Raw genomic sequence first — 110,836 nt, forward strand, 5'->3', positions numbered from 1 at the left:
TAATAACAATCCAGCCTCTGAAAAATGAATCATCAATATGAGGGCATGAAGCTGAAAACAGGTTGAAAATATATTGCTTATGAATTTATTGGCGGATGGGCAAAGGAAAGGTAAAGTGTAAACGCAGATACAGAAGAAGAATAGAGAGTAGAAGGGAACAGACACGAAAAATAGAAGAGCGGTGAAGCAGAAAGGGAAGACAAAATGAGATAGAATGAGAGAGTAATGACAAACTATAAAAAACTGAAAGATCATGGATAAAAAAATAATGGAAGATGGCAAACAGAGATAGTGGAGGCAGATGAGAAGATCAAAATGAGGACGATCAGAAGAGCGGAATAAGGAAGGCGAAGATTAGAATTGAATCTTGGAAATTCCTGACTGCAAGGAAGTAGACTTCTGGATGCCTGGGGTTTGGAATCATTTAGCTTCACTATCACGCTTACACGCACGCATGTGTTATCTTCCACAAGGTTGGCAGTGTACCTCAACTTCACAACATTCACATTTGAAAACTAATTCTCCCAGTTCTATTGGGTCGTTGAATGTAGATCAGAAGGTAAGCCTATCTTCTTCTTTTTAAGAGGAAGGACCTCATATGCAGTATGGTCTTATTAAGCATGATTCTGTTCAACATCAATGATAGCAATTAAGGACAAACAATCTTTGACCCTCATTAGAACGGAAATTGTACAAATTCCTCGAAGACAAAATTTCTATATGCTTCAATAGTTATTAAACCCTTATCCTGATTTACCACTCTTCTTGATTTTCTTTATTTTTTATCTCATTTTAATCTTAGAACTTGTTTCTTGTTTTCTTCACTCGACCGACTATTCATTGGACGAACTTATACTTTATTATGTGCAGTTTGATTTGACTTATCACTTTAGGATCGATTATAAAAATATAATTACAACTAAAACCTGTTGATCAATTGGAATATTTTTACAATCGAATATGATTTAGGACACAAACACATATGTCTTATCATGTGAATAGGACCCATTTTTACAGGAATCCCCTGGCTGGACTCACAGTAGGCTATGTTTACGTGAACCCATGTAACACGATAAGATTCAAGAGAAGATTGTGAATGATATCCAAACTAAACTGACAGACATCTCATTAAATTGTCAGCTTCTTTATCAAAATACTCAAACTAGACACCTCCCAAGAATTGCCTATATTCTGATATCTTGCCTATCACAATCCTTTATTATATTCAAATGAAAATTTGGGTATTTCTATATTACTGGCAATAGTCATACGTAGCATTAACAGAGACTCACTGTGACGAATCTATATTAGACGCTGAATTATTAATAGAAGACTACAACATCATTCGTAATGATAGAACTAGACATGGAGGAGGAGTTGCTCTATGTAAGAAGAGACATTCCCTATACTAGGGTATATTACGAAAATGAACTCGAGACTGTATCTATAAAAGTTAACATATCCAGGAATGAAACTCTTCTTATTTGTGTAATATGCCGACCACCTAATGTTCCAATTGATTATTTTGACAAAATTACTGAACTGATAGAAAATACGATCAACGACAATATTGAAATGATTCTAGTAGGTGATTTTAACTGTGATCTAAGTCATGGAAAACAAAACTTTGATTCAAAACATCTGTTATCCATGATGACCGGTTTATTATTCACGCAATTGATTAATGTTCCTACTAGAGTAACCATATCATCAAAATCAATAATAGATCATATTTATACTACCAATCCTGATAAACATATAAAAACCGGTGTTTGTAAAACTTTTCTTAGCGATCACTATTTAACCTTTACAATTTATGGCGAAATTCCCTATAAGCAATTGGAAAACGTTATAACCTGGCGAGATTTCTCACATTTTGATTACGAAGGGTTTGTAATGGCGCTTTCACATAAACCTTTCGATTCTATATTTCAAATTACTGATGTAAATGTAGCATGGGAGAAATGGTATGATATGCTAATGGAATTTGTAAATAAGTTCACACCTCTTAAAAGCAAACGTATGCGTAAAGATCCCTGCCCATGGGTTACCGGCGACACGATAGAGTTAATGAATACACGTGATTATTGCCATAGGAAAGCTATACAATCCAATTGTGATGTGATGTGGAATGCGTACAAATATTACAGAAATTTGGTCAATAGAATTGTTAAGCAACAAAAGAAAGCATATATTGACAACATACTCCAGGCGAATGCTGGTAATCCCAGTGCTTTATGGAAAACTTTAAAGAATTTAACAAATACAAATGTATGTAAAAGCATAACGTTAGAAGAATCGGGAAATAAAGTCACCGATTCAGGCGAAGTTGCTAACATTCTAAGTAACTATTTTAATAGCTCTATAAAAACCCTAACTGATAAATTTAAAACAAACGAAAAAAATGTCTCTTCAAAGGGCTATCAAGCTGAGCACAGTATGGCATCACGTTTGGATTTATTTGATCTACCAACTATTGACAGAGAATTTGTTAAGAAAGAAATTAATGATTTCCCGATTACCAAGGCTACCGGCAATGATGGAATAAGTGTAAAAATTTTGAAAAATATTTGCAATATAAACATTGTCATCGACTCTTTAACATATATATATAATCTCTCGCTGACAACTGGTGTTGTACCTGCTGCATGGAAGATAGCTAGGATACAACCTATCTTCAAGAGTGGAAATAAATTTCATGCATGTAATTATAGGCCTATAGCTATCCTTCCCATATTGTCTAAAATAATTGAAAAGGCAGTTCACAAGAACCTTTTAGAACATTTGTCGGAAAATAGTCTACTAAATTCTAAACAGTTTGGGTTTCGACCCAAACATTCATGTGAGACTGCCCTCATCTGTATGGTCGATGAATTGACAAACAATGTTGATAAAGGGTATTTGAATGGCTTAGCACTGATTGATTTACGCAAAGCATTTGATATGGTTGATCACCAAATTCTTATTGGTAAATTGGCTAAATGCGGTTGTTCTGATAAATGTCTTACATGGTTTAAGTCATATCTTAATGAAAGAAAACAATATGTCAAAATCCAAAATACAAAGTCAAATGTCATGGATGTCAGCACAGGAGTTGCTCAAGGATCAATTCTTGGGCCCCTTCTCTTTACAATTATGATCAATGATCTTCCCAATTATATAAGTAAGGGAAATGTTTATATGTATGCGGATGACACGACGATCTCCGTCTTTGGAAATACTCCATCAGAAGTAGAATTCCAACTCAATAATGTAATGCATGAAGTAAATGAATGGGTTGATAGCAATAATCTGATTCTAAATCCAGATAAATCCAAAGTAATGATAATAGGTTCTAGACAAAAATTAAGTAGATTCCCAAACATAAAGTTACAGGTAATATTGAACGATAATCCAGTCGAATATGTCGATGAATGCAGATGTTTGGGTGTTACAATTGACTCGCATCTTGATTTTAAAGCTCACATAGAAAACATTGCTCTAACTGTTAGACAAAAACTAGGTGTAATACGAAGATTGAAGATGTTCTTCTCTACTAAACAATTGTCTGATATATATTGGGGTTACATTATTCCTCACATACTTTATTGTTGTAATGTGTGGTCACAGAGAAGTATAGGAAATTTTAATACTTTGAATAAACTACACAAACGAGCTGGTTATATAGTCTCAAGAAAGTCTTGGGATACTCGATCATTAGTTGTTTTTAAAGAGCTGAGTTGGCCAACTCTCGATAAACTGTTCTGGAAGACAACATGCTGTCTAATGTATAAATGTATCAACAAATTAACGCCTGAGATTATGTCTAACAAATTCATATTTACTGATGAAATCTCATTACGAACAACTCGTAATTCTGAAAGGATGATGTTACGTTTACCCAAATGTAAAACTGAATTTTATAGGAAATCATTTATTTATTCAGGTAGTCAAATTTGGAATGATCTGCCGCTTGTAATCAAACAAGCCCAAAGCTTAGCAATTTTCAATAGAGCTTTAAAAGATTTTCTCACGTGATGACACACTCAATATCCACGTTTTGTTTATACACCTAATGCCATGAACCCATGTTTTAATTGTATTATGTTTTAAACTATAATTTATGCTATAATGTATACAATTTATTTGTGTGTCCAAGTGAAGAGGTGAGGGTGTGTATGGGTATGTGCACACTGTGTGGAATGGGGTGCTGGTTGGCGCTTGCAGTGCAAGTGTAGTGGCTGTGCTGCTGGTGCTCATTTTCTGGTTTAAATTAGAAAACCGGCACTCGTGATGCAGTCGCTGTACAGCACTGTTTGTGCTAAATTAGCATTTTATTTTTTTACAGTGTATACAAATATGTGTGAGTGTGTGTGTGTGTGGGGGGGGGTGGGGGTGGAATGTGTGTACGAATGTCTTTGGCTGTAGGTGACCCGTGGGTATGTATTGAGGGTGTATGCATGAGTAGTTCAAATGTGTAGAGATAAGTATTGTAATCTGTAGCTGCATTGTTATTTGCTTTGTTTACGATCACCTTTCTAACTTTTAACTGTTAAATTTGACCTTATTCTTTAATCGTATAACATTTTGAGTTAGTTCTTAGTATACATAAGTTCGTATTTATAATTTTGTTATATCTGTATATATTATGTGTATCTACTATGTAATTAAAGGCCCCAACGAAAACCAGTGTTTGTACTGATTGGGCCACCCTTTTTAAATATGTGAAATAAATAAATAAAAATAAATATATAAATACGAAATTCACATAATCGATTTGTTATTATACTGTACTTTCGTCATAGAAATCTGTTTGCAATTTTCAAACGCTGCACATTAGAAGAGAGTACTTGGATGTGTTGATTGACAGGATAATTACTGTAAAAACATAACGTTTTTGAGCGTTTCTACGTCTGAGGAGTCGTGAGGAGAAAGTTGCGAGAAACTCAGCACTTCCAACAATTTAGATAGAGGACTTCAGGTGGTAAGAGTTTATATTCTTAATACTTTTCGTTTGAGGGGTCCCCATAATGTGTGATGAAATCACATGAACGATAGTCCACGAATAACGTGAGGAGAAAGGGTAAAACCAAAGAGGTTCCATTAAACCACCTTCATAACACTTTCTCCAGAGTTATATTTCTTAAAGCATGCATATTATAATCCAGTTTCCGAAGAATGCAAGCAAACAATTTTTTTGCTGAGGCCTATTTTTTTTGAAAGCTAACAAGGAATATTACTTTCAAATGTTCGGATCGTTACTGCACTCCTGATTGGCTTTGATTGGTGACCAGACTTAATAAGAATACGTTAAAATAATATTCGAAAACATAATCATGTGACAAAGAAAGCAAAGCTACTGAACTTTCTACGAAGGCGTTTTTTTTCAGTCTATAGTATGGTGCCTACATTAGAGGGGCTTTTGTACAAATTTCTAATCAAAAGGAACAGTTTTCAATATTTTGGGACCGCTGTGCATTATAGCCATTGTATCAGAGGCTTGGGTGTATTTTGATGTCAAACTATATTTGCCCAACTTTTAATACCAGATGACATCTTTTTGTCCACCAATGCTCGTCAATATACATACATTAACGCCTTCCTCCATTGAATATGAGACAAATCACATCTGTTTTAAATATTGAATAATTGCTATCCATTTTTCGTTCAATTGTGTAATTATCACTCATTTTGTGAACAAGTTAGGCCTGTTTCCTCACCTTCCGACACAAGACATGCCTCAACGTATGGTGTCAGACGTATAGTGACTCATCTTAAAATCATTTTCACACTTCTGCTAGTATTGTCACCTTTTGAAAGTTCCAACAAATTGTCAAGAAAACAATATTTCATAAAAAAGGGATAAAGATTCAAATTTCTTTGCATATTTGTTTAAAGTATATGGCAATCTTAATGTTGAATTTGAAAACAGTATCTGGATAGTTGAAATTAAAAAACGTACTTATTCTCATGTTAGATTATTTTGTATAGGAAAGGTATGTTACATTTTTTTTAATTTTTCATTTAGTATTTATGTATTATTCCAATTATACTTGTATTAGACTTCATTACTTCTTTTGTAAAGCACATATAGATTCTGTCGAATGTTATGCGCTATATAGCATCTATTAATATCATTATTTTATTATTATTTTTTTTCGTTTTAGGTTGTATGATAATTATAATCATTATCATTATTGAACAGCATTCAAAAGCGTTGTCATCAAGGGCGGAAATCTCTCCCCAAAGGTAGGGGACCAGGGACTGGAAAATTTGACAAGCAAAAAAATGGGAGGTTATCACCCCAAATGTAAGGTCATTTAGACCAAAATAAATTTGACAAGCAAAAAAAAAAAAAAAAAAAAAAAGGTTATCACCCAAAAAGTAAGGTAATCTCCTCCAAAATACATGCTTTATTTCAATTTTGAATGGTGTATTTCTTTGATATGGTGTCACCACCCCCCCCCCCTTGGGTAGGTGGCGCGTCCCCCTGTCCCCCTGGGATTTTCGCCTATGGTTGTCATTGGAAACGGAGGCTTCTGATCATAATTGGGGAAGTGATGATGAAAACTTTCTCTCAACATCAAAGATTAAACAACTGTTCAATATAATGCTGGTGACATTTATTTAGCACTGTGGAACCCCTCTGGAATACAAAACGTCATATATTTTGGTTGGATCAAAATACTGATTGGATAAGGAACAACGTAATATCTTAATTCTTTTGTGAATATTGAAGTTATATGATTAATATGTCTTGAAAAAAAAATGATCGTAAATTATCCCTGGATCAGCATTTTCCTTTCTGATATGGCTAACATCATTCACTGATTAATTTGGCGAATTGTATTAATTGTTTGCGACATTCAGTTAATGACGAACTTCCAGAGGGCCCCTTGTATACAATAATTGTATTCAGGAATTGATGAGTGAAGGTTGTATGTAGTTTACGACACTGAAGTATGAGCTGTTGAAAGGTACTGTAAGCAATTGTAACGCATGTTGATTAAAGAAAAGGGACAAAACGGGGAGCAGCATTCTAACATGGAAACATGGGGTGGACAGGGAGACAATGTCCCCAGAAATTCTCAAACCTGTCTTTCCCCTTTTGTCTTTATTTTCAATGAACTCCACAAAAGTATGCACATGATGGTAGTCTTATTCTGAAGTGAAGATTACTAATCTAGTTGCTTTATCCCTTCACTCCCGTTCTTCATATTCACTAAAAAAGGGAATTTTCTCACCGAGACACAGAACACTTTCAAAAACACAGAAAATGTATTGTCAAATGATGTTCACGACAATGAGCAACCAAGAAGTCTTTGTAAAAAAAATTGGTGAATGAAATGAGCAGCTTTAACGACATATTTGCAATTTTTGTCAGGTCTGAAACTTAGAACAAACTGCTGTTTCGGTTCACCAATTTTCGACAAAGACCTCGGAATTGTTCACTGTCATTTGACTGGCATTTTCAATACATTTGTTGTGTTCTAAATTTTTTGCGTGGCGGTGCAATAACTTGTTTATATGGAATGTTTTACCCATCATAGAGTTGAAAAAGTCCAATAGTGCTGACAATCTTAATGGAAGAGCCTGGCAATTTGGCACTTTTGTAATCTTCAAGTGTCCTTCTGCTGAACCCTCTATACTCCATAAGACATTGAAAGGAATTGATATCCTTAGGAGGAGGTCAATAATTCGTTAACACCCCCAACATGCCTTTTCCAATCTTCCCTGTCAAAATCATTTATCGCTCATCAAATCTCTCTCTCCATGTCAGATCTCGAGGAAGCAAAGGTAAAATAGATGTCATATATTCAAAAGGAAAACTACACTCCCACTGCCACATACATTCAGCACACAAAGAGACATACTTGAGTCATACTAGGTTATCTGATTCAATTCAATTCGTTTATTCATTCAATATTAAATATGTTTAAAAACAGCATATCAAAGTTCAAACTTAAAACTTTTGTTTCCACATTTTCCATTAAACACAAAAACAATTTACGAGCACAATGCATATAAAATCAGAACAAATAAAAAATATATACAAAGGACTAAGTAAGGTACAAAAAATTGAATCGTATGCAAATGTTATACGAAAACGAATAATATGAAATGAAAAAAAATAAAATAAAAGATTGACCCTATTCTAGATAGCAAATTAAGGGAGGATAAAGATACAGTCTCTATGTACATGTATATACAATGCAAAAAATTGGAATGCATAAAATAATATACAAAATAACATTATGTTATCAATGAAGAACGCATTGCCTAGATTAGATATTATCATTGAATTAAAGAGAAATTTAAAAAATGCCTTGTGAGAATAAGTTTTCAAAAAGAAATTATACTATTACACATGAATGTCTATGTAATCAAAGTAACACATATAATAAGGCACATCAAAATAATGAGAAAAGAATAGAAAGAAAAAGAAAAGAGGAAACGAGTGTTCTTTTTGTGTATATGATTACAAAATTGTGTTTCATGAAATTGAAGTATATAAGAATTGAAGTAAATATGTAACCTTAAAATGAAAATACTGTGCACATGACTGTAGAGCAACGTATCTGAAAGTGTGACCCGACACCATTCAACGTGCGCGACTTCACAACTCTCAGAAGGGAGAGAGCGATTGGCTGTAATAGAAAAAGTTTTTGGCGCGAATTCACGGAGTGCAGTGAGACTAAAAACAAGAGGAAATATCCGTCTGATCGTCTGTACTAATCGAAGTGAAATAGTTTACTATTTCTAGGTACGTGCCTCGTCTACTCTTAATTATCAACCAATCGAAGTTGACGGTCGATTGGCGAAGATCTTTATCATCGTTTTGAAATCATTTGGCCATGTTGCGTCTCAGGAGCTCGTGTGTGCGGATTTATGTATCGTTTGAAAATGTTCTGAAGTAACAATAACATCATTTTTCAGGAAGGAAAAGAAAGAGGAAGAATCTTTTGATTTGAAGTACATGTTTCTGATGAATAATCTTATTACGGTGGATCATAAGCGACCAGTGAGTATTATTACCTCTTTATCCTTTTATGATTTTATATTCCCCAGGTTGAACTTCCAGGTTGACAATGCAACAATAGTATATATAATATATCATCACTATTTAAATTTTATTAGGAGATAAAAGAACATGCACTGTCTATGCAAGTTGTTAGTACTTCTTTCAATTCAATCATCAAAACAGCTAAATTTAAACTGGAGCCATGTTATTTTAGTTGATATGAAGAACATTAAAAATATGTATAACCTTCGTATTTTACTTCACTATTCATTACATTTTTTTTACAGAAGACAGAATTAACAGTATTGATCATCGACATTAACATGGAATCAAACATACCTCTGCACAAGCAAACATAACAAACAAACAAACATGCATTGGTATTTCAAACCACGACTCATGTTGATGTAAAGATGCATGAAAACAAATGAAACCGCTGAGAAACTCACTCGTCACCACGGAAAAAAGAACAGTGACTTTCAATTTTGTGTCATTTTGCAACTTTTGAATTTTGACCTTGCCCCACATTTCAAGGCACTGCACCTCCATATGAACCATAATCATATCAAGTAGGGTATCATTTTAAAAAGAATGAAATGATCTATTCATTAATATCAATCACACATAAATATTAACTAAAACCGAGGAGGGATTATCGATCAAAGTCGGATTTTCAGACTTTTTTGGAGGGGTTTACTATTTTACATGAATGTTGATCGTTTTACGCTGCAGAAGGACTCTATTGTGACCCTGATCGATTGCTTCGCTTTCTCACCTCTTGCATCCATTTCTCCTCTCTGTTAACAAATTCTATAGCGACGCCGTGGATTCTCAATTTGTTTCAATCTCAGGTTCCCTTGCTTGCAGTGGCTCAATAGACAAAATATATTGAGGGGGCCAAACATGGCATATGGGACAAATTTCTAAAAAGCTGTAAGCGATCGAAAAAAAGAAGACTTTTTAATACAAAAGTCTATTTCTGTGATAGATTTTGATGTAATATTCCGAAAATAATTTCATATTTCACCACTTTTTTCCGTTTCTGTCTTTTTTTTCTTGTTTCTTTCCTGGTTCTAGTGCCTGCTTGCCTACTCTGTTTCCATTTTTTTTCTATTTCTATTTATTGATTGTTTGCTCTGTATGATTTAGCATTTCTTTTCATACTGCTTTCACAAACACGACTGGTCTCACAAACACGTCATCAAAATAAGTATTTTTTTCTTGAATTTGACCTTTATAAATAGGTTTTTAATTTTATGGGGGGTCATTAGTTATGTAATTGTCTTTTACAACTTATTTAGGTAAGTAATTCGAGGAAGAGCATTTGAACTTAGCTATCATCATTTTATTCGAAATGTCTTGAATGACATGTAAAGTGTTGTGTCGAGGACTTGTTGTAACTCTTTCCTCTCAATGTGTCGCCATCTCAAGCCTCAGAGTATTTGTCATTGACATAATGTCTTCAAATCAAATCATGGTGTTCAGTAAAGTCACTTCCTCTCTCTCTTGCCATTCAAGATGATTACGTTTGGGATTTTACATGGTCACATCAACCTGACTTCATCCAATGTTGATATCAATGTATACCCCCCCCCTTTAGATGACTTCATTAGCACCAATCTCTTAATTTCCTCTTCAAGATATTTTGACTGAGTGTGACAGGGTGATAATGTTGTTTCTTATTATGGTAGACACGACATCGACAGTATTACAAGAACATAACAATAGACTTCAATGTTCATCATCAATATAGTTTTAATGCACAAATATTTGCATCCAATTTATTAATTTTACACTTGTTGAATTCTGGCTAGTTCTTCTTTTATAAGTTTCTTGATGTTCTTGTTGCCATACACTTTGAATTTTTAAAATTTGATGTCTGAATATCTAATGTGATAAGTAGATGAGGGCTTTGTTCAAGGACGGAAAAACGTGTCATATTTCCAATGATAACTGTTGGCCCCATGCATATGAGCCTTATTGTCCGTTAATTTCTTTGGTTCGATTCTCGTTCGGGTATTTATCTCACAAGATATAACAATAATTTCTGATGATGAGGCGAATCAAGATTTGATGTATTCAGCGTTTTAAAACTGGAAATGAAATTTATTGTTTTTTATTTATTGTACAGAGGGTAATACTCCGTCATGTAATGATATCCAAGCTGTCGACTTAAAATATTTCAAAACTTTGAAAAATGAAAAATCTGAAGCCAGTGTCCTCTGGTTTTCAGCTTTGTTTAAGGTATTTAGAATGGACTTCAACAAGCTGTCATGATTGTCTTTAAACAGTGAATGAATATATAATGGAATAGACCGAATGACACTCTTTGAACCATACAGAATTGGGTCAAGATGAACGCCATTACGTCTCGGAAACTTGAAAAGCGATACTTCCAGTATAGCTGAGTGATGTGCCCTAAAATGATTCTTCTTTATCAACATGATATCATAGTTTGTGTTGGTAAACCCCTAAAGTGTTGAGTTACATTTTAGCACTTTTATCCTCAAAGAAGCTACTTGAAGATGCTTCAAGTATTTGTCCTATTTAGGGAAAACATTGGGCACAATACAGCCTTTTCCTCTGGCTCGTTTCGGGCTTCTTTTTTTTCCGAACACATGCTGCTGTATGCCCAATTCATTTACTTCTTTTTAAACAGTAATCAATTTTTTTTTTTCAAAATATTTACGAATCGTAAGCATTGTTTTAAAATATGACTTCCCTGCTACATATTCTTATTATCTTTTTTTTTTACCAAAACACATTATTTGAATTCTTGAATCTCTGTTTTATTTTGGGAAATGTATTACTCATATCAGTTTATACGAAACTGTAATCCATGGAGTGTATCATAATTAGTTTCGAATGATTAAAATTAAAGGACCAATGGATTCAAATGAATATTGTTAGCTCATTGATTAAGAATATGCTCCCATTTATTTGGTGTTGACTATGAACTTCAAAATTTCCAGGGAAGTCACCTAAAAGCTATATTCACCTCCTTGTCAGATGCTACCTCCCTTTAACCCTTCGATTTGTCTAATTTTGACGGTTGTTGCATCGCAGTGAAACTTTTATAATGAGGTACAAGGGGCATTGAACCTTATTTTTAAAAAATTGCTTGTTGACATTTAATAGGAGTAAGTCTTGCTCAATAGAGCTGATGACAAGCTAAAAAACTTCTATCATTCTTAAATAGTTAGAGGATATAATATCTCAGTTACAACATGTTTTAAAGTTATCAGCCATACAGAGTATGATTCAGCCATGATAATCTGATTTTTTCAGGAAACGTTTCCGCTGTCTGATCTTTTAAAACCAATAACATAAAATGAGAAACAATTTGACTCTCTACTTCACATAATACTTGCACGAAATTTTGTCAATAAATGAAGAATCAATGGTCAGTGAGACAGCCCCCCCCCCCCCGATTTTTTTTTTTACCGAAGCATAGATGTTACAGAATAAAGCCAAGATAAAACGATGCAGCACAAACGATGTATGGAATGCATTTTTTATTCGCTCGTTGAGGTTGCATGATTTAATCAACTTGGTATTAGAGATATGACTATTAACATACTTCATTAATTGTCTTCTCATTAACTCAACAGGTTGCTTATGTTTGTACAAGTATATTCTAAGAATAAGAAGACTTCTGAAACCTTTCTGTATCTTCTTAACTCACAACAAATTAGTATGCGAGAAAAATGCTTAGAGAGCAAAAGGATGCACTTGTCACATCAGATATGCTGATAAATTTGTGACACACGTCATGTTAGGTGAATCGTGATGCCTTAAAGGTCTTTAGTTTTCCTCCAATAATATAGATTTGCCGTGCATGCAATTGGTAACTGCATCATGATCTGTTAAGTGATTGCACAATTTTGGGAGAAAAACATGGCAAAGTTAATATATCATTGTTGATTGGTGACAAAGACAAAACGTTGTTTTAGCTATTAAGATATTTACGAAGCGATTCTAAAGAATATTCACTCTCAGTATATATGAATAAAAATCACTCTCATGATTTCAAACTAAAAATATAGGGTTAAACTTTTCAAATTAATAGTTGTTTTTACTGCATAATCATATTGACCACAGTAAATAATATTTTGGTCATATTTGTTTAATAGTCAGAATGTGCGGAATTTGAATCGCAGACATTTACAAAATGATATAAGATTTGAAAAAAACAATTGGTACTTAAATATCTTTGAGAAAGGCTTGTGATGACTCGTTCCTACCCAAGGAGGGTTTAATGAGGCACATGAAAAAAGAGTAATTGGGCCAAATTGACGTACAGATGGGGGGGGGGCTTGTGGGACCACGCCCCGAACAAAAAGTTCCACGACCACAGGAGAAAAAAGGAGAAAAGGAAATGAAAAGAAACGATAAGGTTGGATGTCGTTTTCTTAATGTCATGTCACAATCTATCACATAATTTGATTTTCATTTTTAAAAGTTAAATAAAAATATGCTCGCTTGCTTCACTCGTTTAGAACGTGTCAGAAATTTTGTCACAGACCCCTCGATTTGTTTAGGCTCAATACCCTTATACGTCCACTCTAATCGCTATACGCGTATATCTGTATATAAATATAGCCTATATATATTACCGCCCCCTCCTCTGCGGTTTCGATCTGGGGTCGTATATATATATACCTGGTAGACATATGCTTTGACCTTCCCAATGTGCATTTGCACCGTTATAATATGACATTCGCCAGTAAAAAAAAATAAAGAGGATATTAAACTTGATGCAGAAGCTGGAAGCAATGTGACTTTAAGCAGCTGGCCACCAAATGTCATCCTTAGGTTAAAATCGGATCAGAACGAAAGAAGTGGAAATATTGACCCGTGTATCTTCCACTTTTCTCCTGGGAGGATACGGAAATGGGCCGATTATCTAGGAGGTTCAAATCTTCTCTTCTCTCTCGTGTGAATTGAATGCAGTAAAAATGGCATTTCATGCATGTCATACAAAAGAAAAAATAAAGGAATGTAATAACAAAGTTATGAAATTCATCTGCCCCGGAAAATGTAACAGGTTAGTCAAAACTCAGATGTATTTCATACTTACAATTTTATTTTTATTATTCTTTATTTCACATTTCTTCTGTATAATGGATTATTAATCGGTATAGTTGCCATAGTAATGTAAAATATTTCTGTACAATTTTCACAAAGCTTTCTATAAAAGTCGATCGTTCTTGAAATATTAATTAGATATATTCTACGTAAATTGTCATTTGTAAATCATTACAGTATGATTTACAAGTAATAATTTGGGATTCAAGGTTATAAGGACTGACGCACAGAAGGGAGGTGCTTACATGGGGCCATGCATGTACCCCAAAACTTTCAATACTATAATAGGCTTTTAAGAAAAAGAAGGAGAAAGAAAAGGATAAAAATTTAAATATGTTTTTCTGAACAATGTAAAAATCTGACCCAATATTAGAATTTTATGTAAAAAGATCCAAAATTTTGCTCGCTTTTTAGAAATTTGACCCTATACGCCATGTTTGGCCCCTCTTCTTTTTTGTGTGTGTGTGGGGGGGGGGGGGCTAATTGCGCCAATGAATATGTAAGATAACCTTATTTTTCCTTTTTTCAAATTTCGCTTAGGCCTCTGCATTATCCCTTTTGATTCATCATTTCCCCCCTAATTTATCAACTTTATGGAATTTCTTTATCTGAGTTTCATTTGAAATTTCAAAATGTGCCAGTCTTTTGCTGTAAATGTTTAAAAATAAATCTGATATCTTTCAGGACATAAAAAGAAAAACTAGTCGACAATAGAGATGATGGATAAACAAATCTAATCTGAGCGTTAACTGATAAAATCTTTGTGTGTCGATTTTCCAGGAGACAACGCAAATTTGCTATACCTGTAAAAAATAATAATGCCTTTCACCATTCTTACACAAATAGATGAAATTTGTCATCAAGCACAAGAGATTTCTCCTCCCCAATAATTTCGTCTTATCCCAGACACGTAAAAAGTTCATCGGACATCTAAAAGATGGGAATTTCGATATGATTCAAGTCTTTGACGTCATTTTGTCGTTACATTTCAGACAGGTCCAGGGTCTATGATAATGTTCCGATTACTAACCTTATATATTCCCGCGTACCAAATGGGTTGGGGCTTGGGGGACTACCCCCCCCACATAAAAATAAATAAATAAATAAAAATACAGGGAAAGACTTAAGAAATTCTGCATAAATATTATGTTAAAATCTGTTACAAAATTAAATTGTCATTTTAACAAATATCAAATTCATTTTTCTCTCTCGACTATACAAAAATTGTCCCTCGTACGCCATTTACCGACCCTGATTTTTTGTTTACTATTTACGCCACTGACTGTATCCCGTTAGTGTCTCATAGATCTGCAAGATTGGAATCAGTCTACTCCTGAGAGGTGTCTCTTAGGAGAATGTTAAGGGATCGTTAACTTTGTCACATTACCTAATTATAACATACGAGTATCTAAAGGGCATGTGTATCTCTTCATTAATCTTTTTAAGAAAAATCAAATACTTTCGTTGCTGATTTTAGTGCATGGTCATCATACTTTCAAAGATTAACTTGAACTAGCTCATTGGCATACATTCTAACGGCTTTCCAGACATGAACACGGGCAAATCAACTTTTTTTTTGGTTATGATGATATATAGTTTTCCTCGTTTTTTTTCTTATCAAAGAGAGTAAAAGGAAAAAAGGGATAAATAATATTCCATTCTTTCAAGTATATATATTTGACCAGTGAAGCTGTTTATGTAAATACATATAAACATCTTACCTGCATGGTCAACAATAAGTAATGAAACTTGTCATCATGCTATGTACAAAGAATACTACCATGGAGTGTTCATCACTTCTATCAATCTAAAAAAAAGACCTGAATGTGAGCAGACGGATATTAAAAGGAACCTGTTTTCGTGCTGTACAAAAACATAAATATATGTCCTGGTAACTCTTATATGTGAAATTACAGTTTTCTGACCGTAAATCAACATCCTTTGAAAGAAAAGACTTGTTTTGAAACCGAATGCTAACAAGGCCATTGTTTATTGTCAACGGCATATATACCAATATCAGTTGTGTCATTTCAATTTCATTTTCCGACAGAATTTGTATCTTATGTCACGTACTTTGTGATATTGAAGTAGGTTTGTGGTTCCTAACTATGATCTTTATTAGTTTCCAAAATGATTGATGTGGATAACTCTGGCGATCTTGACACGCCTGGATTAATGTTGAGGGGGATTTTTCTTTTTCAACAATTTACCATGACTGTACTCTGGAAGAGACCAATGTTTCTTGATTATTGTGATCTCACAAATGTTCAATAGGAGGACACATAGAATGAGACGAAGCATATTTCTATCACATTTTCGTCAATGAATCATTCATCGTCGTCGGTTTCGACATTCCACTTTTTTTCATTATACCTACATGTCCATCACTCTAACTCTTCCATTTGCCACTCCATCCCCACACCCATGCATCACCCCTCAAACCACCTCCCCCTATCCCACTTCCACTCCCCACTCAATCCCCACACCCATGCATCACCCCTCAAACCACCTACCCCTATCCCACTTTCACTCCCGACTCAATCCCCACACCCACCACCCCTCAAACCACCTTCCCCTATCCCACTCTCACTCCCCACTCAATCCCCACACCCATCACCCCTCAAACCACCTCCCCCTATCCCACTCTCACTCCCCACTCCATCCCCACACCCATCACCCCTCAAACCACCTCCCCCTATCCCACTCTCACTCTAGTCTGCTGGGCAAACCCTTCACTCGAAATAAGGGTCTGAATGCGCAGCCTACTCATTCCTTGTGTACTGAAGGCTCTCTCGCCCTGTATTGGAACAGCAGTTTTTGTATGTGCTAGTCTTTGCGTGGAGGCACACTTGTTGATCAAAGTTCCAATGAGGGTCTGGGCCTGCAGACTACTCTCACTCCCCACTCAATCCCCACACCCATCACCCCTCAAACCACCTTCCCCTATCCCACTCTCACTCCTCACTCCATCCCCACACTCACCACCCCCTCAATCCACCTCCCTCTATCCCATTCTCCATCGATAGCTTGTGTTAAGGAATCACATATACAAAATCAGATTTAGCTTATTCACATTATATTTCCGAAAACTAGATGTGTTGTTCTATTTATGAACTATTGAACTTTCTATCCAATATAGCCCTATAACCCATTCGGTTTTGTACAAGTATATTTGAAGAACTCAGTTGCAAAAGGGGTTAGGTCCACAAAGATATTTTGGGAAAAGACCATTTAAAAATGTAAGAAGACAGGTAGATTTCTTCTATACCCAATTTTAAGTTTACATGGTAGGGAATCATGAAAATTAAATTTTGCACAAGAATATTGCGATATAGGAGAATTTAAAAATGATTTCTTGGAGTGGACCTAACCCCTTTTGCAACCAAACTCTTCTGAATAGCTCATTTGTCAAAAGGGGCTGGGTCCATTTTTCATATATTTTATTGTTTTCTGTCTCAAAACCTATAGATTTTTAGTCGCTCTGGTAATACCAAATTACAAAATTTGAAATTCACATTAAAACGTGAATAATGGCAAAGAAAATCACCTTTTTTTATTCAAAAGAGATTGGATTTATTTCAGTTTGCTTGTAAAAGGGGTTAGTTCCACAATGATAATTTTTGAAAAGAATGTATAGAAAAAAATGAAGACAGGTAGATTTCTTTTATTGCCAATTCCATGTTCACAGTCATGACAGGGCAGTTCATCATAACAAAATTTAATTAGTTTCTCATAAGAATATTGCAATAAGTGAGGATAAGCACATGATTTTTATCGAAATGGTCCAAAGTGGACCTAACCCCTTTTGCAGCGAAACTCTTCATTTCACAGTGTGAATATGTTCGCTCTACCTTCGTCGCCTATTCCATCAGTGATTCATATATGCCACAGACAATGATCTCAATTGCCTGTAAAACAATGATTAATTTTGATCAGAAAATACCTGTATTCAGGAACACGGGGGATTATTGGAGGGATGTGGTCAGACGAAGTTCAGCCCACCGAATCATCACGCTATGAGTCGAAAAACATCAAAAGTTTCATTCAAAATTATTCCTGAGACTTTAGAGCATGAAATTTTTCCTGTTTTGAATACCTGTAGTCGTTACAGATGTCCTCCCAGTGGTGTATTTTGTTTTAAAACGCTTATACTCTTTTGCGGAAACATTGACCGAGACAATGAGTACGAAACATAACTGGGGTTTTTCTATGGGATAAATAAATTATAATGATTTTACTCTGGTGACTTTCGTGGTAATAAAGTGTGACCTTAAAACTGTTGACTTTGACAGCCAAAAAAGGTGTAACAAGGCTTCATACATCATACAGGATCGACATGCGTTAATGAATTTTTATATTTTTGAGAAGGTATCATCATCATCATCACAAGTATGCACAATTACTGATGTTATGTATGTCTAAATGATGATAAAGATTCAACCGAATGGTGACTATTAATATTTGTTAATGATTATGCAATATGAATAATGACGAACGGTGTATAATTTTATATATGCCTAATTTCTCATTTTGCAGACGTCTTTCTTATCGTAATCAGAGGGAGGTACTCCAGCACCTCCCAAATTAAATGAATAGAGATCCGTGTGTAATAGGGTTGCAATAGATTTAAATTGAACTAAAATCATTTGTTGCAGTATATTATGTGAAAATATACCATAAGAATAGGTTTTCATTTTTGAAAAAGTAAAACTGTTTGCTCGTTTGTGATTTACAAGAAATGTTCCTATTCAAACACATTTTGTTCTTCTCAGAATGTTTGGCTCACTACGTCACTGCTCTGAACAACACAAATTTAGATTAATCACAATTATATAATGTCATTTGAATCTTTCGCAACTCTTTGTATAAGAAGGGACCCAGTACATTAATTTCAATGTGTTAAAACTATAAGTATATTAATATAATTGTGTATTTTTTTCTTCAGGTAACCGATCATGGACCCGACAAGATGGAGGATGTGTTGGCTGCATCATATCGTTATATTCTCAATCACGTGTCTTGTAACCGCAAGTAAGAATTGTAATTTGGCACCATTCTTTGTTAATCTGCTGAAATTGCAGAGTTTCAAAATGGAATTAATTTTTTTTTGGGGGGTATATCATGCATTATATCCAAGGCGTGGTGAATTACTATACGCAACATCTTCATTTATGCGGCAACGCCAATTATTTTGTTTGAAATGAGTTTGCCAACACTCATCTTAAAAACATGAAGGTGATAATTATCCAGTGATATGAAAGTGACATGTGTACCTCTATGCATATTTGTCATTGCACACAGTAGGCCTACATGACAAATATAATTTTAATTTTTAGAAAAGCAAAGCACATACCTTACCTCTCGCAAGGAAAGGGAAAACGGAGAAAACTGAATTAAGATTTGAGCCTTCATATCGCTATATCTATTGTCATGGTCTTCAATTGTTTTCATGAGATGTCGCTTGACAGCCAAATCTTTATATAGAATTTGACTTATATACAAAGTTTTATATGTTTGATCCTATTTTATAAGCATTCTATGTGTATGCTGACATCTGCTGTTGGCTTACAATCTTTCTTCAGGATATTCCTATTGACACTGTTATTCTGAAAACAGTTTTTGTCAACATGTCTGCCATATCTCAAGGATCATATCCTTATCCCCTCCATTTTAGAGTTGATCCGTGCATAATCGTAGCAACCAGATAAACACCTTTTAGAGTGCAATCGTAAATTAAGCCTAAAAAGGCGATGCCACCGATATAAAGAAAAATGTTTGAAATAGAAAGTGCATGTAATATGTCAAGAGTGACAGCATAAAATCGAAAGGAAAATACAATAAAACAGAATTATAGCTTTTTAAATTATGTTTCAAATACTATTCCAATAACGAGGGAAAGCTAAGAGATAAAAAAAAATCTGGTATCAGACTATCCTGCGTATACTGAAACTGGTAACACTGTTTTCGCCTTTAATAATCAATTTAAAAATTGATTTGTTTTTGAAAAATTTTGAATAAAGGGTAATTAGATTAATAAGTTCAGTAGTTAAGTTATGTAAGATAAATCGCTTAGAGAAAATCTAATATAGGCATTATATATGAATATTGATTTTTTTTCTCTCAAAACTCCCAAATGCAAATTATCATAAAAGTGGGTGTGCTATGTCAGAATGATGATTTTTGTTAAAGGATGGTCGATGAATTGAATGAAGAAGAAGAGAGGAGAAGACCACCATATCTGAACTCGTGCAGGCCCAATTTGAAGGGTATTTAGACCCATGCTGCTTTCAATTGACATAGGTTAATCGTATTTGCCAGGTGTGAAGATCAAATCACATCCTCTAGTCGTCTTCTGAGATATGATTTTTTTTTATTCTTAGGTAGCTCCTACTGGTGCGATGAAAAATGACTTGTCACCCATAAAATTTAGACTTGTCTTTAAATAGTTTTTGAGGAAAAAAATAGGCTAGTTCATAAAAAATTCGAGCTAAGTATTTGTGGCTGAATCAGGTGCCTTATCTACTTCTAAGCCTAACCAAAAATGAATACATTTTGAGTGGTTAGTAGCTCCTTTTTTATAAAGGTGGAATCATCGACTTAAAACAAAAGATTTTCAAACATTCAATATCAATATGGAATGGCAGTGAAAAGGATGGGGATAATAGAATCTCAGACCATTGATATAGGGCCGTCTTAATAAAGCAATTTACACTTGAAAAAAAAGGAAACTCCAGATTCAAACTGTAGAAATCAAGCACAGGAACATTCCTGTAAAGACTACAATTAAACTGACATCAAGAGAGAGTAGCATCCCCTTTGTGACCTGATAATAACACTCTCTGTGATAGCTCCAGGCTGAAACCATGAACATACTAGTAGGTCCATGCTGATCCCCTCTTCACGTATCACCCATAAAAATCACTATAAAAAAATGGGCCAAATTTTGTATATCACAATCAAATTCCAAATATATAAAGCACCTGTTACTTGTCAAAATCATTGCTGCTGTTTTTCATATTTAGTTGATTATATTTTTTGACTGATCAATGGCATCCTTACCAAAATTAAAATCAAGCATGTGAAAAAGATTGGATTTTAAAAAGATTCAATGAAGACATTTCATAAATAAAAAAAAAACCCGGTATAATGAGAAAGGAAATAAAACAAGTGAACACCGATTAAAGGAAATCAATATACTTTGAAAATAAATTGTGAGAAATTGGGGGCGTGTATCTTTCCTAAGTTCCCTTCCCCTGCTGTTTCAACACTTTTGATTGTCAAGTTTCACTTCGTAAAATGGGTAATAATCTGTCAATCCATATTCATTTTATATACTTGCAGCTAAAAGAAAACATAAATAAGTCACTCCTTAGAGGCACATTTCAACCCCACTTTCACAACCTAAAATGATATTTAAAAAACTCGATACAAGTGGTGATGCATAGATTGCATGTTTAGGATACTTGCTGGGTATTTAACCTGTCAATGAAATAAAATATTGAATCTTTAGGGACTGTTTCGCCCTTCTAAGAAAATAACAAAATTCGATACAACGTTCCCATCTGGTGATCTTTGCATTTTGCATTTTGGACGGATTTGTTTAAATGCTGTAGGTAACACAATTTGAAGTGTTATCGACAAAATTGTAACATGAATGTTCGGATGAATGTTGATATATTACACTGTCATGTAAAAAAAAATATTTATGGGGTCGCTCGTTTAGCTTGATAGTGATTTTCAGGATTTATATCGCGCGTTATGTTCTATCCCCCTTATCCTCTTATCCAACCGGTAAAACCGGAGCATAGAACATTAATTTCAAGGTTTTAAAAAAATCATTCAGCTTGAACCTAATTCATTTTTAATATAAAAAGGACAGATTGAGATCAGGGGTAAACAATTTGCAAAATAATGAAGAATATAAATAATGTATTGTTTTACTTTATTTCTGTTCTCAATTACAAATTATATTTGTTTCAACTACTTTGATACTACTAATATACTATTTACTATTTAACGATACTTCTTCCTCTGATGCTATTACTAGCCTACTACTATAGGGCCTACGACTACTACTACATGAAAGATTTTTAAAATGATTTTCCAAGTCTTCCCCTCATCTTATTTTAATCGATTGTCTTCCTCCTGTAACGATTCCCCTTCCTTTTTCCTCTCCTTTTCCCTTATTCCCCCCCCCCCTTTCTTTCCTTTTCCCCCTTTTCTTTTAATTTAATATACGATTTGATCTGATCAAAAGATGATATGCTAAAACGGCTGCTTTCAGTAAGCCACAAAGACCTTACATATTTCAACAAGCATATAAAATTTTGAAATTTCTACTTGAAGAATAGAAATTCTAAAGCAATTTTTGTAATCGTGATATGGTTATGTATATAACTATTATGCGAGCGCAAAGCGCGAACGGAAATATTTGAGATTTGCACCTAAAAATAGGACACTCAATTCATGTTTGTAAATCCTGAAAATGATGAGTAATTGGAGATCTTTCTACATTAATAATGCGAGCGCAAAGTGCGAGCAGAATTCTTTTATACATTGGATAATGATTTAAATAGAGAACAAGTGCATATCTGAATAAACACGCGCGATCTAAAATCTAGGCATTCTAAATACCGACAGAGCACTTTAAAAAAAATCAATTTGTAAATGAAACAAAATAATGAAAGTTCGATTTCCGAGCTGTATACACTATGTATAACTATGCTACTACAACAACTACTACTATTACTACTACTACTACTAAAAACCCCGACTAGTGAGGAGTGCTTCATAACAGAAACTAGTTTTTCTTTTAGTCATCCTCAGGCACTAGTCGGTGGTAATTTCTCCTTTGTACATACTCTTGTTGTCTTTTGCCTGGAAATAAATAAATGAAAATGAATAAATAAAATAACTACTACTACTACTACTAATGTTACTACAACTACTGTTACTACTACTACTACTGTTACTACTACTACTACTACTACTACTACTACTACTACTACTGTTACTACTACTACTACTACTACTATTACTACTACTACTACTACTACTACTACTACTACTACTACTACTACTACTACTACTACTACTACTACTACTACTACTACTACTACTATTACTATTACTACTACTACTACTGTTACTACTACTACTACTACTTCTACTACTACTACTACTACTACTACTACTACTACTACTACTACTACTACTACTACTGTTACTACTACTACTACTACTACTACTACTACTACTACTACTACTACTACTACTACTACTACTACTACTACTACTACTACTACTGTTACTACTACTGATATACAACGACAACAACACATACCACCAACACCATGCATCTCTACCCATTGGGTGGAAGCATTGGCAGAATTAGAACAGGCCTAAAGAGGCTATGTTCTAGTTAGATCATAATTGGATCCATGTTATGTTGATTCTATAGTTGCTATGTCAAGGATGTTTTTCATCATATTTCACTGTCAGGCAAATCCATCTCCATTAATTTCCGCCAAGCGAGAAACATTTACAAGAAGAAGATTGTCTACAGGCAGTCGAAGAACCGAATAGATTATAAGGGTAATTTGAGTCTAATCATAGACACTTGGTCAGGTGGAACTGATTCGTCGCATGAGAAAATATACCATTAAGGATTTCATCATAGGTTTATATATTATTTCTTAAAGCAAGAAAATATGTTTGTATTAGATTTATTTTTTTCTACACAAATGACAAATGATAATCAAATTATAAATCACAGTTAAAAAAAATCTCTTTAGTACAGACAAAACTGCACACTTATACGTTTCTTTTTAATTGAATACACCCCTATTTAAATTCCTAATTCTATATTCCATATTCAAACTCTTCTTCAAAAAAATTGTATGCTACCTTTAATTTACGCGCTGATGTTGCAATTTTGCACATTCGTACAATTAAATTCAATGTTTGTTTTATTTCTTGACAGTTCTTGCAAAATCTCAGGCTGAACAAGAAATCCAGTCTTCATCTACCCAAGTGCCTTTGATGTTATCAGGGACGTTTGTTACTAGTAAGGTCAGTCTTTCATGCAAACTCTGTTAATACTATTTCAAGAAATCAGAACCATCATTCGAAATTATTTTTTCTCACATTTCAATTCTTTTGATATCACAATCATCAAATATGTTTTAATTGTATATGTTTCTCTATTCATATTATACATGTGCGTGAAAAATATAGACAGGTCTAAGGCCTACTCATGAAATGAGCCAAATAGATTTTGCACGAGTAAAATAGCAGAGCTAAAATATTTTCCTATTTACTAACATCCTTATACCAAAGTGTTTAGTATTTGCTTTCATCCAACAGGACTTGCAGTCTTACAACCAAACAACGGTTTTTATTGCAGCCTTCGGGCAAGATTTTGTATTGGATATTCAAAAATCAAGGTATGAAAACTTACATTTGATTAGACCCATTGTTATCATCAATATTATTATCATTATTGTTATCATTATTATCATTATTATTATTATTATTAGTAGTAGTAGTAGTAGTAGTAGTAGTAGTAGTAGTAGTAGTAGTAGTAGTAGTAGTAGTAGTGGTAGTGGTAGTAGTAGTTTCTGTTTCTGTTCTGTTCACGGCAACTCCCGCAGGAACCCGGCAGGACAGCATTTTTTGCTGGTAAACACCAAGCTGGTATATAACCAATTACCTAGGAAACATTTTACGTCTAGGTTAATCAGTCATAGTGGCTGACGTAAAAGACGACAGATATCACTCTTGGGCCTTTTTATCAAAGTGGTAGTAGTAGTAGTAGTAGTAGTAGTAGTAGTAGTAGTAGTAGTAGTAGTAGTAGTAGTAGTAGTAGTAGTATCATCATCAGCAGCAGCATTATTATTACTACCATCATCATCATCATCACCATCATCACCATCATCATCATCATCATCATCATCACCATTGTTATTAACATTGAAACCACACAGCATTCTATTTTTCCTATATTAAACAGAAACAAAATTCTCTGTCTTAAAAAATCATTCAGTGTTGAATGATTGTCTAAAATGAAAACCAGTAGGACAAACAACATATAGATCTATTAATCAACTTTTATTCTTAAATCCTAATCATAGATTCAAAATACATTGTATCTTGTTACAGAACTTATTCTGTTTTGCAGTCCACAGTAGAAACTATATACAGAGCTCTTGATAAACCATTAAGGCGTCGAACAACGGTGTCTGTAAGTATTGGTACATATGATTTTGATTCTTTAATATTTTTCTACCCCCCCCCCCCCCCCCCTCACCGGTATACGGTACATGTACGGGGACCATAGAGTGTGTTTAGGTTTATATAATCTATGACGGGGACGTCGACGCGCGTGTCAATTATACTGCACATGCGCAGAATCTGACAGCTGATTTCTCAAAAGTTTGTCAAGTTAGTCACCGAGATCACCTGATTCCTGAGACAGTAAAATGTGAGAATATTTGAGGTTTTCATTCAATGTTATTTTTGACTTTATTTATTCTTCTACTTAGCCAACTAGAGTATAAAGTCAGATATTACTTAGCTGTTAAAATTTATATATATTTTTTTAATTTGCGTGTTTGACTGTTATATGACTTCAGTCCCATGTGTTGCTTATTTTGTCGGCTTGCCATAATCTTTTGCAGGACGGGTGCTTTTTTCATGGAAACGTTCGTGGAAGGACAAAATCTGTCGTGTTTCTAGATGCTTGTTCAGAAGAGATATGGTAAGATTTTCCCTCTTCTACGATAAGTGAGAAATAGAGGTAGGCCTAGATCTGGACGAAATGTTCTGTCGATCTTTGAAATTGAGTCCCTGTACAGATCGAGTTCGAACTTCGGTCTCTGTCACTCTAGGCGACAACGCAATACTTACCCGTGTTAAGAAACTGGGACTCCACTCATGCGCATTTGGGCCGCCCTAGCTTAGAACTAAGGGCATACTCGTGATATAGGCCCCGCTCGAGAAAAAAATTGTAATCGATCATACCTCAATATCTAGGTTGCTAACTTCAGCTCACTATATATACTCGTGATATAGGCCCCGCTGCTGTGTTGAACGGCTTAGAATGTCCGTTCGCGGGGCCTGTTTCACGAGTATAGTACTATAATCGTTATATAGGCCCCGCACTACGGCACTCCAAACACTCCAACACAGTAGCGGGGCCTATATCACGAGTATATATTAAGCTTGCATTCTAAGATAGTCGCGAAACTGGCCCCGTCCAATGCGCTTATCCCAGCATTCGCACGTGTGTGGGGCTCGGTTGACGGCTATTAGTATACTCGTTATCGAGGCCCCTTACACTGTTATGTAGTGGAAAATAACGTGGTGTGGGGCTTGTTTCCCCGCGCGGTGGACGATGAGAATTATGACGGGCGGCGCCCCTCCCCCGGGGGGGGGGGGGGGGCTCCAATTTGTTTTCCAAATAAACAAGGAAAGAATATCATGGGCGGCGCCAGTTTAGGGGGCGGGGGGGGCTCCAATTTCCTTTTTCAGAAATCTATCTGTCGATTTACTTATGTATGAAAATAGTTTATTATTCATTATTCATTTATTAATCTATTTGTATTGATTAATTAATGTATTCATTAATCATTTAAGTTATTTGTGTTTGGTGTTTTTTTCTTTTGTGATCTATTTATATTGATTAATAAATGTATTCATTAATCATTTAAGTTATTTGTGTTTGTTTTTTTTTTCTTTTGTGATCTATTTATATTGATTAATTAATGTATTCATTAATCATTTAATTTATTTGTGTTTGGTGTTTTTTTTTCTTTTGTGATGTATTTGTATTGATTAGTTAATGTATTCATTAATCATTTAATTTAATTCAATGTTATAATAAGGACAAAAGTATTTCGTTGGCAAATGGTGAACTGGCTCTTTATTTGCATTTTATGATCCAATTATTGTTTTATTTGTTAAGTGGTATTTTAGGAAGAATTTTCACCAACAAACCAATTATCTCTTGTGATTTTTTTTCATTTCTTCAGTAAAAAGTGGGGGGATGTTTGTACTGGCCACCCCCCCCCCCCTCCTCGAAAAGAGGGGGGATATATCCCCCCATCCCCCCCCCCCGGGATTTACGCCAGTGCAGCTGACTACATCGAGATTAGGAAGGAAAGAGGAGGGTGCAGGTCCAAGCAGTCGTCAACCAGCCACGGCAAACAACTACTCAAGGAGCGCCTTTACCTGGGGCGAAGGCGATGACAGCGACTGCGAATGACTCTCAGGAGTCATTTTGGCTTGATATTTAATCTCGCCTCTAAACACAACGGCTCTTTTCAGAGCCACCAAATTACCAAGAAAGAAACTGAATAGCTATGTCTCTATTTACCTCTTAAACAAAAATTAATAAACACCCCACATTATTTTCTTCAATTAATACTTATGGGTAAGCGATTGATTTCTAACCAAGAAAATATACAGTATCAACAGATGCGATTTTTAAATATGATATGTAATTGGCAAATTTATTTAATAAAAATAAATAATATAACTTTAAGACAGGGATAAACCTCAATGCACCCCTAATATAAGGCACCAGTTTTCGTCAATGAATTATGGTTAAAGGAGAATGAAACCATTGGAACAAGATAGCTTGTGTGAAAACAGAAAAATCAAAGAAACAGATCAACAAAAGTTTGAGAAAAATCGGACAAATAATGAGAAAGTTATGAGCATTTGAATATTGCGATCACTATTGCTATGGAGATAGCAAATTGGTAATGCGATAAAGATGTGTGATGTCACTGATGAACAACTCTCCCCATTACTTAAGTATATATTTCACTGGAATTGCCTCTTTTATCACATCTATCCATAGATCATATGTTCTTTCTACATGAGGGCATGTAATACATATTTTTTAAGAATACATAATGGTAAAGAGTTTGTATCATCGTAAGAAAAAGCAAAAAGAGACATTTTGAGGGTATTTTATAGTCCACCAAAGGGAAAGTTGTTCATCAGTGACATCACACATCCTTGTCGCATTGCCAATGGGAGGATCTCCATAGCATTAGTGATTGCAATATTCAAATTCTCATAACTTTCTCATTATTTGTCCGATTTTTCTCGAACTTTCTTTATTCTCATTCTTTGATTTTTCTGTTTCTACACAAGCCCATTTGTTCCAAAGGTTTCATTCCCCTTTAAGCAATTGATTTTCAACCTAGAAAAAAAAAACAATATCAACAGATTCGATTTTCAAATAAGATAAATAATTGGCAATTCTCATAAAAGAAAATAAATACAAATTTAAAGACTGGAATCAACTTCAATACACCCCTAATAAAAAGTAAGAAAATCCATCTCTCAACATGAGTAACAGTGACCGTAACCCCCCCCCCCCCCCCCCCCCCCCCCGAAAATATTAATGAACAGTGAAGTGATAATTCACGATTGCTTAAATATTGAGAGGGATCACCCGAAAAAGTCCCACAAATATAATAAGAACGACAGACTGGACTTAGAAAGTGGGTAATGGAAAGAATCTCGTATAAACGTGTTGGCTAATAAACTTTGGGCAGAAAATAGTATGATTTGTATGCCTACAAGTAAAGAAAATTCAGATAAACAAAACACTGAAAATATGATCAAAATCGGACAAGGAATAACAAAGTTATCGCATTTTGAAAATTTGCATCAATCCGATGAAACAGTCATGGGTGTGTCATCATCATAATTCAATTAGCAAATTGGTGACGTCATATCACCAATTGTTCTTTTGTATTATGAAAATTAGGTTGATTCAATTTTTTTTCTACGAAGAACTTAAAACATTGGATTGGCAACTGATTTAGTGCATTAGATATTCATTGCTGCAACTTATTTCATTATAAAGGAGACGCATTATTCACAAATATATTGTGAAAAAAAATCGAGCAATGATTTTGTTTAATAACATAAGGAAAAGGAAAGTGGGGTCGTGACATCAGCCCACCTAATGAATATTCATGACGACTGTTTTGACAAAATATTACTACTTTAAAATTCAATAATTTTATTTGATATCCGGTTTTGAGGAAATTTTCGGAATTTTGCTCAGTGAATTCTACTCTATATATTAAGCTATAAATACTTTCAACACGGACCATCCCTTTAAGTTTTAAAATGACTGCAGGATGGGGAAATAGGTTAGCTGAAGAAATACTGGAATATCAATGGACGATATTGTAAGCTTTTTAAAAACAAAACATGAATAAATTGATATTTGGGTAAAAAAGCAGGGCCTACCCGAAATAGATGAGGCCGATCCCCAATTGTGGGGCGGGGGGGATAAGTCTCAGTAAAATATAGATTAAGTTAAATATAGTGTAGATATCCCTCAAGCAATAATAAAATTGACCAAACCAAAAGAAAATTAACAAATCTTCCCCGAATGAATATGACTATTCGTTGTCTTTTCTGAACTTAAATGGATGAAAATTTGGGAAGCGGGGGGGGGGGGGGGGGGGGGGTGTGCATTTATGAAAGGAATGAAAAATACATATCGATAATACACACGAAGCCAGATGAATGATTCAATATTGAATAAGAGAAGAAAGCCGATTTGAAAAATATATATATATATATTGACTTCTTACATCCAGGTGATTGCATGAATGAATGGAAGATTGGGGGGAATTATACAAGAATTATATAATTTGATTATTGATGAACCCCTCCCTCCCGCAAAAAATAATCAAAATGAAATGTGTGTGTGTGTATTTGAATTTTGTCAGACGTGTATCAATCAGATATGATTATTTACGTCTGCATGGGACCGACCTTTAACGTCACCATCCGAAAGACGTGACCAGGACTCGAACCTCGAGCCTCCGCATCAATTTGTAACTTCCCCACAGCTTGGATTACAGGCGCACGCCACAACGCCCAGAAATGCGGGGGGGGGGGCTCCAATTTATTTTCCCCAAAACAAGGGAGATAACAATGAACTTCCACACATAAAAAAATAAAATCGAATTATACCCCTGATTCCATATCAAAAAAGAAAAGAATATAGTAAATAATTAATAAATTTATATTTTTTTAAACACAAGTGCACGCCTACTTACCAAAAATGCATATAGCATTTCCATTTATTTGAATGCAGGATAAAAGACCATTGTAGGTGCAGTGGCCGAGGATCGAACCCCGGACTTTCCATGTACAGCCAGGCGCGTAGACCTCTCGGCCACGGAGAAGCCGTGGCCGAGCACCTTCGATTAAGAATGTTTTTTTAAGGATGTTTTATTATATTCTCTCAAATCAAAATACATAATCAGATTCTATAAACAATTTGTACAAACTATTTGAAACATAATTATAAATTATACAATAAATCCATTACATAATAATTATACAACTTATACATCAAACTTCAAAAATACTAGAAATTAATGCTAATGCGTTTCAGTAATTACAAAATGAAATATTAACAAAATATATGACATGATCAGAGAGAAAAAAAGATAAAAATGTTGTTCCACCTCCCACCCCCCTCCGTCCCCAGGTTAGGAGCATTCTTCCCTTTATGCCTATACTCTACATGGAAGGGACTGCAATTCTCCGTATTGGTTGTTTTCTGTGTTTTTATTTATTTTGTTTTGTGGCTTTGTCTCTCGTATGTATACCTTTGCCTCACTCTCCCTATTTATTCTTTTAATTAAGATTTTCCCATTTCCTTAAATGAAGAGACATCTTGCCTCTACCTAGCGCCAGCCTTCTTTCTTCCCATTCTTCTTCTTTAAATTTCCTTTTAATTTCATCCATGGTTATATGTGCACCCTTTTCCCTCCCTTTGAAGATTAAAAATTTAACAAAGATTAAAAAGTGATTGATTAAGCGTTCTTTTCCTTCGTCCTTTAATTCTACCCCTACAAGAATTTCCTCCCAGCTTAAATTACCGGTAGAAATAAAACCAAACATCTCCTTACAATTATCCCAAACCAGACAAGCATATTCACATTCCAAAAAAAGATGGCGATATGTTTCCTCCTCTTTTTTACAATAACAACAAAGGTTATTTTGTGAGATTTTAAAACGGAACAAGTGATGATTTGTGTTAATGCCGTGTAACATTTTAAACTGAAATTCTCTTAATCTACTGTTCAGAGTACATTGTCTTGGTTTCATAAAAATGTGTTCAAAATACATTTCTTAATCGATTAAAAAAAGACTGACCAAAAATCTAAATGAACTTCCACACATAAAAAGAATTAAAACGAATGATACCTCTAATTCTCTACATTACAAAAGAAGAAAAAATGAAAACAAATAAATCCTATAATTAATAATACATTTATTAATCCGTTAAAAATAAATTAGATGAACTTCCACAAATAAAAATAATTATAAACAAATTATACTTCTTAATCTCTATATCACAAAAGAAAAAAAACACTGTAGTTAAAATAGATTGATAAATGAATAAATGAAATTTCACGCACAGATATAATTAAAAACGAATGATACCTCTGACTCTCTACATCACAAAAGAAAAAAATGAAAACAAATAGATTAAATGAAAAAATATGAATACATTATTAATCAATATAAATACATAGATAATCAATTAAAATAGATTGAAATAAATGAACTCCCGCACATAAAATAATTAAAGATGAATGATACCTCTGACTCTCTATATCACCAAAAAATAAAACATTGAAAACAAATAAATGAAATACTTAATGAATATATATTAATATACTAATCAAGTAAAATAGATTGATAAATAAATAAACGAAATTTCACGCACAGATATAATTAAAAACGAATGATACCTCTGACTCTCTACATCACAAAAGAAAAAAAATGAAACCTAATAGTTGAATGAAAAAATATAAATACATTATTAATCAATATAAATACATAGATAATCAATAAAAATAGATTGAAATAAATGAACTTCGATCCGCATAAAAAAAAAATAAAAACGACCTCTGACTCCATATATATAACACAAAAGAAAAAAAAACACTTAACACAAATAAATTAAATGACTAATGAATACATTAATTAATCAATACAAATAGTTAATGAATGAATAATGAAAAACTATATTGACACATAAGTAAATCGACAGATAGATTTCTGAAGAAGTAAATTGGAGCCCCCCCCCCCCCCCGCCCCCTAAACTGGCGCCGCCCATGATATTCTTTCCTTGTTTATTTGGAAAACAAATTAGAGCCCCCCCCCCGGGGGGGAGGGGGCCCCGCCCGTCATAATTCTCATCGACCACCGCGCGGGGAAACAAGCCCCACGACCACATTAAATACCACTATATAGCAGTGTAAGGGGCCTCGATAACGAGTATACTAATATAGCCGTCATCCGAGCCCCACGCACGTGCGAATGCTGGGATAAGCACATTGGACGGGGCCTGTTTCGCGACTATCTTAGGATGCAAGCTTAATATATACTCGTGATATAGGCCCCGCTACTGTGTTGGAGTGTCTGCAGTTCCGTAGCGCGGGGCCTATATAACGGTTATAGTACTATACTCGTGAAACAGGCCCCGCGCACGGACATTCCAAGCCGTTCAACACACCAGCGGGGCCTATATAACGAGTATATATAGTGAGCTGAAGTTAGCAACCTAGATATTGAGGTATGATCGATTACAAGTGTTTCTCGAGCGGGGCCTATATCACGATTTTGCCGAACTAAGCTTTGTTTCACGAAAAATTGAATATTCTTATAATTCAATACATGTAACTAATTAGATTAGTACTGTTAAATCGGTACTCACCGGTTCTTTTCTTGAATTTTCTTGAAAATTCCCACGCTTCTGGCTTCAATTCTGCTATAAATTCTGTCGCCATAGACAGCTACACATGCAACTTTATTTATAAATGGAGCGCCCCTTACGAGAGTCGCTAATGCCGCGGAAAAATTGTTAGGCATTTTGGCCTGTGGTCAAGGCGTTCTTCTGTTCTATTTTTTTATAGGTATGAGATCGAAATCACAGCGACTATTCACACTGTTCCATAATGATTCCGAAAGGAGGTGCAACACCCCCCACCCACATGGGTGCAAATCCCAGGGGGACACTTCCCCCTAACCCAAAATAGTAGGGGCACATTATCAAATGTCCCCCTACTATTTTTGTTCTTTTATATATGATGGAAAGAAATAGGCCTACATCAGAAGTAAAACATGTATTTTGGACGAGACGACCTTCTTTTGGGGGTGATAAACCTTCCTTTTTTTTTTTTTTTAGTTTGTTTTTTGTTTTTTTTTTGCCTGTTTTCCAGCCCCTGGTCCCCTACCTGATTTCCACCCTTGCCTCCCACTACTCTTGATATTGTTTGCGAATCTGTTTTGTAAATTAAAGGGGAATTTCACCCTGATAAAAAGATGATGAAAATATGAGAAAAATCATTTCAAAATATCGATGAAGGTGTTATTTGACAAAAAATGGAGTTGATAGAATTTAGAATGCTTGATTTATTGTGACGTCTATAACGAGCAGTTGCTCTATCCTAAATATAAAATGCCCAAATTTCCCATTTTTAATGGTCCGTAACGACCCACTTTTTTCTTTTTGATAACAAGTATGAATTGATATACTAAATGTACCATAAAAATCATTATCATGTATTTCTTGACATTTCATTTACTTTTTTACCATAATAATAGCTGCTTGCAAAGGCCTACGCCGTCACAAAAAAACCCGGGGGGCCACTTACATTGACGAGTGGATACCATGCGCGACCAAAAAAAAACGTAAAAAGGATGTCCTTTTCACGATAGGGCACGTTACCTACGTAACGTGATAAGGGTGTCAAAAACACAAAAATAACGAAAAAAGGGTATCTATTAATTCGCTAGGAAAACCGTCGTGTTTAGGGTCTGATTTGCGGGGATGATAAAACAAAATCAAAATGTTTTATAAAGGATGTCCTTTTTGCTCCAACACTTCGTGTTTAGAGTCCGATTTGCGCGAGGTGTAGAAGGTGGGGTCGTACTAAACCAAATAAGGTAAAGCCGACGACCGAAGGACCCGTAACAATAAAACATTCCTGTACTTGTTTAGGGGTTCATTTCAGGGAATATTTGCCAAGAGTATCGTTTTGTTTCCAATACTTGTTAAGGGTAGGGTTTCACACGCCAATACTTGTTAAGGGGTGCATTTTCAGAATATGGAAATTACGTGTTTAGGGTGCTTTTCGAGACCCCATGGTCGCGCATGGTATCCACTCGTGAATGGAAGTGGCCCCCCCCCCGGGCAAAAAAAAAATCTTACCTTTGAAAAAGATTGGTGGGGGATGGATTTTCCTCGAACGCATACCAATTTTTTTTCTGCTATTTTCATAATAAACTTTAAATGAATTCAACTTTGCACTACTTAATTTTTTCAAAGACAAAATAACAAAATTACATCTCGTCATCATCATCACCACTATCATTAGCATCACCATCATCATCACCACAACCGTCACCACAACCATCATCATCACCAAGATAATTTTCATCATCATTGCCATCATCATCTTTTTTTTTTCTTTATTTTTTCCCCATCCCTTCTTCTTTTTTTTCTTCCAATATTCCTCCTTTTTTTTTAGAGCGGCACACCGTCATGCTCCCTCACTGATTATCCGCCTCTATATGCTTGGTGTTGTATAAATTGGCGGATACCTCATAAAATGAAATACTGAAGAGAAAATAAGGAAAGGGAAAAAGTAAGAAGAAAAAGAAGATGAGGAGAAGACAAAAAGAAAGCCAAACAAATGAAACAAAACAATGTCAAAATTTCGTAATAAAGTCTTCTACGTCAGTTTAATAATGATGTTTTCATTGAAATGAGAACAAAAAAGAATTGAAACCATAGGCGGCGGAAGCGGGGACGTTCCCCCCTAAATTTGTTGTTGACCTTTTTTTTTTTTTTGCTTGTCAATTTATTTTCCTACGTCCCCCCCTAAAATGTTTGGGTTGAGAGCCTTTTTTTTTTTGCTTGTCAAAATTTTTTAGGTTGTCCCCTCCTAAAATTTGGGGCTTCCGCCGCCAATGATTGAAACAATGAGGTAAAAAGGACTACATTATATAGTGTAAAGAAATAGAGGGAAGCTCCGAGACAATAAAAGGTTGAAAAAGAAAAAAATGTGAAAACGCAAAGCTCTCACAACATGAGCATAATAACAAATAATAACAAATAAGCGAGGACAAGTAGCTGAGGGACCCCCCCCCCCAACTCTCTCCCTCTAGTTATCTATCTATCTATCCGACTCGATTATATAAGAGAAGAATTTACTAATCAAAATATTATGAGCAAAAAGCACGAGCTGATATTTTGTATGAATATTCAAAACTGATAGAGAGACGCAATCGAATTATTCGATTGCGACAAAATTGATGATCTGAGAATTTATTGTTTTTAGGAATTCATTAAAAGCATAAAGTTGATCAGCATTAAAATATGGCAGGCGCAACGCATGAGCTAAAGCTTTATAGGCATACACCGATAAAAAATTTTAAGTATTTTTGGTAATCATGAAAAAAATTGATATTTCATGAAAGAAAGCTCAAATCCCGAGGAGGAATATTCTTATGAATTGACTTTAAAAAAAACTGTGGTAAGCCCCATTTAATATTTGATTATAAGTCGAATAAAACAGTAAAAGCTGAAAAACGTTCGCGTGATATTTGGCAACCTCCCCCCCAAAAAAAAATAAATAAATAAAAAATAAAAAGTTTTTAACTATAATAATGATCGAAGGTAATTTTGTCTCGCGTAGAACTGGACAAATGAAAAAAAGATTGTCACTAAAAAAATGAAGGTAATTTTGACCCACGTAAAATTTGGCGAGCCCCCCCCCCAAAAAAAAAAGGAAAAAAGGTTTTAACAAGCAAAAAAAGGCTAAAAAGAGAAAGAAGAGACAAGAATATGAACGAAATATCCCCATTACAAATAATGCTGTGATCATCATAAGGGAGGGGTCGCATAACTAGTATGAACAACGTATTTAATTCCAAAATATTTACTACAAATCTCAATAGGGGGATCGGGCAGAAATGCTCACCCCCCCCCCCCCCCCCCCCCCCCCCCCCGATCCGCCACTGATTCCAATCAATAATGACATTTATCTGCAATACTGATACTTTGGAATCAAGATACTGAAGATTGATACGCTTTACATAAATTATGAACGTCTGACAAAAAGATAATCTACCGATCACCTGACCGATCAGCTGACCAGTTCGCGTATCACTTCGGAGTTGATCACTCGTCGCAGCTGTGTGGAACGCTCACCGAAAATCAACAAAAAGGGCCTGAAATGTAAGTTTATTGTAATTCATTTTAATTTCAACTCATTTTTGGAAGTATTTAAAGGCTTCCCACCAAATGAAAGTCATATCGCATAACTCCAATTTGTATTAAGGCGTACATTTACCAAAGTCTTGGGTTTGAAATCAGAACTGAATTGTCTAACCCATAATTTTGGGTAATGTCGCCTATGAGGTCCATACATGTTAATGTTTGGACCTCATTGGTACTAGGAGTGGTCTCTGTAGGTAATTGGTGAGTGGAGCCAACAGAGTTGAGAGGAACAACCAATATAACACTTGCTCACTGCAACCATCCTGCCTGTGGCTGTAGGGAATCTACAGGTAGGATTATAGTATGTCAATGCTGTACAGAGCACACACTTCAAAAGATTGAATTTTTTTTTTTTACCAATATTACTAATTTTCATACAGTTGCAATTCATTTTTCATTAGTACGGTAACTTGGAATAATTTTGGATTCGCCAGAGCGCTACAAAACTTGGAATTTGAGGCATATTTTTGTGTATGCCCTCTAATGGTAGAAAGTGATATGGCAAGAAACTTCATTTTTCAATCTCTATTCTTAACTAAGAAAAAATCATTTAAAGAATCAAATTTACTTAAGAGCCAGGTTATATGATGAATAGACCAAAAGCTTCAGTCTCTGTATTTTGGTTGTTCCGCTGAACTGCGTTGGCTCACTCACCAATACATAGACTGAAAAGCTTGGAGGCCCGTACGTACAGACAACGTATTTTAGCAGTAACGTTAGATCGAACAGCGGGAACCCGATTTTCCGATCGTTTTTTTGTACATAAAATGTCATATTATGAAAAAGAAATCACATCCATATTTACGAAAAAATGTTTAAAATTCAGAAATATCGTACCTTAGACCTCAGTTACCGCTAATTCTTTTGAAATGATGATCGAAACATCGTCATCTTCGATCCTTTCGTTGGTCAAGGTAAGTTGCCATCTTGGATGACGTCATCATCATTACAGACGTATTTACCAGTCGCTACCTATCGCGATTTGTGCCGCTGCTTTGCGCTGCGCTTGGACATATTGATGTGCGTGCATTCGGAACTTGTCGCTCGCATTGATTGGCCAAGATATCGAAAATTTAATCGGAAAGCCTTGATAAAAGCACAACTCGTTGACGGCTGCCATATTTTCCTCTCCGGCAGAAAGTCAAAAAATAAGGAATAACCTGGGGAATAACTCATCGGTAACGTATATTTTCAAAATATTATAAAATGTATATGATATCAATAGAAAGATTAGAGTCTAACGAAAATAGTGGACCTTCGTCCAAGATAATATAATGTCATTTAGAATCTAAAAGAAGTAACAAATCTGGACAAAACCCGTCCGCCGAATTGTCGGACCAGATTACACATGAAGGCTCGTACTGACACATTGCCGTCGGTAAATGGGGATTGTAGTAAAATGTCAGAAATTGTTGAATAAATCCCCAGAAACGACGGTTATTCCTGTCTATATGATGAATAGCTGTATTGGAAACTGACAGTGTAAAAAAACAAGCATTTTCCCCAAAGAAAAAGAGAAAATAAGCCAAACATTGCCAACCTTATTTTGTCACACATGGAGATGTAACAGAGAACAAAGTTATATCATAACCTTGTTCATTAAATGAGTGCAATATAACAGAGACCAAAGCTTTCGGTCTATCTAGCCTAGGGTAGGTAGAACAAAGAAAACCAAAAAAACGAAATAGCATTTCTACTAGAAAGCATTATGTTAATATATTCATTATTAGCATTATTATCACAGACATTGCTCAAAACTTACCACAAAATTTCCTAAATAGTGAAAAATAAGGCTTAAATGCTCCATAAAATGTGCCTGGAAATGCATATTGGTCCATTCCTATAGGCTAGGAATTCTCAAATGGTGGCGCACCGAGTCTTCTGGAGTGGCGCTTTGGAGTGGCTAAAAATAGACATTTGAAAGTCTTTATGCTGACCCACCCATTCCATGAACAAGGTTATGCTGACCTAAACTGTTTGAGCCTTTTTGAGGAGCAGTGGAAACATGTCACATTGATAGATAATCAACTTGGCTGCCAGTGTGAAGCCTATTTTTTTTTGTTCAAAACTGAAAACAGATTAAAATTGGATTTCAAAATACAATATGCCTTTGAAAACATGATTAAATATCAAATGAAATCATTTTATTCTGAAAGGCCTACTACAGGCAGAGCTACTCTTACGTAATATCAGCTGTTGTTTATTGTCACCCTCATCTTGCCTGATAAGATGGATTATCGGCAATAGAGGGTTGATGGCACTTGGAAATTAAATATGGATCCTCTCTCTTTCTGTCTCTCTTCCTATCTCCTTTTACATTTCTATTTTCCTCTTACTTTTCCTTCTTAACGTTTATATTTGTTTCTTTAAATGTTATCCTTTCTTTCTTCTTTCCTTCCTCGGCTCCTATCTTTCTTCCTTCCTTTTTTTTGGCAGCCGATTTTCTTCATTCAAAATATTCAAATATATGGCAGGCCAAAAAATGACGTCATCTCGTACCATTCGTCTATGTCAACGTATGTTTTTAAAAGTGCTCATTATAGTGATACAGGGATAGTAAACCTTCCTGGATTCTTTATTTTTCTTATCCTTCCTTTTTTAAGTAAAAATCTTGGGATTTGTCATCATTTGAACCTTCTCTGTCCCTGGGCCTGGCTGGAGATCTTCAAAAGCCAGAATGCATAAAATTTCATCAGAGACTCATTGGCTATCGAAATGTAGGCTATTTAGATACTGGGCCAAATGTGTTATTGTGCCCAGCCTCCATTAAATCTGCCAGACCAGTTGAATAGGCCTAGATCCCTATTTATTATTATTTGGTTGTTAAAATTCAGTGTCAGGTCTAATTTGAAGGGAATAAACATTAATTTTATCAATTTTTACAGCTAAAAGTATTACAAAAGTGCAGTATAAAATATTTTCTTTGACCCTATGCCTTACAAGTGTAGACCTGAGCAATTGACAGTAGGCCTATATTTTTTATTGTTCTAAGGCTTTGTACCTCCACTGTTAGCTGTTCATGGCAATACTATGCAAGTGTGAGTTATTCTAGATTCATGGAGATGATCATACTTTTCTTTAAATCAACAGTGGCACAATTTATGATGGAAATAACACCTATCTCATCACTGGAGCAACAACACAAAGTCATGTATTATATCGATTCACACGACTGACATCTGTTGAAAGACCTCGTCATGAAAAAAGTGAGTTGGAAATGCCATTTTCCTTAGGATTTCTAACCATGGTATATATGATTTCCATTTGATATTTGAATAATATCGATGAAGATTCTTGAGCAAATGCTACTTGGGATTATTCTACTGAAGAAAGGTACTAAAAGAAATTCTTAATTGCAATCAAAACAAGCAAAGGAAACAAAAAAAGAAAGAAAAAGAAGAAAAAAATGAAATAAAAGGAAATAAAGAAAAAAGGGAAAGAGAAAAAAATAAGAAAAAAAAGATACAGAAAAGAAACAGAAGAGAGAAGAAAAAAGTAAGAAAAAAAAGCATAAGAAAATAAAAGAAAACTGAGTAAGAAAATGAAAAAAAAAGAAAAGAAAAAGAAAAGGAAAAAGAAAGATTAACAGAAAAGAAAACAAAAGAAAAAAATGAGAAGGAAAAAGAGAAAAAAAAGGATGAAGGGAAAGAAGCTTTTCATCCTCTCAAAGAAGGCTCCAAATTAAAGCAGTGGCAAAAATAGCCATTTTTTACTGGATGCCAACACACCACAAGACAGAAGGAGAAGACTGATGATATAAAATTAACCCTTGTTTTCCGATGTTTTATACATATTCTGATTTCAGATGATTTATCAGCATATATGAGGGGAAAAATCTTAAACTCTCTTGATTTACTCTTTTGAGTTCAAATATCTATAATGACTGAAAATAAATTGATCATGTATACATATATTGACCATTTTTAATACAGTCAAGAAAATATACAATTAATTGAATTATGATGGAACTACTAGTAGATATAGAAATTGAAAAAGACTGACTTTTTTCAGGGCAGGATCCCCCAGGGAAGTTGTGGCATCGACTGAAAAGACAGGTCAGGCAAGTCACCCTACCATCTGCTATTCACCTCGAACGAAAATATCTGGAGTTGTACATTGTACATGACCATCAACAGGTATTGAATTTTGGTTGTCTTTGTATGAAAACACTTGGAGCAAGTAGATGTTTTTTTTAGAAATTCCTTAAACATTTACTTGTTGAGCAAATGTGCAATAAGATCATCAGTCTTTGATGTTTCTGAAATTAATGCAAAATTTCAAATGTGTTTTTTTTGTGAGAATTCTGATTATAATCATGTTAGATAAAGCATTTTTGCAAGTTTAGTTTACAATGCTGTTCTACAAGAGAAGTAACTGAAGCACAAACCAAAATCAATTTTATGTCTTAAAGTCACATATGAAGGCATGGGAGAGAAATCTTACATAGAAGATTTATTGATTAGAATGTTTCAGATGAATCTTTTCTATATTGTACAATATATTTGAAAAAGTGAAATATACATATTTGTTTTACATATTTCTTTACTTTTTTCTTTAGTTTATCAACAGTGAGAGGAATGTGGATATTTTGAGGAATAAGTCAAGCACACTAGCTCACCTTCTGGGAAAGGTAATATTTCTATAGGTTTAATCTTAGTAAAACTATAAAGAGACAATTATGATATCCCACAGAGTGGTTTAAATCAAAGGTGCTACACAAATCAAGCAATTTTTTCTTTAAATGTATCTGTAAAGCAACCTTCCTGACATGGAAAGCTCACTATAATGAATATGGGCAACAGTGCAGCTGATGTTAAAGCAAGAGCTCATATCCAGTGGAACTTGCAGCTGGTATCTACTGCTGTTTGGGAGATTATAGGCGCCATTTGTTATATGCGCCTTGAGCGCCCAGCTGAGGCAGATACCGGCACTATACAAGAACCCATTATCGTCATCATCATCAAGACATTGTCTGGTCGGAAGATTCCCATTTTGCTTCTTTTTATTTTCTTAATATGTTTTAATTGTTTTGATTATTCCTTTGCAGGTGTTTGAAGATGTCAACATTACGGTATCACTTGTCGGTAGTGAGGTATGGAATGAAGGTGATGAAATAACAGTAAGCACTGATGTATACACCACTCTAGATAACTTCTTGACCTGGAGGGAAGAAGTACTTTTACCTCAACAATCACATGATTTTGCTCTTCTCATATCGTAAGTACTTGAATTCATCTAATAAACATTTCACATTTTAATTGATTCTAGTAGTTTTACTTGAAGCAATGTTTTTTGTCCTGATGTGAGGAACTGATAGAAGCTAATAGGTAAAAGTTTGTAAAACAAAAAAAAATCCAACAAGGATGTTGGAAGCAGGAATCACTGGAACCGACGTTGAGGAGCTTTGAAAACGTGACAAGTGGTAAAGACAATGGAAAATGTAAAGTTTGCCTTTCATTGAAATTCTGTATTTGCTTGCATTTGTGTTTGAAAAGCTCCTGAATGTTTTGCACATGACCTTATATTGAATCCTTGCTTTCCCACTCGTGCTGTCATTCCTGAAGAACTTGTTTTGTTCCTTTTGAAGGAAGTAACATATACATGGATGTCTTACTTTTTCACTTGAAACTCTCAGGTGATGAAAAGGAATCTCTTTTATGCAATACAATTCAACAATCTTTGTCAATCTTTGTCATATTTGTAGTGAGGCTTTGCAAATTAATGAGCTTTTAACTCCTGTGCACATTTGTATTATTCACTCTTCATGCTCGTAGATAATTTTCCTTTAAAATCCACTAAACACCAAGTCTACAGACACCTTTTAATTTATTTTAAAAATATTATTGGTTCCATCAGGTTGATGAGACTGATAGCTCTTATGTCTTAGCCAGAAGTTATTTGTTGTAGTACTTCAGGCATGTTTCCACCTTTCCAACATGAAATCAATACCAGATGTGTATCCTGAGAAGTTCATTCTCCCAAAGGAGTAGTTGTCCCTAATAATCTGACAGTTAGCCGGAGATTTCAGGAATCTCCCATGCCAAATTAATAACTAGCACCTACTCTTCAGAGATCATTGAACTGCATCTGGGAGCCAGGTTTAGCCTGGAATGGATTTTGTGAACAAATAAATACATCCATAGACAAATTCATAAATCTGTCACTTGTTCTTCCTATAGGAAATTTGAAAGGTCTATGCTTTAATAGACCTAATCAAATAAACCGTGTACCGGTAGTCAAAGTTCTCATGCTAGTAAATGTAAATTTACTAGGGTTTAAGCCTTAAATGTAGTACATGTGCATGTATGTGTAGTTAGTGGTCTTATTATGTCCAGTGATCGGGTATGATGCTGTATTAAGTCTACATTAAAGTCTCCTCGATAGACTTCAATGAGAGGGAAGTAATTAATTGAGATGATACACCTAAATATCCACTGAGAGCGCTCAATGGCTGCATTTATGCGACTTCAAGCCAGAATCATGATTTGTATCATGATTCAAAACACAAACATGAATCACAATACCACAGAATCAGGGTTTAGACAACTTTCATTCCAATGCTGTTTTTCCTTTGGATTCGGGTCAATCCAGTTTGACCCAGGAAGTATAGGTCAACTTTTTTGCACATGTTCTAACTTTATGTTGGCTGAAATGTTTTTTTTTTATCGCTATGTGTGCTCAGCGCAGCTCTATCGCATAGGTCATTATTTTGTGCATTGTTTGCTCAGCTCTCGAAAAATAAATCTTTTGCATCTTGAATTCAGTCTATTATACCGCATTTTGTTATTTCTATTCATCTTGTCGGTTTATTGAAAATGGTGCTTCGAAGTGGAGCATTGTGGCCCAGTGGATTAGTCTTCTGACTTTGAAACAGAGGGTCCTGGGTTCGAATCCCAGCCATGGCATACTTTCCTCCAGCAAGAAATTTATCCACATTGTGCTGCACTCAACCCAGGTGAGGTGAATGGGTACCCGGTAGAAAGAAATTCCTTGAATGCTTGAGTGCCTAGGCAGCCCAGCTTAAGTCGGGGTAATAATAATAGCAGGGCTCGCTGGGAGAACAGTTTTCAGAACTGAAGTGGCTTCCCTGGGTAAATATACCTATATTATTAAGTGAATTTCTTTGCAGATCCCAATTTAATATTGGCACTGTTAAATTCAACAACTGAGCTTATCGTCTGTCCAGTTTATAGTTCATTTATTAGAACTTGAAGATGAAGCCATGACAAAAAAAAAACAAGAATGAAACACAGTGGACGATGTGATGACCAACACAGAACTTGAATCGCACGCCTTGAGCTTGGCAAAAGTGAAACCTGAAGTAGCACGACACAGTGACATCATAGAATCATGATTCAAATCAAGATTACTTTTATACATTTTTCGTTCGTGATTCTACAGAAACGTCTTTGAAAACGCCCCTTTTTCTGTGTTTCAAGTTTGTGATTTGAAAGACATTTATTTTCACTTTTGACTAAACACAATCATGATTCTGCAGAATCATGATTTGAATCATTCTGATCATGATCCTAGGGTAAGAAAGTGGCGCTTAAACGCACCTAATGCATATGCAACAGAAAAAAAAATAATTAAATAAGTGTGTCTTCAGGTACCATTTGAATATGTTAACAAAAGTGCAGTTTCGTAAGTTTTGTTAATAGTCTTATTATAGTTATTATATTTATTAAACAAATGCTACTTTTGTATTCTAGATGTCTGTTTGTGCCACATCCTATTCTCTTGATGCCTTGGCCCAGTCTGTTTAATATTACCTACTCAGTCAGGCCAAGGGAAGAAAATGTATCATTTTGATTAACGAGTCAAGAAATCTGTTATAAAGGTGTTTTATTTTCTCTTTCATAACTGGCGTACTGACAGACTGACGGTTACCATGTTTCGATTTATTTAGAGGTTACAAAGGGATACTGTGGTCAAGTTTGTTGGGCTTATTTATCGTTGACATCTGGTAATTTAGGATCAGTTGTCAACCTTAGACATTTCCTTTATTTGGCCAAGGAAATCTAACTACCATGATTCCTACTTAGTGTAGGTGTGAGGCATTATTACAAAAAGTAGGATGTATTGGAAAAGTTGAAATAAAAGTACATATGCACTTGTTAAAATTGTTTAGAAGTATAAATGGCCTTGAACATTTATTTTATTTGTGTGCAACTTGTTTTTATAAAATCAGGGTAAGAATACATTAATCTGGCTCATTGCCACTTTTTTTTAGCAGTACATATGACAAGCTTACCAATTAAGGTTTTGCAAAAAAACAGATTGTATGTATGCAAGTATCCTTTGATATATTTTGTCTATATTTTTGAAATAATTATCATAAATGGACGTCATGGGTGCATGTTGCAAGAAAACATCATGTATGCTAGCCGTTATATTTTGGACGTATATAAATAAATAATAATAATAGTAATTAACATTTATATAGCGCTTAATACAACAGTTTCTAAGCGCATTGGAAAGAGAAAAAAGAAGTAGCAAAATACAGTGAGAGAGAACAGGAAATGGAATTAAGAGGTCTGCTTAATGAGGTAAGATTTGAGGAGTGTTTTGAAAAATTAGACAGTGGATACATAATGGATGGAGATGGGGAGATTGTTCCAGAGTTTAGGGGCAAGAGCAGAAAAAGCACGATATATAGTTCGAAACTAGAAATTTCACAAGTGGTTCCAGAATATTATCTCAAGTTTCCAGAACCTGACTAGATTTCTATTGAGCTCACTTTCATAGAAATCAAATCATTTTATTTTCTAGAGGAACAACATTCATGCATCATATGAAGGCTCATACATACCATGGAGAGATGTGTTCACGATCACATTCTGCTGTAATACTTGAAGTAAGTTTTACAATTCAGCTTAATATTCAACTATCTGTTGGTTCTGTTAATGAGATTTATTACATGGTTTCAAATATTGCATCGTGTTGTTATTGATAGTTATAACGCAAACACATTATTTTAAAATGAATTGTTTTATTATATTAACTTTTTTGAAGAAATATTTGAGAATTATCATTTGTTAAAATTATCTTTGCTTATATCAAAGAACATTACAGGTATCCAATATATTTTTTGTCTCACCTGCGAAGCAGAGTGAGACTATAGGCGCCGCTTTTCCGACGGCGGCGGCGGCGTCAACATCAAATCTTAACCTGAGGTTAAGTTTTTGAAATGACGTCATAACTTAGAAAGTATATGGACCTAGTTAATGAAACTTGGCCATAAGGTTAATCAAGTATTACTGAACATCCTATTAGAGTTTCATGTCACATGACCAAGGTCAAAGGTCATTTAGGGTCAATGAACTTAGACCATGTTGGAGGAATCAACATTGAAATCTTAACCTGAGGTTAAGTTTTTGAAATGTCATCATAACTTAAAAAATATATGGACCTAGTTCATGAAACTTGGACATAAGGTTAATCAAGTATCACTGAACATCCTGCATGAGTTTCACGTCACATGACCAAGGTCAAAGGTCATTTAGGGTCAATGAACTTTGGCAGAATTGGGGATATCTGTTGAATTCCCATCATAACTTCGAAAGTTTATGGATCTGATTCATGAAACTTGGATATAATAGCATTCAAGCATCACTGAACATTTTGTGCAAGTTTCGGGTCTCATGATTAAGGTCAAAGGTCATTTAGGGTCAATGAACTTTGGCCGAATCGGGGATATCTGTTGAATTCCCATCATAACTTCGAAAGTTTATGGATCTGATTCATGAAACTTGGATATAATAGCATTCAAGCATCACTGAACATTTTGTGCAAGTTTCGGGTCTCATGATTAAGGTCAAAGGTCATTTAGGGTCAATGAACTTTGGCCGAATCGGGGTATCTGTTGAATTACCATCATAACTTTGAAAGTTTATTGGTCTAGTTCATTAAACTTGGACATTAGAGTAATCAAGTATCACTGACCATCCTGTGCTCGTTTCAGGTCACATGACCAAGGTCAAAGGTCAATGAACTTTGGCCGAATTGGGTGTATCTGTTGAATTACCATCATAACTTTGAAAGTTTATGGATCTGATTCATGAAACTTGTACATGGGAGTAATCAAGTATCACTGAACATCCTGTTTGAGTTTCAGGTCATGTGATCAAGGTCAAAGGTCATGTAAGGTCAATGAACTTTGGCCATGTTGGGGCTTTTTGTTGAATAATCATCATATCTCTGTAAGTTTATTGGTCTAGTTCATAAAAAGTGGACATAAGAGTAACCATGTATCACTGAACATCTTATGCGAGTTAGAGTAGTATTCAAAGTCAGCACTGCTGCTATATTGAACCGCGTGATGCAGGTGAGACGGCCAGAGGCATTCCACTTGTTTTCTCTTGTAAGCAGATCTTAATTTCTTTGCCTGGAAATGATGTAGATATTGTAAAGAAGGAAGGTAGTAGGCTGGTCTGAATGAATAAGTAGGAAACATGAATTCTTTTCTCTAAAACATTGATTTGTACATTCAAGAATATGAATCAAGAACTACAGCTAATGTCACTTCAAATAATTTATAAAAAAAACACACATTGGTATCCAGAGCCCAGTAAATGTAAATTGGTCAACTTTATGAATTCCTTTACTCTTCCACCCCCTTGATTGTAGACTAGAAAATATCAATGGATAAACTGCCAATGGATTCAAATAGATAGTGGTGTAATGGGTAGTCTTATGACTTTAACTCACTAAACCACAACTCCCATAAGATAGTTGATATGAGTGTTTGAATAAGTTTTATCAACAGTTGTTCTTTCATATTGATTATTGACAGGATTACACTGATGACATAGTTCAGATTGCTAGTGATGCAGCTCATAGTATTGGTCATAACATAGGTTTGATGCATGATACACCAGATTGTACATGTCAGGATGATACTGGATATTGTGTCATGGATGTTGTCAAAAGGTATGAGGTAGATAGAAATTGATTTATTCAACCCAGAATTTTCTTAAACATTGAATGAATATTTTTTAATTATGATGAATTGAAGATACATCAAATATATTCCTTTCATTTCATTTCTTTACATTCTTTCTATAAAAAGTTTGCAGAGTTTGTTTCTTAATTGGAAGTTCCTAATTTCATTAAAACAAGTCATGTTAAAATTCATGTAATTTGGTAAGTTAAAGTATCGGGGGGGGGGGTCAAACTATTGACACATACATGATATGAAATGTGCAATTTTATTGATCAGTACGCAGTTGTGCGCGTCCACTAACTGGCATGATCTGAGCAAATGTGGTCATGCCTTTTATAACACATGGAACTAGGCCTTTAAGCGTGGCTCTAAGTCATACTTAATCTCTGTGAAACACCCCCAGTTCTTCAAATATGATTGATAGATTCTTTTTTTTATCCTTTTCATGAATTTCATTTTTTTTAATCATATAAAATCAAGCATTATTTGTGCTTCTTTCACCTGGTAATTATTTGTCTTGATTGTAGTAAGGCACAAGATTAATATAAAATAAGCTGATAGCAAGAAATAAGTCATAAAGATAGCATTTTCATTTTCTTAGAAAGCAGCCTCCAACCAAGTTCTCTGAGTGTTCAAAACGTCTGATATCCAACCATGTGAGAGTAGGTCGTCTGGATTGTCTCAATGATCTACCAGCCATCCCTAGGGGGCCTCTGTGTGGTAATGGATTGGTAGAAGATGGAGAGGAATGTGACTGTGGCAAACCACAGGTAATTGCAAAGAGAAGTGGTTGATTAAATCTCTTTGCTGTTAAATCACTTTGTGTGATTTTTTTTTAATTCAGCCTTCAGGTACTTTAATTCATTTTAAGACAGTATGCAACTTATTGATTTTTATGAATCATAATATTTAGAATCTTAATATTTACTACTTGGTATCCTGATTGAATATGTTTGCCTTTTATATTTGGAAGTGTCTAATTTTAATTTGAATGAAACATGAAATAACATCTATGGTTCATCTGAATTGATAAGTTAATGATTAATATAAGATATACATCAACAACAAGGCTCTTGTATTTTACTTGTAACATGATGTATTCATGTAAGAAAAACTTATCATATTATTTGAAAATTAATATTTTGTCTTCCTTATTCTATAAAAGGAATGTGATGATGTATGCTGCCTTTCCCGTGAATGTGTGAGGATAGCAGACTGCTCTAGGAGATCCAGTCAGATCCTAGCAGCTGCTGAGGTAGTTACAGCTCCTCTTGATCCACCCAGAACAGACGAAAAGGAGACTTCTCTTAACGCTGGTCTCAACTACCCTTTGGATCACCAAATCATTGATACCAGGGATCCTTTGGTAGATGAGGCTGTAGAAGAACAGTTCAACACTATCAATGCTGATGGAGTAGTTGCAGCTGATGTTCATCAGCCAATTCCCACAGAGCCTACCAAACCTACCACTCCACAGATAGTTAATATTGAAGCAACTGAAGAGACTATGGAGATTGACAATCTGGAAGAAGAATTGGACAATGGTGTGATTGCTACAAGAGAAGCATTGACAGATGCTGCTGTTAGACGGAACATTACAGGAGATGAAGAGGAGGTACAGGAGGATACCATTGCTGTAGAGATGGAACCAACAGGGGATTTAGACATCAATTACAACTCTACGATGAGAGAAACATTAAACCCTGATGATATATTTTCAGAAATGGCAGCAACATGTGGTGTGGGTCTGAATTCTGATGAAACTCAGGAAATTCTTGGAGGTCATGCCAGTGTAGAACAGATCATGGAAGAATTAGGTCAGTCAGAGCTTCAAGAATCACCAGCTTTCATCCTAGAGCCAGAACCAGAGATCTATATAGTACGTGCAAGAAATCTACATCTAAATTGTGAAGCATCTGGAACATCTGTCAATGGGTAATTTTAAATATTTATAGTTTAGGGTTAATTTGTTCTCAATTTCATTTTGAACAATTTTGAACATGTGAAACACATATTTTAATTCAAAGGTGATATAAGTATTCCATTGAATGTTTTTGTTATTCATGATATGATAGATATTGAATTTTCTGTTATGGAAATCAATTTTTTTCATTAAGAAAGTAAAAAAAAATGAATGAAAGGATACTATTAGATTAGGGGATAGGGTGTCTACACTTAAAAATTTTGAAGCCTTCTATTTGGCTTTGGATTACACAAAAAAATATGAATTCAAAATTTGTAATCTTCTTCAGATTTGTTCTCTATAATATTGCTTATCAGTTTATACTATTAGTTGAGGAGCTTTTCTTATTTTTTTTCAAATGGCTGTTTAAAATCAATTTTTCGGACAGACAACAAATAGGTATATTTTTACTGAACCTATGAATAAATAGATGTATATTAGCTCATTTCAGAGTAATTGATTACTTGTAGTTTACAGTGATATGATTTGTCTTCTTTTTTTAGCTATTCTTGGTTGAAGGATGGTGAAGAGATTGATATTCAGAGTGACCCTAGAATGATTCTTAACCATGGTAACCTCACAATCCAGTTCCCAGACTCTGGTGATATTGGTATCTACCGCTGCTTGGTCTCTAATATCTATACCACTATTGTATCATCTGAGAGCTCTGTTAGGCGTGCTTGTAAGAATTCCCTTTCATCTCATTTCCATAGATAAGCCAGTTTATGTTTGTTTAAAGTTGTTTGATATTTGCAAACATATGACATTTAATATCAATCTTACTGATCTTGGCTGGCATTTACTAACTGTTTTCTGCATTATGTACCTGGTCTTTCCTGAAATTGTTTGAGATTCCTCTAAGTTTTTACACAAACTTTGACTCAGTTCATTTTGAAAAGTTTGTCAGCTACAGAGTTATATAAGTAAAAGTTCTGTTTTTTCCTCTTGAAAAATTTATCGAGAGGAACAGAGATTTGATTGTGCTTAGTATTGCTTTGTAAATTAGTCACCTGTTTAAACAGAAATTATTTTGGTCAACAAATTGTTGATAAACTGAAGATAAAATAAAGAGGGCTTGATGTCATTATATTGCTTCAGTAATACTAAAATTGAGAAATAGTTATAGTTTACCTAAAAAATTGGTGATTAATCATCACATAAAGAAAGCGACTTAGTGGCAATGTGGTCCCTAGAGATCTGAATAGGCAGAATGATCTGAAGTCTTAAATGAAGATCACATAATTCACTTGGCACTATTTTTGTTTTCATCTCTAGACATGGGTAGCTTCTCTTCCGGTTCCGGTACGATCCATGAAGTAATAGTGGGTACATCAGTGATCCTTGTGTGCAACCCTCCTACCAGTGTACCCACACCTCTTGTCATGTGGGCTATTAACAGCTCAGCTGAACCCATACACTATAGCAGACGAGTATCCCAGGATCCTAAGGGTAACCTTGTTATAGCATCCATTGCGGAGCAGGATACAGGATTATATTATTGTATCGTTGTCAATGAAATCATGGAGAAGAGGATTGAATCACCAAGAACAAACCTCATAGTCAGAAGTAAGTCTTATTGTCTACTTGATATAGTTTGATCTTGTATCAGTATTAATTCTTCTTTAGCAGATTTTGCAGACCTTTGCAGGGCATTACAATGCATGTTTTCTTTTGACAAGTTCTATTCTGCTAATTTGTATTTGAATATCATGATGAAACTGTAAAACTGCAATTGGTATTACTACCATGGTTCTAGCTATGCCGAGCGGCGCTGGGCGGAGCAACCTGACAATGCAGATGACACAATGCAAATTCTGCATGCATTATTTTTCCAATTAAACTCACCATCAAACTCGAGCAAAATTATTTTGTTTTAAAGCTCTGCCTCGCCTCTTCATATTTTACCCAACTCTAGATTGGTCCTAGCTAGAGCCCTGATTACTAGAAATAAAGTTAAAAAAAGGCTGGTTTGTTTCACAAAGATTTAAGTGTGACTTAAATCTCAAACTTAAATTCCCAGTTGGATGCAATTTAAAGGACATCACAGGATTGGTCAAATTGTGCTAAAAAGAGGAGGCATGATACTTTGTATTAATCAATAAGATTCTGTGTTACAAATCATGTTTACATCAGCACCAATATCAATATGAAAAATACATTTTTTCTACTATTTTTGCTCTTTTGTAGAACCTGTTCAGCCCCCTGAGATGGTATACTATCCCATGGCTAATGAGATAGGATTGGAAGGGGAACAGCTTAGTCTCAAATGCCTTGCTGTTGGAAGGTATGAATTACTGTAGTACATGTATGTTTGTCACATTGTGTTTTATGTGAACTTGACTTATTAATCTACTCAGGCTGTTTGACCACCCAAGAATTAAACTATAAGATAGGATTGTACATTTCAATCAAAATGAATTTATTATATATATCCATACTGCCATTATCCAGGCTCACATGCTGACAAAACATAAAAATCAATAAACTTGTATCAACAAGTTTTTGGAACAATCTGTCTTAAATTAATATAATCTAAATAAAGTATTGTGACCTGCTATTCCTATTCAAAGAGCATAAACTCTGTTTATGAAAACAATCATCTAGTATACCGACTTCATAATATGGAGAAGGTTCAGTTTCTCGAGTCTTCACTCATCACGTCAGACGTCGAATGCTTCAATGTCCAAGTTGATCATACGATGCTGAAGAAATGGATGAGCTGTGCGAACGGAAGACGATATGGGATGAACTTGCGAATGTGATGAACTTGCCAAACTAGAAGAAACCGGATAACCTAGATCTCGGGACTTTCCCGTGAATAACGTAGCAATCGTAGAACGTCGTAAGACGTGGATAAATCATCAATAAAAACGGCCGTCTGGAAGAGAACACGCAAGGATTAACAGCCTACAGTTCATATCATTTCTGTTGTTCAAATAGTTTAAAATAAAGTAAATGCTGAGTACATTCAAGCAGGTCATTAAACTTCTATACTTGCTTTTGAGTACCTAATAGCAGAGTCCTAACTTCGAACAAGTGAAATGTTTATTCTAATAAAGTGTCATATAAAAATCTCCACTCTCCTTAGTTAATCAGTGTTTAAACAAAACCTTCAACATTGTAATAACTACACCAATTGTCTTGATAAATGACAAAATAGCTTTAAGTTTCAAATATTGGATAGTTAAGCCACTTCCTAAAACAATCCTTCCATGACATGTGTAAGACATATAGATATATCATGAATTTCCTAATAAAGTGTATGACAAAGGTATATATATATAAATATCCAATATCTGTACATGTATGTCTTACATCTTGTCTTCGAATAGCACAATTATCCTTCGTCATGTTCAATTGTGATACCAATTAACATCAGTTTTTAACTATAATCATCAAAGCTTTACATAATGATATGGTAAAATAAAACATCAACTTACAGTCTGGACCTTGAATTCCAACCAGTGTACCAACCACTGCTGGCTTACATGCCACTCCAAATAGCAAAGGCGTGGCACCAAAGTGCTGGCTTTCCCAGCCAAGGAGCTGCTGAAAGGTGCTGCTGCACCCTATGCTTGCTTATCTGCAGTCTGCTCAACATTTGCTTGCATAGCCCTATGCAGTGCACACACACAATAGCTATCAAACACAGTGAGGGGTTGCCTACTCTAGCAGTTAGGTTTGGTCTATTGATAAACAAATTAAGGAGTTACTCAACCAAATAGGCTCTTCCACTGGCTAATAAAGGGGAGTTTAAATGAGCTTCTGACAATTACCCCCTATTTAAAAAAAATGTATCACATTTTGCAAAAACCCAAATATAAGAGCTTATTTCAACTCTAACACTAACTTCCTATCTTTGTTTCAATATCGTCAGTAATCAAATAAAACCGGACTCCTTTTTTGTATCAATTTTTTTCTCAAAGAAAATCATCGAAAATGCATATGTGCATATATATATATATAAATATCTATTCCTAACTAAACACATATACATATGTATTTAATATCTCTCATTGTTCAAGAACTTGTAATTGATATGATGTGTATATATTATGTATATTATGTATGATTATTTCCTGTAAGTGAACATTACATTTCAATACCTACTGAAGTTATGTTAATGGTATTGGTAGCAGATTTTGTTTTTTTTCTTTTTTTAAAGAGAAATTATCAAGTTAATTACGCTTGATTTATTATGCGGATATTTCTATTCCTAATCAGACAACAAAAAATAGTCTTTCTTTACCTACTAAATATCTCTTCATGGTATAAGACGATCTGTTTTTTTTTTCTTTGTCTTTAGCCTCAAACATTGGATCAAGAGAATGAAAAAAACAATAGCTCACTTTGGCTAGTCAAACATTAAATTAAATTAAACTCTACTCAAGAAATCGGCTCCGACATTGTCAGATCCGCGGATAGCTTCGATACGGAACCGAAATGGTTGTAGGGCTAGTGCCCATCTCATTACACGATTGTTAATGCATTTTGTGCGATTTAGGTAGAGGAGGGGTTGGTGATCAGTTTCGAGGGTAAATTCTTTACCTTCAAGGTAAACCTGGAACTGATTGATTCCCCAGACTAAGCCTAAACACTCGCGCTCAATCGTAGAGTACGCTTGTTCTCTTGTCAGGAGTTTACGACTTGCAAAGGCGACTGGGTGTTTATCACCATCATATTCCTGAAGGAGCACAGCTCCAATGCCTGTCGATGAGGCGTCGGTCCTGACAATGAACCTACGATGTATATCGGGGAGACACAGAATGGGTCGTTGGACAAGACTACTTTTCAAAGTCGTGAAGGCTTTCTCTTCACGTTCTGTCCACTGAACTTGGTTGGGTTCCCGATTTTTTGTCTTATCGGTCAACGGTGAGGCTATGGACGCGAAATGTGGAATAAAGCGTCTGTAGTAACTTGCCAGTCCAATAAACGCCCTGAGTTGCTTCTTGGTAGCTGGCCTGGTTGCATTCTTGATTTTCTCCACTTTGTCACTCATTGGCTGAATCTTACCATCTTGCAAGAGGTGGCCCAAGAACTCTACTTGTTGACAACCCAGTTGGCATTTACTGGGCCGAGCAGTCAGTCCTGCTGCTCGCAGTCTTCTCAGCAATTCTTGTAGAACAACAAGATGCTCTTCCCATGAAGGGGTGTGGATCAAGATGTCGTCTAAGTAGTTTGTTACATGTTTCATACCTGCAAGCAGTTTACGCATTACTCGGCTGAATGTCGCCGGCGCGTTAACTAGTCCAAACGGCATTACGCGGAAATGGTAAAGACCACTCGCAGTCTGAAACGCAGTCTTCTCTTTCGTCTCATCAGAAAGGGGAATTTGCCAGTATCCTTTACTAAGGTCTAGCTTCGAAAAGAAGTGGGACCCTGACAAACTAGAAAATATTTCTTCTGTATTCGGAAGGGGCTCAGCATCAAAAACAGTCACGCGGTTCAACCGCCTAAAGTCTATGCAAAAGCGATTACTTCCATCTGACTTCTTGACAATAACAATGGGGGATGAATATGGGGAATTAGACTTTTCTATTACCTCCATCTCTATCATCTTCTCAACTTCATCATCAATTACGCCACGGAGGGCATGAGGAACTGGATATGGCTTCTGTCGGACGGGATCGTCAGACGTTAGCCGAATCGAGTGTTCACCTAACCGAGTCTTACCAGGTAAATCAGTCATTACATCTCTATAACTACCAAGTATCCTCTTCAACTGACGCTGCTGACTAGTTTCTAAGTCAGGTCCTAACTTCACATCTTCAACAGTCTCTTTCGCTTCCAATCTTGGAACTTGTATCGTAATTGGGTTTGATGTTGGAGATGGATTGTCCTCGTCGTCTTCATCTTCATGGTCGACGATCGTGGCCTGGGCAATCACATCCAACAACCCAGCAACAGTAACATTGGGATCTGAAATACTACTATCACTATCAGAATTTGCCTTTGGTTTGTCAAACCTATCAATATATCTCCTTAAGAGGTTTGCATGGAATGTCTTGTGGTTTCCATTAACATCAAGACGATAATCATTATCGCCAAGTTTGTGTACAACCTTAAATGGACCTTTCCACTGGAGGAGCAACTTATTATGATCAGTGGGGAGGAGGATAAGTACCTTATCTCCAGGGTCAAATTTACGCTGCCTACTCCTAACATTGTAGTGCCTTTCACTTCTAGACGTTGCCTTACGAAGCTCATCATGAGCAGCTTCCAAAGTACTCTTCAATCTCTCTTTAAGATCGACTACGTATTGATAAGTAGTCTTCAACTCGGGATCATGAGTTTCATCACTCCATAAGTCTTTGAGTATTTCTAAGGGACCTCTAACCTGCCTACCATAGATCAATTCGAAAGGGGAATACCTAAGGGATGCCTGAGGGGCTGATCTATATGCAAACAACACTGGTCCTATGTACCTGTCCCAATCATTGGGTCGATCCGCACAAACTCTTTTCAAGATTTGCTTTAGGGTCTGGTTGAAACGCTCAACCAACCCATTACAAGAGGGGTGGTATGGTGTCGTCGTCAACTGTTTTATTGACAACAACCTACTCACCTCCTTCATCATGTCAGACGTGAACTGACTACCACGATCGGTAAGGATTTCCTGAGGAACTCCTACCCTACAAAACACTTCAACCATAGCCTCAGCTACAGTGGTTGTTTCGATATTTGGCAATGCGACTGCCTCTGGATAGCGAGACGCATAATCAACAATGGTCAGGATATACCTGTTCTTCTTTTTAGTCATTGGATGGATAGGGCCAACTATATCAATAGCCACTCTGAGAAATGGAATATCTATTACGGGCATTTTGCCAAGTGGCACTTTGGGAACTCTTCCCTTTGGTACTGTCCGCTGACAAATGTCACAAGAACGACAGAAACGAGTAACATCGGCATGAATGCCGGGCCAGAAGAAACAAGTTAAAATCTTCTCAGTGGTTTAGTGGTTAGGGCACCGGCGTTCAAAGCTGGGGGCCCGGGTTCGATTCCCAAATAGAATCATACCACTAGACTAGTGGAATGATTCTCGCTTGGCATGCGAGAGGTCCCGGGTTCGACTCCCGGACAAGCCCCCAAATTGTCACATTGTGTTTTATGTGAACTTGACTTATTAATCTACTCAGTGGTTTTGCCTATGCCTTGATGCCCACTCATTATTCCTTCATGAGCAAGTGACAACACAACTTTCCTAAAGACCTGAGGGACTACCAATTGTTTCACAGAATTACCTCTCTCATTCTTAGGCTGAAACATTCTGTACAACAGTCCATCTTCTATTACGAAATAAGTGTTCTTCCTATCCTCATCCGACAAACTAACTTGAGCGAGTTCTCTCGCTTTCCTTAAACTAGGATCTTTTGCAGTTTCTCTTCTAATTTCTTCAGGAGAAACATCTGGGATCTGAGATGGAACTTTCAAGGGCCGCTGGGGGCGTCGAGCTTCTCGACTCTGAGACCTTGTCTGCACAGCCAGGCCTACATTAGTACCATCATCACGCTTAACTTCAACTATCTCATCCTCAGAATTAGAGTTACCATTGGAACCTACCTTCCTAACATGACCTTGAGTACTATCATCATCATGAACTTCAACTATCTCATCCTCAGAATTAGAGTTACCATTGGAATCTACCTTCCTAACATGACCTTGAGTACTATCATCATCATGAACTTCAACTCTCTCATCCTCAGAATTAGAGTTACCATTGGAATCTACCTTCCTAACATTACCTTGAGTAATATCATCACCCTGAACTACCTTTTTCCAATCTGGATGGGGATTACTCACGGAATGGACACCTTCAATGTCCCCTATTATAACATCAAAAACTGGTGTCTCTATACACAGTACTTCTATTGTACCTACAAACAAAGGGGAGCTAATATGAACATTAGCGGTAGGAAACCTACGCAGAGTCTGATCTATCAAAACACATTGTCTATATTTACCAGTAAATTGATCTGACCTCACAAGACTTTTCTTAACCGCAACACCAGAACATCCTGAATCATAAAGGACATCAACCTTGTGTGATCCAATCCTACCTTCAACAACAGTCAACTTACCACGCCAACGACGCTGACATGCAGCACACATCATTGGTGATTTTCGTAAGGTATTTCTAGTAACTATCTCTGACTTATCTTTCTCACTAACTAAAGACATTAACAAAAGTCCAAGTGTCTCACTTCCTTCCATATCTGGACTAACAAGCGAACAAGTTGCACAAGAATCTGACCTACTATCAACTGTTACTTTACTATTTGTTTCATACTGAGTTGATTCTCTTTTCTGATTTTGGTTTCTACCTTTTGAATGATCAGTACTACTAATTAGACTTGCACCTTGTAATTTGGAGTTACACTTAGCTGCTAAATGCCCCATCTTGTTACAAATGAAACACGGACCAATTCTTTTCCGTTCAGGAGGTGAATTTCTTAAGTTCCCCGGACTTGTTTTAGCTTCACTGTCTGACTGAGGGTACCTACTACCTTGTGGCTTTCCCTTCCTATCGTTCTTATTTTTTCTGGTAATTCCAAAGTGACCACCATGGGCCTCTACATACGTGTCTGCTAGACTAGTCATCTCTGAAATATTCTTAGGTTTCCTTTCCTTCAGAAAAAGACCTAGAGAGGTTCCACCTCTTTCAACCAACTGTTGCTTGAGCAACATTTCTACTACACCATCAAATGTACGTTGCGTACCTGAGAGATCAATCCAACGACTCAAATAATGTTCTAACCTAACAACAAATTGACTGGGGGTCTCCCCAGACTGTGGATTGGAATACCTGAACTTTTGACGAAAATCGTCGCAAGTAAGTTCAAACCTTAACAACAATGCTTCCTTAAGGGCATCATAATCTTCAGCTTTATCTGCTGAAAGTCTTGAATACACATCGAGTGCCTTACCTTGCAAAAGTGCACTTAAACTAATGGCCCAACTACTTCTTGGCCATGACTGAACTTCCGCATACTTCTCAAACCTTTTGAGATATGCGTCCATATTATCTTTTCCTTCAACAAAGTGAGGGAGTTTAGGGGTTGGTACCAAACTACGACCGTTTCCATTACCATTATCAATCATACTATCAGACCTACTCTGACTCTGAACACGAGCCAATTCAAGTTTCATCTCCAGAATTTTTTCTTCCTCTTTCCTAACTTCTCTATTAGCCCTACGTTCCTCTCGCTCTAATTGTTCCCTTTCTCCTACAAATGAAAGAAGCTCAGGCCCTGACAGACCTAATTCCTTACCAATCTCAAACCACTTAGTACTCATGTTTAAATCTGTGAACTACCACTACCTAAGTCAAAAAACTATTAAGTAACTAATACTATATCAACTATTTCTCAAAGGGGGTGTTTGATAACTTGTGTGGCACAAATAAATTTTCATGCATATTCAATTTCGCAACTCACCGACAATCCAAAATAAACCTTTACTCGCACTTGACCTTGCTGCGCATGCTCGTTGCTAGCAGGAGTGTTGGTGCACTGGATGGTCCTTGGCCCACTGACACAAAGAACTTGCAGGATTTCGGCTAAATTCTGAAAATTGAACAAGAAATTTCTCATAAGTACATATCACAAACTCTGCGAGAGGTCCTGTCATCGACAAATGAAATCTTATATTTGTTGACCAAACTAGATAAAGACAAAAGAAAATCCTAGATTATCTTCATCATTACGTTATACAAAACTAACAATCAAATCCTATACCAATTAATTCAACCAACAGGGTATGTTATGGCCTAAACCTACTCGGACAAGCCCCCAAATTGTCACATTGTGTTTTATGTGAACTTGACTTATTAATCTACTCAGGCTGTTTGACCACCCAAGAATTAAACTATAAGATAGGATTGTACATTTCAATCAAAATGAATTTATTATATATATCCATACTGCCATTATCCAGGCTCACATGCTGACAAAACATAAAAATCAATAAACTTGTATCAACAAGTTTTTGGAACAATCTGTCTTAAATTAATATAATCTAAATAAAGTATTGTGACCTGCTATTCCTATTCAAAGAGCATAAACTCTGTTTATGAAAACAATCATCTAGTATACCGACTTCATAATATGGAGAAAGTTCAGTTTCTCGAGTCTTCACTCATCACGTCAGACGTCGAATGCTTCAATGTCCAAGTTGATCATACGATGCTGAAGAAATGGATGAGCTGTGCGAACGGAAGACGATATGGGATGAACTTGCGAATGTGATGAACTTGCCAAACTAGAAGAAACCGGATAACCTAGATCTCGGGACTTTCCCGTGAATAACGTAGCAATCGTAGAACGTCGTAAGACGTGGATAAATCATCAATAAAAACGGCCGTCTGGAAGAGAACACGCAAGGATTAACAGCCTACAGTTCATATCATTTCTGTTGTTCAAATAGTTTAAAATAAAGTAAATGCTGAGTACATTCAAGCAGGTCATTAAACTTCTATACTTGCTTTTGAGTACATAATAGCAGAGTCCTAACTTTGAACAAGTGAAATGTTTATTCTAATAAAGTGTCATATAAAAATCTCCACTCTCCTTAGTTAATCAGTGTTTAAACAAAACCTTCAACATTGTAATAACTACACCAATTGTCTTGATAAATGACAAAATAGCTTTAAGTTTCAAATATTGGATAGTTAAGCCACTTCCTAAAACAATCCTTCCATGACATGTGTAAGACATATAGATATATCATGAATTTCCTAATAAAGTGTATGACCAAGGTATATATATATAAATATCCAATATCTGTATATGTATGTCTTACATCTTGTCTTTGAATAGCACAATTATCCTTCGTCATGTTCAATTGTGATACCAATTAACATCAGTTTTTAACTATAATCATCAAAGCTTTACATAATGATATGGTAAAATAAAACATCAACTTACAGTCTGGACCTTGAATTCCAACCAGTGTACCAACCACTGCTGGCTTACATGCCACTCCAAATAGCAAAGGCGTGGCACCAAAGTGCTGGCTTTCCCAGCCAAGGAGCTGCTGAAAGGTGCTGCTGCACCCTATGCTTGCTTATCTGCAGTCTGCTCAACATTTGCTTGCATAGCCCTATGCAGTGCACACACACAATAGCTATCAAACACAGTGAGGGGTTGCCTACTCTAGCAGTTAGGTTTGGTCTATTGATAAACAAATTAAGGAGTTACTCAACCAAATAGGCTCTTCCACTGGCTAATAAAGGGGAGTTTAAATGAGCTTCTGACAATGTTATTTGCTGTATTACATGTATTATCTCATCAATTTATGTCCCTCAGATCAAATGAATAATAAAGCAATATTGACTGGCCTGGGGGCGATACGACATATATCGCCCAAACTAGATTTATATCACCCGAGTCGAAGACGAGGGTGATATAAATCTAGTGAGGGCGATATATGTCCTTTCGCCCCCAGGCCAGTCAATATTGCTATTATTAACCAAATCAGACATCTAGAGCTTGTACGCGGAATTTTGAAATTCAAAGTAAATTTAGTAAAACTCACCATTATTGAAGATTGCAGTCTTGAGAAGTAACCACACTACTGTAATCCAATTGAAAATTGATATCCTGCCAATTCAAATTTCAAACTCCAATCGATATCAAAAGTCATGAAGGAAAATTTCTTCAACGATGAGAAATGCAACGTAAAATACTGCTTAAAGTTTGAACTTCAGATAACAATTAGTAACATGGGTTTCGCAAAAGTCTAACAATTAAAATCAACAGGTCTATTTACAGTGTCCTATTTTTCACGAGACTAGTTGTTGTAATAGTTTATAGTCACCGTGCAATTTTGGAGCAGAAATGGAGTTTGCTGAACTTGCATCCTTTGACTATGAGTGTTAGTTGTAGTGGTGCTTCTGTTTGTGATGTTTCTGGCTGAAGAAGCATTTGAAGCAGGAGCTGTGTTCATATCCAACGGTTGCAAAACATCCTGTATGTTGCGTACCTGCACTTCTTCAGTGACTTCTACTTCTGAGTGAACAGAATAAACAGATAGCTGCGAATTGGGTAATATTAGATCTACCTCATCAAAGTTGAAGTCTAAATCAAAGTTTAGGCCGAGATCATTGTCCATTTCATTCACTGCTTGATGGATTACGCTTGGCTGACCTGCATCCTGAACTCTATCAACACGATCACAATTTTCATGCGAGGTTTTGTTTGATGTGTTCAGACTCACAGATGGTGCAGCTTGAGGCTGAGCTTCACGTACTCCAATGGCACGAGATAATGCATCTGACATGTTCATCTTTTGGTTTCCAGACACACGGCCAGTGTAACTTGCAAGGCTAGATTGATTGTTGTGGCCACTAACTTGACAAATTTCTCTGTCTTCAAACCCTTCCTTGTCAAGTATTCTAATGCTTGTTGTTCTTACACAGTGATTAGTGTACTTCTTTGACAGTTTTGCTTTTTGTGATAAGCTCTTCATCATATTACCAAGAGTGTTCTTCCCCATTGGTGTTTTGGTGTACCATGGGCCCGATTTAGGACGCATTTGCTTGGGCGTTTGGAACAGATATTCACAATCATCATTCAATTTAGACATGTATGTCTTAAATGACGCGACTGGGCAACGTGGATCACCTGGAGTAGCATACATGCGAGCACCATCTACTCTGGAACTTTGATTATCCTCTCTAGTTTTTTTAGTTAGTTCATCTACAGTTTGGGTAACGTACTCACGTTCATTTGCATCTTTTTTCAGTTGAAAATGAGCCTTTTTCAAGGTTCTTAAGTTCTCTCTACCTCTGCGACAAAAGTAGAGACTTAACTCGAACCAAACCTTCTCACTAAGTGTTACAGGTGTTTCATCCTCTTTGAAGTAACTGTACAACTTTTGAATATCTTCACTTTCGATCTCATCATGATGAACGGTGTCACCTTTCCCAAGTTTTTTCAACTCCACCAGCGCTGCTTTGAACGCAACATTAGCCTTGGTAAATTCTGGATCCTTTACAATATCAATTACATCTGAACGCACAGATTTAAGGTGCCTATTCAAGCCAGATTTCAGAGAATTTAACGATGCTGTTTTGTAATGTGATCCGTCCGATTTACGTAATTCCACATAGAACTTACTCAGAATTGGAGCAAGTGTGCTCTTGTCCACCGTCTCCAAATCAATATCGATGCATTTCTCAAACAGATACTCCTTGAAAATTGTGATCGCTTGCTTCGTAGCTCTCTTAGTGCTGTCTGCATCCTTATTTCCAAGAATTTTACTAAATTCTTCTTCGTCGAAGCTTGCGAAACGCTTTGGTTTCGTGGAGGCAGCCATATTGAGATTGCGAAATACTCTGTTTACGAATACAACGCCAGCTACGCCCGGCCCGCGCCCGCTGCTCAAAATTCTTTTACGTACAAAACCTATGCACAAGCAAGAATCGCCTGCGGCGGGATTCGGGTAACAAAAATTCGGAGAAAATTTAAGAATGCCCGGATGTTAGCGCTGCCTTTTGTTGCCCGCTACATTTCCACGCATTTTCTCATTGACTTTCTTGAGCGGGCAATAAATTGGGCCCGTGGAAAACAATTGGAATTTTATTGACCGGCCATTCGATCCCAGTCTTAGGCAGGCAACAATGTTTCAAAGTTGCCCTGCTCAGATGTCTGATACGGTTAATAATAACTTCTAGTACTATATTACTTCCTCTCTCTTCTTTGATATTTATTTTTTTGTTATTTCTCTTGTGTCTATATTTTCTAATTTGTTTTGCTGTGTAGGTATAATACAATATTTAATTCATTTGAAGTTTAAATCATACCTTTGATAAAAATTGTGGTATATCTGCTTCTATTAGATTCAGAGTTATATTACCATTGTTTTTGTATTTGTTCTGGTGCAAAATATGATAATGATAAGATGTATTGAAAAAAAATTTTTTGATATGAATACCATTGAGAATATGTTTCAATAAAAATAATATGTCAAAATTCAGCCCTGTTCCACAGATATGGTGGGAGAGAGATGATGCTGAACTGCCCCATAATCGATCTTCTCATACAAGCTTTGGTCAAGAGCTAATTATATCATCATTGAAGCTTGAAGATGCTGGTGTGTACCGTTGTATTGCCGATAATGGTGCTGGAAATAGAGCAGAATCATTGGTAACTTTATCTGTCAAAGGTGCGCATTAGATTAAATATTCATATTTTCTCTACTTACTGTTCTTCATTCAAAACTAAAGTTTGTACTGAAATCAAAAGCAATTTACAGGGCTCTTTTGCAATTTAACAAAGGCTATATTTTTTATATGTTGGGGCTGAATAACCATCTTCTTTTTGCTGGTATGCGTAGATAGGAACTGAGAAATTCATATCTTATTCATTAGCAGAGCTGCCAAGTAGTACTGATTTTCCGTATTTAGTACTGAAAATAGAGAAGAATACTGATGGTTTCATGCAAAATACTGATTTCTCAAGCTTCAGTTTATGTGTTGTCCTATGGTATTCCTGTGAAAATACTAATTTCCTCACCAAAATACTGATTTTCAGCCTTGAAAATTCTGAAATGTTCTTGTTCAGGTTGGCAGCTCTGCATAGTAGATTCAAGAGTAGTATGAAAATGCTTTATTCTTGACTTAAATTATTATCAGAAAGATATATCATTTGAAGAAAGGCTCTTTCATAGAATGAGACCATTTCATAAAGACTTTATTATGACTTTGCTATTATTATAACTACCATAAAGACCTTGTCATAATTTACTGCTGAGCCGTATTACCATGGTAGTTGCTATAACAACAAAGTTACAATTCTTGGAACTCTTAATGAAAAGGGATCCTGGTTTGTACCTTATTTGATGGTAATGAACTTAGCCATACACCACCTATACTTAATTAAAGAACTAGTTTTGATTCTACTGCATTATTTTCATTTATTTTTAAATAAAATAAATAGTAAAAAATTCTATGATGTACGTGATATGTATTCTGAATGAATTTCTTTTATTATTCTATGTAATTAATTTTCATTTATTTTTAAGTAAAATGAATAGTAAAAAAATCCTATGATATACGTAATATATATTCTGAATGAATTTCTTGTATTGTTTAATGTAATAAACACAGTAAGCATGTATTTGTTATCTATACAATATAGCTGCCCCATATTGGGAGTTAGAGCCAATGAGCCTGACTGTACCTGTTGGTTCACCTGTCTCATTCACCTGTACTGCAAGAGGAGATCCTATTCCATCAATCACATGGTTAATTAATAATCAACATGCTGAAGAAGTCAGTAAGTGACTTATAATACTTTATTTGAACTGTATTTGATGCAATATTTTTGAAGGGTACTTCAAAAATTAAAACAAAAAATTAATTATCCAACATTATCAAAGGCTTGGAAGTATTATGATGATCTCCTTTAAATCATCTTATGCATTTTTTTTTCTCCATAAAAATTCAGATTATGGAGTCTCCTGGGGCCCGTCACAGAAAGAATTGCATTTAAATACAGCTAAAGAAATCAAGCACAAGTTCTTAAAGGTCAAGTCCACCCCAGAAAAATGTTGATTTTAATCAATAGAGAAAAATCAGACAAGCACAATACTGAAAATTTCATAAAAATCGGATGTAAAATAAGAAAGTTATGACATTTCAAAGTTTCGCTTGTTTTTTAACAAAATAGTTATATAAACGAGCCAGTTAAATCCAAATGAGAGAGTCGATGATGTCACTCACTATTTCTTTTGTTTTTTATTGTTTGAATTATACAATATTTTAATTTTTACGAATTTGACGATTAGGACCTCCTTGCCTGAAGCACAAAATGTTAAAATAATGGAATTCCATGTGTTCAGGGAGGAATGAAACTTCATTTCACATGGCAATGACGAGAAAATAAAAATATTTCAGATTTCATATAATAAAATACAAAAGAAATAGTGAGTGAGTGATGTCATCAACTCTCTCATTTGGATGTAAATGGCTCGTTCATATAACTATTTTGTTGAAAATGAGCGAAACTTTAAAATGCCATGACTTTCTTATTTTACATCCAATTTTGTTGAAATTTTCAGTGTTATGCTTGTTGAATTTTTCTCTTTTCATTCAAATCAAGTTTTTGTTGGGGTGGACTTGTCCTTTAATTGGTTCAAAATTGAGTTGCTTTTGATTTTGGGACTTGCATTTGGTTGGAACTCTCGCCGCAATGGCCCCCTGATCTTATTTGTCAACTTAAAGAATATGTACTTTGGGGGGTTTTGTTGTTTTACTGAAAATGAAAATGGTATTACTAGATGTTGCTTTGAGCTGTTAGTCCATTGTACTTCTTAATAGAACATTGATTTGGGGAAAAAACATGATACAAGTTGAAGTCTTTCTTTTCTATTTCTTTGCACATCATAGGTGATGCATTAAAACTTGACTTGGTTGCAGAGCCAGGACATGGTATGTTGAGAGTGAATAAAACAACAGATGTTGATAGTTCATCAGCAGTACAATGTATAGCAAGTAATACATATGGTACCATTATTAGCAATGCACATCTAACAGTACTAGGTAAGTCTATAATCTCTCTTATGTAAAAACTTCATGATCTTGACCTTCAGATTTGCTCTGGCATGTAATGTTATTCTAGTTATGTGGACTTGGGATAAGTCGACAATTTTTGTTTTCTTTCTTTATATAATTGTTCATTCAGCATGATTATTCTGTATGACTTTTAAGTGGAAGATTTAATATAACTACTTGTGTGATGTATTGAAGAAATTAATAGAATAAAGATGGGAGTGCATTCAACAATTTGTTCATTTATTGAGTGATAGCCAGGATATTTTCTCAGAACCAAATTAGTAACCCAATGATTCACGAATAAAAAGCATAAATGTATGGCAAATAAAGTTGGGATGAGATTGTGTTTTATCAGGTGAAAAGCTTTTGCTTAAAGTCCCAAATCTCTAAAAGTTTGTAAACTTACTCTCATGATGACTATGAAGAAATATGTCTTGAAATCTAAAGGTGCAGAATTTGATTGACATGTTGTATAGTACTAGTATATTACACAGGAAATTCCAGGTTGAAATATACACTAAACAGGTGTGCCAATAGCAATGCAGTGTTGTTGCTTTCAGAAAGGTGAAATTAACTATGGAATGAACATCTGAGTTCTTTCTTGACTCAAATTAGTAAACAAGGAGGAATGTGTAATTTGCAATAAATCAATAGCCAATTAAACTGAGCCTAGCTATTGCATTTGAAACCACATTTTATTTTTTCAACTTCACATTTTGATTATCAAATTTAATTCATATTGAATGATTCGGTCACTAAACACACTCTTCAAAGTTATATGAATGTTGTGTAATAAATGTATTATTTGTCCAGTGATATTGATAGCAATATAATATCAGAGCAGAGAAGTGCATTAACAATGTAAGAAGTACTAGCTTGAATGTGGCATCTATAAAGTCACCTGCCTTGGAATGTTTAATAAGTAATGTTAGGATCTCCTATGATGTTATATGCATGGTTATGATATTGTTCTGTGTGTTTATATTGTTTTCTTAGCCTTAGCACCAGTGTTCCAAGAGACTGCTCCCCCTGAGTTGGTTGTTTTAGAAGGTGATACAGTAACCTTGTCATGTAATGGTTTTGGGGCTCCTAGCCCTACAATTACGTGGTGGAATGGATTGGGTCACAAGGTAAGTGATGGAGTACCAGTAAATAATTCTTTATTTCACCTTAAAATTGTGTTTTAATGTCAACTTTTCAGAGGCTAAAATTTTATTTTAGAATTACTAGTGAATGTAAATCAACAAGTGTGATTGAGTTTCAGCCTTAAAGTTAGATATTTCATGAATTTGAAAATGCAATTCAAAATTTGTATTAAAAAACATTTGTGTCAGAGTTACCTCTTATTTTTTATATTATTTTATATCATAGTGATTAACAGGTCTTGTATTATTAGAAACATGCTTTGAAGTTAATGAATCTAAAATTGGACAGTGGTCAATATGTTGCAATTTCCCAAAATATGATGACCCAAAAGTCAACAAAACATGTTTGAAAATGCAAGCTTAGATCAATGAAGATTGTTTTTCCAGTATTCAATATTTGTGTCATGTACACCTTACAAGTGCACACTGAGGCATCCTTATCTTGAACACACACACTTAAATGTGTGTTACAATCTTAGCAGTGAAGGATGCTTATTATTCTTACAGAGAATAAGAAGTTATCATGCTCATTTTGTTTCATCTGAAGATATCCATGGTGTAGAAGAATAGTGTATTGGTTTCATGTTACTCTAATTATAAAGATATCATTCTTTGTGTGCATATGTATGTGTGTTGAAAGACAGGAGAAGGTATATAGTTTTTGACCACCATACTCTCATTATTCCTTTCTAGGTTTTTAGTGAAGACAGATTACAGATTAAATCTGATGGATCTTTAGTGATATGCAACATCCAAACAACTGATGAACAAAACTACAAATGTCAGATAGAGAACCAGTTTGGATATGAGACAAGCAAGACAGAGCTAGTCATAAGAAGTAAGTCAATATCAGTCTGTTTAGTAGCTTCATACATGATCTGAGTTTTAAATTCAATTCAATAATGGTTTATTTAAAACATACCTCGCAGCCAAAGGCTGAATAAAAACATGTGTACAATTTACAATAGAAAAATACCTAAATACAAACATGCAATGACATAAAATTACTAGAACTTCTTATTGTAATGCAAGGAAATAAATTGTTGAAAGTTAATTAAATCATAATTGTATTGAACATAATAAATATTAAGTATGCAAATTATAAACACTGTAATGAGGCACATTGTACATGCATGAATGAAAAGTATTAGAAAAGAGAAGATGGGGAAGGATAAAGACAGCATAGGGAGACAGAAATAAAAAGTGAGTAAGGGGAAAGAGTAATTAAACGGAGATATAGATAGAAAGTACAGAGAGAGGATTGGGCCAGAAAGATGAAGATTAAACAAAAGGTATGCATTTAGAAACTACATATGATATTGCAAGAATAAATGTAGTAGAATTGTTATCCAATTGTGGATGATGTTTTTACTAAAATTACCTTTAAATGATCAGCATGCTCTAGCAAATTAGATAAAGTATATGTTTTCAGATAACTTATTGTCCACTTGGATATATTTTTGTTTGACAAAAAATAGAAACATGAAACTTAAAGAGGAATAAGAAAATATTTAGACTCGGAGAGCATTCCAGAAATCAAATTTCACTTGCAACTGCTTTTAGCTCCTGAAATCTATGCATATGATTTGCATAAAGCAGTTTGTTCCAGTGAAAATCTATAACAAGACATTCAGCAAAAAGTCCTTCTGATATTATTAATGGATTTATTCAAACCAATATTGATTATTGACTAATATATCAATTTCAGGTAACACTTAGTTTAATGAGGAATCATATAGACAAAATGAATATTTTGGAGAATGTAAAGAACAAATGCATATCAATAAAATGTTTTGATATATACCTCAAATCTAAAATAAAACCCTTTTTGTCACAGGCAGAACTCAGATGATAAACCCTCCTACTGACACTCGGGTCGAGGTTGGTGACCAATTATTCCTTCCATGTAGCGTGACCTCTGATCCTGTCCATCATATAACATTCAACTGGATGACCCCTAGAGGGTTAGAGGTCATTGTAGGTCCAGGAAGTGATGGATCATTGAGGATTGATACTGTATCTAAAGAGGATGAAGGATTGTATACATGTACTGCTCAATCAGCTCTAGATAGTGTGTCTGCCTCTGCTTCAGTTGTAGTTGAAGGTATATTTTTACTCCCCCTTTGACATCTTTTGACCCTGTGTGTTATATCTCCTTCATCCCGATTTCACTCTTTGCCATTCTTTTTTTTCCTTTTGGTCATGAATTAAAATATTAATGTCTAATAAAGAAATATTGCTCATTATGTAGAATATAGAAAGTGTTCCATATTCAATGAACATGCCTCGCCTGTTTTATCCACCTTTTTTTTGTGTAATTTTTTGTTAGACCAAATGGATTGCATTGTAATTGTATCTGATCAATGGAAACACAGTCCAGGTTTTCACACTTAATACATCATTACACTGAATCTTTGCCTTTTCCTTTCTAAGATCACTAGTTTAATATTGTATATACTAATATATAATAGATACTAATGATAGCAATGGAAGAACTTATACCTCTATGCTCCAATCAATATGATTTTTTTTTCCTAATCCTGTCTCTCGCAAAATATAACTTTTTAATGTCTAATCTTTCTTCTCTGAAATTTACTCCTTTTTTGTCTCACATTGACTTTATCAACAGGAAATATCACTATGTGGTATGGCTAAGTATTTCTAAATGTTTCCTTTCTGTCTTTTTCCCTCTATTTTCTTTTCCTAGAGAGATCAATCCCTCTATTATGTGGTAATGGTATCATAGACAGTGAGGAAGAATGTGATGGAGGAACTTATAATACATCTAACCCTCATCCATGCTGTACAATGTTCTGCCAATGGAGAGATGATATACCATGCAGGTTAGAATGGTATTTGATGAACAGCATTTTAAAAGTGATTTTATGGAATTGACTGACGTTAATCATTACAAAACAACCAATCATCAGTAGTTTCTCTGCAATACCATATTCTCAACCGATAAAAAAATAGGGGTTCTATAGTCATATTTGATGAGAGAGTTACTTACAGTTTTTTGTTTTAATTAATTGGCCTAAGGGCTAGGATTTCAATTTGTCATTGGTATTTTCAGTATTCAATTTATGACAGATTTGATAAATTTAGGTATTTGTGCATTGATTTTCCCCTCTTTGTTTTCTCTCTGATCACAGGGAAGACACACAGTGTTGCAAGGATTGTCAGCTCCAACATCCAGGTATACCATGTGAACTTGATCTAGAATATCCAGAATGTTATCAAAAATCCTTCTGCAATGGCCAAGACACAGAATGCCCTGAAGTTGATTACGTTCAGAATGGAATGCCATGTAGGAATGAGTAAGTTCAGCTGATTTCTCCTTTCTTCTGGGCCATGTAACATTACAGATAAAATCAGTTGTATAGATAAGTGGAACTGTACCTCTGTGGTATACGAAAAGGTTACTTTATACTGTATAGGCAATATGTGACAGTCCTAGTCTTTAAATGTCATTTGAAAGTACTCACAAAAATATATAATGTTTTTTTCATACCCTTTATGATGAATTTAAAACTTTATTTGGAAAGATGAGACCATCTCAATGAGTTATATATTTAAATATTTTCCTGAGAATAAAGCAAGTGTGTGTTATTATCTTATTGCTTTATCCATGTGTAAAATTATTGAATTATAGTTACTTTATATTTCAAATATTTTTCATTTCAATACAGTGGTCAATGTTTAGATGGTGAATGTATTCCATTCTGTGAGTTAAGAGGAGGATTTGAGTTTTGTGATTGTCCATCAGGTATGTACACTCATACATTGTTAAATTCAAGTCTATATTTCTCTGAAAAAACACATATCATTATCATTTGCAAATTATGTGATATGTTAAAACAGAAAAAGTACATATTTAATTGCTTTTGTTTTGAGGATGAAAGATACATAGCTATGTGAAATCAATCAAATAAGCAGATAACTCTTTCACAAATATATATAATATTTCCTTTCCATAAAACAGATGGTAACACCTGTGTACATTGCTGTATTCAAGATGGTGTCTGTTCACCATTTATGAATCAAGGGAATAATAGTACTGTCCCTCGACCAGACAATAATGGGGCATCATGTGGAAGAAATGGTGTTTGTAGGCAGGTAAGTACAGGCAAAGAGAACTTAATCCCCCCCCCTCTGTCTCTCACTCTCTGTCCCCCCCCCCCCCACCTTGCTCCACATTTCTATCCATTTTTGTCTTGCCTGTATAGTAGAGCGAGGCTATAGGCGCAGCTTTCCCGACGACGGCGGTGTCTTTAAGTTTTTGAAATGTCATCATAACTTTCAAAGTTTATGGAACTAGTTCATAAACTTGGACATAGGGGTTATGGTGCATCACTGAAAATCTTGCCTTAGTTTCAGGGCACATGACTAAGGTCAAAGGCCATTTAGTGTTATCAGACTTTGGCCATGTTGAATGTATTTGTGGAATTGTCATTATAACTTTAAAATTTTATGGATCTAGTTCATTGAACTTGAACATAAGAGCAACCAAGTATCCCTGAATATTCTGTGTGAGTGTACGTGTAGAGATAACTCTCAAATCTGCATGGAAATGAGGTTTTAATGAAGTCTTGTGCATCCATAATTTTAGGGTGAGTGTGTCGGAGAGGATGCAACACCAATACCAACTCCAAGGATTACACCTACAACTACACCAACAACTACATCAGTACCAACAACTACATCAGTACCAACAACTGCATCCACCACAGTAAAAACCACTACAACAATGATCAGTACAACCCAAGCAACTACAGTCGGTGAGTCACTGTATGTCATAGAATTGTTGTGCAAGTTTGTTTCTTTAGATTAAGAAATGTTCATATAAAGAAGAGTTTATTTTATATTGTCACCTGAATCATAGCAGTCTTATTGTACTAGCTGAAACTGCATTATATCTTCTATATTTTTATGTATGTCATGAGGATAGGTGTTAACATGAAAACAAACATTAGCCTGTATGTGAAAAGAAACATAAATCAAACATGTAGAAATTCCTTCTTTTATAACACAGAGTATATACATCACCCTACTTTCAGTGTACATACTCACTCAAGAAATCATGGGTTTAGAAGATAAAATTGAAAAGGGAATTGATGACACTCAAAACTTATTCATTTTTAGAACAGAAAAGGGGAAGTAATAACTTTTGTTCATTCTTGATAAACGCAATGCTCAGTTGAAGTTAAAGGGGAAGTAATAACTCTCAACTATTCTTGATAAACAGTAGAACAGTAGAACTCCAGCAATGTGTGAGATGTATTATTTATTCTTTTTTTTTTACATCTATAGGAAACAGAGTGCCTAGTCCTCCATCAGAGGTAATCATGACATCACTCTCATCACCTCTTGATGTCCAACTGTCTTGGTCAGTTGAAGATGACGAACACATCTCTCAATTTGATGTAGAAGCACAGACGACCTACTCTCAGGGTAGCTGGACTCTCCTTGCCAGTGTACCTTCAAACAAGACCCAAGCAAGAGTCAATCTAGCACCATACATGTCCTATAGGTTTAGGGTCACTGCAGTCAATGGGGTTGGCAGGTCAGAGCCACAGATGACCAGTGGTCAGTATTTCACTCCTCCAGACAGACCAACCAGCAATCCAAATAATATCACCTTTACCGTAGAGAATGGACAGGTCATCATCCACTGGGAGGTATTGACTATATTTAAGGGAATTTTCAATATTTGTATGTTGTTTCTTACTTGATACATAAATATGTTTTGATTGAAGATTCTATCTTGTTCTGTATAAGAAAAGCCTCTGTAAAATTCAACCATTTTCATTCACCCTCAATCCATATTGTACAAAAATAAAAATTTAGAAAGCTGTTAGTTTGATAGACCACTTTAAATTATTTTCTGATTCCCAGGCACTAAAACTAGAAGAGCAAGGAGCCCCTTTCTTCTCCTACAAGGTACTGTGGCGCCCTCTTGGTATGGACACCTGGCATGAAGAATCGATACAGATGTCACAGTATACATTTACTATCCCTGGTAGCCAAGAGGTTGGTCAGTACGAAGTCGCTGTTCAAGCTGTCAATGCTGTCGGCTCTGGACCAGAACCAGATATTATCACCTATGGATCTGTCAAGACAACAAAAGGTATTTAGAATGGGGAAGAATTTCTTACTTTTTTCTCCACAATCATAATCATGACTATCAGCAACCGTACAACTACAAAAATAAATAAACCCTTGATATATTTTATACGATAGGCTGTTGGTCATTTGATTTGATTCCTCCTTTTCAATAGGGTCAGTTTTGAAAAGCATTATCCAAAGTTGAATAATATATGATATAACTGATATCAGCCAAACCTGAGTGTATGTCTCTGCTTTGTCAATGTTGCATGTCAAATGTATGGTGTTCGCCAATCAATGATTTGACGCTACTTTAGCACTAATATTACTTCAACCAAATCTTGCTATCTTGAAAGATGCTCCCTATTAGTGATGTTTTCAGGTGAGGTAATTCTCTTTGTTCTTCTGATATTCACAGCTACATTGACTACTGCTTCACCATACCTAGAATTTAGCCAAAGACCACCAAAAGAAATGAAAGTTTTGGTTGGTAGTCCTTTGACTCTACCATGTCAGGCTGAAGGTTTCCCTACACCTCGTATTGAATGGTTCTTCAATAGACTCATGGTATGTGCATATTGCCCATTAACCTGTATTAAGTACCATATAAATGTTGTTGTTATTGATATTATCATCACAATCATCGTCACCATCATCATCATTATTAACCTTTAAAGCAACAGTCACTGTTGTCATGGTTGAGGTTACATTTCCAAATAAGATTTATATTAAACTTGTACATACTATGCTGAAATTAATTTACTGATCTCATCATTATTTATGCATAAATATTACATGTGTATACATCTTCCTTGAAATTGCAGACATCTGTTTCTTACTCATATACTAATTCTTAAATTTAATTAAATAAACTTTGTTTAAGAGTAATTTGGTTCTAGTAGATGATGTAATAAGTGAAAGAGGCTTTTTTGTGTGACTTGATTTTCAGGTTGTGAAGACTGATCAAGTATTAGTGAGAAAAAATGGTGAATTAGTGATAGATCCTGTAGACCTTTCAAACACAGGTATTTACACATGTAGGATTTCCAATGATGTCTCTGGTCAAACCCAGACAGCAACCAGTGATGTTGCAGTTGTAGGTTAGTATTAGTTTAATTTTTTTTCATTTGACCCAGCTTTTTTTTAAAAAATAATTTCTTTTTTTGTATGATATAAGAAGTAATTGTATTCCATTTATATGATTTCATGTTTCTACTTTTAGTATCATTTATTTTAAATCGTACACATGTTTTATTCAGCCTTTGGCTGCGAGGCATGATTTAACAAACCATTTTTTTCGCTTTGCATAGCATAGCGAGACTATAGGCACCGCTTTTCCGACAGCGGCGGTTAAGTTTTTTAAATGTCATCATAACGTAGAAAGTATATAGATCTAGTTCATGAAACATAGACATAAGAGTAATCAAGTATTAATGATTGTTTTGCACATGCTTAGGTCACATGATCATGGTCAAAGGCCATTTGGATCAATGGACATAGTATTTTATTATCACATGAATATTTCATTTTGTGAATAATAATTCAATAGCTGTTTTCAAAGTCAACACTGCTGCTGTATCAAATCACGTAATGCAGGCGAGAGTGCCAGAGGCGTTCCACTTGTTTAATTTTTTTTTACTTGCATTGAACTTTTAAAAAAAAAATTGTCAACCAAATGTGATTATTTTTCAGTGTTGAGGTTTTAGTAGACACATACCAGTGAATTATAATATGTGATGAATTTATTTGGGGACCAATCTTTAACATTGCCATCTAAAAGACATTACATTAAAAAGTTTTTTATTTTTTAATATATTTTTTATCACAATATTTTGACAGCACCCATGCTAGTTTTCTTCACTAGACCCCCTGCTGTAGTAGATGTTCTGGTAGGTGAGAGTATTTTGCTGCCATGTCAGGCTGGTGGATTCCCTCAGGCAACACTAGTATGGAGGTTCAATAATGAAGAAGTAAGGAAAGAATGAGTGTTTAAGTCAATTTAAGTATTAAAAAGTTGATAAAATTGTACACCATGTCATTGCAATCAACATTTTCTCTTTTCACTTATTCACTTACATCTTTCTTCCAACTTTTCAAATTTATCTGTCGTCAAATTGCTAATTGTTATTCTTTAATAATTGAATCTATTCATATGCAGATGTTTTTATATCCATGTGTTAAATCCTAAAATATTAGTAGTGCGAATTGTTAATGATCTCTTTTTGTCCGCCAATATCAGTCTGTCCTATAAATACTTGTTTTATTCTAATCTGGATTTATTTTATTTAATCCTTTAGATTGATTATGGAGTTGACATCTACATGGCAGAAAATAATTCCATCATCATACCAGTGGCTGATAAGTCTCATACTGGTCAATACCAATGCATTATATCAAATGGTCTTCACAATGTCAAAACAGTTGAAAGCCAAGTCAATATTAGAGGTATGATATTAACATCAATTAAGTTATTCTGCAACATGCATAATCTTCCTTTTAGTACCTCATACTTATCATAGGAAATAAGGATGGAAATGTAAAAAACCAGAAGTTATGTTTACAGAGAATAGCAGCAGGTTATGTTGTCATATTAATATTTCTGGGATGCATGAAATTTTATTTATTAGGCAAGGTTGTTACATTTGTTACATTCGATAGATAATATACATTAAGTCTATAAATATATAAAGGCTTTTGAAAATCTAGCAAAATTTATGGGTAATGAAGTGATATAAAATATTTTTTAAAAATTCCCGGGGCAATTTTCTATTAATTTATTTTACCCCAGGCTTGCCGATGGTATAGTAAATTTGATAGAAAGTTGTCCTAAGGGAAGAAACATTACTATTTTATCTCTCTTTATTGCCAATTTTGATGGAGCCAAGAAAGGCATTGTGTATTTGTTTTGTACCCCTTCTAGAACATTAGATCAAGTTAACCTATGTACATGTATTTATGTATAATCATTCTAAATCAGTTCAAATTAGGCCTAGCTAGCGGTCACTAGCTAGACCTAGGTCCTAGCTCCTAAGCTAATATTAGTCAGTGCTAGTTCTTGTGTAGGCTGCGTCTCCAGTTACTGAGAGAGGTCCACTAGCGCTGGGATTGCGCTGCTGCAGTTTAGAAAATTGCTTTATCATGACAATAGTAATTTTTCTCCCACTCTCAGATTTTGTAGTGGAAACTTTACTTTTATGATGTGCTATAGAAGTCCAATGCAACAAACTTTAATGTAAGGGATATAATAATAGCCAATGTTGTGTATATTACTATCCTCTGCAGAGCCTCTTGAAGTTAACGTAGAGCCAGTTGGTATCTTGACTATCATTGGATCATCAATCACCATCCCATGTACAGTCATCCATGATCATCCTCTACAGACAGTATACTGGACTCATAATGATGAACAAATTTATATTAACTATATCAATCAGACTCTACAAGACTATTCTCTTGTCATAGACTCAGTATTGTGGAGTGACCGAGGGCTGTATAGGTGCATTGCGGAAACAGCCCTTGATTCAAACAGTGATTCGGTTGAAGTGGTTATTCAAAGTAAGTATCTTCTCTATTTTCTCTATTGTCATGATATAAGCCATAACAATTAATTTGTTATGTATAAATTAATGCAAAGCTATTCTTCAAATTAGTTTGGCAAGTTATTCAAAATGACAGAAGATGTTATCACAAGAAGTGCAGTATTATGTTGTGAAAAGATGCGTCAGAAAGATCGAAGATCACTGTAAATCGTCATGGTATAAATCTGAGAATACTAATAGTTGAATTATTAATTTTCATCAGTTGTCATGGGAAATTAAATACCTTATTGGTGTTTATCCATTTAGGGAGAAAAGACTTCATCATAAAAGATGTTACATAATGTATTGGATATTCTACACATTTCCTCATATATGGTACATGAATATTCAATTAATTTTCTCACTTTTCAAGACTCCATAACCAAACATTTTTGTGATGCTGAGGTGATCAATGTCATTTGATTGGAAAACAAGTTTCTGACTCCACTTATGTATTATTGAAAATCAGCTATAACCTAATTATATCACAATTTTTTGATCAGCCAATTATGATTTTCTCCTTATGAAAACTGAAGACAATGTCTTTTAAGTTCATTCCAACATTTCCAATTTTGTAATCTAGTAATTGTGCAATTTAGTGTCTTTATATTGATCTCACAAGGAGAACTTGCTATTTCTATAGACTCCTATTACCAAGCAAATATGTAACAATATTAGCTCTGTTATATGTATTTTTGTTTTGGATCTTAAACTCATTCACTCATTCAATAATTTTTATGTTTCCTCCACAGCTCTACCAGATGTCCCAACTAATATAATGACCAATACTAGTCAAGGTGGGTCAGAAGTGACTGTTTTCTTTGATGCTCCATTCGATGGTAACTCTCCCATCTCATCATATGTAATTGAATACAGCAGTCCAGAAGCTGAAGTACCATGGCAAGAATTAAAAACTATCGCTCCTGGTAACCTAAGTCAGGTTGTTACCACGGTAATGATACCTCCATTTTACAGTTACTATGTGAGGGTTAAAGCAGAGAATGAGTTTGGAATGTCTGCACCAAGTGAAGCATCAAATCCTATTTATGTGAGACCAATAGCACCTACCCGCAACCCATCTGGGGTCATGACTGAAGTATTGGATGGAGGCAGTAAGATAAATATTACTTGGGAGGTGAGATTATATAAATATATATGATTATATAGATATGATATATTAATATATATGAATTAACATACAAATGGGCTGTTTAATGGGCTAACAAATATTTGTAGGTGGAAAAATATCATTTTCTAATTTCAATGCTTCGTCAATTTCAATGGAAAGCTTTTCTGAATTTTATACTGCTTCCAGATGTCATTCGTTTATAAAGTAAGATCCGGAGTGTAATTCAGTCATTTGGAAATGGATTGAAAAAAGTGTGAATTGATAAATGTCTACCATAAAATTCACATTCTCTGGAGTTGCATCTAAAATACTCCATGTTTTGTTGAATTCTTATCCACCAGCCTCTAAAGAAATCTGAATTGAATGGTCCAGGATTCTATTACCTGATTGATTTACGTGGAGCTAATCAGCGATTTGGATTCATGGTGACCATTGAATTCTTTCATCAATCTAACATTGTAGTAGATGTAGATCCTACTCTCATGCCATATGAAATCATGATTCAATCTAGTAATGAGATTGGATTGGGTCCTATACCGGAGATTTACACTGCTGGTATTGAGGAAATGGGTAAGATCTCATCTTTATTCCACTACTCTACGCTTCGATTTATTGCATGTAAAATTGGTTCATTTCCTGCATATTTGAATGAGTATTGGATAGATATGTAAAAATGATGTATTTTGAGCTTGGTATTTCTGCTAGAGAAAGAAAATGGTATTTGATACCTTGACCGAGACTGCTGACTCATTGTCATCTACACATCTTGGGCCTGTTGCATATAACTTTTTACCTTAGAAAACTCTGGTGAAAACTGAAAACTAAGGTTAGTCTGATTTCTGCCATTGACTTTAACACAGGGCAAAAACTCTGGTAAAAATAACCCGAGTTTTCTCAGGTAAAAAGTTTTATGCAATGGGCTCCGTGTTTCATTTGATAGGTTTATACTAAATGAAATTTTTGAAAGTTAATAAATGATAGTTGATTCCATATGGGACGCACCCTTGGTCTAGGCATGTATTTAATTGTTATGCAAACAGATGATTAAATACTCTATCAACTAACGCCATGATGACTAAACCAACTTGGTCTACTGTCAATTTGGTCCACCCATCGTGTGTTCTAACTGTCATGCCCAGTTTGTCAAATTTGCACTTTTTTTGACACTTATAATTATGCATTTTTTTTTCAAATAAAAATTTATATAGTTCATAATCAGTTCATTTAATCCTATAGACTTAGTTGTAGACCAAGTGGATATTAGACAAAATGAGTATAGCCTATAAACAAAGACAAAGACAAACTGGTAAATTTATTAAATAATAATAGTAAGACAAATGGGTAATAAACAAACCGGTTGTTGACAAATCATGTTTATACCAGATGACAATTTACCCATCATCATTATAGGTTTAGCTGTTCCTGATGCTCCTACCAATGTGATGTTGAGAATGACCACACCCACTTCCATTAATGTATCCTGGGATCCTTTACCTCCTAGACCATCTTATGGAGAAGTCTTTGGCTACAGGGTGAGTGGTCCAACAAAGATTGCCTGATTTAAGTTACCAGCAAGAAATCCATACACTTGAAAAATATAAAGATATCATGTTGGTCAATCTGAGAATTTGGCTATTTTGTTTTTTCTGGTCCCCAAATTTCTCTTTTATATCCCAGTTTTCTCTGTTGTGAGGATGTTCATCAATTAACCTTTGTTGATCAAAAATAAATCAGATACATTTTTTATAATAATTTATAACCAGATGAAACCACTTCCCTTCAAACTATTTAATCATCATTTTTCTATCTGTTTTTCTTATTTTCCTTTATGTCAGCTTATTCATCATCCCCATTCTTACCCTTTTCTTATACCCCCTCTCTCTCTCTCTCTCTCCATCTCAGGTTGTAGTGGAGGCAACTGAAGCCTTGTTTGGTGCTAGACCAGAGAGCTGCTTGTCAACTACATTAAATTGTGAGATTGCAGGTCTACATCAAGGCAAAACATACAGAGTGATTGTAATAGCTAATGGAGCTGGTGGGGAAGGCTTTAGCTCTATGCCTGTAACTATTACCATACCTGGAGATTGTGAGTTGAGAGTTTAGTCATCATTTCCTTTATTGCTCTATCATTTTTGCAAGAGATTGGGATTTATTTATTTGTTTATTTAGTGTTATATTTTGTTTATTGGATGTAGAGTTGATGTTTGGTTGGTGTAGGAGAGTGTTATAGTGCAGACTGTTAAAGAGAAAACACATTCAATGAATGGGAATTCTTATAAAATATATGCCAATGAATGTTTTCAAATGAATTCGTAAAGAATTTGCTCTGTTTTACAACTTGAAGACGGGTATGATAAAATTCTTAAATTGATATGAGTGATAAATTATTGTTTGGCAATATTTTGTACATGTCTCATATTGAATTTCCATATACATGTATATGTTTTCAGAATTCAAGATTGTATCTTAGTATTATTCATTATAATATGTACCTGATTTTCCATTCATTGTCTATGTATTTGTATACCCGTACCTATTTAAAAAGGAATATATGATTTTATTGCAAATCATTAGAGTTAGTGACAATAAAACAATGTTTACAACTTTTTTTTTAATAATTTATTTGATGACAGTACCATCTAAAGTTCGGAAGCTGAAGGTGAGAGCATGGGCTAGGACAATGCTGATTAAATGGGAACCACCAGAAAGTGGAGAGGTACAAGGATATGTTGTCATCTATAGAACAAGTGAGTAGAATCTAAATTTGTTATAACTTATCTCTTATTTCCCCAGTCCTCTTTCATTCCTATCTCTGGTAATACCAAAGTTAAGATGCAATACCATGACGTGATTCTTTCCCCAAACTTATTTACCCATTCCTCTCTTGACGTATGTTCTCAACATAATTTGCCATTGTGCTGTCCTAACTTGTCCTTAATTGATATACTCTAATCAATCAGGTGGGTGTTTCATAAAGCTGTTCGTAAAGTTACGAACGACTTTACGCACGACTGGAACATGTTCTTAGGTCATAACTCAATTACACAGTGATATCACATAGCACAAGAAAGGATCACCAGTCATGCGTAAAGTCGTTAGTATCTTTATGCTTTATGAAACACCCACCTGTACATGTCAGAAGTTTCTCATGTTTTGATACCATTTATTTATTTATACATCATTAATGTGCTGGGAATGTCGTGGTACTGCTACTAATGTGTCGGTCACAATAAATATTATGATGAGGATGACAGTTACGAAGATAGTGATGGTGGTGAATTTAATGGTTGTGGTGTTGATTAGTAGGTCAACAATAATGTCATTAATGTCAACAGATGATGGTGGTGATGATGCCATTGATGATTTTGTTGTTAGTGATGGTGGGCTTGATATATCACCGACAAAAAGGACCATGATTATGTTAATTATATCAATGATGGTTAATTTGACTACTACGCTATATCTTCATTTTATGATTACCAGAAATCTGCAGGCTTATTCTTTAAGCTCCTCCTTTTAAAATGACATAGATCAAGATATAATTTATGATCTTTCCTTCTACTACATGCTCTCTTTCAGCTGCTAATGATGCCATATCTGCTGAGGAGATCTTGGATAATCCCATAGAGAATAGTCTTAAACTTGGAGGATTGACCCCAGGCACAGGTTATCATGTTACAGTAGCTGCTTATAACGAATGGGGTAGAGGAGAACCGATATCAATGGAAATCAATACTAAACCAAGCAGTGAGTATTAACTTTATATCCACAGCTGATATTATCAAAGACATATCTCAACAGTGCTAAAGATTCCGTCACATACTGACATATGTTGATACTGTTGATTATACTGTCTGCATTTGTCTTTTTAGCTATAGCCCTATTATGGATGAGCATTTGTTGTTTCTTTGATAAATTCATAGTGATTCTTAGTGTCTTTATCATTGTTGCTTAGAAAACACTCCATACATGTTTCTTTGTTTTGATCTTGCGAGGTCTGCTGTCAATTAACAGAGACATAATCAAAATAGAGATTTTTAAATGTTTATATTCATGTGTAAATAATCAGTTGAAATTAAACCATAGAAAAATGATGTGCAGTTGGAATTAACAATCAGAAGCTATTCTGTCAGTTTCATTTTGAAAAATATCTCTTAATAATGATGTAAAACACCACTTTTGAAATTTCCTCACAATATTCCAGAATTGGAATGTGTGGGGCTCATGAAGATCATCTAAGTAAGGTTATATTCATTTATGAAACTTAAAAAATCAGAAATAATGTATTTCATAAAATTGTGGGTTTTTTGGTCTTCCCCTTTTCATTTAGGATTTATTTCCCAAATATTCTCACAAAGCACATAATCTGAAAAAAAATCTTGAGGAGTAACTGCTCCTTCGTCTTTAAATAAAGAAGCAACTTATGAAGCCTTCATTGTTATAACAGTTTAAAATTTATTTAAGAATCACAGCATTAGTATCTCAATAATCATAGGCGTTTGTTCCTGAGTAGATGGCAGTATGAGGCATGGCCTTTTTGTACAATATGAGTTGTCAGTTGTAACGTTTTAATAGTTGTAACTGTATGTTAAATTAATCCCCCATATCTTTTCATAGAAAAAGCAATAATTGGTTTGATGTTGGTTCTTTTCAATTTCAATGGAAGAAATATGGCTGAAATTAGATCTTGACTGTCAACATGAAGAAAATACTCTGTACATCTCAATGTAATGAAGTGTTCAGGTAGCAGTGGAATTGTCATTACTTTCTGGTGTATCATTAATTTCTGTGTGCACAATAAAGAATTATTTTCTTGTTTTCAGAAACAAAGCGATCTCATGGACAATGAGTCAGCTAACAACATTGTGCAAGCATGAGGATAGAATGTCTCTGCTTTATGTATCTATTTATCATCACTGCATTCAGACATTGTATATAACATTCAGTTTATACGCTTCTGACTACCTTGAAATACCTATCCTCTACTCTAAGGAACGTCCTCCAGCTGAGTGGCATTTCAACAGTTGTTTTGAGATCAATGGAGAGAAGTTTGCAAGAAATCTAATTTCAGTGAATGCTTCATCATTTTCACTAAAGACGGACCCTTCCACTTTTCTTGATCTAGACTGTTTTAATAAAATATTTGAGAAAAAAAACAAGAATACTCCTTTTGTTTTAATTAAATCATTAAATAATTCAAATACTATTCTGTTTTTTAATTTTTTTCCTGTTGATGAATTGACCTTGATTGAAGATGAATAGTATTTCTTGGAAGCTATATTAGGATTGTGTGTGTCACTCATTTCACACCTGTGACAGAATATAAATATTTCCGATAAATATATTTTCAAAAAGCAGCGCTCTCTATGAATCATAAAGAGATGAAATGTAATGTTCAATTGTTACTAGTACCTGATTAGCCATAAACCTCCAATTTCTGAGTTTTGGGTCGACATCACGCGCAGACTTGGCACTGCCAGCGCATAGTGTGCTGGTGTAAAGATGCTTCAAAAATGAAAATCGTATTCACCCAAAACGGTCTAAATTTCCCCAAAAAAAATCTGCAGCAAAATTTCACATATCCTAGACCCGAGTAAACAGCATAATTTGATGCAAACCAGTAGAGCCGCGTCAGCCAGCACAGCATAATGCACTCAGCAACTTTTGGCCTGTCTGCTGCAACTGATAGGTGGTGAGCCGTGTTATGAATCCACCGAATTGCAGGCTTATTATCATCCAAATGAATGTGAGCATTGATTATGCCTATTCAACTTTGGTCCTTTGTGATGATTCAGATGCTCTCTACACATGGCACATGTTGTTTATCCAAATGTTTTTTTTATATATATATATACATGTGTTAAACTATGAAAAAAAGTTCTTTGTTGACTGATTTAATTCATGTCAGTTTAGAACTTTTTAGGTTTGTCATTGGTTTCAAAGAGACTTAAGTTATAGGAAATTTTCAGTTGCACAATACTAATCCTTTGTCCACACACATGTAATACTTGCCTGTATATACATGAACAATAATTCTACTCTGAAATATATAGTACGTTAAATAAATAATTAACCTTGAGATCAATGTCTCTTTCCCTTGTTACAGCAGTCATAAATTTAAATCTTGGTAACAGCTAATTTATTTTATTATTGCTAAAAAATTCCATGTACGACAGGAATTCGGCAAATACATGCAGTCAGAATTTTTCATATTTGGAATTCTATTTCATGGCAGAAGACATAAAAATCTGGACCATCATGAAATTTTTAATCTCGAATGTATCAATTTTTGGCTTTAAAACATATTCTTGGGAGGGGGAGTAATGCTCTTAAGATCTGGGCCTTTAAAATAAAAATCAATATGCAAAGAAGAACATCTGTATCTGTGTTTATGCTATTTGTGAATATGCCAAATATTGATGCCTTGATGTAGCAACCAACTTGCTTTGCCCAGTTATAAAGATGAAGCAGAAAGGATACTTTGTAAATATACTTTGTCATCACTAATTTTGATTGTCATGTTGTCAGTCTTTTCGTATTAAGCTTTATTTAATGCAAGATTTTTTTGTGTCATTTTATATTTGAAGAGCTCATACATGTAAGTTCTAGTAATAGTGTTTGTAACATCCGATGTGTTATTTTTAACTTGGTGTAAATAAAGATTGCCTAATATTGATTTACAGCAAAGTTAATATGGCAATGAAATATTTTTAAAAAATTGCCTACTCTTTGTTTAATGTGGTTAATAAAGAATCACCCTTGGATGCCCATATTCATGGACTGCACTGCTACTTAGATCATGGCTGGGGCAACAAGACATTGTTTTGTTAAAAATAAGAGAAAATCACTGCAAATGACAGGATAATTTAACAAAACCATCTTCCTTGTCTACATCTTATTTCTCTCATAAACAACGAAGCCATTGCAAAGGAAAATCAGTCTTATTGCTCCAGTTTTTTTTGTTTTGAACTCTTTGTGAACATTGATACGTTTTGTAGCCCCAGCAATGATACAAATATATTTTGGATCACACAAAGTAATAAATCCATTCATGACACTAAGATAATTACTATGAAGATCATTTTATATTTATGCTTCAATCAACATATATATTCATGTCTAAATGTGTTTTACTTACTGTACATAAAACATTGTATAACCTTGTGTTATTGTTCACAATCTTATAGATTATGTAGAACAATAAAATGTATATTTTTGAAATTCATCTTTAACTCAACTGAATCTTGTTTTTTGTGTGTTTTTAGTACTATATTTTGCAATAAATTATTTTGATTCATTTGTGTCTATAATCAGATCAGTCTGAAAATATAATACAGAAATAAAAAACGAAATTGCACAATTAAACTCTCCTTAAAAATAAAACAATCCCATGATTCAAATGTAATAAATGACATATATACTGAGTAACCTCCTTTTTTGCTCAGGTTCGTTAATGGTATAAACACACATAATGTGTTAAAACAGATTTTCGAACCATTTCTGGTTTTAAAACTTTCGTCCTGGTTAAGCAAAATATTGCAACAATTTGAAGATTATTAGAAAGTTTTGATTCCTGGATTTTACCAATCCATTACTTTGGGAGAAAAGAGTAACCAAATACTTAAATGTCAATCACAAAAATATTTATCTCTACATGTATTTTGTACAAGGACAGACACTCATATCACATAATACATTGAGGATTTTCACTGTTCATTTCACTTTACATGTATACACTGCTCCATGCAGTCTGGGAAAATATAAACAATACAAAGATGTACCCTTGTAAAATAGAAGCAACGTGCATTAATTAAAGATTGTGGTGTCTCGAATTGGATAAAAGGATTTCTGGAAAAATGTACAGGTGTAAGGAGTTGGCAACTTGATGTCTTCACATAAAATGTATAATTGCAGCATAATGTAGCTCTACCACTATGAAAAGACTGTTATTTGTCCATAAATGACATTTATATACAGTATGGCAATGAAGTCTCAAGGGATAGCAGCACGTGAAAGGAAATTATCCAATCCTCAATTACACTTGACATTTTTGTACAAATTGTAGTAGAACTAACATTTTTTTGGGGGGGGAGGGGGGTGAACATAGCCATGGGAAATTGTTTAAGTTGTTAAGATTTTAGAAAATAAGCACATGAATTGGTCTTGAAAATGTAATAATGGACATGCAACATCCTTGCATTTACTTTTTAACTCTACAATTGAACAAACAGACTTACATGTATGTATATATTCTTTAAGAATCAAGCACTTTTCCTTCAGTGGGAGGTCAAAACATGAAAACCAATCAGTGTACACTGGCCTGTCATACATTTGTTCTGGTATTCCAATACAATCTGCAATATTTGTTACTTTCAATAATACACTGTAATATATTTTTAAAAATATCAAAGGATAAAATACTTTTAATACTGTCTTGAAGTTACCAGTAATTATCGAAATTTGATAATATATAAAATGTCAAGCCCTGGTCAAAGTATTGTATTGTTGAGGGGGTTTTCATAACATAAAATAAAAAAAAAAATGCTAAGATAATTTCAGTTTTATTGTCCCAAGGGCCTTGCTGAACTATGATTTCACTTTTTGAACAATCAAAATTCACAAAAATATTAATGGTAAACTTTTGATTTCCATTGATTTCAAACAAATCTCTTGTTAAAGAGTGTGTATGCTTCAGTCTACACTAGTATGACTCAAGGTCACTGGTGCAGATGATTTGCATCACATCTAACAATGCAAGTACAGCATACTGGTACAATCACATACATCACAGTAGAGTGAATCACTCTCATCCTAACTAATTAATTGCCAAAAATGAACCTTTGTAGTACAATCTACATGTACCACATATGCACTTTTCTTTTCACATTCAATGACCCCTTTGCCACTTTTGGGACTGCAACAATAGTTCCACAAGTTGTGGATTCAAGATGTATCACTTTTGTCATGGAATCCTTAGATAAACTAAATTTCAATGTATGATGTACTTGAATGGAGCTAAATTATATCATATTCTGCAATATAAAACAGCAATTTGATTTTAAATAAACCCAGAAAGAATTAGATTACCGGGTACACATTTTCACTGTTAAATCTACTCAATTTATGTTTTAAAACAATATTCTGAACATGCATTTTGCGCAAAGTCAACCCTTCATCATGAACAAATGCCACATTAAATTCAAATCATAGCAAATAACACGACTGCTTTGATGTTGTTACAATCCAGAACCAATATATTGCCTTTTTATACAAGGTGGTATACATGAAATGATGCCCTAATTCCAATTCAATTTATTAAGGATGATTCAAAACCTACATGTACAAAAAAAAATATTTCTATGTGAATAGTTGAAATCACACCATAGCTTAGCAGGTCATACAGGCCCAAATTCACAAAGGAGGTTAAACCTCCTTTGTGAAACGCAAATGAAAAACCCAGCTTGGGGTTTAAACCAGGAGGGGGTTTAAACAACCAAAAACTATGAGCTAGGTTTTTCGTGAATTCGGGCCACAGTGTCTGGCAGTCTATTATCAATATCATGATAGCTCTGTTAATAGAGTAGAACTGAATATTAACATGTATTATGTTAAGAATTGTGGCCCAGTGGATTAGTCTTCTAACTTTGAAACAGAGGGGTTAAAATCCCAGTTATGGCATAATTTCATTTGACAAGAAATTCATCCACATTGTCCTCACTCAACCTAGATGAGTTAAACCAGTATTTATTCCCTGAAATGCTTCTGTGCTTTTAAAGGAAGCAGGGCTACAGCCAGGGTAACAATATTCAAGTCACTTAGGGATGTTCATGTGATATGCGCTAATACAAGAACTGCATTATTATTATTGCTATCATCAGACCAGTGATATAATTAATGTGTAAGTGCAATCAACACTACCCTTACAGTAGGGTTCTGCTCATCAATCTAATTGTGTCTTATGAGATTGCAAATCATACGCTCTAAAAAACACCAATTAAAAATTTTGATGAATTAATTTGGTAATCAAAATAATAACTACATGTAAACACAGTTCTACGACATTGCAATTTTTCATAACCTGCAAAGCAACATGATGTACAGAGCATGGGACACTTGCTTCACGGCTCTCAATTCATTTCATGGTCAAAAGGTCTTGAATGACTTGTAGAACCTGGTCAGTGGTACATGTCCTTTTGAAGTTTGACCCAATCCATTGCTTTCTGAAGACTGGACTTCTCCCTAGTCAGTACCCCAGCTGCCTGCATGATTCTCAATTCATTGATGGACACAAAGTCTAAAGCTTCCTGCTGAAGCTGGTCAAGCTTCTCTGGACGATTCTCATCAAGAAGGAAGTCTTCAGACATTAGAGGGTTAAAGCGAAAGTAGGATCCAGCTGGGAGCAAGTCTTGGAGGGTTGTGTGCACAGCTACCAGATAAAAAAAAGAAAAGAAACCTTTAAATGAAAGCAAGAGACAAATTAATGAATTTCTTTATCATATATCAGCAATAAAATTGTTAGAACAGTAACATTAAAGTAGCGTTACGAACCCCAGTATGTACCATTTGTGAACACAAAATATTTTCTCATGTCATAGAGCTTGTATGGGGTGAAGCAGTTTTCCTCGGGGTTATCACAACGTATACATCTTACACTTAACCTTGCACACCTCACATCGGTTTTACAAGATATTTATAAAACCCCTCAATTTGATTTTATTTCTTCATCTTCTGATTTTGTTGTGTAGTATTGTGGAGGCCAGGTGTGACAAGTTTGACTGTACAGCTAATGGAAATCTACTATCTTGAAATGATACATTCAGTAGTTTGACCTATTAAAAAAACACAAAAAAAATCAATACAAATATCAAAATTTCTTCTTTGTATAAGCTCAATAAAACAGATGTTACAACACCTAATTTGTCATCAACTCACATTCTGTGTCTGTAGCACTGATCATAATCTGGTAAAGCTTCTTTTTTAGACTGCTATACTCTGGCGACTCTAGTCCTTCTTCCATAGGGTCATAGCGTCCTGTACCAAGTGACACAACACATTGAATGGGTGTGTCTGGCCATAGTAGCTTACTCTCATGTAAGCCTAGAGCACTGGGGTTGTTTGTTAGTACACCACCATCCTGTGTATAAGGGTCAAATCAAAATCTTTTATTAGAACTTGAGAAATATGATTAGAACAGGTGGGTGTTTCATAAAGCTGTTAAGAGCGACTTTAAGAACGACTGGTGATCCTTTCTTGTGGTAAATGTTCTATCAATTGGTGATCGTTAAGCGCGTAAGAAGGGATCATCAGTCGTTTTTAAAGTCGCTCTTAACTTACGAACAGCTTTATGAAACGGCCCCCAGGTATATGATTACAATAGGTACATGTCAACTCTATCAGCAGATTGCAAGTTATGTCTCCAAGGTTTCAAAAAATATTCAACATATCTGCTCTCCAGACTAGAGTATGTTTTTTCTGTTTTGAAATTATCACCATTAATAATTGTATAGAGTTTTATATGCCGAAAATATATAGCATGACTGATTCCTTGTGTGACCTTGAACATTGTTGATTAATAACATGCATTATTATAAGCTTAAAAATAATTTCAGCATTTGCAACAAATATCCATTGACAATGCACCTATTAGTAAGGAATACAATTTGATACCGTCCATAAATAGTTCACTCCACTCACAGAAATTAGTTATCATAGGCTAAGTGCTTTGCAGCAGATCAACTGTACTGAGTTTTCACTTGTAACCATTTCATATACATTGAATGATTTTTAAAACCCCAAATCACCACCACAATATTTCCATGAACCCATTCAACAGATTTTGTTTTGAATTGTTTTCATAATATCCTACAATTTTAGTATAGATACATGTTTAAAATTTAATTTTAAAACTTTATTCGTTGACTCCCGTCAATTTTCTCCAGACTGATATGAATGAATTTCTTACCTGAAAGACATGATCATTGAGTTTGTATTCTTCAAAGTAACCAGGAGCAGCTGAGGATGCCCTAAGACCCTCACAAAGTTGATACTTTGATGAACCTTGATAGAAGGATGTAGTATTAGGAGGTGGGTTGTAGTTACGGAAGAGGTAGTTCTTGATAGGTCCTGCATTCATTAGTGTAGCTAAAGCAGCAACCTAATAGAAAACATAACATAATTACATACCATTGGTAGAATGGGAAAAATGCATGTAATCTCTCTTTTCATAAATTTTTTTATCAACAGTATCTCACCACTGTATAACTGAAGTAAATATATCAGAACTTTATACTGTGTACATATCTTCTATATCTAGCTATTTTAATTCTATCTGTCCATTCACATATTTGACCATTATCTTTATTTCCTAGTACTTGGAAAGAATTTCATATATGATATTCTTCTTCCATCTTATCAGTTCATTAGCAATACTTGAAAATTTAACAATATGAAAGCCTAAATGCAAGTATTTAAAAAAAATGTTTTGAAATTGTATATTGAACTCTACCTTTGGACAGTTTGGATCCTGTGACATTTCTATAGCTGGGATTTGTCCAAGACCATGCATGTGACTCCTGATCAGAGAGAAGAAACAACAGGAAACGGAGAGGTTAAAGATTACAATTAAATTCAGCATGATTTTAAACAGCAACTACAAGAGTACAATCAAAGTATCTTGAACTTGATAAGGTTTTATATAAATAGTACTCAAGGAAGAAGGAATTGATCTTCACCAAACCATAGAAATCATAACACAACATCATAGAACACCTCCACACTTCAACATCAGAATTGCTGCATAACTACAAAGTGCTCATAAAATATAACCTGTATGAATTGTATAGAAAAAGGACTATCAATGTGAACATCTTTCATTCATTGCAAAATTCACTGCCCATGCCATTTCATTTATGTACAATTAACTTTTTATTGATGCAAACCAATTTCGGGAATCTTAACACTTATAAAATCATCAAAGTATCTAGTTTTTTATACTTTTCTACTAGGTTTTTAGATGAAATATTACCTTAATATCCTCATCCAAGCATCTGTATCATAGAAGGCATGACTGAAAAAGAGTTTGCTGGTACCTAGTAGTGTATTCCTCTTGAAGACTTCCACACTAAACTCCTTGAAGAGTTGTTCACATACATCAAGAGATGCCTTGGCATATGCTAATAGGTAGACTAACACAGCACCTGAACTGACACCAATGATGTAATCAAACATCTCATGGACTGGCTTGCCAGATTGTTTCTCAAGCTCTCTCAGAATCTCAATGGCAATGATACCCCTGAGAAAACATAAGAAAAGATTTGGTGATCCACTAACATAACATGTACATGTATCTCAAATATTCCAATCAAATCAAATTGCATTTTATATAGAAGCATCAGTTTGTAATTGATGGGTAAAGCAAGTATGTACAAATTTTCTGAGTTATTCTGACTGTAAATATTAATTCAAACATTTATCGGTATATACACTAATACAATGTTGATGAGTTATCCTTGTTTTGAGAAGAGAGGGAACCAATGAAAGTTCATAGAATGTATCCCTGCCAACACATCAACCAAAAACAAACAAATCAATGTCACAGACCTGCCAACACACCATTCTTTCAACCTGATTGATTTCCTATTGGTCATGGTGTCTACTATGGTACCTACTATGGTAAATTAAAGTTGATTTGATTGCCATTCCCTTACCTTGAACCTCCACCATCAACCGAGAGAATCCTGATACCTCTGTTATGGACTGGAGAGGCATAACCCAACTGAGCAAGTAGTTGATGAACCTGAGCAAGGATAGCAGTATCTTTATTCTTCTGTTTTACCTTCAGGAGTGTTGGTATAAGCCTTTCCTGTATGGCAGCTTGTCTTGACTCTGGGTACTGAATGAGGTGATTGCACAGACGTTCAATCTTCATGAGACGGGAGGCATTAGAGGTTGCAGAGGTGATTCCTTGAGCTAGAGACTTGGTCCTGGCATCTACATTGGCCTTTGAGATGACCTAAAGAAAACAAGGTATACAGAATGAGATGATACAAGTAAGTCATTACAAAATGGTTCTACAAGCTCATTGGTCTTTAATTAAAGCAATCAAGAAATTGAATGATATCAATTGTCTTTCAATGTTAACAAATCAATATTTCAAAATTACATTATCAATTTAATGACAAAGATTAACTGCAAAAAAGTCCTTGTTCCAATTCTTAGTTGTTCAGGTTTAGAACAATACAGGCTTGTTGCACGGTTTTCACATTTCTTAAAATTTAGCGTTGATTTTATTTTTCTTAATAAAAACATCCAAGTGCCATGATGATTTCAGCTAAGACAAATCATGACTTAATTAAATAGGTCCCTTTAGATAGTTTAACATTGATTTTATATGGCATTGCCAATCGGTAAACATTAAATTACATTATGATGTACATACTAACAGCCAAACTTACTGGTCTTACTATCTTTCTTGAAGACTTGTCTACTTCAGCTGCCTTCATCTTTGCATTTTCCTCCTTGATCTTGTCTGCAACAGCAGCATATCTCTTGCTCTTATCAACCACAGCTGATGGTGTGCTTCCTGTATTACCAACAACTCCTGATGCATCCTTGCTATTCAAAGCTTCAGTCATGTCCAATAATGGAATATCTGAATCAAAATATGCAGTGCTGTCTTCGCTTGCAGGCAGAGTAACAACAGGTTTCTGCTTTTTCTTAATTGATAAGAGTGAGTTTGGTGACCTGAAAAGATTTACCTGAATGTACTTGAGGTTGTAATTGTTATAAATGTAAGAGGCAGTGCCCTGTTTCTTGCCTGAATCATCAGATTCCTCTGACAGCACTCTTGAAGCTGATGCACTCTGTCTTGCAGAATCCTCATATTTCACTGCTATTCTGGAATTCTCAGGATTACTAGGCATAGTAACTTCATGAGTTGCCATATCTTTATCTGAATCACTACTTATTGATGATGAACTAACAGCTGCAGATGATGATGTGAAACCAAACTTTTTAAAGATATTATAAACACTACTTGATGATGGGTGGGCAACTTCAGCTGCGGACTTTACATTATCCTGTACATATGAGGTAGAGCTTGCATCATTATCTTGATAAGTATTTTCATTTAACTGCTTGGGATCTTTAGTGTCTGTTACACATTCTGATGAGGTAATGGGTTGTGATTCTGATTGATATTGTTCTGAATCAAACTGGCTCTTCCTCAAAGGTTTATTTTCTTCATGATCCTCTGATGCTACAGCATCTGCAAATCTCTTTTGATGAAGCACACGTGCTGCTGAAAAGCCCATTTCTGATGCATACTTCTTCAGGGATGGCAACTCAACCCAGTAAGCTGCAGCCTTTTTCTCTGATTCAGGTGTGTCAAATTTTACAGCTTTGCTTTCATTTAGTCTTTCCCCTACCTTTGGAGGATTAGTAATTTGAGGTATTTTGTGGTTTTCAACATTTGGCACCAGTTTTTCATCTACCTTCTCATTCTGAAATTGAAGATTCTGTCGCTCTTGGTCAACCCTCTTTTGGCTTAACACTTTGTGATCTCTGGAAGAGAGCTTTGGTATCAGCTGATAACTGTACAAGATGACAGGAGTGAATACTCCATCCACAATCTTCCTTTGTACAGAGTTGCTAACAGACCCAGCTGCATGATAAAGGGTTGCCAAAGACATACCATTCTCCTTCCTACTATTACCTTTAGAAGAGTGGAATCTGGCGCTCAAATATGCCAACTGTTTGTGTCCTTGATGGAGACTACTGTTGCTGGTAATATTCATGTATGTAGTGCTTGTAAGCATGACTGCCTTGCCTGACCTATACTTAGCTTTGCAGCACCTATGGAATTTCTTTCTATGCCAGTTGTAAGTTTCAAGTTGCCTTCCAATGAGAAGTCTTCCCATGAGAACAGATTTCTGTATATCCATTGCTGCCAACTGAGTTTTACTGTACTTCTGGACCACAGGTAGAATGATTTTTTTGTCTCTGAAGGCTTTTACTCTCTATTCTTCATTACAGCAGGATGTCCCATTATCACAGTGTTGGTTACTTGAAGTACTGAAAGAGAAAAATGTATATACACTAATCATTATTTAAAGTGCAATTAATAACTTAATTCTGCAAGTTGTAAATCAAAAAGTTCACAATATAAAGATATTTCCAGAATCTCTGTATTTCAGCATCATTTTCTTCAATACAGTTGAATGCATATTATTTGGGTTCCACATAAAAAGACAAAACTTATCCAATAATATTTGAATTTGTACAAATTATGAAAATATTGATATTGAGGAGTGTAGTTTTAAATGTCTCGGTGTTACCACTTATATTCAGATGTGGGTCTTGGAGGTCATGCCCCCCCCCACAAATAATTCCATGTTGAATAAACAAAAAGAAAAAGAAAGAAAAGGGAGAGGAAAAGGGTAAGATATGATGTTATTTTCTGAATATTTCATGTACACTGTACATGTAGGCCTATATAAAAAAATCTTAAGGTCAAAATTTTTCCTTGCTTGCTTCGCTCACTCAGGACTTCTAAGAATTTTATCACACACACCATGTTGTGCCCCCTCAAATTTTTTGCTTATTACTTTACCAATTGTACCTACATGTAGGCTGATCAACTTAGATGAAAGTGATTTACCTTTCACATGCTTTTAACTTTAACCTCTTTGCTCTTCTTTTTTCTATTTCTTAATTGGTTTTGATGCATTCATTTTTAATACAAAATGCTATAAAAAATAAATTCTAAAAGGTTTATTATAAAATCTTATGCATTTTAGGCTATTCATGTATCATAGTAATTCATTTTATCTAAATCAACTCTTTTTAATGGGTTACCCTGATGAAACAAGAATAAGTAATGGTAAATAAAAAAAAATTATTGCTTATAAAAGCTCTAACATGATTTGTATTGATTGACAAAATCATGTCAGAGCTTAGCAATATCAGCAATGTCTTATATAAAACTTAAAATTTGTAAAATCAAATAAAAAAAAATACAGAAGTGGAGGTATAAAGCCTTTTAGACTCAATTCTGTAGCCAATTGCTTGTGGTCTAGTGGTGGTAAAGTATCTGACCAACACCTTACTCTGCTCTAAAGTAATGGGTTTGAATCCTCTCCTTGTTGGCTAACTTCTTCAGTTTAAAAATTTACCTGAAAATGGTGAATTTCAACAATACAAAACAAGAAACTTCAATACATATTCAATTGGTCTTGCGGAGTAAGTGGTGAATGGACAAAATAACAAATTCAGCCCAGAGTTCCAACATACATTTAGCTCAAAAACACTTACAGAACCTTTTTTCCAGGATTTACAAATTTTGAACATTTGTCTACCATGAAATATACATGTAGGACTAACCATGTAACTCACCTGGTAAGTTGACCCAACATAATTCAGAAGAACCAATGGGACAGAGATTGAAGCTTTTGGAGAAATTATCTAGTTGTGAGAGTTGCAATGGACATGCACATATTTATTATTGCTTTGGAAGCAATCAATGCATTTTGCACTGGCAGTAATTGATACATGTGCAGAAAGGGAGTGGTACTTTGCTTAAAGCTAGTGACTAAAGCTATGGTTTTACATTAGCGAGTTATCTGTAGAATGCCCTTTGATGTTGTTGTCTCTGTCTGAAGTCTGATTCTTGTTTAAGTTTTGTAACCATTTTTATAGTTATGAAGAGTTATAGAATTGCAGTACGCTCTCCCCCCCTCCCACATTCATGTAGCCATAAATGGACAAGCATCACACAAGAAAGGCACATTTCACATCATGATGATGAATCATGTTCATATAAAGTTCATGGTTCAAGCAATAACCTAATCATTTGCCCATTAGAGTCTACATGTAGTTAGTCATTACCCTGATTATAAAGCATGGACTCGGTAACTGAAATAAAATCAAAACTACAATTCGCTCTGTACAGACACGGCCCGGTGCTGTCTTGAAAGGCTAGGCCAAGGGCCTATTAATGCCAACGCAGTATACACTACAAAGGAAGGCAACAAATCATTATCTTGCCTGGTAAGATGAACCAAGTCTGTGCAGTGCCCCTTGTCTGCATATACGCTCATCTGCCCGAATCTAGTTAAAGAAGATATGCAATGACAATACATAGAAGATATTCATTAAAAAAGTCTGTAGTAAAAATGGTGGAAAAGTAATGAATTTCGGGCATTTCATGTGGTGGCTTCAAAATGCAACCTTTCTTATCAAATATCCCCGAATCGTGGGTGCACAGACAAGGGGTAGGTTACCGTAGGTCTAGTTCATTCTACATTATAATTTCTTTGTTTAATCTGAAAATTGACTGGCAAAGCCCAAGGACAAGGTTTTTTCCAAGCAAGACAGAGCAAGATTCCAAAGACCAAGAAAATCATGTTTTAATTTTTTTTATGAGATATTTGGCACACTTATTATAGGTATTCTTGAGAATATAAGAAACAATCTAAAAAATGACAAGCTACACCAAATTCTACTCACCCTCCTTAATTATTAATGCCCTTTATTCTTCAAGCAAAAGTTTCTCCCCGGAGTTTCTCTTCCTCTGTGAGATGTGTAACTGTACAGATACGGTACAGGACGTTCCGCAGGAAAAAAATAATATTGTGATTGTGCTAACATCACATGCACAAAGCTCATACGATGGGTGTTGTCAAAATACCGAAAGCTGATTGGTGCAATTGAACCTTTGACCCTGAGAGCTGATCATGAATATAAACAAATTACACGTCATGCACGTTTTGGGACGCACGTCGTTTGTTATTGTGTGTGGAAATATAGCCGAAGGGGGCACAATTCAATCAATTCAATTCAATTTATTCAGGTCCATAAAGGAAATTTGTATCGGGATTTACATACCGTAAGGGCACTAGTATTCAACCCGTTTGGAGGGTTTCCTCAAATATATAGAAATACAGAATTTACCTGAATTTCAGACCCATCTTATTTCGAAGAGCAAATGCTGATTATTCTTTTTCCGTTATTTTTTTCTTCAACCAGTCGACTGTGTGCGCGGGCGATCGAATTTTACGGCGATGATTTTTGGCACTAGTATTCAACCCGTCTGCACTAGTATTCAACCTAGCGATGAAAGATGGCCCTGTCTCTCAATCTGCCCTCGTCCCATCCGACTATGGACTAGGCCATTTGAGATGAGACCAAAAAGGGAATTAATCAAAGCCAGAGACTTACATAGATCTAGATCTAATTTAGCAATCTAAGCCCTTTTGAGATTTGCTGTCTATCCTCACTAGGTTGAATACTAGTGCAATTCAGTGCAAAAGGCCATCGGCGCATAATTCGATCCTACGCGCATACAGTTGACAGATTGATAAAGAAAATACCGACAACAGATTACCCTGAAAACAACAAAGGTATGAAATAAAGATAAATTCCCAAGTTCTAAATATTTTCGGGAATATGTCAAAATCTTTGAATTCTGCCGGGTTGAATACTAGTGCCCATACGGTACATACATTTCATGAAAACATCTAAAAATACATAAGTGAAAGACATGCAAAAATATGAACGGCAATTATAAAGAAATAGTGCACTATTACAAATACATATTAAAATAATAACAGCACCTTTGCCTTTATCTAACGCAGCCTTTTTTCTTCCCATTCTTCTTTAACTTTCCTGTTATATAATTTCGTCCGATGATATGGTTATGAGTGCACCCTTTTCCTCCCTTGGAAGATTGATATTTTTTACAAATAAAGATTTTTTGAGTGACTAAATGTTCATTTCCTTCCTTCTACATTTAAGGACAAGTCCACCCCAACAAAAACTTGATTTGGATAAAAAGAGAAAAATTCAACAAGCATAACACTGAAAATTTCTTCAAAATCGGATGTAAAATAAAAAAGTTATGACATTTTAAATTTTCGCTTCATTTCACAAAACAGTTATATATGCACATATCGGTCGGTATGCAAATGAGGAACTGGTGGCATCACTCACTCACTAATTCATTTGTATTTTATTATATGAAATATGAAATATTTTTATTTTCTCGTCATTGTCATGTGAAATGGGCTTATGTCGAAAGGGTGGGTGCTGTCGCGTTAGGGTGCGTCAACGCGAACGCGAAGATTCGTCCAAAGCCCCCCGGTTTGACCGAAAGGGTGCGTTGGGAGCGCCACGTCGCGTCGCGTTCACTGGAACGAGCCCTTTCGTCCAAAGCCCCCCCCCCCCCGGTTTGGACGAAAGGGTGTGTTTAATAAAAATGAATAAATAAATACAAATATTTATAAGAAAGCTGAATATAAGGTATTTTGTCAAACATTGCCAATTTACACGTAAAATAGTGGATTTTCAATCATTTAAAGCATTGACAATTTGAGGAAAAGAAAGAAAAGTTCAACTAAGAATAATAATGATAATAATAATGATGATAAAATCAGATACCCACCCTTGCAATAAGCCACTTGGCGCCAATTTTTCACTCCAAATTCATTTCCATACATTCACTCTTTGGGGTGAAAATTATTATTATCATTATTATAAGTATTATTATTATTGTTATTATTTTTATTATAAATATTATTATTATTATTATACAAACAACACGCACATATTATTATTATTATTATACACACAACACGCACACATACACAACAGACAAAATATACTGAGGCAGGGTCTCAAGTGTAAAATATAGTAAGGTAGGGTCTGAAGAGTTAAACGTTGTGAATGCTGACCCGACATCAATTTTGGCCTTGCCCTTCCAGGACACATCTGCCGTGAGTTTTATAATTTGGGGGACACCAAATATCTCCAGGTATACGAATGTTTTCCTTTGTAATAAATACACACCTGCAAAGTATAAAATTGAAGGTAAGTTACTTTTTTTATTTGAAAGAACCTTGAAATCAGTCATAATATTTACATGTATCAATATTACACCATAAAACATTTCCACCGAAAAATCCTCATGCAGCATACCGTCATTGTTTTTTTTTTACCTTAAAAAGAATGTTTGTGCCATATGATGATTTATGTTCCTATGCAAATTTCACATATCACTCGTCTTTTTTGTTTGTTCAGCTTTCTTATAAATATTTGTATTTATTTATTCATTATTATTAAACACACCCTTTCGTCCAAACCGGGGGGGCTTTGGACGAAAGGGCGCGTTCCAGTGAACGCGACGCGACGTGGCGCTCCCAACGCACCCTTTCGGCCAAACCGGGGGGGGGGGCTTTGGACGAATCTTCGCGTTCGCGTTGACGCACCCTAACGCGACAGCACCCACCCTTTCGAAATAAGCCTGTGAAATGAAGTTACATTTTGTGCTTCAGGCACGGAGGTCCTAATCGTCAAATTCGTAAAAATTGAAATATTGTATCATTCAAACAAGAAAAAACAAAAGAAATAGTGAGTGAGTGACATCATCGACTCTCTCATTTGGATGTCATGCACTCCGGGATGTCACTGGCTTGTTCATGCTATTATTTTGTTAAAAAGCGAATTAAACTTTGAAATGTCATAACTTTCTTATTTTACGATTTTGATGAAATCTTCAGCATTGTGCTTATCTGATTTTTCTCTATTCAAATCAAAATTTTTCTGAAGTGGACTTGTTTTTAAGGAAAATGGGAAAATCTAAATTAGAGGGATATTGGGAGAGTGATGAGGCAGAGGTATGTATTAGAGCGAGAGACAAAACCGCATACAATACCCCCCCAAAAAAAAAAAAAATAATAATAAATAAATAAAATAAAATAAATAAATGACTAAAAATAAACAAAAACACATAGGGGAATCGGTGTCCCTTCCCTGTATATTGAGTAGGCATAAAGGGTACGGTGCTATGGAGAGGAGGGGGGAACATCACTGTTTTTATCATTTTTTTCTCTCTCTAGTGTCATTTAACACATCATTTATTTCATTTTGTAATAGTTGCATAATTCTCAGTATTAATTTCCGGTATCTTTGAAGTTTGATGTATAATTTGTATAATTATATTGGATATGGATATATTGTATAATGATGTTTCAAATAAATTGAAAAACTTCTTTGTAAAATGTGAATGTGTATTTTGATCAGAGAGAACACAACAAAAAGATCCTAAAAAATAATAAGTTCTGCTGGAGGATGATGATGAGATTAAGTTCAAATTTATAGGCCTAAAGGATGAGACCTTCAAGCTGAGCTTGTCAAAATATTAATTAGGCCTGTAGCAGGGCCGGGAGCGGGTCCAGGATTTTTTTAAAGGGGGAGCACGTTTCCCTGAGGAAAAAAAACGGTTTCAACCAAAAATTAAGGGGATTTCGTCCACGAAAAATTTGACAAGCAAAAAAAGGGGGGTCTATTTTAAGATTAAGGGGCCGCTTCGTCCACGGACAAGCAAAAAAAAAGGTATATTCACCTTTCGACTGAAGGGGAGATCATTTCTGTTTAGACGGCATTTCTTTACATTACATTTTAATTGTGCCCCTCAAAAGAGGGGGCACGTGCCCCCCCCCCCTGGATCCGCCCACTGGCCTATAGGTCCCCCAAAGAGAATATGCCTGCACTAAGTAATTTTTTTAGAGAGATCGAAGGTAAAATCTGCCGAGAAAAGTATGTGTGAGGGAGTTATGCAAAAGGAAAAGGTACTAGGAAAAAAAATGTTACTCATCATGGAGCGGGGTGGCACAAAGACAAAAAAGATCCCAAACAAATAAATAAAAAGAAACATTATGAAAAATACGAGACATTTAAAGACTTCCTCCTGCTCGTACGTACGGGCGTCCGTCGATATAACACATCGGATATTTTTATGAAAATATGTACCCTTTTTCTTAAAAGTTGATGGCCGGAGAGGGGGAAAATTAATCGTATCATGTCAAGGTATTCAGTAATGAGTACAGGAGAAACTATATTTCACTGATTTTCATGATTCATCCCATTTGATTAACTCATCTATTCGTGTTTTTGGGGCTAATCCCGCTAATCTTTCCCTTACGCATTGCTTTTTGGCAGAAGTTCTATGGAAAATGCACCTTTTTTCACACAAACTTTGAGACACTCTGTATTCATTCCCCCATTGCTCGAGAATGAATGGGCAGTTAACGACGGGGTGAAAGATTTATTGAAGAATGGAATGTATATTTCATGAAAATGAAAGCCATTTCCCCATTGGATGTTATCTTCAATACGTGTTTTTTAGATGAAGTTAGTTGTAATTTGAGGTCTCTATCGGTGACGTCACTCAGGATCGTCATGCCTGAACCATCGGCCAGGCAGGGGTCGCAATGGTAGTATGATTTATGCATAATGCACTCGATATATACAATAATCTTGTCCTCCCGTTCAAATGAATGTGAACTCATATAATTTTCATCAGAGCATTCAACAGGAGTACTGTACATTTCTTTGTTATAAGTGAATTAAAGTCCCTCCAGTGAGTTTGATCCCCCATATTGTTAAAATGTATCACCCGGCCCTAAGTTGTACACAGTCAGCTGTTTGCACTCAGGGTCACTCCGTGACCTGTGTGTGCGTTCAAGAGTTGTACACGATTTTCTGTCTCATTTAGGCAGAAATCTTTCATAATGTGGGCAAGATTTAGGACCGGGGGCACTTTCATTGACGAGTGGATACCATCACGCGTGACCTTGGGGTTTCGAAAAGCAAGCTAAACAAATATTTTCCATAATTGATGCTCTGAAAATGTACCCCTTAACAATAGTATTGGCGTGTGAAAGCATACCCTTAAAGGTCAAATCCACCACCATAACGTTGAAAAATCAAAATTGGGTGTAAAATAAAAAAGTTATGACAATTAAAGTTCCGCTTATTTTTCACAAAACAGTGATGCACAATTTAGTGACATGCAAATGAGACAGTCGATAATTTCCTTCACTCACTTCTTTCTCTCTTTTTTTATTGTTCGAATTATACAATACTTCATTTTTACATATAACCAACTTGAATGATACTGAAAAATGGTAATTCTACATGTTCAGGGAGGAATTAATTTTTGTTTCACTTGATTAGGAGAAAATTTCTTATGGCAAAATTTGAAAAGCTTTTTTTTTTAAGTTTGCCATATGAAATTTTCTCCAAATCAAGAAGCGAGTGGATAAACTGCAGTGTGGATAACGTCCTCAGTCTCCTCTTTTGCATACCAACATAATGCATATATTTTTTTTGTGAAATTAAGCAAAGCTTTAAAATGTCATAACATTCAAGGGCCATTTGATAAAGTGAAAGTCAAAGAAAGCAAGCAAGAAAGGTAGCAGGGCAGCCCCGAGAGCAGCCAAGAGATTATGTCAGGGCCTTGGTGCGCGCAGCTAGCCATGAATATGAGTTATGCTCATAGAGTTAATATATAAACCTAAACACTTTAACTCTATGGTTATGCTCCAAAGTTGTGCACCACGCGGATCTATAGTCTGCAAAATAATGTAAACCCACATCTGCAGTGTGTGTACCTCAGCTGACCGCTAATTGAGCTTTCTGGGGCCCGTTTCTCAACACCGTCATAAGTCTAACTTCTTGACTAAATCGGAGATAGTGAGCTACTTGTCCGCTAACCGTTTCACGAAGCCCTCTTTACCAAGATCGGGTACAACAACCTCACTAAATATTTATGACACCTCCGAACCTGTCCTAACTTCTTTCTTAATGACGTAGTGGCATCACGTGGGTAGACTATGACATGCAAAAGTGCTTAGAAATTTTAAAATTATAATCTTACGTAATCAATCATAGAGGTTGAAATTACATCACAAAACAAGTGGGATAATGCATTCAATGATAATTGTAATACAAATAAACTAGAAAAAACTGTTGTTAAACGCCACAAAACCATTCATTTTGAAATAGTAAAATGATTTAATCGATAAAGATTCTACCACGTCAGGCCATCCATAACTGAACTCGTATTTGTTGTTTTCAGACCCCTATTAACAGTTGGATAAATTCTATCTCTAATTTATGCATATAATTTGTCAAATATCGTATGTTTCGGTATCAATAATTAAAAATGTTTCGTTAAATTATATTTTGATGACGTTTAGAATCATAAAAGACCGTATAATAATCATCATTTTACAAAGAAAAAACCATTATGGTTTACTTTCGTAAACTATTGAAATTGGATATCCCGGGGGTACCCATCTCAACGTCCACAAGTGATTTTTTAGTCATGAAATGAATTATTCATAATTTAATTTTCTCTGCAATTGAATGCTCCAGTCTTCATGGTCTAGGTATGTATGATGCATAATTCACGTGTGCTATTATTTTGAAAAGATTTATTTCCCAATTTATCACAATATTTGCAATTTTGTCATAATTTTTAATTTTGAAAATTATGATATTTTGTGACTAAGGCTACGTCTCGTCTGCTCTTTTTACCGATAGTATCGATATCAAGGTATTCTAGTTAGGAAGCCTTTCGAGAAACAGGTTTAGTAAGATTGGAACTAACTCCGTGGTTGGTGAATAAAGATATGACTAACTTGTCCATGTGTTGAGAAACGGGCCCCAGAATACCGCCCTAGGTCTACTGAGGCTGCTCGCAAACCAGCTATCTCTATGATCCCACCTCACGAGCCATTCGAGTCTGCATAGCAGACTAACGCGGATCGGACGCGACGGACGGAAATTGATTTCCATGCATGATGCTGCGCTAGCGCTGCGCTCATAGAGTTAATATCAATTAATATGGCTGCGCGCGCTGGACGTGTTTATATATAGGGCCTTGGTGGTGTGTGTACGTACGTACGTATACCATATATACCGTACGGTACGTGTGTTTTATGTTCTGCATGCTTTTAGTTTTAGAGCGAGCGAAGAAGAGGTAACTATTTTATTAATAAGTTTCTGCATTCTCTATCATTTTTATAATTGTATATACTAACATGAAAAGATACATTTATCGCTATGATTTGGATATTAAGATTCTGTAAAAAAAATTCAGTGATCTGATCAAGTGAAAAATTACTGGGAAAATTCTTGAGCCTGTAATTGTAAAATATGACTACCGGTAATGTACGGTACGGTGCCCGGTAGTGTAACCCAGCCAGGGAGCGCCGGCCGCAAAGCGGGCCGGCGCCCAGGCCAGGAGCTTCTTCTTCCAGTCTGGTACAGTCCGCCACTGGCGTATTATCGTACAGCTCACTGTGTATATTATACTCAAGGGACAAGGGTAGATTATGTTCAAAATATCTAGCAAGATAAATTGTGAAAACAGAAATTCTGCACTTATGGTAGTGGATCGTATTACCGAACACTTTTCATGAATTTGATCATATCAAACACATTATTCCAATAAAATTCACCAAACTTTCACCATAAACACACAAATACCTACAAAATATAAACATGCAGAAATTTTGCCGAAATTGTTTTTCATTTTTACGACATCAGCTTCCAATCGGACCCCTCTTCGCAAGTGAAATATTTTGGTCACTTGAAAAGGTATCGTATTACCGAACGTGTGTTTTCTATGGGAAAAGTTGGGAAAACAACAAAGTCACTGATGAGCTATTTTGACCATATTTTATTGTTTTGAGGATATAAAGACTTCGAAATTGTGTTTTTGATAATTTTTCATCATTTTTCTATTTGAAAGGAAGTTGCAAAGGTTTGAGCGTATTTGATTATTTTCTGACGCATATGATGCGCGCGTTCGGTAATACAAGGCCGGTCGGTAATACAATCACTCACTATACCACGATTATGGATGAAGGTCTATATAACGAGTGGTAGAATCCTACGTCGAGGCACAGACAGCTTGACAGAAACCTCAAAAAAATGAAAAGTTCTCTCCTCCCTAACCCAGCGGTAGAGGCGCATGGCCAATATTGGAGACTCTCTCCAATGTGGGAGATTATCTCCAATATCAGAGACTTTTGTGAAGAATTTGGGTATCCAATTTCAGAGACAGTCTCCAGTTTTGGAGACCAATTTCCTTTGTTTACATTTGCGGCAAAAGGATTACCTTGGCGGCAAATAAAAATGTGATAAGCAGATTCCTCATGAAAAATTAACCCTTTTCACCATCTACTTTTGTTTTGATAAGGATTTTTGTTGTCAATCACACACAAAACAAATGGGCTTCTGACCTCAGTGAGACAAAATTTTGGGTGGAAAAAATCATGCTTTTGTTGGTGTTGTTTCTTTTGTCCTTTTGCAAAGCAAGTCTCCAATGTGGGAGATTGTCTCCCCTATTGGAGAGAGTCTCCCATATTGGCCGTGCGCCTCTACTGCCCAGGGAACTTCCGCCCGCATAGCGGGCGGGAGCCCAGGATCTTACGCTTGTCAGGTGAGTATGCCTTTACACGTGTTCCCTGGGTTATCTCCTCCCCAGTCTCGATCGGCCGTCTTTGTCACTAGTTCAATGCAACCATCCTGCCTGTGGGGAATCTACAGGTAGGACTATGGTATGCCAATGCTGTACATAGCACACACTTTGAAAAATCATTAAATTATCACTTTTGTGACCAAAATTACTGATTTCCATACAGTTGCAATTAATTTTTCTATTAGTAACTTGGGAATAATTTTTGTGTTCACCAGATTGCTCAAAAACTTGAATTTTGGGCATATTTTTTGTACGCCCTCTATTGGTGGAAAGTAATATGGCAAGAAAATTTTCATTTTTCAATCTCTATGTTTTATTAAGAAAAAAATAATTTCAAGAATTAAATTTACATAAGAGCCAAGTATATGATGAATGCCTGTAATGAAAACTGACAGTGTAAGAAAATCAAGCATTTGTCCCATATAAAAAGAGAAATTAAGCCAAACATTGCCACCATTATTTTGCCACACATGGAGATATAACTGAGAACAAGGTTATATTATAACCTTGTTCATTGAATGAGTGGTTTTTGTTGTGAATCATAACAAAATGGCCAATCGAGACTGGGGTAGAAGAAACAAACTTTTCATGTTTTTTGAGGTTCCAGTCTGTGCATCGATTTCAGGATTCTACCACTCATTAGACCTTCATGAAGTTCATCCATATAATGTAAGTGCAGAATTTCTGAGAAAACAAGGTTATGAAATAACCGTGTTCTCTGCTTCTACACACTTGTTCACTGCTACCACCCTGCCTGTGGGGAATCTACAGGTAGGACTATGGTATGCCAATGTTGTCCAGAGCACACACTTTAAAAAGTCATTAAAATATCACTTTTGTGACCAAAATTACTAATTTCTGTACAGTTGCAATTTATTTTTCATTAGTAACTTGGGAATAATTTTTGTATTCACCAGAGCGCTCAAAAACTTGAATTTTGGGCATATTTTTGTGTACGCCCTCTATTGGTGGAAAGTAATATGGCAAGAAAATTTTCATTTTTTGATCTCTATTTTTAATTAAGAAAAAAATGATTTAAAGTATCAAATTTAAATAAGAGCCAAGTTGTATGAATAATAGGTGTAATGGAAACTGTCAGTGTAAAAACATCAAGCATTTGCCCCAAACAAAAAGAGAAAATTAGCCAAACATTGCCACCCTTATTTTGCCACACATGGAGATATAACTGAGAACAAGGTTATATTATAACCTTGTTCATTGAATGAGTGGTTTTTGTTGTGAATCATAACAAAATGGCCAATCGAGACTGGGGTAGAAGAAACAAACTTTTCATGTTTTTTGAGGTTCCAGTCTGTGCATCGATTTCAGGATTCTACCACTCATTAGACCTTCATGAAGTTCATCCATATAATGTAAGTGCAGAATTTCTGAGAAAACAAGGTTATGAAATAACCGTGTTCTCTGCTTCTACACCCTGTGTGGTGAAATAAGGTTGGCAATGTTTGACTTATTTTCTCTTTTTCTTTGGGACAAATGCTTGACTTTTTGACACTCAGTTTCCATTTACAGCTATTCGTCACATAACTTGGCTCTTATTTGGCAAACAAAGATTGAAAAAGTGAAACGAACTATAATGACCAACAAATTGGACAATGGAGTGGTCAACATGATTGATCTATTTACCAAAAAATTGAGCTTTTGACTAAGATGGCTGGGGCGCACTCTTGCGTCAAGTAAAGGAATGTGGTGTGAATTCAGCCTTTATTGGTTTAATATTTTAGGTGGTTTGAAACTACTTAAAGGAGAATGTAACCATTGGAACAAGATAGCTTGTGTGAAAACAGAAAAATCAAAGAAACAGATCAACAAAAGTTTGAGAAAAATCGGACAAATAATGAGAAAGTTATGAGCATTTGAATATTGCGATCACTATTGCTATGGAGATAGCAAATTGGCAGTGCGACAAAGATGTGTGATGTCACTTGTGAACAACTCTCCCCATTACTCTAGTATATATTTCACTTGAATTGCCTCTTTTATCACATCTATCCATAGATCATGTGTTCTTTCTACATGAGGGCATGTAATACAAATTTTTTAAGAATACATCATGGATAAAGAGTTTGTATCATCATAAGAAAAAGCAAAAAGAGACATTTTGAGGGTATTTTATAGTCCACCAAAGGGAAAGTTGTTCATCAGTGACATCACACATCCTTGTTGCATTGCCAATAGGAGGATCTCCATAGCATTAGTGATTGCAATATTCAAATGCTCATAACTTTCTAATTGTTTGTCTGATTTTTCTCAAACTTTCTTTATTCTTATTCTTTGATTTTTCTGTTTCTACACAAGCCTATTTGTTCCAAAGCTTTCATTCCCCTTTAATTCAGACTTTGATGCTTGGAATATAAAACATGTATGCAAGCACCATCTTCCGGTCTTTTACATTGAAATATTACAGGCCTGGTTTAAGATAAAGAATAATGCTTGGTTAAAATATCACCCTAAGGCAAGGCTCGACATTAGCGGTGGCCCGGGGCCACCAAAAATTCATCTCGGGCAACCATTATTGAAAAAATGTTAAGTTTTGGTGGCCCGAATCGGGCAACCAATAATTTTCAAAGTAGCGCAATTTTTCTCCCGATTTTGCATGTATTTATCAACTTTCTACAGTTCAAATTGCAAGCCAATTCGTCATGCGCCCTTTTTGTTAATCTACACACAAATACACACACACAAAGATTGCATAGTCATGACAGTACGTAGGCCTACCGCTAGCATACAGTAACTATTATTCAGCCGGCTGTCTGGCTGAGCTTTGCGTGCATGAAACCACTGCAGCTAGCTGTGCGCGAGCAGACTATTCAGACTCAGGGAGCTGCGATACGAAATGTTACTGCTAAGAAATCTTCCCCAGAACTCTGAAAATCTACGTCAAAGTCACATTTTACACCAATGAAATGCCCTTCTACAGTCCGTATTACTGAAACCTGACTATCTGCAAGCATTAAAAGGAGGAATTATGACCTCTCTTTTGACTCAAAAAGACCGATTTCCAAATGCATTAATACATATTACACATAGGTGAGTACATCACAGTCCCGTATGTGCATTTGTATGTATGTTGATATTTGGTTTATTTCGAAGCTGTGTCTCCTCTAGCCAAAAATAAATAGGCAGCTTCTTTCTTTCTTGTTTACAAATGACTTCTTAAACCACTCTTAAGGAAGTAAATACTTTGGGAAGGCATTTCATTGATATGAAATGTGAATTTTTCCATCATTTTGTCAAATATAGGGAAGGAATTTTCTCACTGTTTTTTCCAGATAACTTTTGCCGTTTTCTCATTTCTTTTCTTTCATTTTTTTTTACAGTGATTAAACCATTCATACCCCTTCCCATTGAATATGCCTGATTAAAGAACATGTTTCTACTGAATAATAACAATAATTTTCCCCATTTTTTGATAATTTTGTCTTATTCATTTTTCTTACATTTTCTTTTGTTTTTTCTCAAATGTTTTTTTCCTGTTCTTTGTTTTTTCTTTCTTCATTTATTCTTTTGTTTTATTTCACTTATTCATTTTTTACAATTTTTGATTTCTCTTTTCAGTATACTATTCTAAAAATGATTTGTTTATTTCCCCCTTTTACACATTGTTCTAATTCTGCAGCATATTTTTCTGTGATTTTCTCCTGCTATAATATGCTGGAAAAGAGAAAATAAACTAGATTTGGGGCCTGCATAATCTAGGTTTTATGATCAAAAAGGAAGAAAGGAAAAATAATTGTTTTGTAAATCTATCTGAGTTTGCTATATGCACTATTTATTTACTTTACCATTATGAGTGTGTATCGATACAGAGATTAAAAGTCCACAACCTGGGAACAATACAATTCTTTTATTCTCTTTCAATCATTTCATATTTACAATGATAGAACAATTTATATATTACCACAAAATAAGTTAAGTAAAATAACAGCAAGCACGAAGATGTACAAAGAATATATAGTGGTACGTGTTAGTGACTGCAGAATTTTATTTCAATTTGTTTTATTCATTTTAAATTAATGTTTTTCTTTATATTTTTCGGGCCACCAAACTTTACTAATGGGCCACCAAAAAAAATTATTTGAAGGTTTTGGTGGCCCGAACGGGCCACCACCAAAAAAAGTTAATGTGGAGCCTTGCCCTAAGGGCATACATGGTCTACAATACAAAATTTTGTGGCACAATAATGTAACCTTTCGCAACATGACCCTATGTTTTGAAGGATGGTATAAATCTGGGATAGTATTTTTGAAAGATATTCTCAGGAATGGAAATTTCTTACAGTCCGATGCTGCCTACAATGGAAATTCATTCCCTTCTTAAATCACAGAAGAGTAACTAAAGGTTTATATTTGACTACACTTAAATCTGGATAAATTATAATACAATACCTTGTACCAACCGCAATAATAAACCTTCATTAGAGTTTCCCAAAGTAGATGTAGGAGCAATAAATCAAATAAAAAATCAAATAAAAAATCAAATAAAAAATATGTCAAGTAAACAATTCTATAGACTCTTATCCTTAGATTCATTGAGCACTAACAGATGCTTTTTGTATTGGAAACAGATAATTGGGTCACCGTTAGATTGGAAAAAAAAACTTATAAAAGAAACTTGTGTAACTGTAAAGAAAATAAACTGAAAGAATTTAATTTTAAGATTATACATAATTTTTTTTTTCTTTTGGCATTTTGTTTGAATCCTGCTTTCCTGTCCCACTAAAGACTAATTACAATGATTTCTTTAGTTATTAATTATACAGTTATCTGTATAGCTATGCTCTCAGAAAAAAAAATTAGGTTGGTTAGCATAGTAACCTACCAACCGTTGGTTTAAAAGAAATTGCATAATGGATATTTTTTTAACCAAAACTTGATAAACCTTTTTTTTTCTCTTTCAATGATTTTTTATTTTCATAACTTCATTTATATATAGCAATCATAATCACTATACATTATACATATTTTATACAAAATGAAATAAAATACAAAACAGAGCAAAATATAAAACTATATAACCTAAAATATATAACTTATTGCCAGTAAGAAAGAATATGTTTAACTGGAATGCTATATTAAAGATGGGAGATGCCTGGATTGTTACGTGGACGAAGATAATGTACATGCTTTCGTTGGGTGTAAACTAAATATGAGATTCTTTTCTTATTTGACAACAGTAGTTTGAATACAGTGTCGACCTTCAAATAACGGAATTGCATTTACTTAAAGCCCACAAAGAAACCGGACTAGATTCATTTCTTACAATTGCTTTTTGGTGCATTTATAAATACATACTTATAAGAAACAAAACGGGAAAAGGTTGTCGAGAATTTAATTTGGAATATTTGTTTGAAAAAAGAAATATGTAAACATGTGATGTGACTTTGAATGTTCAATTATAATAAATGCCCATGGTGGGTGTAAAAAAAAAAGCTGGGCTCTTGTGTAAATTTGACACTTTGAATTATTTTTTCTTAATTAAAATTAGAGATTGAAATTTTGTTTTGTCTTGCCATATTATTTTCCACCAATAGAGGGTGTACACAAAAATATGCCCCAAATTCAAGTTCAAATTCAAGCACTCTGGTGAATACAAAAATTACTCCCAAGTTACTAATGAAAAATAAATTGCAACTGTAT

The 110,836-nt window shown here is 35.0% G+C and overlaps 3 protein-coding genes across 5 annotated transcripts; 1 reads left to right on the top strand and 2 right to left on the bottom strand.

Annotated features, from left to right (window-relative positions):
• Positions 1-8,661: 8,661 nt before the first annotated feature.
• Positions 8,662-83,399, top strand: LOC121410349. 3 transcript variants are annotated; one of them, XM_041602373.1, is made up of 42 exons: positions 8,664-9,001; positions 19,035-19,120; positions 24,072-24,160; positions 24,455-24,534; positions 25,250-25,331; positions 25,768-25,847; positions 39,525-39,640; positions 40,446-40,570; positions 40,993-41,064; positions 41,482-41,651; positions 45,207-45,291; positions 47,230-47,366; positions 47,981-48,149; positions 48,545-49,314; positions 49,846-50,024; positions 50,618-50,908; positions 51,530-51,626; positions 63,321-63,508; positions 64,483-64,620; positions 65,733-65,885; positions 66,894-67,027; positions 67,736-67,880; positions 68,880-69,146; positions 69,750-69,885; positions 70,195-70,359; positions 70,732-70,808; positions 71,025-71,158; positions 71,652-71,820; positions 72,353-72,720; positions 72,938-73,169; positions 73,566-73,714; positions 74,097-74,247; positions 74,987-75,117; positions 75,445-75,592; positions 76,430-76,702; positions 77,478-77,860; positions 78,196-78,424; positions 79,265-79,386; positions 79,757-79,940; positions 80,488-80,601; positions 81,434-81,601; positions 82,678-83,399. In XM_041602373.1, the coding sequence occupies exons 2-42, from the start codon at positions 19,045-19,047 to the stop codon at positions 82,701-82,703; spliced, it is 7,002 nt and encodes a 2,333-aa protein (XP_041458307.1). In that variant the 5' UTR covers positions 8,664-9,001; positions 19,035-19,044; the 3' UTR covers positions 82,704-83,399. The 3 variants fall into 3 exon arrangements, with proteins under 3 accessions (XP_041458309.1, XP_041458307.1, XP_041458308.1); XM_041602375.1 differs by lacking the exons at positions 78,196-78,424; positions 79,757-79,940; positions 80,488-80,601; positions 81,434-81,601; positions 82,678-83,399 and having other exon boundaries at positions 8,662-9,001; positions 79,265-79,337; XM_041602374.1 differs by lacking the exons at positions 8,664-9,001; positions 19,035-19,120; positions 24,072-24,160; ... (1 more) ...; positions 25,250-25,331; positions 25,768-25,847 and adding an exon at positions 25,481-25,571 and having other exon boundaries at positions 40,451-40,570.
• On the bottom strand, positions 60,674-63,004 carry LOC121410351 (uncharacterized protein KIAA1958-like). The gene has a single exon (XM_041602378.1). The coding sequence runs from the start codon at positions 62,657-62,659 to the stop codon at positions 61,133-61,135; it is 1,527 nt and encodes a 508-aa protein (XP_041458312.1). The 5' UTR covers positions 62,660-63,004; the 3' UTR covers positions 60,674-61,132.
• Positions 83,400-85,304: 1,905 nt separating the features above from the next.
• Positions 85,305-96,513, bottom strand: LOC121410350 (calcium-independent phospholipase A2-gamma-like). Its single transcript, XM_041602377.1, has 8 exons — positions 96,359-96,513; positions 92,308-93,925; positions 91,561-91,865; positions 90,879-91,145; positions 90,360-90,426; positions 89,817-90,008; positions 88,787-88,988; positions 85,305-88,280 (listed from the first exon to the last, which is right to left on the bottom strand). Exons 2-8 carry the CDS (start codon positions 93,793-93,795, stop codon positions 88,030-88,032), a joined length of 2,772 nt encoding a protein of 923 aa, XP_041458311.1. The 5' UTR covers positions 93,796-93,925; positions 96,359-96,513; the 3' UTR covers positions 85,305-88,029.
• Between the last annotated feature and the right edge of the window lie 14,323 nt (positions 96,514-110,836).

Source organism: Lytechinus variegatus, chromosome 3 (genome assembly GCF_018143015.1).
Source record: "Lytechinus variegatus isolate NC3 chromosome 3, Lvar_3.0, whole genome shotgun sequence".
In the NCBI taxonomy this organism is placed as follows: domain Eukaryota; kingdom Metazoa; phylum Echinodermata; class Echinoidea; order Temnopleuroida; family Toxopneustidae; genus Lytechinus; species Lytechinus variegatus.

Coding starts and splice junctions, on each gene's coding strand:
- LOC121410349 (XM_041602373.1), top strand. CDS start 19,045: ATGGACCCGACAAGATGGAGGATGTGTTGGCTGCATCATATCGTTATA. Junction 51,627..63,320: donor AAATGCCTTGCTGTTGGAAG/GTATGAATTACT, acceptor GTCAAAATTCAG/CCCTGTTCCACAGATATGGT. Junction 76,703..77,477: donor GGTTGAAGTGGTTATTCAAA/GTAAGTATCTTC, acceptor TTTCCTCCACAG/CTCTACCAGATGTCCCAACT.
- LOC121410350 (XM_041602377.1), bottom strand. CDS start 93,795: ATGGATATACAGAAATCTGTTCTCATGGGAAGACTTCTCATTGGAAGG. Junction 91,866..92,307: donor CAAGAAAGATAGTAAGACCA/GTAAGTTTGGCT, acceptor TGTTTTCTTTAG/GTCATCTCAAAGGCCAATGT. Junction 88,281..88,786: donor CAGTGCTACAGACACAGAAT/GTGAGTTGATGA, acceptor TTTATCTGGTAG/CTGTGCACACAACCCTCCAA.
- LOC121410351 (XM_041602378.1), bottom strand. CDS start 62,659: ATGGCTGCCTCCACGAAACCAAAGCGTTTCGCAAGCTTCGACGAAGAA.